Raw genomic sequence first — 144179 nt, 5'->3', positions numbered from 1 at the left:
AATTAAATTATACATTGAAAATGTCTGGCACATTACAAATATTCACAAAAATGAATTTTTAAAATTTTTAATAAATTTTTATAGAGTTTCTTAGTACTCTTATTAGAAAAAATATAGTTCTTTAAAAAATGTAGTCATAGCATATTTTCCCATAAAATGAATTACTGTAGTTCTTTTAAAATTATTTTTCATAAAACGAAGATGCCATCTCCCATTGTTGTCCAGGCTGGTCTCAAACTCCTGGGCTCAAGCAATCCCCTTGCTTCAGCCTCCCAAAGTGCTGGGGTTACACGTGTGAGCCACCCAGCTGGCCTGCTGTAGCTCTTCATATTATAAAACGACAAGAAAATTGAAGATTTTATCATGTTACTTTTATTTATTTTGTTAATTATCATGAAGATTTCTACAGTAAGAAATGTTGTCATGAAAGTGTTTATTTTTTATTTCTAATACTTCTTTTTATCACTAAGTCGTTTCCTTGCTTTTATTAACTTCTACTGCAGCCTTGTTGCAAGTTAGAAATGTAAATTCACTTGACCATGGGTTTCTTTTTTTCCTTGAGAACCTTAATGGATTTTCAAAATATCACAATACCTAATATGAGTTCAATATCTTACAAATCAAATGTTCAGAATGATTAGATTTTCTGGACTAGCTTTATAATACCACTTGAAATTTATATTTGTCAAGAATGTTGCTTTTTGATGCTGTGGCTTTACGTGAAGATTTTCAACTGCTTTCTGCTAAAGTGGGGTCATCCATTTTGTCTCAGAAAAAAAATATAGAATGAGTTTCCTTTCATTAACTTAGTTTCTTTTCTCAATAGCATTTTGTATCTGTATCTTTTCATACATAATTTATAGTTTGAAAATTTTCTTTGAAACAGGCTTTTGAAGCACCTAGAAGATGATCTTAACCTTTTTGACATTTATGCCTTCTGCAAATAGGAAAAGGGATATAAACTCAGGCATTTTTCTCTTGGCAAGTAAACACAGAATGACTATTTGTTTTGAAAAGATAAGTTAAACAGACCCCAGGAGAATTAGCAGTGTAGTTTAGTTTCTTCCACCAAACATCTGTGTGTTTATTTCCAGAAAAATAGAGAGAAGGAGCATATTTTGGCTGTTAAATAAAATACCATCCAACCTGCAGTGGAGCATCACTGCAGAAATCTCAGTCCAGCTCCCCTATGGCCACCATGCTTATGACTATGGTCAGAGGTAAATGAGAAAATAAAAGGTATATAGTACTTTCATGTTCAACATGCATATTTCAGTCTGTGTCCTCGGGAAGGGGACTAGACAGGAGATTATTGTGTAGGATGCCCCTCAGGAGGTGCTCATGGGATGAACACAGATGGAACAAAAAGGAAGGAAGCAGGATCAGGCAGAGACAGGGCTCGAGTAGTGACACCATCACCTCTGCAAGCCTGAGAGAAGCTCTGAAGATGGATGACCTTATGGAGCTTCCCCAAAGAGGGGCAAGACCTTTATGGATCTTCGCCAGTGGGTGTGGCCTTGGGTGAGGAAGCTCCCAGCTGCTGAGCTAATCCCCGAAGGGGCTGACAGTTGAGGACTGACTTCTAGCAACTAGGGTCGGAAACCTTGTTTTCCTGAGGAGGATCTAGGTGGTACATCATAGTACTAGAAAAGAAGGGAATTTCATGTTGAGAAATACAGATTCATGAGAAATCATCAAAACGGTTTTCTATTTAATTCAACACAATTCAATTTTAATGACTGTGTTCTGTGCATTCCGCTGGGAGACTCAGATTATTCTGAAATGATTGTCTCTTCTCCCTGTCTTTAGATAGCCAACAACTTGTTGGGGGTTGAGGAAGGAATCAATAACTACACTGCAAAGCAGAGTATCCTACATGGCATAAAGAGGTAGAAGTGATCTCAGAAGGTTACAGAGTAGGGGCCCTCAGGGAAGGCTTTAGGATGTGGGAGGCATTTGCAATGGATCTTGAGGAGTTAAATACATTGAAACAAAGACAGAGATAAAGGACTTCTAGGCAGAGGGGACATAGCTGGGTTTCTGATAGGATCTTAGTAACTGGATCTTGATGAGAACTTAAGAAATCCTTTAAAAAGGTGGACAATGAATGATTTTATTATAGAATCAATGTCATAGCCATAGAGTTGGAGAGGAATTTTTCTGTCCTTAGAAATATATCATTAGCAAAGTGAAAGAAGCACTTGTCCTCACACCACAAATTATATATCAAGTGTCCATCTCTTCATCTTTCAGAAAGGATGGAACACTATCCTAAGTGTTCAAAACAGCAGAAGTTTCTGTGCAGTTTAGATTTACTACAATATGAGTAAATAAACATAGAGTGTATATGTAAGCTTATATCTCCATATGGCAGGCAACTGCACCAATATGTATTGGAATCCAAAGAAGAAAAGAATCTATTTTCTCCTGTGGATCTGTTTCTCCCATTCCTAACAGAGCCTCAGGCATCAATCAAAGGTAGATATCTTTAGTAACCCACTTACTGGGCTCAGAGGAGCAAATTTACAGTTGCCTCCAGCTCTCCTCCCTCTGCCTACCCTTGTCTCTGTTGTGCAAGGAAATCACCTATGACCACGCTTATCTGCAGGACAATTGCTCTCAGGCAGTAGCCGTCACATGGTTGGCTCTTATAGTCCTGCAATTTTATTATGTTTACTTCTATTTTTCCAATTATTTTTTGCACAGGTTGCTCTGCAGATTAAATCCTTTATAGACAAAATAGCACTTTGAATCTCCCACAGCACCGTCATAGTGCCATGCCTCAACAGGTTTGGAGAAAATAGCTGATGATTCTGATTGACTGGGCACCTACTACCAAGCCAATAGAACATTGCTAGAAATTGCCATAGGTAGGCATACTACAAGGCCAAATTTAAGCTCTCAGGATGCAATTCATATTGGGACTCATGTTGCTACACACTACACCCTTGGTGGTCACTACCATGTTTTAGATGGCATGCTGTCCTCGGAGCTTAGGCCTACCCTGAAAATGATTGGGAAAGGCTAGAGCCATTTAGGCTGCTGATGTTGCCCTGGGAGTGAGGATGCTTGAGGTGGCAAGAGTGTGTTCTAAGAAGACTTTCTTAAGTTGTGTTTATTATTACAATGGAACTTTTCTCACTTTCCCCAGAGAAATCTTTAGTAAAATCTGAAGTAATGGTAAGTTAACTGTTGAGTTTGACTTACTTTTGGGGGTGAGAAGTATTAAGTCCTTCAGTGTGGGCACAGGAGAGAATCACTTACTAAGCTGGTGTAAGTGATATTTTTCAGAAGAGTTACTTTGTCTCTACACCTAGTAATAAACCATGAAGTTTTTTCTGTCCATATTCTTTAGTCTTATTCCCTGTGAAACCACAAAGATGTATCGTGTTCTACCTTGAGGAAGAGAACTGGACTTCAATGTACATACTCTGTGTACCAACCTCACACTTGGCTTCCTTTCGTTTCATTCATCTTTATTTTCATATTTCCAGTTTTCTCAACTTATTTCAGAATGTCTTCTTATATCAGTTGGCTCAGAAGCATTTCTAATGAAATTAAATAGAAAAATTAGAGGAGAAAGAAAGAAAGCATGGCAGAATAAAAGATGGCTCTCGAAATAGTCGAGTCAAAAAAGCTGTTAGGTTTACCCTGAAATTGACCAATGACTTTAGATTGTTACATGTTCCTCTTTCAAAATAAACATCACTTCTCAAAGTATCAAAGGTTTAAGTTGTAGAGAAATGGCAGAACTTTTTCTTGCAATCATTGCCTTTTTTCCATATTTAATCAGAAAATAAGCAACAAATTTGTTAAGTGCCTGTTTTATAGCTGCCTGCGTAAAGAAGAAGGAAGAAAGGAAGAAAAAGAGAAAGAATAAAGAAAAGAAGGAAGAAAGGAAGGAAAGAGGAGAGTAAAGCAGAGGGACAAGGAGAGAGAAAGGAAGAAAGAAAGAAAATACAAGAATGACATCTACGAGCCCAGTAGATTTCTCCTGATTTAACTTCCAGAACTCCCCTTGCATATTAAAGATTTAATCAGTGATTCGTTAACAGGGAGGATATCAGCATTAGAAGGATGTGTGTGTGTGTGTGTGTGTGTGTGTGTGTGTGTGTGTGTTTCAAATTCTTCATTACACCATCCATTCAAGAATGTGTCGTGACTTTACTGATATTAACATTTACCATCTTAGTAGAATTTGCTGAAGGAATCCTGTTGCTTCCCACAGCAGTATTGGGACTTAAAAGTTGAGCACCCTTGGTACCTATGAAGTCAAATCACTCAGTTATAACTTAGAGTAAATGATGTTATTTTTTATATGTGAAAATCTTATATACTTTGGGTTGCAATTATTGCTTGAAGTGATTTCAGGGATGTCTGTCAGAAGTAAATGCAAAACTTCTTTTTCTAAGGAAATCCCTGAAATCTTAGCAGCCTGTGAGAATTTGTGTTCTCAGTTATAGAATTGTTGGGCCATAAAGATAAAGTGAAACCCCAGTCAAAATAAAGATAAGCCCATAGATAAAAATTATTGCCCAGATTTTCCCTGTTCTCATCTTAATCCTAGGCAAAACTACAAATAATCCCTTTCTTCTCCCTGTGCCTATAGACTTCTTTTTTTCACTATTCTATTTGTTCCCAAGGCATATAAGCCTTAGCAGGGGTAAAGACGGGATCAGTTCTAACTCCCACTTCCTTCAGGCTGAGGCCTCGCTGTTCATCCTGTTGGTGCCATTAGACCTAAACCCCTTTGGTTCCCAGGGCTGTAGCACTGCAGAAAGTCAGCTCCCATCACTCCCCTGATTTTCGCTTTCCTTTTCCATTTGGCCTGTGAGAATTCCTTTTACTTTTCTTAATGATAACTTAGGATTTTAAAGTCTCTTTTATCCAGCAGGATTTCTAAGTGCTGAAGGAGTAGAAGGATTTTTAAATAATCAGAAACATCGTATGTCTGGAAATCTTCCAGTAATACTGTTAAATTATTTCTTTCTGTGTCAGTGGGTCAGCAAAATGTGACTGTAGAGCTGGGACTGCCTCTATGCACAGGGCATCTTGGAGGAGCTTTTGCTTCTTAATCAGAAATGAGGGATTGTAACTCTGTCTTTCTTCCCAGTGACTGTGTCTATATGCTGATCTTATAGCTTTAAAGAAAGGTGTGTTGGCTTCTCTTCAATACTTCTAGAAAATACCATGATGTAAGCATCAGTGATCATCTTAAAAAGCCACTATAAATGAGACTGAACCTATCTTTTGCATGTATTATCCAAATGCATTACAATTAAAAATATTTGCTTGACTTTTAACTATCCACTTACTAGTTATCTAAATTTAGTTTTAATATAACAAAATGTATAATGCTAAAAAATACGGAGATTATGTGATGAAATGTGAGATAAAGTTGCCTCTATTTAATGACAGATAGAATGAGACTGAAATGTCTGGAGAATTCTAAATACCTGAGTGTCGATGGAAAAGCTAATCAGAGCCTCCTGAAAATAAAAGACCGAGTCAACAGCCTTAGAAACCACTGCTTTATTTAAAAAAGAAATCAAAAATTTTAAAATTACACAAATAAAAGTGAAAGTGGTATTTCTTTAAATTTGCACTAAATTTCCATTAGTCTTTCTTGCTTACTTTAGTTTGATCAAGAGTAAGAGCCAGTCAAACTTAATGAAAAACCGTCTCTTCATTTAAAATTTTAAATATTTGAATATTAGCACCTAGAATAAAATGCCATGAGGAGCAATTTAAACCACTGTAAAAACTGAATTTCCAGATGGTTAGAAGAGTTGTCTGCTCATTTCTCGGCTGAGGAAATGGTACATCCTCTCAACAGTCTCACACTGACTCAGGGACAGGTCCAATGAGATCCAGGCTTATGAAATCCTTCACCACTTGTCTTGATTTTCTGTTTTTCTTTTTTATCAACAAGTAATATTCTTTCTCCAACTTTCAATCATTATACTCTGTTATTAGAAGATATTTAAATTTGCTGTCCTGATGTATGCATCCCAACAGAGTGATATTCTTGCATAATTGGGCTATTGTGATGAATACTGGGTAACAGAACATAAAATGATGTCATTAAAATATAGCATATTGATGCTTTGTCAGCAAGTTTTGCCTGGTCATACTTGAATGAACCATCTTCTGAATTATTTTTAAAGGTGTGAACACATAGCTTAAACTTTTTAATGACTTCACAGACCCATTCAATTTATAGAAATCAATATAATTAGTATTTGCCCAGAACATTCATGACTATAGCCAATAACTTTTTCCTTACACAGCCTGCACATTTTAGCATGACATCACAAACCATTAGAGCATTTAACACTAAGCTGCCACTAAGTGTCTACTATGGATTAGGCTTTACATAAAATCCTTATAAAAATCCTCCAGATTCTTATTATTACCCACAATTTACAGGTGAGAAAATGGAAGTCAGATAGTTCAAGTAATTCACCCAATATAGTACACCGATTAAGTGTCAGAGCCATGACTTTCTCCAGGGCCGTTTGATTCCAAGAAGTTTTTCATGCTGTTATCCTGCTTGCACGTGGCCCTGGGATGAACCAAGACAATAACTAAATGATACTCACACATGGTTTATAGATAAGGAATTTCAGTTGTATCCCCAAGAATGCATCAAAACTAGTGTGATCCTAATGGCCTGATTAAAATCTAATTTTCTCTAATGGAGATCCTGAGGAAGGAGCACTGGAAGAAGCAAAAATTCTTTGGCTTCATACTCAGGGAACCTTTCCTGTTTCTCACAGTAGTGTGGATTTGGCTTATCCTAGCTCCCCTTCTCCCCAGTAGAGAGTCAGTTTAGCTCAACAAACATTGAGTGAATAGAACTTCCCAAGTAACCTACGCCAATGTCAGGTCTGGAAACAAAAACAATTAAGGCTCATTTTCTGACCCTGAGGAATGGACAGTTTAATCTCTTCTATTTTTATTGTCTTTCCCACTCCAACCAAATGAAGTTGGGAGACACATTAGTTACACACACTTCTACTGGAATCTGAGAATTGCAGGTTGCATGTTCCAGGCCTTCCCTGTCAAGAATGAGCTACTGGTCTGGTTCACAGTCCCTAGGTGAGATGGCCATAGGGTAAGTACTTCTCACACTGTGCAAATATTTTCCACCGTTGCTATGTTGATCAGGAGAATCAGGGCTGTCCTTTGCTGCCAGAAGCAGAGGGCTTGTTCCTTGTTCTTGAATGTCTCCTTTGTCTAAATTACTTTAGTTTCTACTATACTGAGATTTTTAATTTGTTGATTATCCATTTTAATAAACTGCCTACTTATTACTGACAATGGCAACGTGAGGTTAAGTAATTTTTTTTTTTTTTGAGACGGAGTCTCTGTCTGTCACCTAGGCTGGAGTGCAGTGGTGCCATCACGGCTCACTGCAAGCTCCACCTCCTGGGTTCACGCCATTCTCCTGCCTCAGCCTCCCGAGTACCTGGGACTACAGGTGTCTGCCACCACGCCCGGCTAATTTTTTGTATTTTTAGTGGAGACGGGGTTTCGTCGTGTTAGCCAGGATGGTCTCGATCTCCTGACCTCATGATCTGCCCACCTCGGCCTCCCAAAGTGCTAGGATTACAGGTGTAAGCCACTGCGGCTGGACCAAATAATTTTTTTTAATATCCCTGTTTCAGGCTATAAGGGAGCATATAGCACTCTTACAGCACCTTTCCAAGGTTTTGTTTCTCTGTTTATGGTGATGTTTTCTATGCTAAAAGAACAAAAATCATAATTTGCTTACATTATTTGTTTTCATTATTCTTGTTTTGGAAATAATTGTTTACAAAAAATGGAATCACAGTGAGAAACTTTATCTTGTTTCCTAAGAAGCATGGAAATTGAAGCTGCGAAAACTAGTTGACCCTGTAGAAACTCGAATTTACCGACTCTGATAGAAAACTTAGAGCAGCTCCATTTCTTTTGAATACCTACCCTAAATGGATGATATGTGGGTCCTGAACATTGGACATACATTATCTGGGGTCATCCTCGCCTCATCATTGCTATAATGATGGGAAGGATAAGAGGTTAGCTGACATGCCCACTGTCACACAGCTTTGTAGGTGACAGAGCTGGAATGTGAACCCAGGGATCTGACATCAGGGTGCCCCCCTTGTAGCACTGTGATACATCCACTCTTCGAATACCCGACATGAATAATTCTAACTACTGTCCAAACACTCTATGAAGCAACTGAAACCCAAAGAAAAGGATCACATGCCTATATTCTAAGTTACTGGTCTTCAAAATTGTATATTCTATACACCCTAAAATAAGTTTGAAAAATTATACCTTATTGCATATTTTTAGGTTGGCATATAAAATTCTTCATCATAAATTTAAATATCTATGATGGTGCAATTTCTTGAGTTTTATACATATTGGTGATTTTAAATGAAATTTTCACATTACCACTTAAATGCATGCACTGGATTTAATTACCATGGTAATTTGATACCCATCATCATCCATTTAAAATATATGCGACTAAGTTCTTTAGTGGTTGGAAGTTTTACACTGTAACTTTTTCTCTTTGACTTTATATTACCATTCTATGTATCCCGCAGAATTCTACCCTCATAAGACATTAATCTGCTTGAAGGTCTTTTTCTTAAGTTTTTAATTCTTACAGGAACATAATAAGAGTATATATTTATGGGGCATACGAGGTATTTTGATAAAGGCATACATAGTGTAATAATAACATCAGGGTCAATGGGGTACCCATCACCTTCTTTGTGTTATAAGTATTCCAGTTACACTTTTTTAGTTATTTTTAAATGTACAATAAGTTTTTGTTGACTGTAGTCACCCCATTGTGCTCTCAAGTATAAATGAATGAGAACATGTGAAGTTTGTCTTTTTGTGCCTGGCTTATTTAACTTAACATAATGACCAGTTCCATTCATGATCTTGCAAATGACAGAATCTCATCTTTTTTTATGGCTAAATAGCACTCCATTGTGTATCAATACCAAATTTTCTTTATCTGTTCATCTGTTGGTGTACACATAGGTTGCTTCCAAATCTTGGCTATTGTGAATAGTGCTGCAATAAACATGGGAGTGAAGAAATCTCTTCAATATACTGATTTCCTTTCTTTTGGGTATATACTTAGCAGAGAGTTGCTGGATCATATAGTAGGTCTACTTTTAGTTTTTTTAGAAACCTCCAAACTCTTCTTTATCACCATTGTACTAATTTACATTGCCACTTACAGTGTATGAGGGTTCCTTTTCCTCTCACATCTTCAGCAATGTTTGTTATTGCCTGTCTTCTGGATAAAAGCCATTTTAACTGGAGTAATACGGTATCTCATTGTAGTTTTGATTTGCGTTTCTCAAATAATCAATGATGTTGAGCACCAAACATAGGCCTGTTTGCCATTTTTATTTCTGCTTTGAAAAGTGTCTATTCAGATCTTTTGCCTATTTTCTAATCAGATTATTACACTTTTTCTTATTGAGTTGATTGAGCTCCTTATATATTCCGGTTATTAATCCCTTCTCAGATGAATAGTTTGAAAAAACTTCTCTCATTCTGTGGGTCGTCCCTTCAACTTTGTTGTTTGCTTCCTTTACTGTGCAGAAGCTTTTTAACTTGATGTGATCCCATTTGTCCAGTTTTGCTTTGGTTGCCTGTGTCTGTAAGGTTATTACTCAAGAAACCTTTGCCCAAACCAATGTCCTGGAGAGTTTTCCCAATGTTTTCTTTTATTTAATAGTAGTTTCATAGTTTGAAAAGTTGGATTTCAGTCCTTAATCCATTTTTATTTGATTTTTTATATGGCGAGAGATAGAGGTCTAGTTTCATTCTTCTGCCTAAGGATATTCAGTTTGTCTAGCACCATTTATTGAGAAGACTGTTCTTCCCTCAATGTATGTTATTCACACCTTTGTCAGAAATGAGTTTATCATAGATGTATGGATTTATTTCTGAGTTCTCTATTCTGTTCCATTGGTCTATGTATCTGTTTTTATTCAAGTACCATGCTGTTTTGCTTACTATGGCTTTGTAGCATAATTTGAAGTCAGGTAATGTGATTCTTACAGTTTTTTGCTCAAGATAGCTTTAGCTATTCTGGGTCTTTTGTGGTTCTATATACATTTTAGGATTGTTGTTTTTATTTTTGTGAAGAATGTCATTGGTATTTTGATAGGGATTTCACTGAATCTGTAGATTGCACTGGGTAGTGTGGACATTCTAACAATATTGATTCTTCCAATTCATGAACATGGAATACCTTTCCATTTTTGTGTCCTCTTCCATTTCTTGCATCAATGTTTTATAGTTTTCATTGTAGAGATCTTTCACTTTTTTGGTTAATCTTATTCATAGGTGTATTATTTTACTTGCAGCTGTTTTAAATGTATTACTTTCTTGACTTCTTTTTCAGATTTTTTATTGTTGGCACATGGAAGTGCTACTGATTTTTGTATATTGATTCTGTATCCTGGATCTTTACTAAATTGATCAGTTCTAATACTTTTTTGATGAAGTCTTTAGATTTTTCCAATTATAAGATCATATCATCTGCAAATCAGAATAATTTTACTTCTTTCTTTCCAGTTTGGATGCCCTTAATTTCTTTTTCTTATATGACTGCTGTAGCTAGAACTTCTAGTACTATATTGAATAACAGTGATTAAAGTGGGCATCCTTGTCTTGTTTCAGATGTTAGAGGAAAGGCTTTCAATTTTCCCCATTCAGTATACTAGCTGTGTGTCTGTTGTATATGGCTTTTATTGTGTTGAGATATGTTCCTTCTATACCCAACTGAGATATGTTTTTTCTATGCCCAGTTTTTTGAGGATTTCTATCATAAAGGGATGTTGAGTTTCATCAAATACATTTTAAGCATCAGTTGAAATGGTTATATAGTTTTGTCTTTAATTTTGTTGATATGATGTATCAAATTGATTGATTTGCATATGTTGAGTCAAAATTGCATCCCTGGGATAAATCCCACTTGGTCATAATGAATGATCTTTTTAATGTCTTCCTGAATTCAGTTTGCTAGTATTTTGCTGAGGATTTTTGCATCAGGGATATTGGCCTGTAGTTTTATTTTTTTGAAGTGTCTTTGTCTGGTTTGGGGATGAGGGTGATACTGGACTCACAAAATGAGTTTAGAAGTATTCCCTCCTCCTCCATTTTTGGGATAGTTTGAGTAGAACAAATATTAGTTCTTCTTTAAATGTTTGGTAAAAATCAACATGGAAGCCATCAGGTAGTGGGCTTTTCTTTGCTGGGAGATTTTTATTACAGCTTCGATCTCATTACTCTATATTGGTCTGTTCAGGTTTCAGGTTTCTTCATGGTTCAATCTTGGTAGGTTGTATATGTCTAAAAATTTATCTATTTCTTTTAAATTTTCCAATTTATTGATATATACATCCTCATAGTAGCCACTAATAATCGTCTGAATTTCTGAGGTATCAATTGTAATGTCTCTTTTTTGTCTCTGATTTTTTCCACTTGGGTCTTCTCTCTTTTTTTCTTAGTAAGGCATAAGATTTGTTGATTTTATTTATCTTTAAAAAACGACTTTGTTTCATTGATAATTTGTATCATTTTCTTAACTTCAGTTTCATTTATTTCTGCTCTGATCTTTATTATTTCTTTTGCTAATTTTGGGTTTGGTTTGCTCTTGCTTTTCTGGTTCTTTAAGATGCATCATTAGGTTCTTTACCTGAAGTTTTTCTACTTTTTTGATGTCGGTGCTTATTGCTATAAACTTGTCTTTGAATAATGTTTTCACTGTGTCTCTTAGGTTTTAATATGTTGTGTTTTAATTTTCATTTGTTCCAAGAAATTTTTACATTTTCTTCTTAATATCTTCATTAACCCATTTGTCATTTAGGAGAATATTGTTTAATTTCATATGTTTGCATAGTTTTCAAAATTCCTCGTTATTGATTTCTAGCTTATTCCATTGTGGTCAGAGAAGATACTTAATATGATTTCATTTTCTTCAATTTTTTGTTTGTTTATTTATTTATTATTTATTTATTTATTTTGAGATGGAGTCTCGCTCTGCTGCCCAGGCTCGAGTGCAGTGGGTGATCTCGGCTCACTGCGAGCTCCACCTCCCGTATTCCCGCCATTCTCCTGCCTCAGTCTCCCGAGTAGCTGGGAATACAGGCACCCACCACCATGCCGGGCTAGTTTTTTTTTTGTATTTTTAGTAGAGACAGGGTTTCACCGTGTTAGCCAGGATGGTCTCAATCTCCTGACCTCGTGATCCACCCACCTCGGCCTCCATAAGTGCTGGGATTACAGGCTTGAGCCACTGCGCCCGTCCTCTTGAATTTTTTTTAGGACTGCTTTTGTGGCCAAACATAGGGTCTGTCCTTGAGAATAATCTATGAGCTGAGGAGAGGAATGCATATTCTGCAGCCATCAGAAAAAATCCACTGTAAATATTTACTAGGTTCATTTGTTCTATAGTGCAGATTAAATTCAAAGTTTCTTTGTTGATTTTCTGTCTTGATGATTTGTCCAACGCTGAAAGTGGGATGTTGAAGTCTCCAACTTTTGTCATACTGAGTTCTATCTTTCTCTTGGGCTTTAATAATATTTGCTTTATATATCTTAGTGCTCCAGTGTCAGGTACATATATATTTAAAACTGTTATATCCTCCTGCTAAATTGGCTCCTTCATGATTATACAGTGACCTTCTTTGTCTCTTTTTATAGTTTTTGACTTCAAATCTATTTTGTCTGATATATGTATAGCCACTCCTGCTCTTTTTTTGGTTTACATTTGCATTGAATATCTGTTTCCATCCCTTTATTTTCAGTCTCTGTGTGTATTTATAAGTCAAGTGTGTTTCTTGTAGGGAAAAGAACATTGGGCCTTGTTTTTTTCTCCATTCAGACACTCTATATCTTTTGATTGGACAGCTTAGTCCATTTACAGTCAATGTTATTATTGATAAGTAAGCAGTTACTCCTACCATTTGTTATTTGTTTTCTGGTTGTTTTGTGATCTTCTTTTCCTTCCTTCTTTCCTTCTTGTCTTCCTGTCTGTGCAGATAATTTTCTCTGGTCGCGTTTTAATTTCTTTCTTTTTATATTTTGTGTATCTGTTGTAGGTGTTTTGATTTGAAGTTACCATGAGGCTTGCAAATAACATCTTAGAATTATTTTAAACTTACAACAACTTAATACTGATTGCAAAAGCAAACAAGCAAACAGAAAACTAATAAAAACTTTAACTTTACCCCATGTTAAGTCCAGGGTGACAAGTGTGACTTTCTTTTGTAAGCAAGCAAGGGGGAACTGTGCAAGAGAAGGTGGAGAAGGTGAGTGGCCTCTTACATTGACTATAGGCAGATGCAATTTAGGAAAGAATACCTATAGAAGTTGAAGATGCGAAAATTGGTTCTTTGCCCATGAAATTTTTAAAAGGTATATGTGTACCTCCAAGGGCAAATGTAAACCAGTTGATAATTGCTGTTCAAGGCAAATTGTTGTACAAGGTAAAAAAAAAATTAAGTGCAATTTATCAGAAGAGAACATTTGTAGAATATTGAGATGAATTTAAAAACTTGAAATTGACAAAAGGTCTTGCAATTTCATGACATCCTGGAATGGCTTATATTAGATTGTGAAAGATTTCCCACAATAGGCCTACATGCATGAGTGCCTGTGCATACTGGAAACTAAGATGCAGACATCACAAGCTATAGTGCTCTAAGTTACGCCCTTCCTTAGACTTGTTTTAAATTCATTTAAACATCATGAAAACAAATAACAGAAATTTGTTAAAATCAATCACATAACTGAGCAGCTTTCTTTTGAGGATACTGTAGTGAGAAACAAATTGTTACTGATCTGAAAATAATTCAACCTATCCCTGTTCCTTTGTGTAAATTTATTTATCAAATTCCTCTCTGATAAATATAGCTGGAGGTCTCCTGGAAACCCTCATCAGCATAAAGTAATGAGAAAAAAAAGTTGAGTTATTAAACTGTTCTCAATTCCCTAACGTCTTGTCTAACCTATGAGGGTGGATTTAAAAATATGCTTTGTGGAGATTTATATGAATAAAGTCACATTTGCATAGTATTACTGGCCTCTTCTGTCTCTCCATTATCATACGGAATGCTTTAAAAATTTATTTCTTCCCAATTGACATATTCATACCAATAGGTGCCAAAGTGCTTTCTTTACTAAATTAACATTAAACCTGCTTGGGGAAAGAGTTACACACCAAAAAATAATTCTGCTCACTAGAGTGAAATTGCATTAAAATTATGCACAAACGCTTCAAATAGAATGTGGAACACATTATACTATTTCAAGGACACAGAATTTTGATAGCTCAATTCATGTAACAACCATTTATTGTGCACTTATTCTAAGACACTGTTTTGTACGTGCCACGTGTGTTCGAATTCGGAAGAACTTTTGAGACAATAATCTTCTGCCAAAGACAAGATTCCTCCTAACATACCTAAGAGACAAATACATAATCTTCATTTAGATACTGTGGATGTGGAGCATGCTCTGCCTTACAAAGCAGTCTGCGCAGCTACAGCGTCTCTGAGTGATTTGTAATCTATAATTTTCCCTTGCAACAATGTGTTTAGAATTGATGCTTTCTTCCATATGTGATCTCACCAGCGAAAAATATGGTAACGTAATTAGTACATAAAAAAATTTAAAAAGACATTTATTTCCTCTCTCTGTGTATCTCCTATTTCTTTCCCAACCTATGTAATTTATTTTTTGTTCCTACAACTTGCCTGAAATTGTAAGAAGGTCAACAGCAATTTCCTGACTACCACACATTTGTAGTCATATTTCTGACAACTCTGTACCAGTACCTTTCCTTAAATTTCAGCTTTCTTCATATAAGAGTCCACGCACTACCTATTTTAATCCAATAAGCTATCATCACTATAGAAATAAGGGCCAGAAGTTTAAAAAAATTTAAGTCTCTAACTCCATTATAAAATGATAAATAACCCAATTTAGAAATGGGTAAACAAACTGAATAGACATTTCTCCAAAAAAGGTATACAAATTGTCAATAAACACATGAAAAAATGTTCACCTCATTAGTTATCAGGGAAATGCGAATCAAAACTACAATATAATATCACTCCTTAGTCCCCACTAGGGTGGCATAACAAGGATTTTCAAGGATGTGGAGAAATTTATTTATTGTTGGTGGAAATGTAAATAAGTAAATTAATTAAATAAATAAGCATTTATTTAATGTTGGGGGAATGAATGGAATCTTCTTTTATTGTTGGTGGGAATGTAAAGTGGTTCAGTCACTTTGGAAACAGTTTAGCAATTTTTCAGAAGTTTAAACATTGAGTTACCATATAACACAGAAATTTCACTCATATATACATACGTGAGAGAAATGAAGGCATTTGTCCACACTAAAGCCTGTGCGGGCATTTTTATAGCAGCATTATTCATAATAGCTAAAAAGTGGCAACAACTCAAATAAAAGTCTATGGATTGTTGAATAGATAGATAAAATGTAATATGCGCACTCATTGGAATATTATTCTGCAATAAAAAGGAATGAAATATTGATACATGATTCCATATGGATAACCATGAAACATTATGCTAATTGAAAGGAGCCAGTCACTAAAGATCACACTGTATGATTCTATTTATGTGAAAATTCTAGACTAGGCAAATTTATATGGATAGAAAGTAGATTAGTATTTACCTAGGTCTGGGCTGAGAGTGGTCAGTGACTGCTAATGGCTATATATGGTTTTATTTTGGGATGATAAAAAGGTTTTAAAACTGAGTGCAGTGATAGTTCAACACTTCAATTAATATACTAAAAGCCATTGAATTGTATACTTTACATGGCTGAACGATATGGTATGTGAGTTATATCCCAGTAAAGCCCTGAAAGTTTCTGAATTGTAAAACACATTCAAAAAATACAATTCCATTCTTTCTTAGTACATGTATTATCTCAAAAACAGTTGGAAAGAGTTGCTTTAAAATATATGAAATTAATTTATAGTCAACATACTTATTGAATATAAATTATTCTGTTGAAAAATTTATAAATAATTTTTTCCTAAAACAAATATAAAAACCTTCTTTTAGTCAACCTCCTTCCCATTGCTCCTCTACTTTCCACAGCCATGTTTCTTAGACTTTCTTTTCATCCATATAAATTACTTCAAAAACTTATTTGCTTAGGCCAGATGTGGTGGGCCTGTAGTACCAGCTACTCAGAAGGCTGAGGTGGGAGGGTCTTCTGAGTCCAGAGGTTGAAGGTTACAGCAAGCTACGATCACACCACTGCACTCCAGCCTGGGGTGCTGTAAAGTGAGACCCTGCCTCCAAAAAAAGAGTAATAAAGAAAACGAACAAAAAACCCTTAGTTGCTTAAAACAGTAAACATTAATTGCCCTATCAGGTCTGTATGTCAGGAATTAAAGAGCTGCTAAACTGGGTGATTCTTGCTCAAGATCTCTCCTAAATGTGTAGTCAAGCCAGGGATTAAATAATCTGAAGACTTGACTGGGGCTGGAAGATTCAAGTCCAAGATAATTCACCTACATTCCTGGCAAATTGGTGGTAGTTGTGTGTTGGCCTCACCACAGGGATGCTTGAGTGTCCTCATGACATGGCAGTTGGCTTCCCTCAGGGCATGAGATTCATGAGAATGATGTCTTTTGTGAGCTTAAGGCCTTTTTATGAGCCTCTTTACATCTTTATATCTTTTTTTTTTTTTGAGACATAGTCTTAGTCTATTGCCCAGGCTAGAGTGCTGTGGTACAATCTTGGCTCACTATAACCTCCGCCTCTCAAGTTCAAGCGATTCTCCTGCCTCAGCCTCCCAAGGAGCTAGGACTACACACGTGCACCACCACACCCGGCTAATTTTTTTTGTAGTTTTAGTAGAGATATTGTTTCAGGCTGGTCTCAAACTCCTGACCTCAAATGATTTTCCCACCTTGGCCTCCCAAAGTGCTGGAATTACAGGCATGAGCCACTGTGCCTAGCCCCACATCTTTATATCTTATTATTGGTCATGGCCTCACACAATTTATAGTTTCAAAGATAGAATAATTTTAATTTGAAAGAAAGGAGAAATCTCCATACAACATTTAATGCACCTAGCTTAACATAACTAAGGTGAAAACCCCATGTGTACAACAGAACTTCCTGAACCTTCTTTTGGTCACATAAAGCCTTCGTACCTTGTCCTCTCCCTCTCTTCTCCCTTCACAGTAATATTTCTAAACTTGTTTCTAGATCATCCTATTTTGTGCAGTTTGATTTTTGAAAATATTTTCAGTCTTACAAGTAACTTGTTTAAATTTAGATTATTGTTTGGAGCTTAATCCTGCAATTTTTCAAAAATCATGTTGAATCTGGATTTTTGTCTGTAGTGATGGAAATGTGCTGTCCATTATTGACCTTACGTATATGCAGAACAAATGTGTGCCTGCCTACATGGTATAACTTCGGAGAAGTCCAATCTAAAGGATAATCCTGAAATCCTCATAAAGTGAAACTCCTTTAGAGGCCCTGTCCCTGAAATTCCCATCCTGCTTTTTGGATCTGAACTTTCTCTGTTAATAGTTGAAGTTGCCTGAAAAGTTACACACGAAACTTTTCATTTCACCTCTAGTTGGTCCCTTGGGTTAGTTGCCACAAATCCATATGTGAAGCTTTTGTTCCATGTAAGTGAATAGACAGGCAAGTTTTGACTAGAGCTGAGGACGTTTAAAAAGGCCTGGGACTTAAAATGATGCTGAGGCCAAGTAAACCACTAAACATTAGGCATTAAGAGTCAGGGGATGAAAGAGCATTTTGGCAAGAAGAATGGAGGACCAAGGGAGGGCTGCTGGGGTGGAGAGTGTCCTAGGAATTATAGGTCACTGACCTTACAAGTGCATAAGCAGATGGCCTTCCACTATGGTTTGAGACCTCCTGGCTCTCCTGATTTTACACTATTGGGGTGGCTTTGCATTGACATCACACCATCACCTACTTCCTTTCAAGAACAAGGCTAGTGAACAGTCTGGCTTGTGACTCTGGCTACTGTAAAACAGGCCAACTCCAACTAAGTCTTGTAGCCTCAGAATCCATTCTTAGGTCTTGTAATCAAGTAGCTACTCAGCCAACTGACCACATCAGAGCCCTTACATGGCTGGTACAAGGTCAAAACGCACTCAAGATGAGCTGAACAAGAAACCAGGATGTTGGCCCACACATAACTCTTAATGGTTTGCTTCTGTGCTCTTTTAGATTTTTATTAGATTGTTGTGGAACTGCAGTGATGGGAAACTCAGAATGTATTTGTTCTAGGCAGTTGCTTATCATTTTGTATACTGTAATTTAGAAACAGAAGGAGTAACCATTTTTCAGGAAGAAAGAAATTAAGTGTTAAAAGTTGGTTGTTTTCTCCTGTGCAGTAATGCTTTCTTTTCCCCATCTTTGTTCAGGAAATATAACCTATTATGATTTGAGCACACTATAATTCACATCGGTTTCCATTCTCACAACTGACTCCAAGAAAATACCTTCAATTATTTCTGGAAAACATTGAGCTCTGAAAGGAGATGATGATAATCTATTGTCCTTGCAGCAGCTAGTAGCTCTTGAATGGCCTCCATCACCAACAGATATGGCAGGTTTAAATCAGCAGCATAAGCCTGTCTCATCCGAAGTACTGTCGAATATAAAATCTGTGGCAGAGGGGCACCATGGCAGTCCCAGGAAGACATTTATTCCAGGGTCACAAGCTCATAATAAATAAACCGTCAAAAAGTCTATTCACATTATATCCACAGGCATTTTAGCATTTTGAGCACCCTCAGATTCACCTGGGAAGATTTCTTTTTAACACACATTCCAGGGTTCTATCCTAGCAGAATTTTATTATTTTTACTTTTAGTTGACATGTAATAATTATACATATTTCCAGGACACAGTGGTATTTTGATATGTGTATATAATGTGTAATGATCAAATCAGGATAATTAGCATATCTATCACCTTAAACATTTGTCATTTCTTTATGTTGGGAACATTCAAAATCCTCCCTTCTAGCTTTTTGAGAATATACAACAAATTATAGTCAACCGTATTTACCCTACATTGCTGCAGGCTGCGGAAAACTAAGACTCATTCTTCTTATCTATTAATAGCTATAATTATATGTCCATTAACCAACCACTCTTCATCATTCCCCTGCTCCTGGGCTCTACTAACTACAATTATACTCTCTACTTCCATGAGCTTCAACTTTTTTTTAGCTCCCACATATGAATGAGAACATGCAGTATTTGTCTTTCTGTACCTGACCTATTTTACTTATTCATGTGGCCATAAATGAAAGATTTTTTTTTACATAACTAAATAATATTCCTTGGTGTATATATATATATATATATAATATATTATATTTTTTATTTATATATTTATATAATATATATATGTATATATACATATGTATATATATATATATATATATATATATATATATATATACACACACACATTTTCTTTATCCACTAGTGTGTTGATGGACATTTAGGTTGATTTCATATCTTAGAAATTTGTGAAAAGTCATAGCAGAATTTCTAAAATAAAAAATAATAAATAAAAATTTCTCAGTGGTATAGCCAGGTTACCAAGTCAGTGGAGTGATTGGAGAATAGTCTATAAAGTTGGTGGAACTTGAGCTAAATTTTAAGCAATGGGAAAGATTTTGATATGGAAATGAGAGATGAACGTATTATGGGTAGAAACGATGACAAAACCCAAACCACAGAGATAGATAAATATGAAACATGGGGAGATAGCAATATCGCTGCCTGCTAGATAGGAGAGTGGCCAGGTCAAAAATAAGGTTGATGTTGGAAATCTGCCTGAGGAAGAACTTGAGTGAGAGATGAAGGAGTCGGGTTTAGGCTACTGTAAAGTATTATGTGTTTTAGAGCAGTAAGAGACTTAGAGAATTTCATCTGTCACCCTAAAATGATTGTATTGAAGGGAGAGCCCTTATGTAGGAGACAATTGTGATAAGCCTGGAGCAAGTGTGTCAGTTTGAAGACCATGGTCTAAGGTTATGGTTATGGAGAGGGTGAGCAAGGGTTTACCACTAACAGACATATTCCAGTCTCTTTACTGCAACGTTCAGGTTATTAATTTATCTGCGGAAAAGTAATTGGAGGTAGCTGTGTGGATGGTACAAGGAGCTGGAGACTCCATCTGGGCCAGTGCTGCCCCAGGAAAGCCCATCTTCCTGGCCTCCTTAGCTCAAAGGTCACCTCTCCAGAGAAACACAGCCCCTTAATCCAAAAAACTAGGGATTTCCACCTCATTCCAATTCACAACTATGTGGTTTTATCTTAGCGCTAATCTCCATGCTAGTACTTTTAGGTTGTAGTGTTTATTTGCTTATTGGTATTTCTCTCTAATAGAACATAAAATCAAAACTAATTAGACATCTTTATTGTCTTGTCCAAGATTTCATTTCAGTGCCTACATCAGAGCCTGGCGCATAATACATGTTCAATAAATGTTGGTTAAATAAATAGATAAAAGTTTTATAATCTATTTTTCAACAATTTTTAAGCATTTCTTATCTTTGCATCCTTCTTGCCCATACAGTGCTAAGAGACTAAGTAATAAATACGTGAGTGAAAGGTTAAGTTTTAGAGATTATCATTCTCTCATGCTGAATTCAATGGCCTGTGCTTTATAGACCTAGCAGAAGGTTTAAAATCCTTCCTCAGATTCCACAAAGAAATTAAAATTGCTACCTCCAGGAATACTTGTCAAAAATTATCATTCTCACTAACCATCCAAAAAACTGGTTGTACAATCTTGGATAAGCCATTTCTTCTCTTTAAGTTCTGGCTGCTTTAATTACAAAAATGCGGTTTTTGTCCTGGATCTTGACTTTTCCTCCTGAGTTTAGTCTCTCTCACTCTATCACAAGTCCTTGGCCATTTCCTGTTGGACAGGATAAGCTGTCCGCAGGGCTGGAGAGGGCAGAGAGCTGAGGTGTGGTGAGAGGCAAGGTGGACATGTGAGTCCCAGCACAGCTTCCCAGTCACAGCCTTCTGGTGGACTCCTATGATAACTTCCACTTTGCATGTTTTGAGGAATTTAGTTTGGAGGCTTTGAATGAAACCTAGTCATTCCCCACACAGAATTCTAGCCTATTTTGTTTGATCTCTTCTTTGTTTGATTGTTTGTTTCTTACCTGCCTGCTGTTCATTTATATAGTACTGGATATTTGTGGGATTCTTTTTCCCACTTTAAAATTGTAATAATATTGTGTCCCCTCCTAGCAGACTCTAATTCTTATAAAGGAAAATACCAAAGGATGGTTTCTTTAAAATATGTTAAAGAATTGACCTGTGAGCTATGTTCCTCCAAAGGTTTTTGAAAGTAACAAATTTTGTTTCAACTGGCAGAAAGAATTCTTAGAACATCCAATGAGATTATAAAAACTAGCTATTCTATTCAAAAGGCCTGTTAGCCACTTAAGCATGACTTGTTGTCTCTCTTATCCATGGATTTTTGTAGTCAACACAGAGCTCAATAATAGAGATAAAGCAATCAGTCACCAGAGCATATCACAGACAAAGCAAAGTTGTGAAGACATCACAGTAAGATTCTAGAGCTTCTTCTGAAAGTGTGACATAGTCACCTCCCTTATAGTTTTTGAAAATAAATTCTCTAATCTCTGTATTATTTCAAATTTTAGTCTATTGGAGGTCAGGGGCTGTATATTTCAGGAAACAGAGAAAGGAAATATGTCTAATGATGTTTATTTTCAATTACCATGGTATACTCTGTGAAAAAATGAGCTTTTATTGGGGGAAGCAGACCCCAATATTTTAAAATAGGCTCTTTTCTATTTTCCCTAAGTGTCGGCCGATCTGATAAATAAAGAGAAATAGTACAAAAGAGAGAAATTTTACAGCTGGGTCTCCGGGAGTGACATCACATGTCAGCAGTTTCTGTGATGCCCCTTGAGCTGCAAAACTAGCAAGTTTTTATTAGGGGTTTCAAAAGGGGAGGGGTGTACGAATAGGGAGTGGGTCACAGAGATCGCATGCTTCAAAGGCAGTAAAATATCACAAGGGCAGAGAGGCAGAGTGAGATCACAAGGCCAGAGCAAAACTAGAATTACTGATGAAGGTCCATGTCCTGCTGGGCACACATTGTCATTGATAAACATCTTAACAGGAAACAGGGTTCAAGAGCAGAGAACCCGTCTGACTAGAATTCGTCAGGCTGGAATTTCCTAATCCTAGCAAGCCTGGGGGCACTGCAGGAGGCCAGGGCATATTTCATCCCTTATCTACAACTGCATAAGACGGACAGTCTCAGAGTGGCCATTTTAGAGACCTCCCCCTGGGAATGCATTTGTTTCCCAGGGTTATTCTTTGCTGAGAAAAGAATTCAGCGATATTTCTCCTATTCGCTTTCTGAAAGAAGAGAAATATGACTCTGTTTTGCCCAGCCCCACAGGCAGACCTTATGGTTATTTATCTCCTTGTTCCCTGAAATTTGCTGTTATCCTGTTCTTTTCAAGGTGCCCAGATTTCATATTGTTCAAACACACATGCTTTACAAACAATTTGTGCAGATAACGTGATCATCACAGGGTCCTGAGGTGACATACATCCTCAGCTTATGAAGATGATGGGATTAAGAAATTAAAGTAAAGACAGGCATAGGAAATTATATGAGTATTGACTGGGGAAGTGATAAATGTCCATGAAATCTTCACAATTTATGTTCAGAGATTGCGGTAAAGACAGGCATAAGAAATTATAAAGGCATTAATTTGGGGAACTAACAAATGTCCATGAAATCTTCACAATTTATGTTCTTCTGCCATGGCTTCAGCAGGTCCCTCCATTTGGGGTCCCTGACTTCCTGCAACAAGCTTTGATTTATTTTTGCTTTGTGACAGTCTGGAGATGTTCATATATCCTCTTTTCATAGGAAAAAAATGGTTTTCCAAGGTCATTACTTATGCAATATACTAAGAGGATGTTTTAAGAAAAAAGAATAGGAAGACATGCTGGAACATTCCTCTAAATATTGCTACACTGAATTCCTAAGCAGAAATTTGTATTCTCTTTTTGTGGACTATGAAACTCTCCAAAATCTATGGAACGCAATCTCAGAACACAACAGGAGATCTAAATAAATTAGTTTTTTTATTACAGATAGTAGAAATTCTCCTCTCATGTGCAGATGGTAACTAATAGGTTTGGTTTATTAAGCTCTATCATAGTTTTTCAGTGGGATGTAAAGTCAGGGTTCATAAGATATCTCCTCTGGCAAATCTCATTTCCAGACTTTCCTAATTTTCTCTTAAATTAAGAAAAAAGGAAGTTCTGCTTCTGGTATGTTTTCACAACTTTAAACAGCTTCTTTCAGGGTCTGTTCACCAAGTAAGGACTATGCAAGGTTAGACTGAAGCTTCAAAGTGCTTGACAAAAACTGTCTGTGTTCCCTTTCAAGAAACAACTCTAAGGAGGCAAAACTCACAACTGGGGTATTCTAATACCTAGGCATAAAAACTACCAAAGCCCTAATGTTACTCTAAAATGCTTATACTAACCAGATAATGGCAAACAACAGCAATTCCAACTGGAGCAACTGTTTAGGAATTCTACAGCTACAAATGCATGACACATTCATGCATTTGCAGCTGTAGTAAAGGTCACTTTTAAAATTCCTGATAAAGCCCTCCAAAGCTGCATCTTACACTGAGAATGCACTAAGAAGCAGCTTCACCTCAGTTTTAAATCCTACATATCCCCTTATATTTAAAGGAATGATAATTTGTATATACCCCATAATGATCTCTTGCTGAGAAAGTAATTACCCTCATTTAAGAGTATGTATCAATGAATAATGATGAGATTGCTTTCAATTAAATGAATGCTCCCATATGCACATACATATTTGGTAAGATGATGATGTTTCTTGACAATCAATATTTTCAAAGGCAATGATTTGTCTGCTCATGGTAACTCTCCATGTAGGCAGCTCAGTACTAATTGCCTTTTTGTCCTAATTGGTTTTTTTTTTAATGTAATAGGATGACAGATATCTCACATGTAAAATCATAGTAACCTTTTCCCTATGTTACCGGCAAGTACCCTCATGTCTGCTTTTTCCATAAGTGGCTCTTGCACTACCTCCCATCCTACCACAGGATTAAAATGAGACTAAATTGCCCAGCAAGTCGTCAGTTGCTAAATTCCCTTAGCATTGATGTTTCAGCAGGTAAAATTCTGTAAGTGTGCTGTTATTTTTTGGAAGCCTGTATCTCTCAAGATGGGAAAGTTTCAATGTAATTTTAGAGGCTTCGACTTAGAGAACAGGCAGGGAGAGACAAAAAAGAAAATGTTTTCATGTAAAACAATTACCAAGCAATAACAAAAAAAATGAAATCCTGTGCCACAGACAAACCTCCGTAAGAAACTCGTATCTCTTACACTCGACTTTACACCTAACTTGGAAAGGATTATAAGGAATTGTCAGAGGAGGATCAATGTGGCAATGGGACAGAATGATTTGAGCCTAAAAGGTTGCAAAGCAGGCAATATTGAGAGAATTTGGAGCAGACTTCTGCAGACATGTGATGCTAATACAGAAAGAGTACTGTGCCAGGAAGGAAAAGACCCCTCAGCATGGTTTAGTTACTTTGCATAAATAAGTAATGTACTGTTATGCAGCCTCTATGAACCCCTGGTTTATCTTTATTAGTTGGATCGTGCTTGTGTGCGTGTTTCTGTATCCACCTCACTCTGAGATAGAAGGGGTAAGGGAAGTGTATTTAATAGAGTAAGGAAACACAGTCTAAACTGCAAAGACAATGGTTTAATGGCCAGTGAGATGCCTCAGGATGTTTGCTGTGACGATTTTAGTCTATTGACTTTCTGGAAAAGGAAAAGGCCTTGGAAAAGGCTGAATGATGTTCATGATGTGGGCCACGAGGGGTCAGCCAGGTAACTGTCTGGGCTCTGACCCTTGGTGCTTGACTTGGGGAGGAATATGGACGTGGTCATACTGGGGTGATGGTTTAGGGGCCAGCAGGGTGAAGTTATGAGGAAAAAGGTGAGAGGCTTCTTAGTGAAGCCACACTGACTCCAACCTCTACACACATCACCCTGTCCTGTGCTCATGACTGTTATGGGATGGAAAATTAGGCTCTAATTAAGATTCCCTTGGTGACAATTTGGAAGCTGTTTTGGAGGGACTACTGGCAGGATGGTGCCATGCCATGAGGTAAAGAGGTCTGAAGTAGAGCAGCGGACAGACAGGTGAGAGGCCTCGCCAGGAGATCATCTGCAGGTAGGGATGTTAACAAATCTCTACTTGGTAATTTAATGCAGCCAGTCAGAGAGAGGCAGATATCCAGGGTAAGTGGAAAGAAGGTGAAGACTTTAAAGCCTAAGAAGACCCCAAACAACAGGTATTGTGTTGAGTGCTATCCAGTCAAGATAATGCGAGAGTTTGGAAAAATGATAAACTCTCAGAGTAACAGTTGAAGACCAGGGATTGCATGAAAATGCAGAGGCGAGCTCTCTTTTCTGTCGTTTGTCTGAAAGCTGCTCGAGATGACTCACTGCATCGTATTCCCCTTTAGGACCACTATCTTGTCCAGTGGCCTGGCAAAGTCGGTCTTCAGCACATACGTGAGGCTGAGAGAATGAGAGGAGAGCTGGCAGTGGGTTCCTGGGAATGATCACCACTGGGGAAGGCAGGCAGAGGATGTAAAAGGAGCTCACAGGCTGCGGACTGGTGGCGGGGTAGGCACAAAAGCAGAAGAGAGGGCACCTGGAAAGAAAAGAGGCTCCCAGGGAAAGATGCTAGTTGTAAAGCAACTATGAGTTTGGGTATCTGGACCCTCCCTGGTAACAGCAATATAGGTAGGATGTGGAATCGTCCCGAGATTCATGCGGAAATGGAGGAGAAACCCAGGGTGCAAAGCCAATGGGAAGGCTGAGTTTCAGGGACTTGCCTGGGAGAATTTGGCCACGTAAGTAAACTCTGGTGGAAAAGTCAAAGGAGAGCAGAAAGAAACTTGTGATCTCCAGGGATGGTAGCTGCAGTCAGCTCCTGGGAAAGGCCTCTTCTCACAGAGGAACCTATTTGTTCATAGAGGTTATGAAATAAGAATAAACACAACGTGTCACACCACAGAAATAGAGTAATGCTAATCTACATATAATACACTTACATACTATTGTTATATGACTATTTCACAATAAAAATGTTGTTTTGTACAAACTATGGTACATCCAGACAATGGAATATTATTTAGCTACAAAAGAAAATGTGCTATCAAGCCACAAAAATATGTAGAGGAACTTGAAGTGCATTTTGCTAAGTGAAAAAAAATCTGAAAAAGCAACATGCTATGTCACTCCAACTTTACGATATTCTTTAAAAGGTAAAGCTATAGCAACAGTAAAAAGTCAGTGTTGCCAGTGGTTCATGGCACCGGTCGGCTCAGGGGAGGGATAAATAGGTAGAACCCAGGGGATTTTTGGGGCAGTGAAACTGTTCTGTATGGGACTGTCATGGTGGATACATGGCATTGCAACGTTTGTCAAAACCTACACAATGCACAACACAGAGAGTGAACCGCAACATAAACTGTGGTACTGACTCCATTAATAATCATGGATTGATATTGGTTCATCAATTGCAACAAATGTACTACACTACTGCAAGACGTTAATAATAGGGAAACCATGTGTGTGGGTGGGGGAAAGTATATAGGAATTCTCTATACTTTCTGCATAATTGTTCTGTAAATCTAAAACTTCTCTAAAATATAAACTCTATTAAGATATTTTTTAAACAGCTATTTTGTATAAATATAGATTTGAACAGCTATTTTGAAAATGATAAAAGAATAAGAGTTGAATGGCACTTAGTATCTTTTAAAGCAATTTTTAATTGAGATTTTGTGTATGCTAATGTATTAATAAAGGGAAAATTAAAAATGGCATGCTTTTAAATTCCATTGCTTTTTTAATATTACATAATTTACTCCACTAAAAACTTTACTCCAATAAAAATCCTTATTTTTTTTGAGTTTTATAATGCATATTTATTTTTGTGTTATTAATATTTTAATCATTTCCTTCTGAAGAAGAATAATAGGAGAAAAACAAAATCTTGCTTGCCTATGGAAAAACATATTAGTTCACATATTTAGGAGCGGACACTAGCTATTTCACCCTTGGCTCATGAGGAGAGATTTCATTTTAATCCTCTTAAGTAAATGAGCTCTGATAAACAGATATGCTTTGTAAGACGTGTGCAGAACCCTTAAATTGAATGATCGTTTTACATGAAAATTCATAAAGTGCTACAAACTGGAACCAGTATTTCATCTAACTCAGTGTCATCATCAAAGTGTCTGCCAATGAATAAACTCTTATATAAAGGATGTGTTTGTATGGCCAACTTTATCTCTGGTAAGTGGGAGAGTTAAACTCAGCATCCATTCAAAAGCCATGTTGTACATCTCTGTCATTCTTTCACGACAATTAGTAAAAGAAAGGAATGACCAGTCCAGGCAAATAACCCAAAATATGTGTTATATTCCAGTGGAGAGAAACTTATTCTAAAATTCAGGGATTCTCATGGTGCTGTACTTTGTAAATAGTGAGAAAAAGACAGTACATCACGATTAATCCAATGCAGAGCAGTAAGGAGTGTTTACGAATCAACACTCCAATCACTGCCCAGAAATTACATTATGGTGGGAGAAAAAAGTGAAATTCAATCATGATATCATAGCAGTGTCAGTGTGTGGGACAGCCTCATCAGCTCCTTCTGGCATTTCACCATCTTCAACTCGGGAAAGGCCACTGTCTCCCATGAGAGATCAGGCCAAGGGTCACTTTCCGTCATCTGCTGTTCATTTGGTAGCTGCTGGGTGAGTCTTCTGAGGACCCATCATGATGTCTCTGATTTATGAGGTGTGCTTACATTTGGCTCTGAAGCTTGCTGCTGGACAAGCTGATTTAATTCCTTCAGTGTCTTTCTCTGGCACAGAAAGAAATAAAAAAGACCTAATTATATTCATTTAAGAAGTTCCTTTTTTTTTTTTAAATGTGGGCACAACACTAGTGGTTACTTCTCAGAGAAGTGGAGAAATAGAAATAGAAATGACCTATTTGTGTATTTGTGTTTGTTTGTAAATCATACAATTTTTAATGAAAACATATGCAATAAAGCTGCTTGTGTTGTCAGTGCATGGTTTGTGGCTAGAAAGTGGGGACCTCCCAGGCTCTGTCTTGGATACCTTCAGCATCTCACTCTAACTGGAGAAAACCTACCCACGTGATTCCTATAAAGCATGCTCTGAATGGAACTTTCCTCTGGGGTTTCTTAAACTAGCTCAGACCATGACTTGCCAGACTCTCCCCTTTAAATCTTCCAACTTGAGCTGTGGCTGATTTGGGGTGGAAATACAGATGAAAACAGATATATACTTGGGGTGACCTTTTGTCAAGATCTCAAGGCAAGCTGAGTTCAGAAACTCACACATCCTTTTCACATTAAGAAAATTAACTTGGCAGAGGTATACGAGGCATCTCACAAATCCAGGAAGACAGAATTGGCGTTTTTAATGAATCACAGTCTGTGAATCAGCAGTCGACTGTGGCTACCTGTCAGCTCCAAATAGCAGAATTCTAATTTTGTAGCAGCTGGAGATGCAATTTCAAAGTTCTCTTCTAATTACAGAATGCCCAGAGCTCTCAGGACGGAGTCACCTTTGGTATCACACACTTAGGACATTTGTAGTTCAAGTTAAAACAGGGCCAGTGGTCAATAGCCCTTCAGAACCCTCAAAGCAAAGCAAACAATGCTGTGCTGCATTTATGCAGTTATAGATGAAGGCACACACTGCATAAACCAAAAATTGCTAGACTGCAGTGTAAATGCACTAAAATATATGTTGGTCCTGATCAAAGCCACTGTTGATTAATTGGATATATCAATATTTCCCAGCCTACAAAACCAGTGGCAATCTTGCTTTACCTGGTGGAGATGATGGGGAGAAGTGGACACTGTATCACAGCAGAAAGAACACCTCCTCGACTTAACCACTGCACAGCTTTTGCCGTGTACTCTGTAGTATGGCTCTCAGGGTAGTGTGATTGTTTTCTGTCACTTACTTCTATCACACTTTGGGTACCTCAAGAGGGGCTACTGACCTAATAACTGTTATAATAGTATTTATTGAGTACAAGTATTTAACAAATGTATCTCATTTGACCCTCAACGTGTTACCTTATTTTGCAATTGAAGCAATGGAGACTTAGAGAGGTTAAGTGACTTGCTCAAAGTAACATGGATCAGGTTATTAAACTTTAGCTTGCATCAGAGACCCCGGAAGGGCTTATTAAAATTCAGATCGCCGGGCCCCACCTCCAGAGTTTGAATTCAGAGATCTGGGCTGGGGCCAGAGAATTTGCATTTTTAACAAGTTCCCCTATAAGGCTGATCCTGGACTGGGATCACAGTTTGAGAACCCCTGGCCTAGATGATTAGGGGCAGACATGGTCCCCTGTCCTGCATCTGGGTGACTCTATGGCCCATGCTTGTTCCAGAGCCCCAGACTCACCCATGGTCTCCATCTCTCTTCTGGAGCCTGAGCGCCCATTACGTGAGAGGATTTCAAGAAATGTGAATTGACCTTCTGTCCCCACCTGTCTCCCCACCTGCAACATCCCCTGTTCTTTTTCTAATTTACTCCTTCAAGTGTCAAGTTTCAAATGTCACTTCCTCAGAAAGGCCTTTAATAAAATAACGTATAAGCGAGCATTCACTCAAGTTTATCTGTTAAATGTAAGTCTTCCTCCTCAAACCCCAAGGCCCACGAGTCTCTCATCTTTTCTGTTCTTCTCGGAACAGAACCATGTCCCAGCATGTAGCACAGTACTTGGCACTTAGGAGGTACTCAGAAACTATTAATCAATGAGTTGAATGAGAGAAACTGAGAGATCTGGTCCTAGTCTTTGTATCTATGAGTTGTGTGGAATTGAGTCAATGCCTTGATGTTCCCAAATCCTAAACCTCTCATTTAAAACATAGATAACATTGTATGAGAACATTGTTTAACAAGCTCATGAAGTGAAAGTGATGCTTTAGAAGTGATCTCAGCTCCCAAACCGATGGGAGCTTACAGTTGACACTCAGTAGTTGCTGATTGAATTGAATTTGATTTGGCTCATTTAGATAGAGTGATTTTACTCTGTCCAAGATACTTAACTTTTACAGTTATTCATTTGGGGACATCAAACATCTCTGTTGTTGGTTATGTCTTAGGGAGCTTAGAAGTGGTTCCACCATGTTCTGATGTTCTTTTTATCGCAAAGAGTAAAACAATGCTAGTCACCTTTAAATGTGTTAGAGCTACATGTCACGTGCCTTAAAGAATGATCTGATAGGACTTCCTTTGCCAACTGAATTCCTTCTCATAAAGCTCTGTTGTGGGTTAAAATGTGGCATTAGAGTGTCTTTCTAAGGCTTCCCATACCTATTAGCAATATGTGTAAGCACGTAGCCTATTTATAAAAATCATCTTCTGAAAAATCTACACAAATAGAGCAGAAGCAGGCAGAGAACAGAAAGATTCATTAAAATACAGTGGAGCTCTCTTTTTAACAGGAAAGGAACCATTTCCTATTTTTAGTTTACAAACACCTACTCTAAATAGCTAGCATATGTCAAATTACATACGTGTCAAAGTACACAATTACCAACAATTCATTTTAAGTTCCTCCATATTTATAACCTATGCCATTGCTCGTGTTATATTTTACCTACACGGAAGGACACAGTTGAAAGGAGAGAAACTTGTGATTCTCCCTCAGCAGAGTTTAAGCAACCCTCAATCTTAATGTCCTCCACTAATCAACTAGCTCAAATGGTGGAAACTCCATTTCTGTAAACATTTTTCCTAATGTGGTGATGGTGTTTACACAACTCAGGGCAGAATCTTTCAACTTTGCCTTTTCAGGGCGAACCCATGCTTGAACAACAGCAGGTGGACTCTGGATAGCACACACCTCAATGCTGCCAAAGGGGAAAGAAGGTTTGTGCTTCCTATTTGAGAATGTGACCTTAGAGATGATGCTGGTGGAAAAGTCCTTTTTCTGGCTTTTCTTTTCCCTTAGAAGCCAAACCTCACAGGTGTGATGACAGGGCAAGGAAACAAATAGGCTAAGGCTAATGTGAATCCAGGTACCTGTCCAATACTGTGGCTCTGGAGAAAGAGAAATATTGAGAGATATATTCACAGACAATGCATGGTATGCTCTTCTCTTGTGTCTGATTTACAAAGTTAGCTGTCAGGAGACTGAGCAGAGTGATTTATTGTAAGCCGTGATGACTGCCATATCTCTTCGTATTAGAACATGGATAACTCCCAAACAATAAGTTGTTGTTGTTGGTTCTCAATCCAAGAAGAAATGTAGCTAATGTATTTGAAGAAAGACCATCTTGCAAGAGCAGTGTTCAAAAATCCATTTCAATCTATAAAGATAACAAGGTATTGAATTCCTGAATCACCCATGGCTGAGGAGCTTTAGCTAACTTTGCAGATGTTGTGAAAGAGCTCTCCAAGCATCTGGGAACTGAATTGTGCCTTCCATTTTCTAGAGGAATACAGGGAAACCAGGCAGGTTGATGCCTTTCCTGACGTCCCAGAGGAGGTCAGTGACTGAGCCACGATTTACAGCTTGACTTCCTAATTTAGAGGAAATTCTTACAAAATCAGGCCATTCTTATGATATGGAAACCTTGGAGAACTTCAGGAACAGGTGTCCTGCAAGGCAACGAAGAAGTTAATTCCAGGCTCATTAGTGATATTCTCAGTAAAGAAGGACGCTGAGCTTAGCTTTTCCCTGTTGCTGATGCAGAAAAAGAGTGGAAATGCAAATAGTGCCTGCCAACTGTTTCTTGCTGACTCAGGAAGTTCTTAGTTCAACCACTTTCAGTTGCCTTCCTTCAGATCCTTTGTGTTTTGAAACAAGATCTTCAGTGACACTGCTTACACCCCAGAGCAATTTGAGTGCTATCAAACATCCCATCTACAGAGAATGAAGGATGGGGCATCCACACTTGCCCTTCAGTCCCTTTGTCAATATTTGTGCCTCCCACTGCAGGAGGCTGCAGTTCCATAGAAGGGGGCCATGGAATCTATTGGCAAGCACTCTTTGGCCAGAGAATGCCAGTGCACAGGCCCCATTTGGAGCTGGTATGGGGAGCAACATGCTGCTGTGGGGAGTCACAGACCAAGGTGGGGAGCCAGGCCTCAGGCTCTTGCCAGGTGGCCACGCACAGAGAGAGAGGCCTGTCTTTGTTGTCTGAGTCCCTAGTTCAGTGTGCCCTCCTTTCTGTTGTCCTTGCTAAACGCTTCTCTCCTATTTTCTCCTCCTCATACTCCTTCCTTTCTTCACATCCCCTTTCTACTTCCCCTTCCACCCTGCATTTAAGGCCACATTTTCCTGGTGCTCCTTTTCCAAGCTAACCTCATCCTGGCTCCCATATTAGCATGCTGCTGGGTGCTTCAGGGTATCTCCATTTACCTTTCTCCTATGTGGTACTCTCAAGCAGAAACTTGCCTGTAAGATTGAAAATAAATATGAACACACAGGCTATGGAGAGAAAAAAGCTTTGAATATGTTTTTTAAGAAACCTTAGTCAAATACAATTTATCAGATTTTATTTGGGCAGGAACAATTCACGAACCAGACAGCACTCAGAACTGGGAGAGGTTCGGAGAGCTCTGCCCAGCAGCATGAGCAGTAACCTTTTATCGGCTGCACAAAGAAACAAAGTAGAGAAATCACCTGATTGGCTATAGCTAGACATTTGCCTTATTTGTGCAAGGTGGGATGAATTTGCTGCCTGTGACTGGCTGAAATATGGCTATCTGTCACAAAAAATATACCACTAAGTTAGGTTTCTGTTAGCTTATGTACTAAGTTAGGTTGTAGTTCATTAAGTAGGAACTTAAAGTATGAAGATAGTCTCAGGCTAATGGCCTCCTGCTTGATTTTCTTTAAAAAATATAACATACATCTATGTGTTATCAGTGTTCATCTCTGGATATTTATTCTCCCTTTTATATAATTTTCTATTATACTCAATTAAAAATTTTTAAAAAGCAATGTACTCAGCCACTTCCTTGAAAAATCACAAGGTCAAGAGATCAAGACCATCCTGGCTAACACAGTGAAACCCTGTCTACTAAAAATACAACAAAATTAGCCAGGCGTGGTGGCGGGCGGCTGTAGTCCCAGCTACTTGGGAGGCTGAGGCAGGGGAATGGCATGAACCTGGGAGGCAGAGATTGCAGTGAGCTGAGATTGTGCCACTGCACTCCAGCCTGGGCAACAGAGCAAGACTCCATCTAAAAAAAAAAATAAACTGCAGAAAGTAAACACCTAGCTCTTCCTGAAATTATTTTTACCAACGTTTTTTGTTTCTTCAGCAAAAAAAGTAACATTTTATTTGAAGGCTATTTTCCATGTAAAGATTTTGCTAAAATGCAGTCTCCATCATTCCAATTATTGCTTGGTAAATACTAAAAAGAAATATGTATATTGGGTAAATTTCAATTAAACCTAGTATTTAGTTTAGTAAATACTAAATGTGCCTGAGACATACCTATTTTATTAAAATAGAGACACTTCATACTGCATTATGTAGAGATTTGAGATACATACTCAGTGTATTATTTTCCCCTGCCTTTTACTGCGAAAAATTTGAAAAATACAGAAAAAAATAGAAGTCTATGAAAATGACCATATACTAGCTACCCAGAAAATTCTAACTTACATTTTTTTCCTTATGACATATCTGTAAATTTATATACACCTCTCTTTATCCATCAATCCATCTTTTTTTTTTTTTAAAAAGTACTATTTTTGAGCTCAAATAGCTCTTTCAGAGGGAAATAAAACCTTAAGTAGCTAGCAAAATGCTTTGGTCAGTTTGCATACCAAGCAGGATAAGTTGGCTAGAAAATACTACTTGAACCTTTATTTATTTTATTTTATTTTTTTGAGATGGAGTCTTGCTCTGTCACTCAGGCTGGAGTACAGTGGCACGATCTTGGATCACTGCAACTTCTGCCTCCCAGGTTCACGTGATTTTCCTGCCACAGCCTCCTGAGTAGCTGAGATTACAGGTGTCCGCCACCACATACAGCTAATTTTTGTATTTTTAGTAGAGACGGGGGTTTCACTATGTTGGCCAGGATGGTCTTGATCTCCTGACCTTGTGATCTGCCACCTCGGCCTCCCAAAGTATTGGGATTACAGGCGTGAGCCACCACGCCCGGCCTACTTGAACATCTTAATTCTGTCTTTCCACTATTGAATTTGATTTTAACTGCCCAGTTTTTAATATCTCTTTTTCTCTTTGCCCTAATGTGTTTTGTTTGTCCTATTCATCTTGTAATAAACACTTTCCTTTCTTTGAACAAAAAGAAGTGATTTATGGAAATATATAATTTGTATAAATTATATTTTCACTTTGCTTTCTCTGATTAAAAATAAGTGGTTTCTGACAAAATACAGCTTTAATAAATATTAATAGACAATATTTTATAGTAATTTAAGAAAAAAGTATCTTTTTATTAAAACATAGTCATTGCTATCTCCTCAGTACACATCAAGCATTTGCAATCTTTTTGTGTACCAGAACCCTTTGTAAAATTATATGCTTGAATTCTAAGTAAGAACATGAGAATTTTAGGCCCAGCTTTTCCTCTTGTCTCTATCTAACCCATTCTCCATTCATTCATTAATTCTTCTTCTTCTTCTTTTTTTTTTTTTAAGATGGAGTTTCACCCCTGTTGCCCAGGCTGGAGTGCAATGGTGTGATCTTGGCTCACTGCAACCTCCACCTGCAGGGTTCAAACGATTCTCCTGCCTCAGCCTCCCAAGTAGCTGGGATTATAGGCTAATTTTTCTATTTTTAGTAGAGACGGGGTTTCGCCATGTTGGTCAGGCTGATCTCAAACTCCTGACCTCAGGTGATCCACCCGTCTTGGACTCCCAAAGTGCTAGGATTACAGGCGTGAGCCACCAGCATTCTTCTTAAAAGTGGTTTGTATTATATCCTTTTCATCTTAAAACTCTCATCAGCATCCTCTCATGGCAATTAGAATAAAATCCTAATCCCTTATCTTATCCATAGGTCGTCTGAGATCAGACCATGTTCTCTGCAGCCCAGTCTTGGTACTAGTCCTTTTCTCACTACACTTCACCTCACACTGTCCCTTGGTTTCAACAAACCAGATTTCAAAGACTCAAGTTTCAAAACTCAAATCTTGGTTCAGCCACAGGATTTTGCACACGCTGTTTGCACTGTCTGAACAATTATGTGCTTGACTTCTTCATGTCATTTACTTAAATGTTAACTCCTAGGTGAGGATTTTTCTCATCATCTCACCCAAAGCATTTCTCTATGCCTTTTCTTACCTTCGTAATATATTCTTTGTGATAACGTGCATCTATTTTAATTATCTCTTTACTTATTTTTGTATGTTTCCCCTGTGAAAAGGCAAAGCTTTTATTTGTTTTGTTTATTACAGTAATCCCCACCTTTAGAAGGATGTTTGGCACATACTGACACACAGGGAATATTTGTTGAATAAATAAGTTGTAATAGTCATTAACTTTTAGATTTGAGTTGTGCAGCTACTTTAAAACACTTGGTATGTGTGTGTTGTTTTCCCAGACATCTCCAAATGCTAGTTTTCATTCAAGCGGCTTGTTTTATAAAGCTCACATAGATCATCCTTGAAAATGCAGATTCCTTGAAATTTTGAGATAGCAGGCTTAAGGAGGGATTCTTGAGTCTGAATTTTTAACAAACTTCCCAAGTAATTCTTATGTGCAGGCAGTTTGTTGACTACAACCTCTTACAAATTCTTACTATGCAATTTTGAAAAATAAATAAGTGATCAATTGCTAGCACCATTTCTGGAAGAAAAGTCAGCACTTCAGACACATTGACATCTAACCATGCCTACCAAGTAATTTTTGCCCTGAATGTAGAAAATGGAAGGAGCTACACAGAAAGTGTGCTTTCATGTTATCTACCTTGCCCATGATGACTCAACTCACTCCAAGTCCTCAGTGAAGTAAGATGAGTTGGAATCTTTATATTTTATCCCTTTCAATTCAGAGATAATACTGCCAGTAAAAAGAGAAAAGCTCGCTCCTGCAAGAACTAGTGTTATGTAATGAGAAGTGTAGTCGGTTGTATTACATAAGAGCTAATTTTTTTTATTATCCACACAGTCAAAAGGATGTCATGATCCACATTCTCCAAAGACTGTTCTCATGCACTAGAAATAATTTAAAGGGTATAGTATTTGCATTCTGAATACAATTGCTTGATTTTGTATGCAGATGAGTTTAACATAATAATAAATACTCAATAAAATATATTAGGTGTTTTATACACACATAATACATAATAAATGTATGTTGGCTTGTACTAAAATCTGTTTCTACCCCCAGAACACTTATGATACCAAATGTGTGGGAATTTTGGGGTTTGGAGTGCAGTGGCGTGATCTCGGCTCACTAAAACCTCCTCCTCCCAGGTTCAAGCCATTCTTGTGCCTCAGTCTTCTGAGTAGCTGGGATTACAAGCACCCACCACCATGCCCAGCTAATTTTTCTATTTTTTGTAGAGGCAGGGTTTCGCCATGTTGGCCAGGCTGGTCTCGAACTCCTGGCCTCAAGTGATCCACCCGCTTTGGCCTTTCAAAGTGCTGGAATTACTGGTTTGAGCCATCGCACCCAGCACAGTGGGTTCCCCCCGCCCCCCCCACACCAACAACCAATTTTCTAACTGTCTGGACACCAACTGGTGTTCTACAATTTAATTCAATTCTGACACCACCTGGAGTTAGCATCAGAACCCAGAAAGCGAGAGCTGAGTCCCACAAGGCTGCCCCCACTTCAGATGCCAAGTGCAAGCAAGTCCCAGATCAAGATCAGATCAGCTGGACCGTTCGACCAGCTATAAACTCAGGCGGCTCTCACAGTTCCCTCCCCAGTTTTAATAATTAGCTGTGATGGCTCACAGAACTCAGGGAAACACTTTACTTACGTATATTGGCATATTGGAAAGGATGTTATGAAGGACACTGATGAACAGCTGGATGAAGAGTTTCACACAGTGAGTTCTGGGGTGTCTGTCTTGTGGTTAGGGTGCATCACCCTCTTGGCATGGTGGCAGCATTACCTGCCCAGAAACTCTCTGGACGTCATCATTATGGGGCTTTTATGGAGATTTCATCACATATGCATGGTTTATTATTAACTCAATCTCCATCCTCTCTCCCCTACCTAGAGTTTAGGGAGAGTGGGGCTGGAAGTTCTAGGTTTCTAACCAAGGTTTGGTCTTTCTAGTAACCAGCTTTCATTCTAAAGCTATCCAGAAGCCCACCAAGAGTCACCTCATTAAAACAAAGGATGCTCCTGTCACCCAGGAAATTCCAAGGGATTTATGAGCTCTGTGTACGATTCCCCTGTCACCCCCATTGCTTAGGAAATTATAGGGTCTCTCTGTCAGGAAATGGGGACAAAGATTAAATAAATATTTATTATTATGCCACAGGTTGCCAGCAGACCATTCTAGATCCCAAAGGGAAGTAATATTGGGTTAAGAATTAACAATTAGGCCAGGCGCGGTGGCTCATGCCTGTAATCCCAGCACTTTGGGAGGCTGAGGTGGGCGGATCACGAGGTTAGGAGTTTGAGACCAGTCTGGCCAACATAGTGAAACCCCGTCTCTACTAAAAATACAAAAAATTAGCTGGGTATGGTGGTGTGCTCCTGTAATCCCAGCTACTCGGAAGGCTGAGGCAGGAGGATCATGTGAACTGGGAGGCGGAGGTTGCAGTGGTGCCATTGCACCCCAGCCAGGGCAACAGTGTGAGACTCCATCTCCAAAAAAAAAAAAAAAAAAAAGAACAATTAACTCTAGATGAATCTTTAGAGCTAATTCTTGTCAGTCTAATTCTCTCATTTTACAGATGAGGAACTGAGACTAAGGATCATGTCGTGATTTTCTAAGGAAATGCCACAGAAAATTGGCCACATGCCTGTAAGGAGGGAAGCACGCGCTTCAATACCCAAAGCCAGGTGCAGGCGATACGCGCTGATGCTGAGGCTTCAGGGTTTAAAGGGAGACTTCATATTTTAATTTGTCAAGCTGAGCTCTGGGCTGGCAAATTGGCATTTCAATTTAACCCAAGGCCTTCTTGTTTCTCAAGCCTTAATATTGCTAGACTTTTTTTTTGAATGCTGTATAAATTTTTTTCTTTGGCTCTATCTCAAACCCAGTAGTTGAGAAAAAACATTTTCCCATTCATTTAATTAGAAAGGTCTAGAACATGTACCCAAAGAAATTGGATTTCCCCTTAGGTTAAAATCTCACTGCATGCTGCTTGCCTTTTTAAACACGTGAGTAACTTAGCTCTTTATTAAACAGAAATAATTATATCAACTCCTTTCTTCTACTTCCCCATCTCACTCCCTTCCGCCTGACCTTAAAATAATTTTACATGTAATAACCCAAGAAGATCTGTGTTTAAAGGAAAGCAACAAAACAAACTTCACAAACTAAGCAGTGTGATAGTGGTGAGAATGTATAATAATTGCAGCAACATTATGGGTATTATCATTCTGACTTACTAAGTAACCAGGCGCTTACTTGGTGTGCTAGGAACATCTACCATGTCCCTCACACATGAGCTCATCAATGACAGTTTGAGTCATAAAGTGTGGTTTTATTTTCTAGTCTGTTTGAGAATGTGAATATATAATTCCATTGCAAACATTCTCAACCTTGTACCTGTTTATTTTAGGAAATAGCATGACAGGCTACAACTCAGGGTTAATTGCAACAAACAAATGACAGATTGTACAAAAGTAGGATACATGCCAGAAATACAGATGACTGGGTCTTATGTGTCTCTATGTTAGATTTTCTATAGCCTTTGATTTTGCCTTCGCCCTTTAACGATTTCTTTCACACATCACCAGATGCTGCTCTTACAGCTTCTAGTGAGAAGACAAAGTATATCTCAGCAGTGGAGGCTGTGAAGTTCGACACATCTGGGTTTCAATCTCGGCTTCATCAAGCCTCGGTTTTCACCCCGAGAAAGTTATTTAATTTTTCTAAATCTCAATTTCCTAATCCGTAAAACAATGTTATGCATCTTATAAATTGCTGTTAGGATTAAGTAAAATAAAGTATGGAAAGGACTTACCTTTGAACCTTGCAAGGAATAAGCCTCAATAAAATTATTATATTTTGAAACTCTCTGAGGCAGCGACTTCTCTTGTTGTAACAACAGCGGACGTCAAAGAACAAGTGGGTTTGTAATTATATCAATTCTCCTCTTTGGTCAATCAAAGTACTCAGTCATCAAAGCATTTATATTTCCATTAGGTGAAATCCACTGAGAAATGACTTTACAAGTCAGATTATCACCAACTGTAGAAATTTCTAAAATAATAAGCAACATTTGTGGCTTCAAAGAACTTATTTGACGAATAGCTAAGTTTCATCCTTTTATTGAAAACAGGCTTACCAAGCATTTTGGTGTTACGGGACATTTTATGGTTTCAAAATGGGCATTATATTTGGAGATTTTGCTAGGTCATTGAGCAGTAAAAATTATCCATAATTTTCTGAAGACAATAGTCAAAATTTGGCTCACTCTGGGTGCTCTTCTCCGGACAACTTGGCAAACCTGAACTTTCTCTAGAGATTCTGGTTGGAGGGAAACGTGAAAATGGCATTACTTCTATTGTAAAGGGCAATTCCTCTCCAGGCTTTTTTTGTGTGTAATGGAGACACAGTCAATATGAATAAGGGAAAATTGGTAAGGCAAACTTGGTGGTTCATTGCCAGTGGTATTCTGGAATGACAGTCTGAGGTTTGAATTTGTTTGTGAAAGTAGAGGAAGAGCATGTTGTTGAAGAAGGAAAGTGAATGATACTTGGTTCAGAAAGCAAAACCTTAGCCTTAGGTGGCTTGCAGGTGGCCTGGGCTAGAAATGTGTGTAAACAAACTCAAAGAGGTTCCTGGATGCCTGTCCCAGGGGCTGGCCCTGCTTCACTCCCACCCGCCCTTCTTCTCTCAGGTCAGGTACCATCCCTTGGAGGCTTTTCCAGAATACCTGCCCCACTCCTCATAGCTATGTGTTTGGTTGCTCTCATTACTTGTTATTAACACTCCATTGCTGTTGCACTTAATTGCATTTACTATAGTAACTTGTTGACCTGTTGGCCTCTCTGCCAAGACTGTAAGGCAATGAAGAGTAAGAACAAGTACTCGGCATATTTTATGTTCAATAGAGGTAGAAGGGAGTGAGCTGAGGGCAAGGACAGGAGACAGGGAAGGAATAGAGGAAAATAAGGAAAAATGGAGGTCTCAGGTAAGTGATGACTGATTTCCATGAAAGGCCAAATCTCCTGGTTTCCATTATGTAAGGTCTCTACATGAGTGAGACAGAGGCAGAGATGTGGAAAAAGAAGTGTCACACTTTCAGGTCACCTCTAATTGATCAGATGATTTCTTTCCCACTAGTATCAAAATAAGAAATTTTTTTCAAATCAAGATATTTTTTTCGAAGAAAGCATGTATAATTTCACATTTTAAAAATGTGTTGCTATATCTACTCATTGCTAACACATAGCAATACAGGTCTGCCTGTATTTAATAAATCTTCTATTCTCCCCTGCCCCATTCAACCCATTCAATGTGTAGCTGTCCTGGTTTGTTTTTTATTTGCTATGCTAATTTAAGGAGATTAAGATACTTCAGTATAAATACCCACTGGCTGTAAATATCTTGAAGCTTCTGTACTTGACTCAGGGAATGTCTGAAATTTATTTGTAAATGGGAGTTATGGAAGATCATATCAAGGGAGGCAAGCTACCAGAAAGGCTGCCTTCCCTCTGAAATGAGAGCTGGAGGTCCAGTCACCAGGATAGAAGCCACCGCAAGGTCCTGGGAGTGGGGTGGCACTTCTAGAAAATTTGACAAGTTTCATCACATGGGGCCATTAGGATTTTCCCATTTTATTGCCCTTGACATATGTCACTTACAGGTGTCCCCTCCCCCGACTGCAGGACAATTGACCTGGCTCCACCTGCCTCCCATCTTACTGGCTCATATCTCACTACAGATCTCCATGCAAATGGGATACTTTCTGCCTCTGCACTAGTCAAAATTCTTGTCTGTTATTTAGAGAGACTGCATTTTCCACCTTGGACTTCTAATGCCTGCTGACATTCTGCCCTTCCTTCAAGGTGCAGATCAAATGCCCTTTCATGGAGCCTTCTGACTTGCCAGTCTGGAATTTGGCCCCGTTTTCTGCAGAATGATTGTTGCTCCCGTCGGTTGTGTTGGCTCACAGGCCAGGCTTCTCATGAGGGAAAGCAGGTGTACCCCAAGGTGGATTGATCCAGTCTCTGCACAGGTTTAGGTTGTTTGAAAAGTCCCACAACTTGCTTGTGCTTACTCATCACACTTACCTGACTTAAATGAAAATAATGAATTTTCTCTTGTGCTCCAATAAAACATGTTTGTATCTTCAGGGAAAGCAGTAATTTTTTTTCCATTTCTTGATATTCATTGTAAAAGTACAATTGCCATAATAATATTACACAAAATTTAGAAAATAAGGAATAGAGAAATTACCCATAATACCATCACCCAGACGCAATCTTTGCTGTCTTTTCTCTTGCAGTCATTCTCTAAATGTTCGTTTCCATGGTTATGTACATAGTGCACACACCATGCTGGGGCCTACGTTTCTTTTTTTTTTCAACAGTATAATATGCAGTAGTTATCATTTTTGAAATAATGAAACATATTTTTAAAATAAGACTTTTTATATGATATATTTTTACTAGTTCCTTAAAGTTGAGTGGAGTAGTGTAACAATAAGATGTTTCTCCCGTTGTATCCTGGCCCATGGAAATAAATCTGGCATGTCAGGCCATCTTAGAGTTTAGGAGGAGCAGGTGCAGGGTTCCGGCTGCTGGCCGATGCTTGCCTGGCTGCCCTACTTCTGGTTCTGAAAGGGCCACTGCTGCTGTCTAGGTCCCTAGTTGACCTCTCCCAGAGAGTCTTCTCAATTTTTCTTTTTCAACACTAGCATCAGGAAGATCGTATTGGGATAGCATTTTTCCTCCTAGGTCTTACTCTGAAACTTTTCAAAAACACCTATCAATGTCAAAAGATGTTACAGTGAGTGCCACCACCTGATTCCTCCACTAACATCTCACTTCACAGGGTTTATCATACCTTTCTTCGTGGGTTCGAGCCCTGTGATATTTCTCGTGAAGGTGAATTTCCCCAGGGCCTCAGACTTGGTTTTCTGCCTGGATCCTTCCAGGATCCATTCTAGCAAGACTTGGGCCCTCAGGATAGCTCGAGAGGACAATGTTGGAATTTAAAACACTTCTACTCCCTTTGATACATGTTGCCAGATTAGTGCTTCCAAGAAAGTATGCATCATTTGTAATGCCATCAACAACATATGAGTGTTATATTAATTCCACCGAGTGTTATCTTTGAAGTTTGGAGGAGGAATTTAAATTGACAGCATTCTTAGATTGAACCACTGCGCTGAGATTGAGCCCTTATTGCACTCTGACTTGTTATATAGTTCTTTGTGCACATATTTCATTTTTCTTTAAACCCTTGTGCTCCTTGAGGCAGAAGCATGTTAGCTGATAATCATTTTCTTCCACAGCCCCCAGCACAGAGCTTTGCACTTAGAAGGTGTTTCATAAATGTTTGCTGGAAAATAAAATAATAATCTGTATATATAACTTTCGATAGGTCAGTAAATTAGCAAGGAAATAACTACTTTCAAGATGTTTAGAAGAATTAAAGCAAGGGGAAGGGCCTTATGTTGCATAGTTAGCTAAATTATATTGCCTGTGGTTTTGATTTCTTCTGAATTGAAAGATCTACTGACTGTTCAGGCTCGCTTTATGTGCACAACAAGACTAAATAGGCACATTAATAATGTACTTCACAAGTAAGTCTGGGATTCTATATATATTCATGTTTATCTTGGGGGTATCAAGAAGATGACTCTGTACCTATCACAATGACTAGAACATCTTTACAGACACACTGTCACCTTGACAAAAGTGCTTTTAACAAAAATCTGGAATGAACATTTAAAAATACAGTTGTCTGGACTGGGCACGGTGGCTCATGCCTGTAATCCCAGCACTTTGGGAAGCCGAGATGGATGGATCACTTGAGGTCAGGAGTTCAAGACCAGCCTGGCCAACATGGTGAAACCCCATCTCTACTGAAAATACAAAAACTAGCCGGGCATGGTGGCATGCACTTTTAATCCCAGCTACTTGGGAGGCAGAGGCAGGGGAATAGCTAGAACCTGGGAGGCAGAGGTTACAGTGAGCCGAGATTGAACCACTGCAGTCCAGCTTGGGAGACAGAGTGAGACTCTGTCTCAAAAAATATAAAATAAAATAAAATAAAATAAAATAAAATAAAATAAAATAATAAAATAAAATAAAATAAAATAAAAATACGGTTGTCAGTACAAAATCTTCAGGCAACTTGATTCTGGTTAGCAAGAGCACCACACAAGGGCGGTCTAGAAAAGTTATGTACGTTCTGTGTGGTAGCCTTTGCAGTGAGATACTTGACCGTTTTTCTGGTAATCAGTTCAATGTTTGGAAGACCCGTCTAAAGTGACTTCACATCTGCAGCTCAAGCGCGTTGCTTTCTCACACTGCCCTCTATTTGTCCTTTGTCATGGTCACTGCCTGCATATTCTTTCACCAAATTGCTCCATCTCTGTAATTTTACATTATATACACCAGTCACTTAATATGATTATCTATACTCTTCTAGATCCCTGGCTTTTTTTGTCCACAGTATCAGATGCTAGGCTAGACTTGGGGGACATAGCAGCAGGGTTCGGCCCTCACTGCACCTACCAGCCAAGAGGTTTGCCTGCCACAATGGGCTAACGGTGCCACCTTATGGCCAACATGGGCCAGGCCTTGTGCTTTCGCATTACTGCTCAATTTTGCCTTCCACCCTGGCTTCCTTTTACCTGCTTTTCTTCCGTTATCACCTCAATACATTGTATCTTCCTGATTTCCTTTCCTCTTCTGTCCAGCCTCTTCCCAAACACCAAGCTGCTTGCATTGTCAATATCCTTACTTCCTTGTCTGTCCACCACATCTTCCCTGAAACGTCCCAATCTTGGATTTACCTAATCATTGATTTTCTCCACTATTACCACTCTGGGCTTCTGAATGCCGCTGGAGGAGCATGCTATGGCCATGACTGCAGGAACTCAGTGGGGCTCCTGGCTGAGCTCCACATTCCTTGCATGAGCTTCCCTGTGTCCCCATCAGCCACGTACTCTGCAATTGCTACTGTCTCACTACTTTCAGAAGATGACCTTGTCCTTACTCACAGAGAAGCATGAACCCCCATTTCTCAATCTCCTGTCCTTCACATGGACAAAATCAGCTATATTTGCATCTGTCCTTATCTTTTGCTTGATTCAGATTTGACTCATTTAGTGTTCCTAACCTTGATGAAGTCCCTTCCAGCATCTTTTATTTTCTGTGTCCTCCCATGTATCAAATAATGTGGTCATTTCTCTCATCATAAAGAGAGTTCCTTCCCTCAACCTGGACATCTCTCTGGCTACCCCTCTTTCTCTTACCTCTCACTTTCTTTTTAAAATTAAATTCATTTTTAATACTTTAAATTTTTTTCATAAAATTTCACACATACTACAAGGTTTAAGAATAATGTAATAAGCAGTCATATTCTCAGAACTAGCCTAGGAGAACAGAGAAACAGTGCACCTGAAGCTGTGTATTCTCCAGCCATACCTTTTCCTGTCCCTATCTGAGAATCAACGCCATTTGTACTTAAAATTTCCCTTTAGTGTAAGAAGATCATGTACATGGCCTAGGGTTCCATTTCAATCTCTCAGTCTCTATTCTATAAGCCAATGAGTTTTGGGCCATCTGGACACCCTAAAGATGATCATACTTATCCATTATGTCTTTGACTTTCTGCTTATTGGACTAGGGGACTTTCTGCTTATTGGACTATTCCAAACCTTATTTGGAAGCAGTAAGGTTTATGGAGGCCTTAGTCAGATACATGTAGGAGATAAAGCCTACAGTGACTTAGGGCTGGCTACATTATAATATTAGTGGTTCATGTTTACCAGAACACTTCTTCCCAAGTAAAAAGAAATATTATGTCTCACACTTCCAGCTTCAAAGAAAGAAACACAACTCCTAATAGGCTCCACTGCGTCCATGCCACACCTAGGACTATTTCTCTGGACCATGCATCAAGTGCTATGAAAGGCTACCAGCTTTACATGGGACTCACTGTAGGAGAGCTCTCTATAATACACCTAGACGATGCACTAGGCCCTGCTGCTTGGGCTGTAGGACCTGGAGAACCGAGATGCTAGAGGTATATATGATAGGAAAAGATGGTTCTGGGGTTTATGGCAGACCCCAAAAGGAAAATAACAACATAGACCTCCTTGGACTTCGTAACAAGGCCATGCCATTTGCATCTGCAATTCAACAACTTTCGAAACACAACTACAGGCATGCTGCTGGGCTCTGGTGAAGACAGAGCTTCTCATCATGGATTATCAAGTGACCATACAGCCAGAAATGTCCATCATAAGCTTGATCTGACACAAGTCAGAAAGTCAGGTGAGCCACTTGTACTCCATCATAAGAACAGAGTGCACAAGACCCCAGTGTGGTGCCGTCCCACAAAGAGATGAAAAGCTATTTGGTAGCAAATAGACTACAGTGAACCCTACTCACTCTTCTTCTTAAAGGTACTCAAATATGTCATTTTTAATAAGTTTCTTCATACATGCACTTATTTGCTGCTGAAAATTAAAATAGCACATCAAAATTTTCTTTTATTGCAATTCAAATTTTTGAAAACCATAAAACTTAGTTATCAAATTATTATGCTTTAGCCAAACTACCCAATGTTTCCTTTATAATCTTTCCCCTACAAGTTACCTTGCCTCAAATTCTTTATATTGGGTATAAAGAGCTTGGCATTCCTTGCATGAGCTTCCCTGTGTCCCCATCAGCCACGTCCTCTACAATTACTACTGTCTCAATACTCTTTATGTTCTGTATATTTCATCTCACTGACTTTAGGTTTCTAAAGCACATGGAAATACTTAACATCTATTGGTGCTTCTTTGGGTCAAATAAAAAAGTAGAATTGAAGTATATTAGAGTCATTCAAATACATTCAAACCACAGAGAATCCTTAAAAATTACTGGTATCAAAGTAAGACACTCCCTTACTTACAAAGAAGGAAAGAAGAAGAAAGAAAAACAAAAGCAGAACTCATCATGAGTTATCAAAATTATTGGTATACGGTTTATTCTAGCATGGAGTAGCTTTCTCAACCTGCTGCATAAAATTACCAGTAAGAAAGAAAAGTACAAGAATAAGGTTTATAGCTGAATCAACTCTGTGTAATAATTCCCCATTCTAGCATTCCCAGAAGGATCCTGTCTACAATAAACGCAATAACTACAGCCACATTTGAATGGTTTGTTTCTTGATTCATTCTGAACTCCTTTGAGCCCAGTGTCTCTTAGTTCTCTTTCCAGCCAAACAAATCTGTTGAGTAAAAGGTATCTGAGTTTTGCCATCCTTTCATTCCTCACAAATAAAATGTCCTTACGCCTCCCCTCCTGTAAGGCAAACCACCTCTGATCTCCTGAAGATCTTTTCTCTTTGGTCCTGTTGCTAGGATAGACCTTCCGGTAATTGGGAAAAGAGTTTGGTACTAGGGTTGAGAATCAATTTACTAAGATTCTTTATTAACATTTCTGAGCAGATGGGATGAGAGGCCTCTGGATTCCCTGGAAATTTTCTTCAGCGGGCATCGGAGAAACCTCTGGGATCAAGGTTAAGTTAGGCTTTTATGATGGCTCCACTGACGGTCTGGTCAAAGCTCTAAGTTCCTCCAGGATATTTGGGTCCTGGAAGAAAGTGTTGCTGGACTCTCAAATGGCAACAAGGTAGCCTGAAAACAACTCTATATCCCAGAACAAGCCTGAAAACCCAAACTCCAACAAATGGTGGTGAAAGAGCCAGCTCTACACCCATTCTTGAATGGGCAACAATTCGTTTTTGACAGGATTAGGTACCTATTTTCTGTATGTGTTTTCATTTCCTGTCCACAGAACCTCAGCCAGTCCCATTATCTGAGTGTCAAGTACTACCGCAGATGCTGGCAATACTAAAACTAACAGATGATAGGATAGAGTTCTTTCTCCTGGAAAGTTGTGGCAGACACTGGCTTGCTGCTTACTACTTCCATTTCCTTTTCCTAGGCAGAAAGGAAGACCCCCTTTCCAGCTTTCCGTGATGTCTGGCTAGCACCTGTTGAGAGATTTGGTCAATGAAATCTGGACAGAAGGACGTCAAGGCTTGGCCACAGGCGCAGCTGTGAGGCCCTCATAGCCTCTCTTTCCTCTCTGTGGAAGTCAGGCAGTCCATATATCTAAAATGGCAGCATCATTAAGCAGAGGAAAGCTGAGTTTTTAAATCACCACTTGGACTCAAGCTGTTGTGGAGAACCACAGACCTTCACTGTGTTAAACCATTAAAATTTGGAAGTTACCTATTGCAGCCACCATGAATTATGTGAAGAGTATGATGTTCAGTCTGGTAAGGGAAAGCAGATATGCAGGGAACAGTGTACTGTTGTGTAACAGGTGCTGTGACAGAAATATGCACAGGGATATGGAAGCCAAAAGGTAGGAGGTGTGGTTACTCTGCGAGTAGGAAGAGAAGCATAGGAATATCTTTGTTGAGAAGGCACTGTTTATTTGAGACTTAAAAGATGAGAAGGCGGGTGTTTTCCAGGTGGACAGCGGCAATGGGGATGACAAGCTGGCCGAAGAAAGGGTGCATGTGAAGTCTGAAGGCCTCACTGCTGGTGTATAAATGAAACTGAGCAGTCTGGAGACTGGAGCTTAGTGGTAAGTGAGACTGGGGTGGGAGATGATGGAGACAAGGACCTGACCGTCAGATCATCTATGCATAAAAATCTGGTAACAGTCAATGGCGAAATGGTGAAGAGTTTGAAGAGACGTATTATAACATTTGAATTTTAGAAAAATCACTCATTGTGGAAGTGTAAGATAGAGTGAACTTACTTTGGATCTAGGGAGACCAGTGTGAAAGAATGTGGAATCGTCTAGTCAGCAGGCGTTCAGAGCTTGAATGAAGTCAGTGGCAGTGGGGTGGAGAGGAGAGGAGGGAGCAGAGTCTGCAGAACATGAGGACTGGATAGATAGGAAAGAGTTTAGAATTATTCTTGGGCCCAGGCTTGGGTGAGTAGGTATGTGGAGATTCAAAGTAGAAATGTATAATAGAAAAAAAAAAGACCAGTTCATATTAAAGCATATTTAGAAATAAACATACAGAACTCAAATAAAGAAAACAAATTACAAAGAGGCAAAAGAAGACTTGAACAAATAAACAGATCATACTGCTGAGTGGAAACAAACTTTATCATAAGGATAGTACTCTCCCTAAATCAATTTATAAGATTATTGCACATCTAATAGAAATACAGCAGGACAAGAAATTTTAAAACTATCCTAAATTTAATTTGTAACACAAATTAAGAAAATGTCAAAAAATAAAAAGGAGGATTTACACTCCTATATATTAAAAGCCATCATAATATTATTTTAATTGAAATTCCATCATGCTGGTAAAATAGTTGGCACCAAGATTAATGCAACAGGATAAAATATACCAAAATACACTCTAGTATTTAGAAAAATTGAGTGTGTAATTAAGATGGTGTTTCACACAAAATAGTTCTTAAATAAATGGCTATTTGAAAACTAAATACCTATAATTAATTCCTAATTTAATTTTAAATTTCAGGTGGAGTAAAATCTAAAAAAAAAAAAAAAACATAGCCTTGAAGATACAGTTAAGAAAGTTCTTTTGTTGAATAAGGAAAAATGCAAAATTATAAAATATTATTTACTGGATTACTTTAAAAATAGTTTTTAAAATTAAAATAAAAGCCCATCAATTATATGTAAAGGAAACAACAAACAAAAGGGGCATTTACAACACACATGTCAAGGAAATTTTAGTCTTAATATGTATAAAATCTCCCATCAATCAATAGGAAAAAATGAACACTACCAATAAGAACAATTATAAAAGAAAAAAAAGAGAAAATTCACCAAAGAAGAAACTAAATAGCCTATAAGCATGAAAAAGTTAATATCATTGGTGGAGAACACAAACTAAACAAACAAATAAATGATGATGGATTCAGGAGGTGGTGAACATGTGGGGAAGTAGTCACTCTCATGGACTTGGGTAGAATGTAAGCTTTCTATGGGACAATTCAGCAACTGTCCTTTCTATGGGACAATTCCCTCCCTAGATGTGCCTGTCTTTCAGGCTCTGCCTTAGAGTGAGCTTCTCAGCCTGTGGGATCGCCGCCCTGCAGGCTGTAACCCTTTATAAGAAATAAAGTCTCCTTTCTAAATTTACAGATCTCATGATTTTCCAGTTGACACTGAAAATCTGTCTGAAAGCCTGAAATATTTGGTATCTGGCCCTTTATAGAAAATGTATGTCAATCCCTGCCCTATGCAGACAAAAATACAGGAAGTCTACAAAATAGTATCTAAAATAAAAGGAATTATCTCTGGTATAGAAAATTTTAAATGATTTTTGTTTTTCTTTGTTATAGTTCTTGTATTCTCCAAGGGAATATTTTCAAATTAATTAATTTTTAAATTACCAAATAAAAATTATATTTATTGTGTACAACTTGAGGTTAAAAATTCTGTATATGTACATGTGGAATAGCTAAATTGAACTAATTAACATGCATTACCTCACATATTTATTCTTTCTTAAACTATATCAGCATTAGCAATTTATTGTATGTTTATAAAAAGGACAGACATACTTTAAAATATAAGTAATCATTTTCACTGGAGAGAGAAAATTACGGTTAGTTTGCATGTCTTTTTTGACTTTTTTTCTGTGTAGTTTTTGTATCTTTAATAAGATGACAATATGAGACTTACATAATCAGAAAATACTTTTACATGCATTTTAATCAGAGTCCTGAAATTTCTAATTTTTATTTTTCTGATTTCTTGGGGCATCTTTGTATTACATTTAACATCTTTTTACTTTTTCCTAATATGGGGCAAAACATGCTGAGAGACTTTGACAATCAGAGTTTTTAATGTTACCTACTTTGAAGTTTAAGTCAAGTCACAAATTATAGCAGCCATCTGGTCTTAGTTATCTGTAGTTTAAATCGTGATATTTCAAAAGAAATAAATCCAGATATGTAAAACATACAAAAAGAAAGACCAGTGGTCACTTTCCTTGTTTGCTGTGTTTTGCTTTTTTGGATCTGGATAAATTTACTCTAGTACTTTCAAAACTCTCTGGAAAATGCCTATTACTATACAACACACTCCTATTTTATAGATTATCAAATTTTAGAATTAGTTGAAAAGCATCCTGTGTGATCTCACAGAGCTTTCCAATCATTATTTCAAAATTTAGCAAAAAATAGCTCAAAACCAAAAATGCCAGCCCATCTAGAACATAGATGTAGAAGATAGCCTTCCATGAATGACTAGATAATTGATTTCAGCAGTACATTAAAAGTTAGATAGTTTTGGAGATAGAACCAAACAAAACCCAAGGAACCACAGGAAGATGGAATGTCCACACCAAGGACATCTGTCCTCTCTGCAGTCACCGTCTCTGGGTGCAGAGCTCGCTGTGTGGCTCTGTCTCTCAAAAGGGCTGCGAGCCACAGCCTGGGCCATCCCCCTCCCCTGGTTATACCCAGGTTAGCCAAATGCACTGCCATGCCCAGGCCTGGACACCTCTTTCTGAGGCCTTCCCCAAACTTCAGAATTTGCATGGGTGGGTTTCATGGATCAATGACTAACTTGCATTCCTGTTGTCTCTGGAACAGACTTCTCCTGTATGAAAGGTCAAATGTCCCTTCCAGCTCATGTTCTCCCAGACAGAAACCAGCATGGATACTTGCTCAGGAGGCAAGCTCACCTGCACCATCACCAGAAGGCCATCATCACAGGTGCATTTTTATCTACCTTTGCCTTGTTCCCCTGTAGTTCTTTGGTGGGGATATACCATAAAGCCTTAATTTCTAAACTATATTGATTTAGACACTACTCTTCAGAAAAAAAAAAGTAAGAAACATATGAACATCTAATGTTTATATCAACTGAAATGTATTTATTGGAGATCAAGGAGATCAGGTGAATGTGATTTTGGCATCAAATTTCCTCCAGTTTAAAACAGAGAGAGGTACCAGTAGATGCTGAGCATGGATTTCAGCCACCATCAAGCAGTTTCTTCAGCACATCTGGCCTGGCATTTCTAATGCTATTGATATTTCTATCTCATCACTGCTATTTTCTACTATGACCTAGTAATAGGCCAAGGACCAAAGATTCTTGGGGTCTGATTGGTCTTTAAATTGCTAGTCATTCTCTCTGGGACAGCAGGAAGAGGATGCCCATTTGGCAATATCTTTAAGGAATCCTGGGAGTGAGGTGGCCGGGAGTCTTCATTCTCCAGGACTGGCATCCTGCCTTGCTGGGCTTCCTCCTGCTTCTTAGTCCCAGAACGCTGCACTCCGAAGGCCTTCCTGCTGGTTCTTGAACAAACTCTGGGGGCCTCTCAGCCCACAGATGAGGCCAGAGGGAGCAGGCTGAGAAGAAAGAAACCCAGGCTCAGGCCATTTCCCGCAACCCCACATGTGGAAGTGGAGAATACGTCACGGGAACCTACCTGTCCCAAGCCTCTAGGCCAGTGAGAAAGTCCTGGCCTTTCTCAGTGCCCAGCACTTTCTGCCTTCTTAAATCTTGGAGGAGCAGAGCTGTTCTCAACTCTCTCTGGCAATGTGGACCTCATCGGTTTGTCTAGAAGACAGGAGTGCTCTACACTGACAATTCTGAAGGAGATTATTTCAAAGACGAAAGAAATGCAAAATACAAAGGGCTTAATTCCTTGCATACATACATTCCCCCACTTATAAATCATCTTATGAATGCATTGAAAGCATGAGTCACAGAGGGAGAGATGCATGATCAAAGAGTTCATCCCTGCATTTCAAAATGAGGTCACCTCGAATTCTGTGTGAAGGTGAACGGGGGTACTGGCAAGCTCAGTTAATAATTATTCAGATTCTAGTCATTAATCCAGTATGTCTTTGTCTTGCTGGATAGAGATAAACGAAAGAGCAAGAATTTCCAGATCAAAAGAGTATTCTCAGTAGGACTATTAATACTTTTCATTATACAAGCCATTCATTTAATGAAATTATTTTCAATTTCTTAAGCTGAAATACATACAATACAATCTGAAGTATGACTTGTTTTTTACCTTCTGATGTAAGATGAGTTTGAAAAGCAAAATGTAGCAATTTATTTTATGAAATCAGAGATCAAACAGGCTTTCTAAGGTTGTAGGATGATAGAGGACTTTATCAGCAATTCTATTTTTCTAACTCTTTCCTAGGTGTTTTGATATCCTTTTTGTCACCAGTCTGCTCTTATTTCTCAAACTTGTTTGAAATATTTGATTTTCACATGCCACTGCAGTAGCCTTCACTGGGAGAAAGGGAGAGAAAGGGAGAGAAGAAAAAAAGAGGATGAGAAGGAGGAGGAGGCAGGGAGGAAAGGATAGGAAGGATGCCTGACATCTTTTTAAAGAGAATGACTATTCTTTTCAATGCTACCCCTACTCTGTTAAGTGCAAGGTAATGTCCAAAAATAATAGGAATAGAAAAGACATTCTGCATTCGATCTATAAACAGATCTAACACAGTCTCAGCTACTTCTAACTTACAGGTGATCTAAAAACAATATTTTAAATTGGCACCTTAGAAATACTGTGAAAAAGAAAAACTTCTTTATCTTTGGGAGTGGATGAAATCTTGGCCTGCCCTTCCTCCCTCCCTCCCTCCCTCCCTCCCTCCCTCCCTTCCTTCCTTCCTTCCTTCCTTCCTTCCTTCCTTTTCTCTACCCTTTGTTTTCAGATTATCGTGCAATGTATTAGGAGAAAGTCCTCACCTCTCTAAATATTCATTCTTCTATCAGTGAAATTGGACTGAATCCTGATTCCCCAGAACTGGGGTGGACCTGGGGTGTACTCAGACTTTACTATAGGACCATGATGATTGCTTTTCCTTGTTATATCAAATATTTTTTCCATCACCTATAATCTTGTTCATATTCAATATTTTGGCCAGTCGTGGTGGCTCACGTCTGTAGTCCCAGCACTTTGGGAGGCCGAGGCAGGTAGATCACCTGAGGTCAGGAGCTTGAGAACAGCCTGGCCGACATGGTGAGACCCTGCCTCTACTAAAAATACAAAAATTTGCCAGGCATGGCGGCACATGCCTGTAATCCCACCTACTCGGGAGGCTGAGGTATAGGGATCGCTTGAACCTGGGAGGCAGAGGTTGCAGTGAGCCAAGATTGTGCCACTGATCTCCAGCCTGGGCCTCGGAGAGAGACTCTGTTTCAAAAAATGAATCTATATAAATAAAATATTCATCGAACTGAATCCCTGCACAAATAAGTAAATTAGAAATTATTAGTTCCTAAAATTTGATTGTCAATATTCAAAGTACCTTCTTAAAATAAATTCTCTATAGATCCAAATAAAAATTAAGCAGTTATTTCCGGTCACTCTTTCTTTTTTTTCCCACTATTGTTTATATGAGCTTATAATGTTACAAATAATCCTTATTATTCATAAATATGTCCTTTACTATCAGATCAAGTGGAAATAAGAAAAACTCTATTATATTAAACTCCTACAATTTTCTCTGAAATCTGTGAAGAACATAAAAGAGATATGATCAATATCCAATGTCTCATAGTCTAAATATCTTAGAAGTCTAGAAATGCTCTATTATGAGATGGCAACTAGAAGAAAATTACCTCTGATGTCTCTTATCAAAGTAAAATCCTTTTCAGGACAGGTTTTTTGAGAATTGATGTGTTTTAACTATTTTGAAATGCTTATTTTGCTGTTTAAAGCATATTAGTTCTTTCAAAATAGAAATGAAATATAGGAAGTGTTTACCAAACCTTTCAATTAAATACAAAGGAGCTCTCCTTTCGAAAACATTTCTTGTCAAGTTGTATATTTTTACAACTAATGAATTCTTAGATTAAGATTTTCAAAAAATAGCTATGCCTCTTTTGATGAGTTTAATAGCATCATGGAGAAATATCTTTCTTATTATTTGGAAAATAAAATTCTAAGATGGTAAAATAGCATGTTTTAATTTTTTTCTTTAACGAAGGCCACAAAACTTGTAGATTATCGTTAACATTTGATTTCTAAAAGATATAGTATGTACAGTCATATTACCTATGTTTAGACTTTTAATTTGAAGAAGAGTTATTGAGGGGCTTCTTTTTTTTTATAACAAATCCACTGTGAGTCCATACAACGTTTCCTTGCTGTTTTCATTAGTCACAGATGCAGTGCACATTAAAATTTCCCAGTAAGTACTGACTTAGTAGATTTCCTCCCAGATACAGGTGTGTAGTCAATCTTGTGGATGAAAGCCTGTGCTAACTCAAAGAGCCAGGTAAGTGTACCTTCCAACCAAAGTGAGGGGCTTTTAATGAACTCATTCCTAGAACTGATGTCTCTGCTGCCCTCCACTGCCTGGGGGATCCCTGCCCTGTTGGAATCAATTGAATTGTCACACATCAGAGGGGAACCTATGGAGCCTAAAGGGCATCTTGGTCAGAGCTCCACCTATCAGCCTAAAATGAGACTTCTAGAGAAAACAGCTTTTAACCATCCAAAAGTATATATTTAGAACGATGTCAGGGCGCAGAGATGTTAAACGTTTTGATGGGTCGTGTGTACATTTTTGAAGCCCCTCCCCAGTTGAACCACAGGCAGGATTAAAAATACCCTGAGCTCCTATTGTGTTTCTGGGCTCTGTGCTGGGAGACTGTGCTGCTCAAGGAAATTAAATTTTTAAAGTTTGACAGCTATAAGGCTAGCTGGAAAAATTTCAGACTGTGCTTTAATAAAGCAACAATGGGATCCATGGGACCATAGAGAAAGTCATCCTGACTACAGGAAAACTGGGGATGTACTGAGGTCCCCGGGCCTGGCCTGGGGCTGGTTCTGGAGGAGGGTGTGATGGACAAGTACCTCCAGGAACTGGCAGAGCCCCACAGACCGCACAGCATGGGGCCTGTTCAGACACCGGAGTGTTTACCCTGCGAGTCAGAGTAAGACAGAGATAAGAGAGAGAAAGATGGATTGGATCCACGTTGCAGAAGGCCTTAATTTGTCATTCTGAGTTTAACTTAGTGAAAAATGATAGGACACCTAGTTTACTCTGCAGAAAAGACCGAATAAAATAAGACAGAAAGGAGTAAATAAAACTAATGCCTGAACCCCTTCGATGGGTCAGACACTATGCAAGGCATCTCACAGAAAGCATTTATTTTATCCTCTCAAAAATCCAGTGACATAGGAACATATTTTATTGACAAGAATTCTGAGGCTCAGATTCAATATCATATCTGGGGCAGAGACCGCTAGCTACCTGTTCTCATATTTATCCCCAACCTTTTCTCCTTGCTCACCTCTAGGGCAGAGCCTTCAGAAACTAAAAATTCTCTGCCTCAGCCTCCCTTGCAGGCTAGAAGTGTCCCAGTGACATAATTCTAGCTGGTTAACTATCAGGGGAAGTCTGTTAGGAAGCTTTTTGAAAAGTTTAGAATTGCTTATTAAAAGACAATGAAGCCTGGGTCCCTGGCACTGCCCCCGCTCTGTATTCCTACCTGCAATATGGAGGTAGTGATACCAGCTGGGAAAACCTCAGCATGCCACAGTAGCCCCTGACTGCACTGCCAGAAAGGTCATCCCTGAGGTCATGGAGCAGAAGGAGTCACACATCAAACTAAGATGTTGAACCTCAGAGACTTGAGTCCGTCTAAAGCCTACAGTGAGAAGCAACGAGAAAGAGAAGGGAGGAGGGAGAAGGACTCACTGAGTTCTATGTTATGATACTTGCACACCCAGCCCCCTCTCCACCACAGCAGGCTTCTTGCTGAACCAGTGTGTCAAGTACCAGAGCTGATGGTGAGCCATGGGTGTCTACAGGCAGACAGTGCCTGAAGCCAACACATGCTGCTCTGCTGCAGTGACACCGTGGCCCCCCTCATCACAACATCACTCCCCAACCACCTGAAGAGCAGGCAGGCCTCCCATATGCATGCCTTTGGCAGACAACATGTGGGGCCATATGGGTGTCACCCTGGGGAGGCTGATGTAGAAGGGCATAGCTTTCAAACCACAGGTGACATCATCTGAACCTTGTGCATATTTAAGGTTTATGTGGCCTTTCTATTGCCATCTGTAGATATTAGTCTTCTTTGTTCTGTCTCAACACATAAATATCCCCTTTATCTTATATCTGATGTGTCTTATGGGTTACTAACTTATAATCTATACATCTTATGATCTTCCTATGACTCACAAGCCGTTTGTTTAAAATATATACTTAATACAACTTATGAGTTACATCATCCATTTTCCTTTCTTCTCCTCTACCAAAAAATTAAATATACTCAAATAACACAGCACACATGCTTTAAAGATACCCCCAAAGAAGACACATTTCCATTAACCATGTAGCTAGAAGCCTAAAGAGCAAATAAAAACCTGTAAGGATGGAATGGCAAGACAGAGACTGTGTCTTCATGGAAGCACCGCAGTTGAGCCAGAGCCAGGAACTGCCCTCCCCAACACTTCTTGCAATGTGCAGAGCTTAAGCACCTATTGAGTAAACCATTATTCACTGAAATTTCTTTCATGTGTACCCAAATGCCTCCTTACTAGATTCCCTGTCACCGTTCATTCAATAAGAATTTATTGAGGACCAGTTGCATACCAGATGCTTACTTTAGGAACTAGAGATATAAGAGTAAAAGTAATCTCTGTTGCTGTGAGACTTATTTTCTAGTGAAAAGAGAAAGAATATTTCTTAAAATATTAACTTTTGAATTTCTGTACGTAGCCATGATTGGGTAACTGGTACTAAATTTGCCCTGCTCCTGTAGTCAACTAGAAAACTCAAGATTCTTGCTGAAGGCAGGCGAGGTGATAAGATATGGAGGGTGGGGAATGAAGAATTTGATTTTATATTGAGGTCAGGGAGTTTTCTAAACTGACTCAGCAGGGTTCTTGCTAAAACTGGGCCAAGTAGGCCATGAACAGAGTCCAAGGTCAGGGTTTTGAGGACTTAAAGGAGTTTCACTAAAGCTAGGTCAAGGAGAGCATCTTTGTCAACTCCCAGGGAAAGAATAACTATAAGATGACGTAAGTTGAAAAATCACCAGAGCCCACACAGGGCTGGAAGATGCAGTTCCAGGCAACAAGAGAAGACTCCGTTGAATAGCCAGAGCATTCAATAGAGACCCCGGAAGGGTCTCAGCAGTAAGCATCAACTAGTGCTAGACAAATCTGTTCTAAACTCAGCCAAATAAAGTTAAAGTCAATTTTTTAAAATATCAAGCCATTTGGCATGTAAATAACTGCCTAAGGGAACAAATTGCAACACTCATTAAAGGAAAACAATATAATCTTGACACTTAACGATTTAATATTTACAATATTTGGCAACCAATCAAATATTAGTATATATGCAAAGATGCAGAAAAATGTGACCATTATCATCTGAAAAAATGTGAATAGACATTGTTTAGAAAATGTCCAGAAATGACAGAAATTATTAAATTTGCAGAGAGTTTAAAACAGTCATTATAAATATGTTCAAGCATTTAAATGAAACATGAGCACGATGAGAAAAGAAATAAAAAATATAAAAAGAATCAGGTGGATCCTTTAAAGCCAAAAATTGTAGTGTCTGAATGTAAAAATTTATTAAATGGGTTGAACAAGATATTTGATAGAATGTTCAGTAAATTTATAGGCAATGAAACTTTCTTTTTCAGTAAAAACATTCTTTATTTGTAAGCAGACATTTCAAACTTTTTGATTACATACATCATGCAGAATGACTGACCTCACACATGGTTTTCTAACTGTTCATCGTGACATCTTTTTTGAGATGAATACACATTTAAGAAGAATGACTGCAGTAGTAAAAATAATTCATGAAAATGGCTCTCAATGAAGCAAAACACTACATAGCATACATGAAATACTGTTTATCCCTCCTGGATGTTTAATTCTCTCCTAATGTAAATCTCTATTTTAGAAGACGATTATATAAAAAATGGCAGTTGTTTTTGTATGTGCATCTACAGGCACTCAACTGATAAAAACAAGAAATTTTCAAATAATTTTACGAGGTTTGGTTATTTTTCCTGTTTTGTTAATCCAAAACGGGACAATACCCTTTGATTTAAAATGTTCATTTCTTTTAAGAAATCATTTTCTTCAGAAGATGATTTTGACTCATGAAAAGTTTGTTTTACCCCTGGTAATCTTTTTGAAATGGGGCTGGCTGTTAAACATTATCCAAGTTGTTTTCAGTAAGTGAAAAGGAGTAGGGCTTATTTTGAGAAGAATTCTTCTAAATTATGGCACTGAGAAAACTTCTCTGCAGTGGTGGGCTCACCACTTTCATCCTGTGGTAGTTCTGGTAGCACTCCCAGTGTGAAATCCCTAGCACAGGTAAATTCACCTCTTTGAAATCAGTATTGACCCTGGAGAAAGGTGAATTCCAAATCTAGTAGCATATTCAAGTCATCTGGCAGAGAAGCAGGCATGAAAGACTTTTCTAGGTACTTGGGGTGCTGCTGTAACAAATACCTAAAAATGAAAAAGTGGCTCTGGAATTGGGCAGTAGGTAGAGGCTGGAAGAATTCTGAGGAGCATGCCAGAAAGAAGCTAAATTTAGGCAATGAAACATTTTGATCTGAAGAACAGAGGAAAAAAATCTGAACAAAGTTATACGTATCTCAATGATACGTGGACAATATCAGTCCATCAAATGTGCATATAATAGACTTCCAGAAATGGAAGGGAGCAAAAAAAATTTTTAAAGAAATGTTGGAGGATGATTTTCCATATTTGGCTAAAAAGAGCAATCCACAAAAATAATAAACAATATTAAATAGAATAATTTAATAGAAAATAGAAAATTAAAGCACACCAAGGCACATCATAATCAATTTGCTTAAAATTAACGATAAAAAATCTTTAAAAAGCCAGAAAAAAGGACAATTTTGTATAGATATACAAAAATTAAAATTATCACTGCCTTTTCAACAAAAGCAGTCCAATTCAGAATGTGATGAAACAACTTTAAAACACTGAAAGATGGAGGGGTGGCGATGGGGGGACATCCCTGTTATCCCAGGATTCCATAAGCAGAGAAAACACTCTTCAAAAATATAGGCGAAGTAAATATATTTTTGACAAATAGAAACTGAAATAATTCATTGCTAGCATACTTGCTCTACAGGAAATGTCAAAGGAAGCTCTTTTCGTTGAAGAAAAATGACACTAGATGGAAACTTAGATCTATACAAAGGAATAGATGTGCAAGTGGTAAATGTGTGAGTAATTTTTTTCTCTTCTTAAAGTTTCTTCAAAAGACGGTTGACTATTTGAAGTCAAAATAACAATATATTTTTAAGGTCTGTAATCTACGTATAAGTAGAATGTATGACAATTAAAACACAAAGGTTGGAAGGTTCTTCTGTTTTACATGCAGTGGTATAATATTAATTTATAGCATACCATGGTAAGTCAAAGATACATAGAGCAACCACAAAAAGAAAGTAAAACTAAAAGATATAAGAAATGTTCAATTAATCCAAAAAGAAGGTGGTATATACAATAAAGCTAGGAATTAACTCTTAATCAGTAAATTATTAGTCGCAGTGAGTAAGATATTTATTTATTTAGTATCAACGGAAATCCTGCTATAAATATTCTAAAAGAGCAGTAACACAGTGTAAGATACTTAATTGGTTCACCATGTTACCTTCTTTAGGCAGATATTTCCTGGATTAAATAGTTAAGTACTTTTTAATATAGGGGCATGGAAATATGTTCACTCCAAGTATTGCTTTACATGCAGGGACAAGGAATTACGCTGCTTTTATTTTTCCCTGATTCAAATCCAACTCTCTGACAATTATACATCCCAAACTTCCTACTACATCATGTTGTCATTTGATGGTGTCGTCATTGATTGGGTTTTTATTTTGGAATAAATTGCCTGAGAGAGAGTTTATTGACAGTAAGAAATTTATATCTGCTATTTTCACTTTCAAATTACATGGATTTAGAAACCAACCTTTATTTCCAACTTAACTGTTTCTTTGGTGTTCTAGAGAAGTGTGAGATTCACAGGTTAATCTTGTGATTAAGGTGACCCACATGCTAAAATCACATTTCTCACTTATTTCATTTCTGTTTTAGGTACATCTAAAAAGTGTGGGACTACACTAATGTCATCATGCAAAGGCAATGATGCACACAGAATCTTAGACTCAGTCTTGAGGATTTCTGACATTATACAACTTATCTTTATATTCCCTGTTTATAATTATCAGAGAAGAAGAATTATATTTTATTCATCTCTGTATTCATTGCATTTAGCACATATTTTTCCACTTTGGAGGAACTCAATAACTTCCATCTTAAATTTAATGTACAAAGAGGGATTAATTGGAATTGTAAATTAAGTGAACATTTTATCATCACTCAATGGTAACATTTTCCAGTCCAGCAAAAATTTTTAGTGCCAGAACTTTCCGTTAAGTGCTAATGCAAAGTGGCTGTTCTGACACTTAGAACCGATAGAAGGCCTGTATTCATTAGGGCTATTCACATGATTACACACTCACTGTAACAGTCAGGAGGTGAGAATACACCTCATCATCATAAAAATGACCATACTATTTATAGCATCCATACAAATTCATAACGTGCCATTTGCCTAGCAGTCTAGCTGTCTGGCTGGTCAATAACTTAAAAGTGTAATAATCTGGGAGAGGATGGGGCAGCAGGAAGAAACATGGAGCAAAGGTACCTGATTCCTGTGCTTTTTTTGTGTTTTAACCTGTTTTCCCTTGTGTTAAACAGTATTTTTCACTCATATCAAATCCAATTCAAAGGATACTTTCCAGCTCTCCAGATTATGATGTTCACCTCTTTTCCCCTCAAGTGACTGCTAATTCAGAGAAAATTACTTGTCTTAAATTACATCAGGTCGTGTTTCCTCATTGCAGTATTTTGAGTCAGAAATTTGTTGGGTTCCAATTTGCCATGCAAAAAGCATCTGAATACACTTCACTGGTGCAAATTAGCTATTAGAACAGCTTTCTCTCTTCATTACCTGTTAACTGGATTAAAAAGAACAAAATGCCATATATTGGCATAATTCCTTAAACCAGCTTTGGCATTTTTGCTTCTGTATTAGAAGCCCCTAACTCAGCAGCAGACTTATACTCAAATGGCCATAAAAAGTAATGGAAACTTCTGGAAAAAATTATAATCATTAGTAAATAAACACAATCTCAGAAAACTGATGTTCTATGGATTCCACTAATAATGATCTTCTAAGGGAAGCCTTCTCTGTCAGAAAGATATGTGAAATTTAAGACTGATATGATGTCTTTACCAATGCCTGCACATGTAAAACAAAAATAGAAAACTATTTTCAGGATAAGGTTTAAGCTTAAGCATTTTGTTTTTAGCAAAGACATTCTTACCAGAAAAAAAAAATCTATTCAGATAAGAAGAAAAATGGACTTCAAGATGAAATTTTTCAGTTATTTACTTGAGAACAGAACAGTCTGGATGAATTATGCGTTCTCTGCACTTTAATACATAAGTGTTCTGTTGTTTATTCCAGAGCAAGTGTTCATATTACAAGAGGTATATCTCTAGAGTTGATGTAAAAAGTTCAGTAATGTCTCTTCCATTCTTAGAATATGATTAGAGTGCTGATTATTAACAGGAAATACTGAATTTAATTTGAACGTAGTATTCTTTTTAAGAGTGTTTCCCTACCTTACGGAGAAAGCACGTTAGGAAAACAGGATCCTGTTTTCTATTTACTGTACCTTGTCCTCTTTCATTTGAAATAAGCAGAAGGAGGAGAATGGAAAGACACAGAGACCCACAGAGTGCACATTTTTGAAAATAGCTCTGACATGGTGTGGCTTATTTCAGAGTCTTCATTTCACCTGGAAAGCCTTCTTAGTATACTATAAAAATAACAATTCTGGAAAAATCTCTAAACCTCAGCCAAAAATTTTTCCAAACTTTCGATTCACTCTGTTAATTCCCTTTTTCTTCGGCCTTTACCTATCCTTATAATTTCTAAAAAAGTGAACTAATAGAAAGACAGAGTATGATTTCAGCATGGAAGCAGGCAGAAAAGCAACAGCTGGAGTAGCTGAGTGTCCAGGGATTGCTGTCTTTCAGAGAGACTTCTATTACAGCATTTCTAGTCGTAGAGGAAAAGAAAAAGGTAACTATGAGGGAAGGGAGTTTCAGCCTCATAATTCTGGGATTGGGAAACTGTTTTTCTTTCACAGCTGAAATCCCCTACTCAGCAAGAAAATCCTGTGGGAGGAAAGTTTAATTCTTTAAGCCATTTGCTCCTACGGCTCTCAATTATAGCAGCAAAAGCAATATAATGGAGTTTTAAAATCCAGTTAGGTGCATTTAAAATCAAAAAGTAAGAAATGAATGATATTTTTGCCTTTAATATAATCCTAAAATCACTAAAAGAAAAAAAAACCTTTTTTTTTAACTTTTCTGTATGCATTTTTCCAAAAATGCAGTTTAAAAGTTAATAAACTCAGCTACTCGGGAAGCTGTGGCAGGAGGGTAACTTGAGTCCAGAAGTTCAAGCCCAACTTGGCAACACAGTGATATCCAGTCTCTATTTAAAGAAACAAAATAAAAAACAATTTTTAAGTTCATAAATCCATAAAATTATATCTATCATTTTTTAAAAAAGAGTTCCAGGTATTTTGATGTGCAAATATATAATTATTTATATAAATAAAAATAGTTTTGCAATTTGTTCTTTTTCAAACTGAAATTGAAAGAAAACTCTTACAAAAGGTAGCTCAGAAATAATTAGGGAAAGATATTTTCATCTATGAGAGGAAATAGGAAGTGTTTTCTGTGACTTTGACGCTTTATCTATGTCCCTAAACCAAGACGGGTGAAAGTTCCAGCTAATTTTCAAGGATTTCTTCCAGTGACCTGGCTTTACGATTCATGGCACTGAGTTTATTAAGTATTAATTGAATACAGACTAAACGTCTCATCATTGTGCTGGGTGCTGAATGGTTGCTGGCTTCAACTGTGGCTACACCATTTCCTAAATAGGTAACCATAGGAAAGTCCATTAACTTTCTCAAGCCCTAATGTCCTCTTCTGTAAAAAATAGGCTTGTTAAAATGAGTGTCTCCCTGAGAAGGTTGCCACTATAATGATGTACTGATGTCATGAAATAATACACGTTCTCAGGGATATAAGAAGAGCTCACTAGATACTATTCACGAGTATGGATTCACAAGTGTATACATACAAGTGCACTTATAGGTGTTGCTGGTTAATGAATTAATGGATAGAACAAAGGAATGGAAAAAGGAGGAAAAAAATGAGCCAACTTTCTGCGAGCCCATAGAAGATTCCTCCCCACGTTGACCACAGTTTATCTCAAGGCCTGGGCACAGGGAATAGAAGCTATCTGGTGTCAGATGCAGACAAAAGTAAGCACCTTTACATGTTCATCACAATCACAGAAATTATGAACAGTCCTTCCTTTCCAACTTTTGCAAATCTCCTCCTCTTCTGTTAGTTTTTGCTTATGTCACAGAAAATATATAAAAGAACTCATAAGTCATTAACTAGCAACACCTACAAGTACACTTGTGTGTATACACTTGTGAATCCATACATGTCCTCAAGACATGATTAACCGAGGTACTGACAACCTTGTTCAGTTATGAGGGTGCAGCTCAGGGTCACAGCAATGCAGATCACGTCCACACATTCTAAGGAGGCCCAGACCCTGCTCTGTGCTGCTGCTGAAGAACCCACTGCTCTATTCAACCAAGTTCCTGTGAGCTATTTCACTGGTCTTCAAATATTTTATTATTCATTGTGGTAAGTTCCCTTACATATAAGAATCAAAGAAAAATGTCACTGCCTAACAAAAAATGGAATAATCGTTTGAGAAGTTTTGTCCAAATGTATGCAGATTTGTATACGCATTTAACCTGACAACTACTAAGTACCCAGGATCTACCTGGAATTCTGGATTTGAACACAAAAGAAAACTTCCAAAATGCCATACTGCACCACCCTGTAAGGGCCCGAGCCTGTTAGCAGTTTAACGATACCTGAGATCTTTAAAGAATCCATTATCAAGAAAACAATAGCATATTTCAACTCACTTGGATGACCTGCTGCTGTTTAGGTTCTATAATGTGTGTATCCAAGTGAGGGTGAGTCAGCAGCAGGAAGAAAGCTAATTAAACACTTTTCAGATTACATTATCGAAAATGAGGCTATCTGGTTGATTGTCACAGTAGGCACTGCAGAGTGCTAAGGCTTCTCTGAAAACATAGTGCTGCCAGTGGGAAAAACATAGGATTAAAAATGCCGCAGTTGACATCCAAACACCAGTTTTTCCATGTGACATCTGAGAAGAAAGTTTGTCACTTGACCTTAACATCATTTTAAAAAGAATAACCCGTAGTTTTGAATAATCTACGGCATGAAAAATCAAGGTCAACTTTGAAAACAATGAGCAGCCCTTTTTCACATAAGACATTGTTCGTTGAAAGAGACTTGAACTGAACCTTCAAACAGCAGAACGTTCTTTTTCCCTGTGGATACTGAGGTTAAAAATATTTTGTGAACTCAAATTTTCAAGTTTACCCATGTCTTAGTCAAGCTCCTTAGTTGTAAGCAATAGAAATTGACTGACTAATTAAGCAGAAAAAAAATACCCAGGAGTTTATTAAAAGATATTGAATAGTGTAAAGAATGGTTGGAAAGGCTGGAGAACATCTTTGAGGCTAAGCTAGCAAGAATATGTTTAAATCCCTCAGTGCAGAACTGGCCTGTGAGGAAACTTTGCCTGCTGCAGTTGCCACAATCCCATGAGGTCACTTTGCACCCCTGCCCTTGGAAAGCCAGTTTTCTGGCTGCAAAAGGATTCCCCAGGGCATCACTTTCATCCCATTGTTTACTTTAAAACAGCAGTCTCTGGAAAGAACTGTGATTGGCAGATGGTAACCCAGCTTACCATCTGCACAGGAGATGGGAATTATACATTTTTGGATTATACCTGGTGGGTGTGGTAAGTCTCTTTCCTCTAGAATTTTTCTAGAAATAGCCCAAAATATCCTGCTGACAGAAAATATAATCCTGTATTTTGAGCGATCATCTAATTTATTCAGCAGATCGGAACACTTTTGAGAGTGAAAAACAAGGTGCTATCAAATAATTACTCCAGGAGAAGAGGTATAAACTGCATCACTTCAAGTAGAAATTATCACTTGGTTATAGTGACAAAGTTTTCATGCCTGGGATATATTCCCAGTGCTGCCACAAGTTTTTTATCGTCTACCAGGTTGGCTGCACTGCTCCCAGGTACAAGGCGGCAGCTCTGCAGGCATCTGCTAGAAGCTGGGCAAAAACACCAGGTACAGGACCAGTAAGGGTCATACTGCCTCAGGGCCTTCTGACATGATCCAGGCTCTCACTGGAGGAGAGTTGGTCCTGTGTTCCTCACCACATTTATCTGCTAAGCTCTCCAAATTATGCACAGTGAAAGCATACTAACTTAAAATCAGTATATTTCAAGTGATCTTGCAAAGACTTTGAAAACACTTCCACAGATGCCCAGATAAGGCTATTTTTTTTCTGTTTAAACTGGAAGGCTAATCCAATGGGGAACTCATGTGAAGGTGGAGGTAGAAATGTGTTTCTTTTAACATTTCTATATTAATTGGTTAGTTTCTATTGACATAAGTAAAGTGGCTACAAATGGAACCAATTTTGGAATAACTGGTCAATAGCTGAGGCATTGCTGAGACCATGAACAGCAGGACTAGATGGGTGAGCGAGCAAGGTCACCACAGGAAGGGGTCAGAAAAGGCTGCAAAGTTCTCAGGTTAATGTGGATGATTTAAATGCTTAGTACAAAACCTATCTTTAAAAATTGATTTCCTGAACTTTACATACATTGATCTTATTTTCTTAGTTATTCTGCTTCAAAAATTAGTATGAAGACTTCCACAGAACCATTATTTTTTTCAGTCAAATTTCACTACAGCCACATGTTGCTTAATGACAAAGATACATTCTGAGAAATGTGTCATTAGGCAATTTCCTTATTGTGCAAACATCATAGAGTATGCTTACATACACCTAAATGAGCAGAACCTATATAACCTACTACACACCTAGGCTATGTGGCTCCTGGGTTACAAACTTGTACAGCATGTTACTTTACTAAATACTGAGGCAATTGTAATACAATTGTAAGTATTTGTGTATCTAAACATAGAAAAGGCAACGCTTTGCATTACTACATTATGATGGCTACAATGTTGCTAGGCAATAGGAACTTTTCAGCTCTATTATAATTTTATGGGAACATGGTCTCATATGCAGTCCACTGCTGACTGAAATGTCTTTAGTGGCACATAACTATTCCATTTTTATATTAAGAAACATTTATTGGTTACCTGCTCTTTCTGACAGTCATGGAGGTTAAAGTAATGAATATTACAGTGTTCTTGCTCCTGAGACGTTCTCCGTCTAATGGGACAGTGGATATGTCAACAAGTGTGCATCATGACGTTACAGGTGACTTGACTTTGAGCTGAGTATTATTCAAGCATACTCAAAACGACAAACTATTGGAGAAAAATCACATATGCGTTGAACTATATAGACAAAGGATGGAAAACACTGCTACGTTTAATCCTAATACCTGCAAATAAGAACTTTAAAGAAATATAGAAAAATGACTATAATTTTTGGTTAGCTTTTAAAATAAAATAACTAAAAAACCCCCAGTGCTTTTCTAAAACACAGATGTGGCCATTTCTGCAATAGATTTATGGTCCTTTTACGACCCATTAAAGTCACTCTATATGACTATTCACAGACCCAGAAGCCCAGGCAATGAGGGCCAAGAATTAGTCCTCCCCAGGGTCCGTTATTCTGCTCAACTGAACTGCTGTGAAAACAAGTTGCATTATCAGGGTTTTTTTTCAGCTGATTCTAAAAATAGTTTGAAGGCAGAAAGAAAAAGAAAGATATTGAATGGTTAGATTTGAAGGCTTGACTGATAAAATAAAATTTTTTCTGAAAATCTTAAAATTAAGTATTACTATAGTTTCTCTTCAACTGTGAAGTAGCTGACACTGCTCTAAGTGCCCACTTTTATGAAGGATAACTTTGTCCATTGACAGATGAGAAAACGAAGAACCAAAAGTATTCAGGGCTTTACCTACGGTCACAGAATTTAGTAAAATAACTGGGCAACATAGTAGAGACAATCAATCCTCAGATAACCCAGAGTACCTTTGAACTAAACAAAAATCAATCTTAAAATTTTTAAATAAGCACAATAAATGGCCAGTGGCCTCTAGCTTGCCTTTATGGAATAGGAGAGCCCATCCTGGTATTTTTTGTTTTGTCTTGTTTTTGTTTTTTCTGAGTATGGTGGTCTCAAATTTGTTTCTACACCTTGCCACACAATGATATTTAGACCTCACAGAGGATCCTCTAAAAAATAGTGATTTGTCCTAGAATATTCAAATCTTAGACAAGGTCACACAGAATCAGGCACAGCCCAGCTATCCCACCTACTCATCCATTCAATAATGTTTACTTAGAATTTGTGTGTCAGGTGCTGTTCCTGATAAATGGAATGCATGACCATGTGAGTGATTTATGTGTAGTTTTGTGACAATTCATAGATAGAAATTAACACTTAAGGAAATCATGAAACTAAACACTGATCCTCTTCTCTTAGGACCGTAGAGATATTTAGCAAGGTGTGGCAATATGCCTGCTTCTTATTTTAGGTATTGATTCACATATTCATCTAACAAATATTTACTCAACACCTGAGCCATGCCATGCATTGGCTAAATCAAGCATGCTGAGAAGTTGAAGGGCCTAAAAAATGATATGTGCAGTTCAGCTCTCACTCTTTATTTAAAGAACAAACCTTACTCTTTCTGTTAAATGCAAAATTAACTTTAAGATAACCATTCAAGGGTTACTTTGTGAGAATAAGAGGCAAAACAACTAGGGTGTCTACTTGGGGGTTGGAGTGGTAGAGCTGGTTACTGAGGTGAGATCAAGGAATGCATTGACTATGGATATCACAATTGTTGTTTTGCTTGTGAAAGAAGAGGTTGAGAACTACCTTGAGATTACCTACTAGTCTTTCATCAGAAATGGTCACCATGGTATTGGTATAGCAAAAAAGTCAGCATTAACTACTTAATGTATAAGAGTCCTGGGTCTGTTTTGGGGGTTCAAAAGGCTGAATAGCAGCTTATCTCTGCTGTTGAAGGTCAACACAAACATGATTATGAAAGCCCCTAAACTTTCCCCAAAAGTAGAAATTTATTATATTTACCAAAGTGTTTAAAGCAAAGAAAAATGAGATCCTTTCCAGTCTGTTGCATACCTCTTCAAGAATAAAGGATTCTTGGTGGCTTCCTTGCTATTGGACGTGTGCCTCCCCTCTTGCTGCAGCTCCATCTTCAGGTCCATTTTGCTCATGCAAATGGAACACGCAAATGTGGACTAGCACCTCCTCTTCGCTGTGTAGTTTCAAGTCAATCCTCTCAGGCAGACCCTCTCACAAAATTGAGATGTGCTGACATTTAAAATGCCAGGCTGTGTTTATTGAGCAAGAGGGTTCATAAAAGTTTATTTTGTCATCACCATTTAAAAGCCCAAACATCCCCTTGGCAGCATTGCTCGGATGTCTAAAGAGCCTCACAGAGAGTGTGAACTGATGAAAATTCCTGACGAAATGTTTATGGAAGCAGCAGGGCTGGTAAGGAGGCAAGTGCTCTAATCAAAATGACCACCCTGCCTGTGAAACATTCTACATTCAAGTTCCTTTCATAGGGCCAGGGCATAAAACCTGATCATAAAGTGCATAGCTAATGAAAGAAAGATGCCTTTTAATAGGCACAGTTGACCCAGTAAACTGCATGGGGTTGGTTCATAATCTTTCACGCCCATTACATCTTGCATTCATTTCCTCTCCGTGGCTCTCATCGCTGCATGTTCTATGCCTTCATGATCCTGCTCAAATTCCTCTGTGAGTGGATTCCATTCCCCCATAGACCTCACCTCCCTGTGAGCTTTTGGAAAAGAGTATCTGTACTTGCCCTGTGGCATCATGAACTACTCTTTATTGTGGTGTTCTCTCCCTTCAAGTAGCCTTCACACTTCCTAAAAGCAGAAATTGTTGCTTAGAAAACTGTGAACTCTCTACTCTTACGTTCAATTCATATTAATTTACTGAATAAAGGCAAATCATTTCTATGTTAATTGTTAAAAATTCATTAACAAATAAAATCATGAGGTGCCACCAATCCACACCCCCATGCTCATGGAACATGAGCAGGTAGGAACAAGGGTGGTGGCAGGTCATGGTGACATGAAAGGGGAAAAAATGCAGGAAAGCATGGGTGGAAAACCCCAGATCCTTTGAAAACTATGGCTATTCTTATCATCAAAAGACTTGAACACAAATAATAAATACTTGAATGTAACAGAAATGGGGCTGTTCACTTTATGTGAGACAACAGGACAGAGATCATTGGCTAAGAAATGGCTCTGGAGTGACTGCATTAGAAAAAGACTGAGTGTGAAAAGCTGGCACCTCACCAACATAGGACCACCAGTGTCCTCAGTGATCAAGGATGCTGGTCAAGACACAGTTCTCCCCGATGAGCTCTAAAGCCAATCTTGATCTGCTAACAAGAGACAGAATGGCCTTTTCTCTCCCATCATGGGCAAAGACAGATATTTTTCTGTACATTCTATGTGCAGACATCTCCTAGAATATGGGAGGCACAGAGAGTGAATAAGCCCAGGTTTTTCAAGTGGACTTCTGCAGGGGTGTGTGTGTGTGTGTGTGTGTGTGTTTTCAAATGCATTGTATATTTTCAGTGAATTTTCCCCAGAATTCAACCTGGCCGGGCTTTTCCTGGCCTTCTTTGGAAAATGTTTGCCTCACAAAAGCTGCAAGTAGAGAGAAAACAATGCAGAAATAAGTTAACTATGGTAACTTAAGGTACATATTGAATACAATAAATGGATATGAACATTTACTATTCCAACTGACATTTTCTGTGAACCAGTCAGGGAATGACAAAGTGTGTGTGCATAAACTTTTGCAAGTTAATCAAATGCCTTCTTTACTCAACCAATCATAAAACATTTATTGGTACTGCTTTGTCCCTGCTTTATTTTGTGACTTTCAAGCTCTATGTCTAAGCTGTCTTCTTCCCTCCACCCGCAGTGCCTCCATCTTTTATTTGGTCACAGTTTTGTGATGGCCTGTGTTTCTTCTTGGCCCCCGCAATTCTATTCTCCACACAGCACCCAGAGTGCATTTTTAAAACATACATTAAATCATGTCACTCTTTGTTAAAATCATTTTGTGAATTTCCATTGCATTTTTAAAAAATTCAAAGTCCATAGCATGGTGTACCATGTCATGTTAGTAAAATAAAACAGTAAATATTATTATTTAAGAAATGTAGTTATTGTGGCAATTACGAGGATGGGTTGAGGAAGGCGGGGACCAGAGCAGGTTTTGAAATGAACTGATGAGCCCTGAGGAGGATGTGAACTGGAGCTAAAGGTATGCTGAAAAAACAAAATAGATAGGTTGTATTAGGAGTCAGAACTGGTAGACCAAGTGGGCAATGAAAATGATAAAATGGGAAAATTAGTGAATGATTTTTAGGGTTTTGATTTTAAATAATTTATTGATTGCAAAAGAAAATTCATGAGGAGGAACACATGGCACATAGCACAGAGGAAGAAAGAAGAGAAAAAGGAGAGTGAGAAGCTTTGGAGGGATGTGGAAGTTATTTATTAACAAACATTCAGGGAGCTCTTACTGTGTGCCAGGCACTTCTCCAAGGATTAACAAATGTTAACTCATTTAAAGATCCTAACAGACTTCTAAGGAAGCTGCTATTACTACTAGCCTATTTACAGTAAGCAAAATGAAGCACAGAGATGATACTTAATTTCTCCAAGATACTACAGCTTATAGCTGCTGGAGCAGAGATTGAGACCCAGTTGGGCTGGCTCCGGAGTTTATGCCAGAATCAGTCTGTGGCATGGTCTCTCTGAGAGGTCCCCAGGTGGGAGAGGTTCAGGTTGTGCTCAGGGATAAGCAGAGCCAGGTCACTACAGAGGCCTGAATAGGTGTGAGTCATGCCCAAGGTGAATGGTGCGAAAGCTCCGGAGTTCAGACTACGGTCCCCTTCCAGAGTCCTTTCTGATATACCATGCCGCTGTGCAGAATCAAAATAAAAAAAAAGACAATATTTGTGAATGCCAGATATAATTTCAGAGTATTATAGTTAATACGGGGAATATTCACAGTTGTTTGAGGAAAAAGATCAGCAATGAACTGGCAGAAAATCTTCACTGAGATCTAGTTCCCTTCCACAGAGCACTGCAGCGTGTCTGTTTAGCAAGCAGATGGGCGTAGCCACATGACTCACATGATCACAGATAGGTTTTAGATTTCGGAATCAGGTACATTCAAAGTTTGTGGCCAGTGGGGATCAGGATATGTGATTTTTATTTATTTATTTTTAATTGTGGCAAAATACACGAGATAAAATTTACCATCTTAACCATTTTTAAGCGCATGGTTCAGTCAGTAAGTACATTCACATTGTGTACAGCCACCTCCACGCTCCAGCTCCAGAACTGGTCATATTCCCAAACTGACTCTCTCTACCGCTTACCCCCTACCCCTCCATTACCTCTTCATCCCAAGTTTCTGGCAACCACTATTCTACTTTTCATCTCTAAAGATTGGGTGATTTTTCTATTTAATCAGGTATCTTCTTTGTGAGACTCACAGAGTGTAAGGTGCTGAACTTGAGGGTAGAACTGAATCCTTCCTAAGGAAAACAAAAATGAACTTCACTCCATAGCAAGACAAAACAAAGCAGAAAACCCTTTATGACTTCTTCCTGATGATCTGTACCTCTCCCCCATCTACCCTTTGTCCACCTCAGTAATGGTCCTGGGGCAGAGACTATGATTAATGAGAGAATGTTCCAATATTAAACTCCCATATACTAAGGCATTGGGAAATACAGAACTTTTTAATATGATTTCTCTATGAAAATCTTTCACTCACTTAATCCAAAGATGCCCTTATTAGTAATGTCTCTGAACTTGGAAACCCTTGAACTTCTCTAGGTACCAGGAAACTAAAGATCTTTAATTTAATGGGAGAAACCACCCTTTCTCTGTAACATTTCAGTGAGAGCAAATCTATGCTAGTCACATCAAAGAATAGATGCATGTTGGAGATGCGAATGTTCAAAATTTGCATATTTGATAATGAAATATGCTTACAGAAAACAGAGAACATAGGCTTTGGAATGAGTCAGGTGTGAGTTCAAATCACAGGTATGCCATTGAGCCATAGGGTGGAGTTGAGCAAGCAAGTTTATTCTTCTGAGCCTTAATTTTCTCACCTGAAAAATGGGAATAGTAGACTGACCTCACGGGCCCAGGTACAGAATAAATAGGATAGTGTGTAGAAATGCCTTGAAACTCAGTGGGCATTCTATAAGTGCCATTTCTCTATAAGTGCCATTTTCCCCCAGGTTGTATTTCTAGTATGACACATTTTTGCTGCAGATTTTTATTTATTTTCTGAGGTTACATAGAAATGCCCCAAAATGAGATGATATCTTGTAATATAATTATTTTACAATGCTAACTAAGTCCAAAGAATCTTTTTTATTTTACTCTGAGATTTCATAAGAAAGAAACATATATATACACACACATATATGTATATAATATTACCTCATATATAAGAACTTGCCACAAGGGAACAATGTTTGCCAAGCAACTTGTGGCAATACACCTGCTCTAAAGACAGCATCTGTCATGTGGAAAGTAGTGACACCTCAAAAGGCAAGAAGAGCTTCAAAGCCCTGCCGGACTCTCAACACAGGCGGGTCTATGGGGCCAATGCCACATTCCAGATCCCCTATATGTTTTCCCTAATAAGCCGAAACTTCCTTTAGTATCAGAAAAGCATGTGAAAAACCCTTAACATTGTTTCAGGAAATAAATTAGAGTTTAAGGGATTATAGAGGAGACTCAATTGTCTTCTAATTTCTACCTGGTTTTAATACCACATATTGAATTCATAACAACTTGAATTAATTTAACGAAGGTGTAAGTTCCGAACAAATATTAACCAGGCTGAGGCTCTCACATACCAAAAACATTGCTACAAACCACTCGTTTCCCATGGCTTCTTGTTTCACCTGATGAACTCACCTAGGAATGGCAGACTCCTATGGTTGTTCTGGCTTAATGAGAGCAATGCAGCTCTTCTGTGGAAGAAATGCTGGCAATACAGTCAACAAGTCGCATTTTAGGAAAAATCCATATGGGGTCGAAAATGATTTTGAGAGGTGACAGCGTGCTGGCAGTCCTCACAGCCCTCACTCACTCTCAGCGCCTCCTCTGCCTGGGCTCCCACTTTGGCAGCACTTGAGGAGCCCTTCAGCCCACTGCTGCACTGTGGGAGCCCCTTTCTGGGCTGGCCAAGGCCGGAGCCGGCTCCCTCAGCTTGTGAAGAGGTGTGGAGGGAGAGGCGCAGGCGGGAACCGGGGCTGCACGTGGTGCTTGCGGGCCAGTGCAAGTTCCAGGTGGGCGTGGGCTCGGGGGACCCGCACACGGATCGGCCGGCCGGCCCGGGCAGTGAGGGGCTTAGCACCCGGGCCAGCAGCTGTGGAGGGTGTACTGGGTCCCCCAGCAGTGCCGGCCCACCGACGCTGTGCTCGATTTCTCGCGGGGCCTTAGCTGCCTCCCTGTGGGGCAGGGCTCGGGACCTGTAGCCTGCCATGCCTGAGCCTCCCCACCTCCGTGGGCTCCTGTGCAGCCCGAGCCTCCCTGACGAGTGTCGCCCCCTGCTCCATGGCGCCCAGTCCCATCACCACCCAAGGGCTGAGGAGGCGGGCGCACCGCGCCTGACTGGCAGGCAGCTCCACCTGCAGCCCCCGTGCGGGATCCACTGGGTGAAGCCAGCTGGGCTCCTGAATCTGCTGGGGACGTGGAGAACCTTTATGTCTAGCTAGGGGATTGTAAATACACCAATCGGCACTCTGTATCTAGCTCAAGGTTTGTAAACACACCAATCAGCACCCTGTGTCTAGCTCAGGGTTTGTGAATGCACCAGTCCACACTCTGTATCTAGCTACTCTGCTGGGAATGTGGAGAACCTTTATGTCTAGCTCAGAGATTGTAAATACACCAATCGGCACTCTGTATGTAGCTCAAGGTTTGTAAACACACCAATCAGCACCCTGTGCCTAGCTCAGGGTTTGTGAATGCACCAATTGACACTCTGTATCTAGCTACTCTGGTGGGGACGTGGAGAACCTTTATGTCTAGCTCAGGGATTGTAAATGCACCAATCAGCACCCTGTCAAAACAGACCACTGAGCTCTACCAATCAGCAGGATGTGGGTGGGGCCAGATAAGAGAATAAAAGCAGGCTGCCTGAGCCCCCGGTGGCAACCCGCTCGGGTCCCCTTCCACAGTGTGGTAGCTTTGTTCTTTCACTCTTTGCAATAAATCTTGCTACCACTCACTCTTTGGGTCCACATTGCCTTTAGGAGCTATAACACTGCGAAGATCTGCAGCTTCACTCCTGAAGCCAGCGAGCCCAGAGCTCACCGGGAGGAATGAACAACTCCAGACGCGCCGCCTTAAGAGCTGTAACACTCACTGGGAAGGTCTGCAGCTTCACTCCTGAACCAGCGAGACCATGAACCCACCAGAAGGAAGAAACTCCGAACACATCTGAACATCGGAAGGAACAAACTCCAGACCCGCCGCCTTTAAGAACTGTAACACTCACTGCCAGGGTCCGCGGCTTCATTCTTGAAGTCAGTGAGACCCAGAACCCACCAATTCCGGACACGATTTAAAACAAAGAACAAGAAATAAAACACTAAAGTTATTTAGTTTGACATAATAATAAGTCTAATGTTTGGATCTTCTGTGGTTTTCATTTTCATGAACCAAGTCAGGCTCACAATGGCAAAAGGGCAATGAAACCAGCTCAGATGTCAGAGGTTAACCAAAGCCTCCCATTCCCAGGTGTGTGCACCAACCCCTGCTGGTCTGGATTCCTTTCCTGCTTCTTCACTTTCCAAGTTTCCTTTCTTTTAGTCTTAGAGATCTGACTTATTCTGCTGTTAGGAAACCATTTTTTAAAATTTTTGCAAAAGAGTTGCTAATGGTAGAATGATTTACCAATTTTCACAAATACAGTAACCTTTCTTCATCAGCTTGCCCCCGCCATACATCTGTAAGATGTTAGTGAAAGTAAGGAGTAAAAAGCTTTTAAAATTACCAAGTCTTTCAAATATATATGTGTGTGACAGTATGTGTGTGTGTTTGACTATATATACACACGTGCCTATAGTACATGTATATACACAAATATGTGTGTATATGTGTATACACATACAAAAATAATAATACACTATATATAATTCAATTTTGTGTATATACAATCCTGGATTTCCTGGACTTTATTCTTTTATGTTCTCATGTTCATTAAGAAGTTAGTGTTCTCTCTGTATCCCTTCTTCCTTTTTCCTCCCATGGTATCTGGGCTAAACTTACCCTACACTATCTACACTCATCCCACACTTCCAGGTTTGAGGAGGAGGAAAGTTACCTTGCTTTGACGTTGTATTTAGTTATAATAACAGAATTCAGGCAGGCCAAAAATTGATCCCAAGAAAATTACCTTTTTTTCAATCCTAGTTCTTCAGCAACCAGGTTGCTGTGTCTGATGGTGTCTTTCTGGCAATGGCACTGTTATAATGGGTAGCTATGCAGACGTGAGCAGGGCAGGAGAGCCCCCCACCCGCCTCATTAGGAATGTCAGGATACCATCAGCTAATGGTCAAGTGGTTGTTAAGCTGGCTAAAATAATAATTGATCACAGCTGCTGCCAGGGACAGGCAGTCTCCCAATAGATAGAAAACACCTGGAACCAGTGGTCATCAACAGCTTCCCGATAAGATCTCAGGAGTTGGACAAGTGGGCTCAGGCATGCACACTAAAAGGCAAAATGGTGGAATTTAACTGCTCTATGACCTTTCTCTAGGAACATTCAATTGGCAAGGGAAAAACGCCTCAAGTGAGCATGTGCACAACTTCGGTAAACATAATACACACGCGACCACTCCCAAGTGCTGGCAGGCCACTGCTCATGTGGACGGCCCACCCCAAGGAAAAATCAAGGGAGGAGAGATACAAAACCCCAGAAGCGTGCCAATGTATAAAAGCCCAACTCAAAGGTCAAACAGGGCACTTGAATCTCTCAAGCTGCCCACTTGGCCCTCTTTCAAGTGTACTTTACTTCCTTTCGTTCCTGCTCTAAAACTTTTTAATAAACTTTCACTGCTGCTCTAAAACTTGCCCCAGTCTCTCACTGTGCCTTATGCCCCTTGGACAAATTCTTTTCTTCAAGAAGGCAAGAATCAAGTTGCTGCAGACCTGCTCAGATTCACCGCTGCTAACAGCACCGGTGACAGCTGTGGAATGTTTTGGCTCACAGTAATAAGCAAGTGAGACCGGGCTCCTGATCCCTCCATAACTTCTGGAAACAAGAATGAGAGCCACTCCTCTATATGGAAAAGATCAGGATTGCAGTAGTTTCCAGGCAGAATTTTTTCAAGGTTGATAATTTTCTTTTATTAAAATTTTTTTTGGAAGTCATCAAATTCAACTCCATAAAGAATATCACAGATGGCTGGTATGATTGGCCAAATGTAATATTCAGAAGGGTCTAGAGTAGACCCCTGGGGAGGGTATTAGCATCACAACTGTCTTTGTAAAGTCTTCACAAGAATTACAAGAAACTGGCCAAAACTCCAAGTGAATGCTCTGAATAACATCCTATTGTCTACTCTGAGGTTAAAGAGGGAACTTCATACAGAATTTCTTCATAAAAGAATATTTGTTTATTTTTTTGAACTGAATGATCATTTCAAGACACTAGCACCAGCTGTAAGGTAAATATGCATTTTAGGAAATTTTTTTTTTAATCCATCTGCCACAGTCATTGGGGATATTGCATTTCTTTACTGAATTTGGATTTTTGAGAATATATAAATTTTATTTTTTTTGTCAAAGAACTCATTTAATTTACATACTAAAAGCACAACTCATACTTAAGGCCTGCAATATCTTCTTTCTGAGTGACTTTTGAAAGCAGAGATAAGCATCACTCTACACATCAATAGCTTGTTATTCTCTTATCCGGTTTAAACTGAAAATGGTTAATCCACTCTTGAGGGAAACACACATTTCCTGCCGAGATCTTCCAAGTCTGATTTCCAAGGGAAATGCACACAACTCCTCTGATTCCAAGCCGATGGCCAGTGGTCCTGTTATCTCTCGGTGTTAGCATGGTTGCCCATGCTACTGTGCCTTCCCCACGTTACGGTGACTCTCCCACCAATATTGCTGCATTGCCTGGCTTCACATCTTCTCAATAGCGCATAGCATTCCTGGGTGTCCTGATCTACACATAACTCCAGTGTATATGTCAGTCTATCAGTTAACAGCAGCTAAGTTAATAATTTTTTTCTTATTCTCATATTCAAGATTTTGTGATCAGATCACAGGTGACTCCTCTATCTGGACTGAGAATCAGTATTTAATCCTGATTTTATTACTTATTAGCTCTGTAAACTTGCACATGCCTTAACCTCTCCAAGCCTCAGTTTTTGCATTTGTAAAATGAGTAAATTAGATTAGATTATATCTCTTGTGCCACCCAGCTCTAAAATTTTATGTTTCCTATTATTTAATACCGGCAATGGGCATAGTAGCATTAACTATTATGTCATGCTCCCTCAGCTGCGTGGCCTAATTTTACCCCACACTTCTCATTAAGTCATCATCCTACAGTGTCACACTGGACTTTTCTTCCAATCATTTTCCTTTCTCTCCCAAAGGCTAATTTGACTGACTTTGAAAATCTGTCAATTTTCCTTAGTTTACTAACTTTATGGGATCCAAATTACCATGTTAAAAGGTAAACTCAAACAAAAGACTAAACATGCATAGCCAGAGAATTCTGAAAAACAAAAGTAATAAAGTAAATCAGCCCAAATAAATAATAGAGGGACAATTCAAAGCTATACAATTAAAGAAATTCAGGACTGATGCAGAAATATAATGTATGGGGCCAAAACAAGGCTGGAAAGAAGGCCAAGAACATATGGAAACTTATAATATTGACAAATCAGCAGGTAAACTATGGATCAACTGTCTACTCAATTAGAATAAATTAAAGTTGAAATACTGATCCCTCATAGCAGGATAAATTCCAAATGGTACAAAGATGTAAATATTGTTAAAAATCACAACCATCTTAGAGGATGTAAATATATTTTAAAATATACCAGTAAGTATAATTTCTAAGTATTCCATGAAACTTAGAAATGATAAAAAAGTTAGACAAATTTGACTACAAAAATTTTAAAATATGTATGAAAAAACAAATTGAAAACAAAGCTAAAAAAAAAACAAGGAAAAACAACTACATCACACATGACAAAGGTTAATTTTATTAACAAAGATCTCTTACAAATAAATGTGAGAAAACCTAACCCTCAGAAAAATGGGCAAAGACTGATCACAGGAAAAAATTATGTAGCTGACCAATAAACAGGTGGGCACAGATAAGCCTGACTGATGCCTTTGGCCTCCATCAGCAACTCTATGTGTGGTGTGAGAGGGAGGAACAGGGACCCTGGTTCCTAACGGCTTAAATTTTAACCTCCTGTCTTCAATTTTCAGCTGTATGGCTTTAGACAGCCGACTAACCAGTTCTGTGCCTTGGTTTGGAGAGAGTAATAATAGTATGTATCTCCTATGATGGTCTGAGAATTAAATGAATTAATATTTGTTTGAGATTGAGTCAATATTTGTATGGGATTTATAGTATTCTAAATAACATAGAAGGTAATTTTTGGAGGACAATTTATAAATGTCAATATTATAAATACCCCTACTCTTTGGCAATTTTTCCACTTTCAGAAATTCATTCTACAGATTTACTCTGTAGAATCATACATACAAGGTTGTTGTATGTATGATTTTAAAAATAAAAATTAAGGAAAATATCAAAATGCTCGTCAGTGAGGGACTGGCAAAAAATAAATTTTGGTTATGTTAAGGAAGGCTGCATAGTCTTTGAAAAGAATAAGGAAGGTCTACATCTATTAAAACAATAAAATATCAGTTTATATTGTTTAGGGAAAAAGAAAGTTGCAGAATAAAAATGTGTTCTGTGTGTGTGAGAGAAAGAGAGTAGGCTATGGGGCGAATGTTTGTGTCTCCCCAAATTCATTTGTTGAAGCCCTAATCCCCAGTGTGAGGATGTTTGGAGACGGAGCATTTGAGAGGTGATTAGATCATGAGGACAGAGCCCCCATCATGGGATTAGTGCCCTTATAAGAAGAGATGACAGAGATGACCTCTCTGCCACATGAGGACACAGCTCTGCAAACCAGAAAGAGGGCCCTCCCTAGGAATCAAATTGGCTGGCACCTTTATCTTAGTTTTCCCAGCCTTCAGAACTGTGAGGAAAAAATTGCTGTTAAGCCACTTATAGTCCACGGTATCTTATTATAGCAGCCTGAGCTGACTAAGATGTGGTGTGTGTGTGTGTGTGTGTGTGTGTGTGTGTGTGTGTGTGTGTGTTGTGACATCAGAGAGGATCTTCACCAGCCCTGAGGGCGTTTACCTCTAAGGCTGAAACTGGCAGGGAAGAAGCAGAAATGAGGGGGCTGGGGATGCAGAGAAGGTATAGCAGTCACGGAAGACTGATAGAACTAGCAAGGAAACACACATACCACGCTGAATAGGCCCTTTCTCCTCCAGGAAGCTTTCATTGACTACTATTTATTAATACTCACAATAATTGCAAATCTTTCTATAGCACTCACAATCTGCCTGGAATAAGTATTTCATATATATTAACTTGCCTGTCAGTACATCCCTATAAAGGAGATTCTTTGATTACTCTTCTTTTATATATAAAGAAATCAAGGGAAAGAAAGATTAAGGAAGTTGCCCAAGTAACAGAGCAGGGAGGAGAAGTGCTGAGATTTCACTTGGGAGAGCTGGTGCCAGCATCTACAGGACAACCCCCGCAAGATAAAGTGGCAGAGGACATGGGCCCAAATCTCACCTCAACTGAAGATTCATTTTGCAGCAGTCTGCATAACAATATACCAACCACAAGCGAAAAAAATGATGTAAGACTTGTGCTACTGGATTTTATTTCTTCATATTCAACACACATTGGTATTTTCCTAGGAAATTATTCTGGGAATTAAAATTTTTGGTTTCTGCCAGCTGCAGTGGCTCACACCTGTAATCCCAACACTTTGGGAGGCCGAGGCGGGCAGATCACCTGAGGTCAGGAGTTCGAGACCAGCCTGGCCAACATGGCGAAACCCTGTCTCTACTAAAAATACAAAAATTAGCCTGCCGTCATGGTGAGCACATGTAATCCCAGCTACTCGGGAGGCTGAGGCAGGAGAATCGCTGAACCTGGGAGACGGAGATTGCAGTGTGCGGAGATTGCGCCACTGCATTCTAGCCTGGGGGATAGACTGAGACTGTCTCCAAAAAAAAAAAAAAAATTATTGGTTTCATGCCCAATTTGATCCTTAGGAGAGTCTTTAATAAGCCAGAAGCCTCTTCTCCTTCCCTGGAATTGGTGTGGAGGGTCCACCAGGACTGGGTGTCTCTGTTGCTGGGGGTCCTGGGACAATAACTTTCCATCAGACTTCTCTGCTCCAAGGCAGGCCCAGCCATCCCAGCAGGTCAGGGCGCTGGCTCCAGAGGGCGGTGCTGCAAGAACCATGCACAACAGAGTCCCCGCATTTTCCCTGAGCCTCCCTGGGACCGCTGCTTTCAGAGCACACACCCTGACCCGGGCTGGCTTTCCTAAAGCTCATGCAGTTTCAGCCAAAAGCACTCCAACTAGAACACATCCTGAACAGTTCAGCACCTACTAGATTCTATCCGTAGTCTGGAATTTATCATTTTTAAAAGTAGTAATATCATAAATTAATCATTGACAATGACTGATAGTCCTCCTTGATCCCAAGTTCCTACTCTTTATAGTAAATTAGAGGCTTATCAGGGCACCTTCATTTGTTTTTTTTTCCAGATTCCTAATTTAATGCTGAGGCTATCATTACTTCACCTCCCTAAAGCATCCATCACTCAGAAGCAACTTAGATCCTGGGAAATCTTTATGTAGCTCAAGCAAGTCACAAAACAATGTTTTTCTAAATTTTCCATCTTCAGTAAAAATTTCTAAACATATATTGATGAAAAAAATAGGTGGTGGGAACTTTGAGGACTGATCCAAATGTCATACATTTCATATCAAGCCAGATCAGTAACAGTTGGTACCAAGCTGCCAGTTTGATTGAGGACATAAGTTATATTCAGCCCATCATTTGGTTTCCAGAACTCCAGTCTCCGAGTTACTCTTATGCAGTTCAAAGATAAAGTTGTTCAGAAGAGCTGTTATGGTGCTTAAAGAGACTCACTGTAAGGAAAGCCAGGAGATGGCTGGCCAGAATTGTAAATGAAAAAAAAAATGGTAAATGTGGCTTGGCAGGAAATGCCTGGAAAATGTGAAGTGAGGAGGGAGTGAAGAGGCAGTGTCAAAGCAAAGGCAGTATTTGTCAAAAGGAGTGAAAATTATGGCATTGCCAAACTACTTCCAAACCAAATGGACAATGAGCAGAGAATAAAACTGGCTTCTGAGGGCTTTAAATAAATGTTCTGTTTTCACAACAGCCGCCTCTTCCAAACCATTGGCTATCTTTAGTTGTAGGATCACCTGCAGTCTTATTTGCACATCTGTAGTATAATTTAGGTTTATGGTTTATATTCACAGATTCACTGCAACCTTCTATGTTTGCTATAAAAATGAACTGAAATGAGCCTGTATTTAACTATAAGAAAATGAAATTTTGAGGACATAAATAACAATAAAGAGCATATGACAGTGTCTGTATTTATAGCCAAACACTTTATTTTGGATGGGATAGGAGGAGGAGGAAAGGAAAATTTAGAAATATCAATAAAGCTTTTTCCTATGACATGTTTTTAAAATTGTAAAAATCTATATTTATGTGCTTCTGGAGGTGTTATATAATTACATGGCTTTCCTAGCATTTTTGACCACAAAAAACCTAACTGTTGTCTGGGAGATCAGAAGGATAGAATCCACCCCCCTCTGCAGTGTTAATTATCATCCGATATCATAGAGTTCTTCTTCCCCTGAAAGGTTTCCTCAGGTTCCCCACTGGCTACAAACCCAAGCCCAGCAGTTCACAGACCTCACCCAGCCCTTCATTCACTCAGCCTAGCTCTGTAGTCTTGCCTCAGCCTCTGGTCCTTCCAGTACATCCTGCTTGATCAAATCAAATCGTCTCCATCACCCGAGTGTGGCACGTGCAGATGCTGTTGTTCCCTGTGCCCACCTGGGAAATGCTCAAACAAAACACTTTTCTTCATTTTCCCATCGAGGAGTGAGCTCGCTCTTCTTGCTCCCTGGGCCCTCTGTTCCTCGCTCTGTTACACTCTTATGTTGTAATCATCCACGTATTTTTCCATCATCCCTATTAGACTCTGAGCTTCTCAAGTGCAGGCGCTATGTCTTATTTTCAGGATAATTCAAAATACCAGAGGGGCCCAGATGAGCTTGATTTGCTTGATTCCTAGCCATGATCTAATGATGGTACTTTGTAGCATAGCAGAGTGATATTATCTCCACCCAATGAAAACATTCTTGATTTGAGAACTTCGTCCAGTCCTCAGAGCAGGATTAGATTGAAGCCTGTTTTGAATTTGCACCACCGAGTGATTTTTTAAAATTGTAAGCCCCTTGCCAGCTGACTGTGTATAACAACCTTCCCTGCCTTGCTAAACCTCCCCAGGAACCCTGAGCCCTTCGCTATACCTGAGGAAACTGCACCTCAGGGCAGATCACTGAGCCACCTCACGGCTTCTGGGTGGAATGCAGGGTGCCGAGGTGGGTGCTCAGTTGTGTTTGATGCCAAAACCAGAGCTCTCCAAAATGTTCTTGGAGGTCAAGTCAAACTCCTCTGCTGGGTTTATAAGGGACATTCATCACTGGCCCCGTCTTATTTCCCCAGCACAGTTTTGCATCCAGCCCTTTAAGCACCAGGTCTGGTTGGCCACCTTGAGCCAGCTTCCATTTCTGCTGTACATCAGGCTCCCCTCCTTCCCCGGGACTGAGCAGTTTTCTCCTAGACCAGAACACCCCCTCCCTGCTTGCTATCCTGAAAACCCAAAAAGTAGAGAAAACATATTGGATTTTCTCTGTCATATTGGATTTTTGTATGCATCGAGGTTGAAGATTTTCAATATTGGAAGTGTATAATTATCCAAAGAATCTTGAGTTTTTGGTGAATCTAGTTCATCAAACTGCATTATATATTAACAAAAGTGTTAGATGGATAAGTCTTCAACTTTGAAATAAGATTAAACAAGCTTTATCTCCGTGACAGAGAAATAGCATTACTTCATTTAATTCATGAAAAAAAGTCATCATCTTGATATTTAACCAGTGACACTGCAAATATCATTGTCTGAAATATTAAGTAAGGTGACTGGATTATTTGTCATCTCCTTATTTTATTGAATAGATTGTTAAAAGTTTTCTCGGCAAAAAGAGCACAGAGACTTGCCAGTTAAAGGTGATTGTTATGGTACTAGTATAGGTACCAAATGATGTTTTTGTATATATAAGTCGTATATCTGGCCAGGTGCGGTGGCTCACCCCTATAATCCCAGCACTTTGGGAGGCCAAGGCGGGTGGATCACAAGGTCATGAGATCGAGACCATTCTGGCTAACACGGTGAAACCCCGTCTCTACTAAAAGACACACACAAAAATTAGCCGGGCATGGTGGTGGCCACCTGTAGTCCCAGCTACTTGGGAGGCTGAGGCAGGAGAATGGCGTGAACCCAGGAGGCAGAGCTTGCAGTGAGCTGAGATCATGCCACTGCACTCCAGCCTGGGCAACAGAGCAAGACTCCGTTTCCAAAAAAATAATAATAATAAAACATATATCTATCAATGCATGTAATTTTATACAAGGTAGTGATTTAAATAGTGCAAAGAATCTGACTTGTTAGTAAATACACTGCGACACTTCCTATTGAAATTCAGATGATGTAAAATTTTAGGTCATTTTGGTTTGGTGTCTTTAACTCCATAGCCAACTTCCCCCACTCAGTGTCACTATCTATTCAGTGTAGAAACAAATATTATTTGTAGGTGACATTTTAAGTACAAATAGTATTTGTAGGTAGAGACAAATACTATTTAACTGATTGGGCCAGTCATCCTTATTTCTCCTGGATAAGACATGAGACATCCTTTATCCCACAGGTAATTTAAATGATCTCTCTCTTTCCACTAGGGAGCCATGGAATTCTATCCAGAGTGAAATACTGTCCTATCACTGCACATGATTGCAGAAGGCAGAACTGATAGCGTTCACACTCATAACCCAAAATTTTCAAAGTTATATCTTCACTAAAACTTCAATTCTGGCCTTAACATTTGACCTGATTATATAATCTCTTGATACAATTTGTAGCTTTCTTTTTAATGGTTTGGGAAAGAGAAAGTAAATGTGTTCTTGGGTCCAGAGACAATGTAACTCATTTTTTACAGGATTCTTACAAGAAGGATCTTAAATATCTGTTATATTTGGAGATAGACCTAAACATTTAATATCACACTCTAAAATGCTTTACAGTTTTTTTTTTTTCAGCATTTTCCACTTTTATCTTCCCTTATGCAACCCTGTGAGGCAGGGCCAATTGAATTAAGATAATTCAACAGATTTTACGGATAATCAAATAAGCTTGGAGAGGCTGATGCACCAGCCCCAGCTAGTGAGTGATGGAGCTAGGAGGGAATTTAGATGTTTTGAGTCTTAGCCCTCAAACTCTGCCTGAACTGGGAGGTAGGTTGTGAGCTGCTTTATGTAATGAATCTCTAAGCACACTAAGCTACTAGGCAGAGTCTCTAATTTCTCCTGGTAAGGTTTTCATGAGTCACATAAGTGTCAGATAACACAATTCTCCAAAGCAAGCAATACTAGATCAGTTGCCTCAATCTGCTGTGCTCAAGAGATGTTCTAAAAGGTCCCTGTCTCCTGGGACTGCTAGCCTTGGAAAAGAGGATGAGAAGCAAAGAAATGAAGAACAGAGGAGGAAAAGGCCGTGAAGACTAACTCCATCAGTCTTAGTTTTGCTGCAGCTGGCTCTAGTCAAACTAAATCATCACTGCTCACCTACCTCAAAGGAGCTAGAACAACAAATATTTAAATATTTACCGGAATCTACAAATTGCATCTATACAGGAATGCACTGTGACTAGGTGGCTTAATTTTAAAAGACCAGCAAAGCAGGCTGAGGACAATTTTGCCAACAGGACCACATCTATTGCCAGTAAAAAGGTTATAAAAATTAACAAGAAAAGTCGTATGTGTTTAATACAATATAAGCAAATTCAGGCAGCGAATTGATCCAATTATCCTGAGGACTGAAACTCAACCATCCTTCCCCACTCTACCCCACACTCACCCAATAACTGCCACCATCATTCTTACTTTGCCTCCAGACCCACCAAAGGGAAAATAAAATTACTTTTGACATAATGATCTTCATAAGTAAAACATAAAACATTTGAGGGTCTGAATTATTTGGCATGCCTTTTATTCCTATATTCTGATTTTGTAGTCTAACATTCATCAGAATTTTAGAGTAGACTGTATTGAGTTATAATAAAAACATTATGTAAAATGTAAACCCAGCAGACACCCTTAGCAGCATTACCTCATTTAATTCATCTGCTTTCCTCCCTTATTGTTCTGACATGGCTGATTATGACAGACAGCTCCTTTTGGTGTTTATCAGAGATGAATATGCAAAGAGGGCTGTAGCATTTACATATTTACCCATTTACGGCACATATTACCATACTTATGCTGCCGGTTAATGTCTGCAAGACAGGAATAAAAGAATTTTCAACTGTTTTACTGCCTGAAAATCACATTTGCCTCTGCAGGCTGCTACTTAAATCCTTTCAAGAGCTTCATCTTCTTATCCAGGCCCTTAAGCCCCACGCCATGGGTTGCTAACTCCCAATGCCTGAACACAAGGTCTATGACCCACTTAAGCTGAATTTCTATTCCAATCCTTTGCTTCCTCCACTCTACTTAGAGTTTGTTCAGATCCAGCAGCACCAGGCATTACCTCTCAAGACCCAGAGGGTCAATGACAGAGGGTGTCATTTATTTGTCTGGGGTTGGGGAAATAGAAGATGGAGAAGATGCTGAAAACTTAACAGTGTTGTAGTTTGAGGCATTTTAGCAAATGTCCTTAGGCAACATTAAGAAGAGGTGTGTGGTGGCTCACATCTGTAATCCCAGCATTTGGGGAGGCCCAAGTGGATGGATCACCTGAGGTCAGGAGTTCAAGACCATCCGGTCCAACATGGTGAAGCCCCATCTCTACTAAAAATACAAAAAGAAGCTGGGCATGGTGGCACATGCCTGCAATTCTAGCTACTCAGGAGGCCAAAGCAGGAGAATCACTTGAACCCGGGAGGCAGAGGTTGCAGTGAGCCGAGATTGCACCATTGCACTCCAGCCTGGGCAACAAGACAATAAGAAGGAAACTCCATCTCAGAAAAAAAAAAAAAAAAAAAAAAAAAGAAATTCCACCAGTTGAAAGTACGTATTACGATTTTGTTCCACGTTAGGTGGGTAAGCTAGCACAGTAATGAGCACAGAGAAACTGCTCAAATATATGTAATAAAAAAGCAAGATTCAAAGATTTATAGATTCTGATTCACATACTGATCAACATCAATAACCAAACTGAGCAGAAAATTTTCAAGTCCTCCCTCACTTATGGCCACATAGTCAAGTGAATAGTGATACATGAAAAGTCAAACCAAGTAACTGAGTAATTCAGGGCATAAGATCTTCTATTATAACATTTATGAACTTTGGTGCACAATTTTCAACATATTGCAGATACATATATATATATAAAATAAAGATTTCTAAGTATTTCCAACCTTTTTATAAAAATATACAACACACACATTATTTGCGTAGCAATTCAGATTATATTTTATGAGAACACATTTAGTTAAAATAGCAAAATAGGATAGTAATTACCCTTGCCTGATGTTTCTTATTAACTGCACATGCAGTTAATATCTGTTCAGAGTCAGCTTCTAGAGATGCAAAAGGCCAAAGTAAACAAGGGCCAAGGACAATGATGTCTTTCTTTATATCTGGAAACAGATCAGAGCAGGAGACCACAACAGAATGCACAGTCTACTCTGCAGAGATCATCTGGAAAAGACTCAGGCTCTCTGGGGCAGGGAGAGGCACTGCCATCAAGCCAAACAGAGCAGCAGAGGTGTACATAAGCTGTTAAGGCTGACGTGCTACTTTTTCCAGATATGGCCAGAAAATTGTTACAGTGTGGTGTTAGAGATGTTAATAATTCTCTCAATAACCAAGGAGAGAAGGTATATATCCTCACATGCCATATATATATATCATATAAATCTTACATATGGCATATATATGTCATATATGTGAGAGATTCTTGTTCTTGCCTATGTAAACCCCGAAGACTTGAGACAGGTCTCAGTTAATTTACAAAGTTTATTTTGCCAAGGTTGAGGATGCATGCCCATGACACAATCTCAGGAGGTCTTGATGACATGTGCCCAAGGTGGTCAGAGCACAGCTTGCTTTTATACATTTTAGGGAGACGTGAGACATCAATCAACATATGTAAAATGAACACTGGTTTGGTCCAAAATGGTGGGACAACTCCAAGCAAAAGCAGGACAACTTGAAGGAGGGGAGGGGGCTCCTAGGTCACAGGTAAGTGGGAGACAAATGGTTGCATTCTTTTGAGTTTCTGATCAACCTTTCCAAAGGAGGCAATCAGATATGCATTTATTTCAGTGAGCAGAGGGATGACTTTGAATAGAATGGGAGGCAGGTTTGACCTAAGCAGTTCCCAGTTTGAATTTTCCCTTCAGCTTAGTGATTTGGGGGTCCCCAAGATTTATTTTCCTTTCACACCTATTGTATTAGTCAGCTCAGGCTGCATAACAAAACACCACAAACTGGGTGGCTTGCACAACAGAATTTATTCCTCGAAGTTCTGAAGGAACCAAGATTAGGGTGTTCGCAGGTTAGTTTCCCTTGCCTCTCTCTTTGGCTTATAGACGGGCATCTTCTCCTTGTGTCGCCACATGGCCTTTTGTCTGTGCTTGTATCCCCCTGGTGTCTCTCTCTTCTTATAAGCACATCAGTCCTGTTGGATTAGGTCACACACTTAGGACTCCATTTAACCTAAATTGTCTCCTTAGAGGTCCTGTTACTAAATGCAATCAAATTGTGATTTAAGGCTTCAGTGTGTGATTTTTGGGGGGACACAAGTCAGTCCATAAAACCTACTGCAGGACAAAGCTGAACTGATCTAAATTAAACTCCTGCAGTTTCGTGTTTAGCATGTTTGAGTATGTTGAATTCACTTTTGAATATCTCCCTTTATGAGTTTGGAGGTTGTGGCCAGCTGTGATATTATCAATACCTGGGATTTCTGAAATATTTTTGTCACTTAAAAGGCACTTCTGCACACATAGGGTTTATTCAGCAGCTATTATAACCTTCACATAATAAAGAAACAGGGGGGTGGATTATCTGAGGTCAGGAGTTTAAGACCAGCCTGGCCAACATGGTGAAGCCCCGTCTCTACTAAAAATACAAAAAATTAGCTGGGCGTGGTGGCACATGTCCATAATTACAGCTACTTGGGAGGCTGAGGCAGGAGAATTGCTTGAACCTGGGAGGCAGAGGTTGCAGTGAGCCGAGATCGCACCACTGCCCTCCAGCCTGGGTGACACAGACTATGAAAAAAAAGAGAGAGAGAGAGAGAGAGAAGGAAGAAAGAGAAGGAAGAGAGAGAGGAAGGAAGGAAGGAAGGAAGGAGAGAAAGAAAGAGAAAGAAAGAAAAGAAAGAAAAAGAAAGAAAGAAAAAGAAAGAAAGAAGAAAGAAAGAAAGAAAGAAAGAAAGAAAGAAAGAAAGAAAGAAAGATTGATTCAGTGACACTGAAATGCTTGGTGCATATCTCCTAATTAGGGAGTGCCAGGCCTGGTGATTATTTAACTTAGTGCCACCTCTACATATGAAAGGTGCCTGGTTAATGTAATGACTTTTCATCATGTGACTCAGAACAATGTCAGGCTTTTATTTTTTTTCCACCATCTAATTCAACAGGTTGGAGACTGCTTCTCCATGCATCGCTGGGCCCCTGAACTCAGGAGTGGGAACAGAGACAGGGGAGTACATTCAGGTGAGAAAGTGAAAGGCTGAAAAATGTTTCAATAATCATGCACCTACCATATGGCCATAGAGTCTGATACCCTCAGCAATTAGAGGTCCAGCAGCACCTTATTCTGAGCATCAGAAAGCACACACAGACAACAGGCAACCTTGAGCTAGGCAGCTCTCCTCTTGAGCCTCAGTCTTTGCATCTGTGAAATAGATTCCTTTCTTCTTTCCATTTGCCAGGGTCACAGTGAGGACTGTGCATAAAAGTGCATTAAGCAATGCATAAAATCTGATACATGGGAAATGGTCGGATCTTGGCTCACTGCAACCCCTGCCTCCCAGGTTCAAGAAATTTCGCTGCCTCAGCTTCCCAAGTTGCTGGGATTACAGGCGCCTGCCACCACGTCAGCCTAATTTTTGTATTTTTAGTAGAGACAGGGTTTCACTATGCTGGCCAGGTTGGTCTCAAACTCCCGACCTCAGGTGATCTGCCCACCTGGGCCTCCCAAAATGCTGGGATTACAGGCGTGTGCCACCGTGCCCAGCCTCCACCAGCCATTCTTTCTCTTTTCCACTTCTTCGATAAGTGTTCCTGACATGCTTCTGAAGAAAAACTACATTAAATTAATTCTGTACCCTTCAACCAAAAATAGTAAAAAATTTTAAGAATGTAAAGTACAAATTGCAATTGTGCAAAAAAAAATGGGGAAATTCTCCGAAGGTAGCACCAGATATTTGTCTATTTTCCTTTGAGCTCAAAGAATTGCCTCTATTTCATCATTAATGCACGGCTTGCTGGCTTGAATACACACAGAGAAATGTTCCCACTTTACTTATGAAGGGAGAGATGAGGAAATAGAAACATTAAGTAACTTCAAGGGGGATTGTAGACCTGTGCCAAGAGCGTAGGCCCTGGAATCAAACCATCTGGGTTCTACCCCTTGCTAGCTATGTGACCTTGGACTGTCTGTGTAGTCATTGCAATGTCCTCACCTTTAAAATAAAGATAATAATGAAAGCAAATAAAAAAGCTGTTACAAGGATTAAAGAAGACACATGTACAGAGCCCAGAACATATTATTGTCATTTATTTCAAAGAGCTAAGCAATAGCAGAACCGGCACTGGACCTTTTTCCCACTTTGCTGAGATGAACAATTATCACTGGTCATATTATTGCTTGTTTATAGAGGATAAGGCCAAGAGGTTGCAAATAACTAGGGAATTTGGCCTGAGTATGATTGCCCAGGGAGAGTTCCTTAATTTGAATGATACAGCAGTTGCATTCTTTGCAGAGTGAAGGGATGGAGGTGGTCAGATTTCCCAGGAAAGTTATAGGCATGAATCAGTCTCATCCTGGGTCTCTGTGTCTAATCCACATGGTAAATCTCTGCTCTGTCCATAGGTTTGCTGACAGGTCAGCTCCCCTGCTCCAAAACTGCCTCTAACAAGTGCCATACTGCCCCCAAAATTCTATTATTAGAAATATAACCCTTTTAGATTCACATATATTTTAAGCATTTTTCTGAGCCCTTTTTCCAAAGATAAATATACCCGTGAATGTTATGGCAAGACTTATTTAAAAGACCCTCAAAAAGCAACATTGTACTTCACATCTATGATACTTGCAAAACTTATTTAATAACTTATGATCACCCACATTTTCCTTCTGAATTTTTTGCTTAGCTTTTACCAAGTACCAATCTCTGGCTCTGTGTTTGAACATGACATGTCTTAATCCATATACTTTGTCCAAATCATTATTTACTCCAAAACTCATTTCCTTTACACACAAAAAAAATTATCTCCAGGGACAGGCAGGGTGGTTCACACCTATAATCCCAGCACTTTGGGAGGTCAAGGCAGGAGGATTGCTTGAGACCAAGAGTTTAAGACCAGTCTGGACAACAGAGCGAGTCTCTGTCTCTACAAATAATAATAATAATAATAATAGTAATCTCTAGTTGGCCCTGTCTCAAAGAGCCTTTCTGTGCCCTTGAATTATTGTGCATTTGAATTATCCAATACTAATTATACTATTTTACTTTAAATTTCTGTGTGTGTGTGAGTGTGTGTGTGTGTGTGTGTGATCAGTTTTCCTAGCTAGATGTATTTCTCAAGGGCAGAAACAGCTGCTTTTTAGTTCCATGTGTAATGCCTAATATATTGCTCATGCTGTAAAACCTGAATGGCAGTACAAACTCAGCAGTGAAATGAATATATTCTTTTAGTATTTAATCTTTAAAAAACTAACATACTCTTCAGGCAGACTATACAAAAGGAAAGATGTTTATGTAATACAGTTTATATGAATAAATGTTTTAGTATTCAAATTTCGATTCAATCTGTATTATTTATAAAAATCTCCTCCCTGAACCTTAAAAAATGTTTTTGAAAAATAAATGTCCTTGTCAGTTAGCGGTCTACCTGAGGCATTACAGGTAGCAGTTCAGAATTTGCTTTCAAATATGCCAGCAAGAAGGAAAAAGAAAAATTGAGGGAGGAGTACTGAAGCTGTGTGCTGGGAACTTGGAGATACACTCTACTTTTCTATATGTTTGAAAATTTCCAATGTAAAAAGAGAAGAAAAAGAAAAAGAAAGAAAATCTCTGAGACAATAGTGCAACACTGTTTTAATTCACTGAGTATCTAAATGATGGTGGAGCAGGTGAACATGTTTCTACTTTTTCCAAAGTAGTAGTAGTTGGAAGTAGACTGGCTTCACAGTACAATTGCAAAACTGGGACAAAACTGCACCCTGGGCTTTTAGCTCTGTTTATGGATTATTAGAAGAATTTCTCTCAGGACTGGTTTTATTGGCACAGAAGAGGATATTATTATATATAGGGAAAAGTCATCAGTGCAAATGTCGGCAGAGTCAGATCTTGAGTTGGAAAAAGCAATTTATTGTGAGAATATATATATATATATATATATATAACTCCAGAAAGCTCACACAGAGAACATGCAACCTTGAGCTAGCCAGGTCTCCTCTTGAGCCTCAGCCTTTGTGTCTGTGAAATAGATTCCTTTCTTCTTTCCATTTGCCAGGGTCACAGTGAGGACTAAGCAATGCATAAAATCTGATACATGGGAAATGGTGCGATCTTGACTCACTGCAACCTCTGCCTCCCGGGTTCAAGCAATATATATATATATTGCTCCATATATATATATTGCTCCATATATATATATATAGCTCCATATGTATATAGCTCCATATATATATATTTATATATATATTTATATATATATTTATATATATATATTTATATATATATATTTATATATATATATATATATAGAGAGAGAGAGAGAGAGAGAGAGACTCACTCTATTGCCCAGGCTAGTGTGCAGTGTTGTGATCTCAGATCACTGCAACCTCTGCCTCCCAGGTTCAAGGGATTCTTGTGCCTCAGCCTCCCAAGTAGCTGGGATTACAGGCGTACACCACCACACCTGGCTAATTTTTGTATTTTTAGTAGAGATGGGGTTTCACCATGTTGACCAGGGTGGTCTCAAACTCCTGACCTCAAGTGATCCACCCACCTTGGCCTCCCAAAGTTCTAGAATTACAGGCGTGAGCCACCGGGCCCAGCCTATTTTGTTTATATTTCATTTCCGTTTATGTTCATGAACAGTATATCTTTTTAATATATAAAAACTAAGTCTAATTAACCTAAAATATCTTCTTCTATCAGTGTAACATAAATTCTAAATGATTAAAAAGAACACTAATAAATAAATAAAATAGTGAATACTCAAATACGTGTTGAGTGCTACTGTGTGCCACACATTCTGTAGGGGCTGTAGACACATTGGGAAAAGATCTTGCCCTCTGGGACCCTGCATTCCAGTGAGTTGGAGGCAGATTTTTAAAAATAACGATTATATGGTATTTGAGAAGTATGTTTGAGTTATGGAAAAAAAATATGAAGGTAAGGGAATTACCAGTGAAAGAGGCAGATGAGAGTGCCTTCCATTTCAAATATGGAAGTCAGGGCAAAGGCTTATAGGAGGTGGGAGATGAGCCTGGGGTGTACTTGGTTTGTGGGGAGGCTAGACATGACCTACAGTGACAGCACCTTCTATGTTTCAGGGGCAGTGTGGACACCCGAGTGGCTAGAGCTGAGTGAGAACAGAGGAGAGGCACAAGGCAGAATTCTCTTAATTTTGATGGATAAAGTCACAAAAATATGTATCATTTACATCAAGCATAGAATGCTTGTTCAACATAAGTCTTTCAACACTGGAAAATGTTAGTTCTAAAAATATATATCGGCTGAGTGTGGCAGCTCCTGCCCATAATCCCAGCTACTAGGGAGGCTGAGGCTGGAGTATCCTTGAGACCAGGAGTTCAAGATCAGCCTGGGCGATGTAGCAAGACCCTATCTCTCAGGAAAAGTAAATTTAAAACATTAATTAATTATTCAAAAAAACAGAATCCAAAGATTCCGATTTAATTAAGTTTATATATATGTAAATGTCAGTTCATTATCAACTGCAGCCAATGGGTCACTCTAGTGGGGGATGTTGATGACAGCAGAGGCTGGCATGTGCAGAGATGCCTGGGAGGAATTGCTGAACCTTCTGCTTAGTTGTGCTAAGAACTTTAGTTTTGCTCTCAAAAAGTAAGTTTATTAAAAATATATATAATCCTAGTTTTATATATTTACATATATGTAGGTATATGTGTGTGTGTGTGTATATATATGTGTGTGTATATGTGTGTGTGTGTGTGTGTGTATATATATCTCATAATATCCAGGGAAAATTTTAGGACTTTGATAGTGCTAAAAATTCATGCAAGTGAAGAGATTTTGAAGAATTCATTTTATGAAAAATACTACTTATAGAATTACTTTCAATTAACTGTACTGTGTTTTAAGTAGCAGCCTTCCTTTTTTTTAAGCTTGTATTACTTTGAGGAACTGTTTCATCATCTTTCAATATCTATTATTTTATGTGTTTACATTTATCATGTAAATAATATGCCACACATACTTCAAAATTAATTATTGACTGATCCTTAATAGTAAATGTTTACATTTCATGGCTTTATAAAAGTAACATATATAGACACATTTGAGATGCAATCTGTGTGGTTTTTTAAGACATAATTATTTTAACCTTTTAAAATTGTGAATATTATATACTTTTGTGGTAATGTTTTGGATTCTGTTTTAATTAAGTTTTTAGTCTTTTAATTGTAATAATTACATATGTGAACAGGGACTGTTTGTTTAATCTTTGTTCTCTTTCTTTTTAAAACTTATTTTTTCTTCATCTGCTAATTAGAATAACAATACCTGGCTGATATGTGTCATAGAATCTAGTGAGAATCTACAAACACCGTGCTGTTGAATGGTTCTTTGACAACTAGAAAATGCAAGACTAAGGCTGTATTTTGTTAACAATAGTCACCTAATCCATTTGATGCTATATGCAAATACTATTTAAAATGTAGCTGAATCTCCTTAGTAAATTACTGGCATCTTTGTACTCACAGACCTGTCTTCTCTGGGTCTGCCCTTGAAGACTGAAGATGTCATTGAATATGCACAGTCCACTTACCATGACCACTCGCCCCAGGTCGAGGTTCAAGATGATAACTCAGGCACCTTACACTTCCTCACACATACCTCATGTGCTATAAACTGCTGGCCAGGACCACTGTAGAATGTAACCTTTAGGCTGGACAGCTCTACTTGAGAGGACTGTTGGAGGGAAGGTGTGCCCCGAATTACTCAGCAACTCTAAGGTTTACCCCCAATCTATAAAACCATGCTCATCAACACCTAAGGGATGCTTTCAGATCATTTGTTGGGTTCCTGAATTACACAAGATTTTCAAATAACTGTTTTGACACACAAATTTTCCATTCCATTTAACAAAATGATGTTAAAATGTGTCAACAATTGAAGTGAGACTCAATGATAAGGCTGTCTTTAGGATTTAAACATAGCCCAGTGCTCCAAATGATCAGACAAGGCCTATTTGTTTGAACCACGTAGCACTAGTTATATATTTAATCATCACATCCATGCCATGAGGCACATCTCCAAGGTCACGATGTGGGCCAGAGTCACATAAGAATTGAGGTCATACAACAAAAGCTGGAGAAGACTGTCAAATCCTTGATGTATTTCTGTTATTACATGTAGCCTGGAAACAGTGAAAACTTGGTAATCATACCGCCAGGTGAGAACTGGTCATAAGCAATGAATCTTTTCCTTCTTCGTAAAATGGAGCCAGAAATAATCTGGGAGAAGTAGGAAGGCAATCATATTTTCAATGCTATTGAATAGAGGTTTCAGAAGGGATTCCTTCATTTCAGGAAAATGCCTTTAAAAGTGAACAACCCTGCACTGTGCATAAAATCTACCTGGTGGGGCTGGTTGGAGAGATGTTGGTCAAAGGATACAAAATTTCAGTTTAGGGGAGGAAGGAGTTCAAGAGATCTATTGTATAACATGGTGATAATAGTTTTGTTTTTGTTTTTATTTTTGAGACAGGGTATCGCTCTGTCTCCCAGGCTGGAGTGCAGCGGTGTGACCTCCACTCGCTGCAACCTCTGCTTCCTGGGCTCAAGCGATTCTCCCACCTCAGCCTCCCAAGTAGGTGGGACTATAGGCACGTATTCTTGAAAACCGCTAAAAGATTAGACATTAAGTGTTCTTACCACCAAAAAATAAGTATGTGAGGTAACACATATGTTAATTAACTTGACTTTGGGAGAGCCCCTCCCTCTCCCAAAATTTGACACTATTAGGACCAGTCTGCAGGGCAGTTATGCCAAAGCTTTTGTCCTACCAGAACAGGATGCCAGCTCATGTTTTCAGAACCCCCACATGCAGTCATTAACCATAGGAAGTTGCACGTAGCTTGTTACATCTTAAGTCATTCACAGTTGTTCACATTTTCTGAGTATTACTAGTCAGTCACACTAATCTGCCTCAGGAAAAGCATGAGTAACTCTCTCTGACCTCCTGTGGCATTTTTCTTTCCTCTCTACCATGTTCAATGTCTAGTCTCACTGTGACTCCTCTCCATGTGTGACAGTGAATCTCAAGTGAGACCAAAACCCCTGCCTTCCAATACTTGACCAATCAATCATGCCTTACTGAAATGGAAAAAGTATTTCATTCCAATAATCCACCGTTTCTATTTTTTAAACCGCTGAATAGATAGGAGAGGAATAGATATTTCCTAAAATAAGACCATACAGTTGACCCTTGAACAACATGAGTTTGAACTGTGCAGATCCACTTATATACAGATTTTCTTCAGCCTCTGTCACACCTGAGACATCAATGTCAACTCTCCTCTTCCTCTTCCTCCTCAGCCTACTCAATGTAAAGACCATGAGCCTGAAGACCTTTATGATGACCCGTTTCCACCAAACGCATAGTAAACATACAGTATTTTTCCTTCCTTATGGTTTTCCTAATAACCATTTCTTTTCCCCAGCTTACTTTATTGTAAGGATACAGTATATAATACATACAATATACAAAATATCTGTTAAGTGGTAAGGCTTCCAGTCAACAGCAGGCTATTTAGTAGCAACATTTTTGGAGACTCACACTTATAGCCCCTTCATTGTTCAAGGGTCAACTGTATATATAATACATGCACATATACACACACACACACACACACATATATACATATATATATATAAAAACACACAGATACATGCATACACACACACCTTAGTGTTATAGACTATTTCCTTGCTGTGGATAGATAAATAGATACATATTGCTATGGGAATATCTATACATGTATACATGTTATATATATATATATAATACATATAATGTATATATAATATATATAAAATCCTTGTTAATACAGATTGTGTATTTTATATATATATAAATTTAATAGTATAGAAATATATAACATATATAAATTTAATATATATTAAATTATATGTATAATCTCCATAACAAGGCAATACTCTTGAATACCAGGATTATCTAAATTTCAAAACCTTCCCTTTTGCCAAGCAATGCTTAAAATTCTAAATATAGTTTTATCAGGAGTTAGGATGTATGGTTTAACCATCAGAGCAGCTTTCTCAAAACTAGGTGGGAACAATGGCACTACCTTGCTATGAACCATGGAAAGCACTGTTATGGGTTGAATTGCATGCCCTCCAAATTCGTATGTTGAAATTCTAACCTCCCAGTACCTCAGAATGTGACCTTATTTGAGATAGGGTCTTTACAGAGGTAATCAAATTAAAATGAGGTCGTTAGGGTGGGCCCTGACTCAATATAACTGGTGACCTTACAAGAAGAGAGTTGGAGGCACACACACCCACAAGTGGCACAAAGACAGTGTCTACAAGCCAAAGAGCAAGGCTTAGAACAGCGCCTCCCCTCAAATCCTGAGTTTGTTCAAAAACGACAAGCCCTACCGATACCTTCATTTTGAATTCCAGCCTCCAGAACTGTGAGACAATACATCTCTCCTGCTTAAGCCACCCAGTTTATAGTACGTTGTTAAGGCAGCCCTGGCAAACTAATATAGACACTTAGATTCATTCCACAAACCTGAATTAAAGAGCCTATTATGCACAAAATCCAAGCTGGGCTCTGGGGTTAGAGATATAAATGTGTTTTCTACCCTCATAGAACTTACACTTAGTGGAGAAGACACCAAGCAAACAATCTTATAATTGGGGTTCTGTTTTCTTTCTGGCTACAAAGGAGAAGTATAAAAACCACTGTGATGACGTGAAGGGTTTTTTCCCTTTCTTTTTTAAAACAGCAGTCTTCTCAGAGAAAAATGTCATGCTTTACCCACTTATATCTGCTGTGCCTTTGACCTGCATGGCACTCAGTGCATCTGTGACCACGTGGGGCTCCTTAGGGCTCTGGGGCCAGGGAAAGCCCATTAAGCTGAGACTTGAAGGATGAGAATGATATCTAGATAAAGAGTGAGGAGAGTATTCTGAGAAAGGGATTATTTGTTCGTACTCCTGCAGCTCTCCAAAGTTTGCCCAGGAAATTCAGCCCAAGTGCATGTGGCTAAGAGTCAGAGCTGAGGTGCAAAGCCTCGTCTTGCTCCTAGGACATTGGCTTAGCCCTTACTGTACACTGCATGCCAAGTTTATAGGATAGTGTCTGCAGGAGGAGATCTGAACAAGGGGAGCGGGCACACTGCACTTGTATCTTCATGAAGTAGTGCCTGGTGAGTTCAGCATCAGGGACCGGCAACTATAAAGCAGTCATTTATTAAGTGCAAATTACGTGCATGACACTCTGCTGAATGCTATTAGGAACATAAAGATAAATGAGATATTCTCTTCCCTCATTCAAAATCTACTTGATTCTGACTAAGATGAGGATACTTCTTAGTCATTCACTTGGGGCTGATTCAACTCCCCACACTCCCAATATGATCTTGTTTCGTGTAAGCATTACCTCGAGCTATGTGCATCATATAGGATCGCCCAGTGTCTATTTGAGCATCAGCTTTGGTAGTAAGACGCTCAGATGAGAAATTTCAACATAGTTGGTGGGCCTCAAACCTGGTCCAATCTCACTGAACCACATAAGCAACTGAAGTGGCTAGATGGGCCTCTGTATTTTTGGTATAGTTAAGCATCCCTCATCATTCCAGGCTTGAAATTTATCTAGATGATCAGGATCACAGATAATAGGATCTCTTTTCATAACCAAAGACACGATTTCAGCATTTAATTAGATACTACTCTAGTAGGTATTAAGGTACCAATAATAATGAATTGGAAATATATAAAATACAAAAAAATTTGTGTCTCTAAGATGTGTATGCTAACGGTGATATTACAAGTAATTCAAAAATAAACCATGCAGAGGAAATATTTCTCAAGCTTCATCTAAATTGACATTTGTTTATAATCAGGAGAGAGCTTTCTCCACTTCCTCAGCTCAAAGTGAGCCCTAAGGACTTTTGATACATCCCTCAGTGATTTAATTAAAAGATAAATGGAAGCTAGGAAATAGAAAGAAAAACACTTCACTGGAAAGAAAATGCAGAAATGAGAAGGGAGGACAGTCAAGAAGCAGAGGACAGGAATACAGAGCAACAGCTTCAGTAGAGAGGAATTAACTAATAGAAAGTAACATAAATACAGGACTGGAGAAACATCACTTAAGACCGACCCAGATGGATGACCAATGCATCTTGAAACAACTTCAAAAGATTAGGAAACATTATTGCTTTTAAAACATCAAAATTATGTCAGTCTTTTTCATCTTTAACGATGTAATATGCTTATTCAGTTTCTGTTATTTCGCTTTCTGTTTCCTTACCTGCTTTGCAGATAAAAGCCAGCCAATGCGTAAACTCTAAGCCTAAAGTGATTCTGTGACCTTGCATGCACACATCCACGGGCTGAGCTGCGTGTGAGGCCTCAGCATGCACTTGCTTTGAGAGGGAGATATGAGCTGGAGACATGAGGCGGAGCAAGGCCCAGGATGGCAGCTCCTTCAGGGCTGGGCTCCCGCCTTTTTAGGCCATGTGCTAAGTTAAATGCCCATCACACCCTGGGACCACCTTGATTTCCGTAATTCCCTCACCCTCCAGCAGAGATCATAGGGCTGCCCTTGAGAATAAGGGACAATCTAAGGTGAAGCCAGACTGGGCCTTCTTGGAGTGTCACAGGCCACCTTCCAGCCACACGCAAAGCTAAGGAAAATAATCAACAATACATTTCTCCAGGTGCCAAATTAAATCCACTTTACATGTGAATGAATGAAAACATGGATGACTGTACGTATTTCTCAGTTTTGTTCAGTTTATTCTAAGTGACCTTTGAGGTAACTTATGAACACTTTGAGGACATCATTATGCCCTGGAATTGTGCTTAAGTCACAAAGGTCAACATTTAGATGATATTTGTATCTAAGTAGCTCACATTAAAATTGTACCAAGACCATGTCATAAACTTTAAATTATAGGGGAGTTTGTCTATTCATTGAAATGATCTCTATGCAACTTATTAATTTTTCTGACATTATTCAACATCCCATTACTGGTATATTTATGACTATAATAATTATCAAAGCAGCATTGTTCTAATTCTATAATATTTCAAGTAGATTTCACAAACTAGCCAACTCTGCTGGGAATATTCAATATTGTACTATTGGACATAAATAATTGTAGAGTTGGGATGTGCATTAAAGGAAATATGTAAAGGAAAACATCACTCAGGATTACAAATAAGTATACAAATACATAGAAAACAAACAAAATACCTCTCTAATGTCTCACAATACAAAGCATTGCCACACTCTCAATCCTAAAGAACTCCTAAAGAAGAATTTATGCTAGAAAATAGCAAAGCAAACAAAAAATTTCCAGAATCATCTACATGATTGCTTTTAAACAAGATTAGCCTGGGAATTCCAGCATTCTTGCACCTCCTGACTGTCAGCTCCATCCCCTGGACTCTGATGCATCTGTCTGGGTTCCTCCTTCCTGAACAGTGGCCTGGAAAACTTTCTAAGGCAGTAAGCCAAGGCAACTGTAGGGCTCACCTCATTTGCTTCCCTTGTCTCAGGAATCAGTGTCCTTATCACCTGATGCAGAGTACCTTAAAAACTTACTGTTTCAGACACATTTTGCCCAGTTACTTTGTTGTTTCAGGAGGAAGGGTAAATCCAGCCTCTGTTACCCCATCTTGGCCAGAGGTGAAAGTCGGGGAAGAGATGAAAACACGTATGGAGAAAATATTTACGAAAGTATAAAGATACGTAATTTCATTTTGAAAACTGTTAATCTTTTACAGATAAAACAGGTTTTAAGGCTTTTAATCATTGTCATATTTCTAAGTCCAGAGGCATATTTTTCAGTTTTTTTCAATGTGTGTTTAGAGATGGGTCTTGCTCAGTCACCTAGGTTAGAGTGCTGTGGCTTGATCATACTTCACTGCAGCCTAGAACCCTGGGCTCAAGCAGTCCTCCCACCTTAGCCTCTTGAGTAGCTGGGATCACAGGCACATACCACTACACCTTGCTAATTTTTGTATTTTTGTGGAGATAAGGTGTTGCTATGTTGCTCAAGCTGGTCTTGGATTACTGGTCTCAAGTGATCCTCCCACCGTGGCCTCCCAAAGTTCTGGGATTACAGGCATGAGCCACCATGCTCAGCCAGTTTTTTGTCTTTCTTTGTGGAATGGAATGAAAGAGGAAATCAGATGCCCGGTAGAAAATCAGGACATTTGGCCTGAGAGACCAAATGATTGCTCACTATGACTGTCTATATGTAAGCCCTACTAATGAGACAGAAGCATTTGAAAAATGTCAGTAATGAAATTGATACAGTAATGAAATTGAAAGATGCTGATCAACAAAAAATTTTATTCAATATATACTTTTTGTATTTTGCTTTAAATAAAGAATACATTTAGAAAAGCATATAAGAAGGCCAATGCAACTCTCCTGGGAGCTCTGACATCTGCCCACAATTAAGAAGGATATGGACAAAATATGCCATGAGGACTGTAAAACTAAGTTTGGCTGGTTAATTTTATGACAACTTGACAGGGTCACAGGATGCCCAGATATGTGGTGAAGCATTATCTCTGGGTGCGTCTGTAAGGTTGCCTGTGGATGGGATTAGTGTGTGAATTGGTGAACTGAGGGAAGCAGATGGCTCTCCCTGGTGTGGGTGGGCATTCTCCAACCCATTGAGGGCCCGAATAGAACAAAAAAGCAGACTAAGGTCGGATTTGTCCTCTGTCTGACAACTTGAGCTGGGGCACTGGTCTTCTCTTCCCATGAAACTCCTGGTTCTCGGGTTTGAAGACCCAGAAATTTACAGAATTATAGGGATTTACAACTTTAATTTACAGTCAGCCCTTTAGCTTTCAGGCCTTTGCAATACACCACCAGCTTCCCTGTGTTTGCAGCTTGCAGATAGCAGATTGTGTCTTCTCTGCTTCTATAGTTGTGGGAATCAATACCTCAGAAATCTCTCTCTCTCTTTCCATATATGTATGTGTGTGTGTGTGTGTGTGTGTGTGTGTGTGTGTGTATTTCTATAGGTTCCATTTCTCTGGAGAAGCCTAAGGTAAAAATAAATACTAAAATGTCGATCCAAATAGTAGTCTCAAACAGGGTGAGGTCATTGAAAAAGATAAGGAGGAAAATTATTCTCAACACTTCTGCCCCTACTTTGCTATTTGAAGCAAAATGTATCAGGAAAATCTAGGCCCATCAACTTGGAGAGAGATGGAATAAAACCATAGTAGAAAAGCCTCATTCCCTCCAGAACACCAAGGGCTACTCACAGTGGAGTCTGTTTTCTGTATTGCACCCCATGAAGCTATACAGGGCCACTTGTCATTTTTAACATTCTGTCTGCTCTGAAGCTGATGTGCGGGAGTGAATGGTTTTGTTAGTGAGCACATTTAGCCTTTCACTCATCCAGTAAATATTTATAGAGTGACGACTCAGTGCAACTGTGGGGTTCTCTACTCCTTATATCGAACACAGTTACTTGATGACATTGTTTAAAAAAACCTATTTCTTTGTGAAAAACAAAAATTGGCCCAGAAAAGAAGGCCTACTATTGGTGCTCATGAACTAATGAGAAGAAAAAAAAGTTAAAAACATCTAAAAATGTGTTATGATAAGCCAGAAATTTATATTTTTAGATAAATTGAGGGAAGAATTCTAAACTGAATATTCCTCACATCTGTGGCATTAATCATCTACTTTTTATATAGATTTTTGTATCTGTTTCACTAGATATTTCTACCAGTACAAAATGTCTCCTCTGCTGAGACATCTGTAGCAAAGGCGAAATGAGTGAGGACATTTTATTCCCCAGGCTCCCTCCAAGGAAAAAATTCCTGTGTTGACCTATAAGAAGGTCTTGGTGTGTCTCTGGAGTAGGATGGGAGAGGTAGGCCCATTCAGTTCAAAGGCCAAGACTTCAGAGGAGGGAAGAATTTCTCTTCATGAGACAAAGAAAGGCATTTTGTGGTTTTTCTCCTGAGTATGAAGATGGAGAGAAGAGAAAGGGGTGAGATAAGAGACAGAGCTGGCTGAGATGAATTGAGTGGCCAGTGAGGCATATCATGTTTTTATATTAATACTTACAATGTTAGTGAGCTTCATTTCTATTATTTGGCATAAGCCATTTCTTAATTCCCACATGAAATCTTCAGGGCAGTCTGCACTGCTCACAAATGGCTTATGTAAATGAATTCTTTCAGTCAAAGTTTGAGTTTCATATTTAGATCCAAGTAGTGCAGCCCGAAGACAGCGTACACAGAAAAAAACAGCTCAGGAGGCCAGGAAGGCCATAAAAAGTAAACTTTTATTATTTGGAGAAATACAAAGGAAGGATTTTGTATTCCCATATGCTATGAGATTGACAGGGTTCTGAGGAAACTAATGTAGATTTCTGAATAATCAGAAAATTGCTCAGAAAATTCCAACTGGTATCAGAATTGCTTGTAAATAAATGTGATTCTAAAGAAAACTAGAACTCTGTAAAATATTTCTTTCATTTTGAACCGGATGTTCAAAAAGTGTTTATTTCCCATGAATGCCAATAATGCCTTATACTTAAATTGTATTTTGGTTTCATTTTCTCAATAATAAAATGGGAAGCAGACATGATTAAGAAATTCAAAATAGAAAAGGGTATAATAAAAAGTCACTACCTTTATCGAATCACCAAGACCTAAGCAAACACACCTAACAAATTTAAAATGTAAGCAAATGACTCCGTGGAAAAGTAATTTGTAATTTTTGAAAGATTATGGGAAAGAATCTCACAAATATTGAATATGGAAAACAGAAGACCACAGATGGAAGTCTACCCTCCTCCAGAAAACTGTTAGAAAGTGTTGTCAGACCAACGATTTGAGAGGACATGAAGAAAAAAATAATTACTAAGAATCTCTAAAAATGAACACTTTGGAAGAGGAAAGAGGATTAGCATTCTGGGACTCTTTTCTGACATTAATGTTTAAACAGAAAAATGAAAATCAGCCAAAAAAGATATATTTATTCACTTTATGTAATCACATTCTACCCTTAGATTGCAAAGGACTCAATTTTCTAACGGAGATGAGGTCAGAGAACAAAGCTGAAATGTATACACGTGGATCTCCTCCCACCTCTTCCCTTTGACTCAACTGCTCCTCAGTGTCCTGTCTGTCACTCTCACACCTGAAGACCTGGATCTTCTGAAGCTCCTGCTGCTCTGAATGGATGACTATAATTCTTCTTGGAAAAGTCTCTCGTGGGTTTGGACGTGCCAGCTTCATAGAGAGGCCACATATGGCCTCAGCCACTGCCTCTGTCAGAAGGGTCCTGCTGTGGACTGAGAAACCTTTTGATGATCTTCAAGATTCTTTGTCTGCCCCAAAACAATCCACTTGGTCCTCACCTCCTGTCTTGTTTGCTACCCAGTGTGAGAGCACTTCGCCTGCCCTAAGGTCTGTCTGCCATGACTCCAGGCCTAGCCTCCCATGAATGGCCAGTCTGCTATATCCTGAAGCCCCCAGGTTGATTCCTCCTAGTCCATGACCACCTCTTGTACTGTGGCTGATTAGTTTAGGTGCTTCCCGGCATTCATCCAGGCCAGGTGTCCTGTGCTATGCCTCTTTTCACATAAACATATTGCTAGACCCATTTTGCCTAAGTCAAACACTCCCAATATCCTGGCCCTTGCCAGGAAACTGGGCTACTTAAATCCATCTACCTCCAGTCCTAATAGGAAACTATTTTATTTCCAACAAAAATAGAAAATGTAAATCGTGTAATATAATCACAAGTAGCAGTGAAAAATGGCTGTGACTTCAAGTCCCCTCTATTTGCCTGCATGGAACAAACTATATGGCAAATAATTTTCTAGAAATGCATCCCATACTCTTGAGGTTAAAAACTATTAGGCAAAATTTCAATATATGATTTGTGTTCTGTTAGAAAAAAAGGCAGATCATTTTCAGCTTCATCTTTTGGGATGCTGCAGCTTAATGTAAATGCCCAAAGATCCTTTAGGATAAACACACATTCCTACTTAGAAGCCAACTGTATTTCACATTTATATTTTTAGAAAGTGAGAAAAAAAGGAAAAACAAAGCACTCAAAATATTCATTCAGTTGACTATCTCAAATACCACCTCTACACCATTGTGTTTGAGTCAACACATTGTTCAGCATAGTAAGTTTAAATGCAGCATTCCCAAAATGGAATAAAGTAAGGATGCTATTTTCATGGACTAATGTTAGGACACAGAACTATTTAACTTATCTTCTAAAAAATAATAGTATATAGGGCTGGGCACGGTGGCTCATACCTGTAATCCTGGCACTTTGGAAGGCTGAGGTCGGTGGATTGCCTGAGCTCAGGAGTTCAAGACCAGCCTCGGCAACACAGTGGAACCCCATCTCTACTAAAATACAAAAAAATTAGCTGTGCATGGTGGCATGTGCCTGTAAACCTAGCTACTTGGGAGGCTGAGGCAGGAGAATCCTTTGAACCCGGGAGGCAGAGTTCGCAATGAGCCGAGATCACGCCATTGCATTTCAGCCTGGGCGTCAAAGCAAGACTCTGTCTCAATAATAATAATAGTAATAATAATAAATAATAGTATATAATACTGGAAACAAGTAAACCAGGTTTACTGTAGCTATGAATAAACACAAAACATCTATTAAATAAAATCAGAATAGGCTGTTACAGACATAGATGCCTTTTGTTCAAAACAAAAACTGAGCTTTGATTTCAAACACATGTGTACACATAAAACACATGCATGTGCATGTATGTTCACACATACATATTTAATGCCACAATTTACTAGACTTGTAAGCTTGATTAGTAACATAGCATGAGGATTCTCCGAGGTTGGCATACTTCGCTCATGAGCAGGGAGACATCATAATTGGCAGATAGAGTGAAAAGAAAGAGCCCTGATGACAGAACTGAAGAGCAAAATGTTCTACCATCTCCAGGTATCCCATCTCAGCACTTGGCTCTATCCACCCTTTGAAACCAAGATAGAAGTGCCTTGCTCCCCAGGCCTGGGCACTCTGGGCCTATGGTGGGAGTGGCATTTCCTGTGATCTCTGAATTGTCTTCATGGCCTTTCTTCCCTTTCTTTGAAAAATTGTGCATATTCATGGCCAAGTAGCTGTCTTGGTCCCATTCTGTAAAATCCAAGATGTTTGGTAGCTTTCTCATTTATCTCCTTTAGTTCCCATTAGCCTCCCATGCCCATCTTCTTTAGTTCAAACTGGCAGTGTTTCTGCTTGTCTAATTTCATGACCTCTTTATCAGGTAATAGTCTAGCCACACCCTTGGTGTAATCTCTTCAGAACACTTTCTCATTTTTACAATATGGGCAGACTGAGAATTTTACAGATCTTTAAGTTATGGTTCCTTTTTGCTTAACAAAGCCTTTTTCAATGCACCTCTCTATCGGCATTTCACTGTGAGCAGTCAAAAGGACCCAAACCACACCTTCAATACTTTGTTTAGAGATCTCCTCTGCTAAATGTTCAGTGTCATTACTTGCAAATTTCACCTTCCACAAAACACTATAACACAATTCAGCCAAGTCCTTTGCCATTTTATAATAAGAATTCCATTTCCCCCAGTTGACTATAACCTGTTTCTCATTTCCATCTGAAGCATCTCCAGAATTGCTTTAACGTACATATTTCTACCAACAGTCTGTTAATTATTATTTATGTATTATCTAAGATAGACGCTTTCTCTTCAGCTTTCTTCTTTTCTTTCTAAGCCCTTGCCAGAATTAACTTCAATTTCCACATTTCCAACAACTACCATTCATGGCAATCTAGGCTTTTTAAAGCATGTACCTCAAAACTCTTCCAGCCTTTATCCATTACCCGGTTCCAAAGATGCTTCCACATTTTTAGTTATTTGGTACAGCAGCACCCAACTTCACAGAACCAAAATCTATACTACTATGCTCAGGCTACCATAACAAAATGCTACAGACTGCATAGCTTAAACAACAGAAATTAATTATCTCACTGTTCTGGAAGCTGGATAGTCCAAGATCAAGGTTCACATAGAATTTGGTTTCTGGTGAGTATGCTCTTCTTTGCTTGCAGACAGACACCTTTTAGCTGTTGCACATGGCCTCTCTCTCTGTATGTCCACAGAAGACAGTTCATGTGAGGATACAGTGAAAAGGTAGCCATTTACAGCATACCCTGCCTGAACATTGATTTTGGACTCTCCAGCACTCAGAACAGTGAGAAAACTAATTTCTCCTTTGAGGTCATGTGGTCTGTGGTATTTTGTTATGGCAGCCCAAGCAGACTAATATACTCACCCTACTCCAGCCAAACACCAATGGAAACACACACCTCTTCATCCCCATCAACTTACCAATGATTTTCTTTACAGAATTGGAAAAAACTACTTAGAGTTCATATGGAACCAAAAAAGACCCCCATTGCCAAGTCAATCCTAAGCCAAAAGAACAAAGCTGGAGGCATCAGGCTACCTGACTTCAAACTATACTGCAAGGCTACAGTAACCAAAACAGCATGGTACTGGTACCAAAACAGAGATATAGACCAATGGAACAGAATAGAGCCCTCGGAAATAATGCCGCATATCTACAACTATCTGATCTTTGACAAACCTGACAAAAACAAGCAATGGGGAAAGGTTTCCCTATTTAATAAATGGTGCTGGGAAAACTGGCTAGCCATATGAAGAAAGCTGAAACTGGATCCCTTCCTTACACCTTATACAAAAATTAATTTGAGATGGATTAAAGACTTAAATGTTAGACCTAAAACCATAAAAATCCTAGAAGAAAACCTAGGCAATACCATTCAGGACATAGGACATTCAGGGCAAGGACTTCATGTCTAAAACACCAAAAGCAATGGCAACAAAAGCCAAAATTGACAAATGGGATCTAATTAAACTAAAGAGCTTCTGCACAGTAAAAGAAACTACCATCAGAGTGAACAGGCAACCTACAGAATGGGAGAAAATTTTTGCAACCTACTCATCTGACAAAGGGCTAATATCCAGAATCTACAATGAACTCCAACAAATTTACAAGACAAAAACAAACAACCCCCCGCAAAGAGTGGGCGAAGGATATGAACAGACACTTCTCAAAAGAAGACATTTATGCAGCCAAAAAACACATGCAAAAATGCTCATCATTACTGGCCATCAGAGAAATGCAAATCAAAACCACAATGAGATACCATCTCATGCCAGTTAGAATGGCCATCATTAAAAAGTCAGGAAACAACAGGTGCTGGAGTGGATGTGGAGAAATAGGAACACTTTTACACTGTTGGTGGGACTGTAAACTAGTTCAACCATTGTGGAAGTCAGTGTGGTGATTCCTCAGGGATCTAGAACTAGAAATACCATTTGACCCAGCCATCCCATTACTGGGTATATATCCAAAGGATTATAAATCATGCTGCTATAAAGACACATGCACACATATGTTTATAGCGGCACTATTCACAATAGCAAAGACTTGGAACCAACCTAAATGTCCAACAACGATAGACTGGATTAAGAAAATGTGGCACATATACACCATGGAATACCATGCAGCCATAAAAAATGATGAGTTCATGTCATTTGTAGGGACATGGATGAAACTGGAAACCATCATTCTCAGCAAACTATCGCAAGGACAAAAAACCAAACACTGCATGTTCTCATTGATAGGTGGGAATTGAACAATGAGAACACATGGACACAGGAAGGGGAACATCACACTCCGGGGACTGTTGTGGGATGGGGAGAGGGGGGAGGGATAGCATTAGGAGATATACCTAATGCTAAATGACGAGTTAATGGGTGCAGCACACCAATATGGCACATGTATACATATGTAACAAACCTGCACATTGTGCACATGTACCCTAAAACTTAAAGTGTAATAATAATAAAATTAAAAAAAATAAAGCAGTTGTCATAAAAATGCTTCAAAAAATAATTACACTCTTTTTTTTTTTTTCTTGAGACGGAGTCTCGCTCTGTCGCCCAGGCTGGAGTGCAGTGGCACAATCTCGGCTCACTGCAAGCTCCGCCTCCCGGGTTCACGCCATTCTCCTGCCTCAGCCTCTCCGAGTAGCTGGGACTACAGGCGCCCGCCACCACGCCCAGCTAATTTTTTGTATTTTTTTTAGTAGAGACGGGGTTTCACCATGGTCTCGATCTCCTGACCTCGTGATCCGCCCGCCTCGGCCTCCCAAAGTGCTGGGATTACAAGCGTGAGCCACCGCGCCCGGCCTACACTCTTTTAAAATGAATAAAAATAGCAAACCTCTGTTAAAATATTAGAATTACAAAAAAGAACCAAATGGAAATTATAGAACTGAAAAAATTTAATAACCAAACTTTTAAAAAAATATTTCTAGATGAACTCATTAGTAGGTGAATATAACAGAGAATAAAATTAGTAAATTTGAATACCGATCAGTAGACTTTACCCCATCTAAACAACAGAGAACACAGGCAATAAAAGTAGTCTCAGGGACCAGTGGGACAATAATAAAAGAGTTAACATTGGTATTTTCAGAGTCCCATAAAAACAGGAGAAAGACATCAAGACTAAAAAAAAAATGTTTACAGAAGAATCGATACAAACTTCCCAAATTTGGTGAAAGATATTAAATCTACACATTCAAGAAACAGAAAATTCCAAATAGGATAAATCCAAAGAAATCCATACCAAGAAACATCATACTTAAACCTCTGTAAGCTAATGACAAATTAAAAATTTTGAAATCAGCCAGGGAGAAACAACACATTATTCATAGGACACCAATTCAAATGGCAGTGAATTTCTCATCAGAAACCACAGTGGCCAAAAGGAAGTGGCACAGCAGTTTTCAAATACTGAAGAAAAGAACTGTCAGCTGCAAGTACTATGTCTGGTGAAAATATCCCTCAGGAATGACAGAGAAATAAAAACATTCTCAGATGTAGAAAATCTAAGAGAATTCGTTGCTAGCAAATAACTGTAGATGAAGTTTTCCCTTGCCTTTCTCTGCTTTTTATGATTAACTTTATGCTCGTTATTGCCTTCTCTTCCGAATTGTCTCATTACTAAGAAGTCAGAAAGCTGCAAGGAGTTATGCAGGTCATTCTATATTTGTACAATAAACATCTGTTTAACTTCCAGAATTACCATGGGACAAAAATGATGCCTAAGCAAAGTATTTGTTTGACTGCCATTTGGCTTTTTATACTTTCCTTTTGGAAGCACATTTGTAGCTATTGAAATCAAATCTTTGGTAGGTAGATTAGAAACTTTATTATCTAAAAGTTAAGCTATAAAGAATGTTTAAGATTATGAAACATACCACCTGTCTTTTGATTTTTGTTTTAGCACCACTCTCAATATTATTTAAAAATAAAGACTTGGGCTTAGCAAGGAAAAGGTGCAGAGTAGCAACTTGGAGAGAGGGTGAGGTTCCCACACCTGTGGTTAGTGGTAATGAGACAAACACTCAGATGAAATTAACCTAATCAGAACAAGACATGTATAGGCAAACCTAATCACGGATGAAAGAGAAGGCTTAGAAGAAAGAGGAAGGCTTAGAAGAAAGGTGTAGCCAAAGGCTGCTAGGGTCTAGCTTGGCCAGTAAGGTTGGCATCACCTTGCCATCCTCACACATGGGAAAGCACACACCACACTTCCCGCCTGCCCCCAACCCTACACACAGAAACACACATGCACACAGAACCACACACACAGACACACAAGGCTTACCTGCATGATTATCTGCCACCTTTCCTTTAGGAGATATATCCAAAGAGGAATGCTCATTTTATGTCTATCTCCTCTGTGGAAAAAAAAATCTTATTCAGACTGAAAGGTATATTCCTCATATTCCTCTCAGCCCCATCCTGAAAAAAAATGTAAGTGGCTGATGCTGCCTGCAACCTAAGCTTCTCTTAATTCTGGTTTAAGAGCTTATGAGGTCGTCCATGTCCTTTGGGACTGTTGTTGCCCTTGTCTTACTCTGTGTTCATCCAAGTGTGACAATCGACTCACCTTTGTCCTTAAAATATTCATTATTTCTGATATGTTGTGGGGTTTAGATGAGAGCTGGCCCTTTCTTGGGGTTATCTTTACCCTCTGTGGCATCATAACTTCAGGTACCAGGCTGGGATCTACCCTATGAAAAGCATCACAATCTGTTTATGGAAGGTTATGAAGGATTTGAGATAGAGTGCAGTGTAAACCAAACATAAAATCCTAAGCCCCCTCAACCAACTGAACGGACCCCTTCTGAGCCAAGGGAATCCTGAAACACTGAGTTCCAGCCATGATGGGAAGGGAAGTTTGACATGCCTCCTTATACCCTCTCCCTTTGGGGTTTAGGCTCAACTAACCATCATTAACATTAAAATAGAGATCATAAGACTGACAAAACACAAGGTTCTTTGTGGCAATAAGATATCAAATTTCAACCTGACTCTGGTATAGCATCACTTGCTCTCTGAAAGCTACTGCATATGTGACTTCATCTACGAAATGAAGGCCTTGGCTTACACAACACCCTTATCTTAGCTCAAGCTAGTGACTTCTTAAGTCTTTAGATAAAGCTTAACCCTTTCAACCAATTGCAAGTCAGAAAATCTTTGAATCTGCCTATGAACTGTAAGTGCCCCCTCAAGATATCCCATCTCTTCAGACTGAACCAGTGTACACATTCCAGGTATTGATTTATGTCTTTGGTTGTAACTCCTGCCTCCCTAAAATGTATAAAACCAAACTGCAATCTGAGCCCTTTGGGCACACTTTCTCAAGACCTCTTGAGACTATACCCTGACAATGGTCACTCATATTGGCTCAGAATAAACTTCTTTAAATATTTTATAGATTTTGGCTTTTTCATCAACAGCAACATGACCAGAGAGGAATCATATGCTTCCTAGGCATGCAGCCACCTGAGCCATGTGAATTGTAACAGCAGACACCACAATAAGGCTCTGAAACCCAGTGGTTCTCAATGTGTGGTTCCTGCTCCAGGATCTCTGGTGTCTCCTGGGAACTTACTAGAAATGCAAATTCTCATACCACTTTCCAAATGCCTGAATAAGAAACCAGGCATGGGACCCATTTTAATAAGCCCTCCAACTGTTTCTGTTTTTTTGTTTTTTTTTGTTTTTTGAGACAGAGTCTTGCTCTGTTGCCCAGGCTGGAGTGCAGTGGCATGATCTCAGCTCACTGCAACCTCTGCCTCCCAGCTTCAAAAGATTCTCTTGCTTCAGCCTCCTGAGTAGCTGGAATTACAGGCATGTGCCACCACGCCCAGCTAATTTTTGTATTTTTAGTAGAGACGGGGTTTCACCATGTTGACCAGGCTGGTCTCAAACTCCTGACCTCAAAGGATCCTCCTGCCTTGGCCTCCCAAAGTGCTGGGATTACAGGGGTGAGCCACCACACCCGTCCCCGACTGTTTCTGATCACCTCCAGTGGTTTCCCTAAGAACCACTGCCTAATGCATGTTTCCCCTATGCTTGTGGTGGGTCTTTATCATACAGACTCTCAGAACTCTTGGCAGAAACTCTTGATTTTGTAGTCCTGGGTAGGACATAAGAATGTGCATTTTTCACGTGTCTTGGGTGATCTTTACCATTAGGCACAATTTGAGGACATTGCCCTTTCCCTTTCTTGAGAGCTGTGTGTATCTACATCACCCACTCAGTCATAGTTAACAAATATTTATCAGTTATTTTTATGTAAAATGAATTTTTTAAATCAAAGCGCTAAAGGTTGCTTTATTTTGTTACTAAATAATATTGGTCATCATTTCTATGCTCTCATTTTTTTCTTCATTAGTTGTGAAGAAGGAAAGATTCATGGTATCCACTTTCTCTAAGTTCTTATGGGTGAGAAGGAGGTCTATAGACAGCTCAAGCACATGTCTCTTTGGAACATCAGGCTGATAGGACTTACAGCAAAAAGAAAAGCTGATTTTGTAAACATCCAGTTTTAAAGTTACATATATTTTTAAGCCTAGACCATTTTCACACATGACTTATGAAAAGATGATAGCATATACAATTACAGAAAGCTTACCTACCATTCTTGCATCAATTCGAGCCAAAATTATTTTCTAGCCAAAACAACAATCCAATGTCTATCATCTAAACTCCTTCTGTTTCAGTATCAATGAATATTCAGTAAATGTCTCAACTACAAAAAAGCTCATATCTCTTTCTTTGCTATACCATCTAAAGGTCCACATTCCAACTGCATCTCTATTTCTACCAGATAGGTACAAATACAGAGAAAAAGTAATTTTCAGTATAGTATGCTAATGAATCCATGCCAGAAATCTAATTATCCTCTAGTGAACTAGTTTAAATACTTTTCATGAAGGATACAATGAAACTGAAATAAACACTTGTTGACCACATCCATCAACTTTTCTCATCTCTCTTAACATCAGCAATTACTTATTCTCTCTGAACCACATTATCATAATACTGACCTGGCTCTGCAAAGGGATGATTTATTTCATATATTCTAATATATGAGCCTGAAGCATGCAGGCACCTGACTAAAGTTTGTGGTGATGTTTGCTGCATTTTGAGTTAGAAGACTTTCCCTAAGAGTAATCATTCTTGTGCAAATAGGGATAATCCCTGAGAGTCCTATGTAGGGGTCCTGTCAGGCAAGAAAGCAGCAAGCAGACAGCAGGCAACAAAGGATATTTGAGTTAATGTAAAAAATATCATGAGACTCCTCTGCATCTATAGTGGCCTATAGAGAATGCCATGACTTGGGAGAAGGTAGATGGGCTGTCTCTCTCTTCAGTCCACCGACACTTCTGTAGCAATAAGCTGCCATCCACAACGTCTTTTTTCTATTAATGCTGACTGACATTGTTTTGATTTTAGACACGTTTCACCCAAGAGAAAATGCTTAGTGAGGATTCACAGGCGGGACCAGCTACACAATTTGCAGGGCCCACAGCAAAATAAAACTGTGTGAGCCTTGTTCAAACATTAAGAATTTCAAGATGGCAGCAGTTGAGCATTTAAACAAGTAAAGATCATTTTGAGGGCAGGGTCCTGGTGCCGGCCCAGGTCACAGGCCCAGGAAGCCAGCTTGAGTCACAGCGTGCGTTACTAGAACATGACACTTCCAATGGATGACTGTATTGTAACAATAAGTCCCTGTCTTTTTGGATGCCTTTGAGCATAACCACATAAAATTAATTTATTAAGACTTAGATTGTTATGTATTTTGTCACTTTCTACTACCAACAACAGGAAAAGGATTGGAAAGACAGCACAGATAATAACTGGCAGTTGGTATGACAGCCGATTAACTGATACTGAAGGCTTGGAGGAGCATATGTTATCAGAGATGGCTATGGAGTTTCTTGGAGAAAAATGGTGCAAAAGTCAAATCTGGAACATGGTGTTTGTATCACACAGTAATTGACCATTCAGGAAATCACGTTATTCTCTTCTATTATTTGTTTCTATGTGTTTGTTTTTACTAAATAACTGTGGAAAAGTGACTTACTTTCGACTTTTTTAATACCCAATTTTTTGTTTTTATTTTGTAAAGCTTACAACATACCAAGAAATGGCAGTTACATAAAAAGCAAAAAAGGGGGCCTTGAGCAGTGGCTCACACCTGTAATCCCAGCACTTTGGGAGGCCAAGGCGGGCAGATCATAAGGTCAGGAGATCGAAACCATCTGGCTAACATGGCTAACATGGTGAAGCCCCATCTCTACTAAAAATACAAAAAATTAGCTGGGTGTGGTGGCAGGTGCCTGTAGTCCCAGCTACTCGGGAGGTTGAGGCAGGAGAATGGCATGAACCCAGGACGTGGAGCTTGCAGTGAGCCAAGATCATGCCACTGCAATCCTGGGCAACACAGCGAGACTCTGTCTTAAAAAAAAAGCAAAAAAGGCTTACAAACTAAAAATAGGAGAGATATTCATTACCCCATTTCTCCTAATTATTGTATCTTGCCATTGGTATCATTAAGTTTATATTTTCATTATGAATATTTGTATTAGAGCTTTTTCTTCTGTGCTTCCAAAATATCATTTGCAAAAGCGGGAAATACGTATCCACAATGTTTTCTAAGTTGTATCTTTCATGTCAGTTTTCAAAGCATAATTTCAAGATTAACAACAGAACTACACAGTTGGAGAAAGAGTTCAAACTTTTAATCTTACTGAGAATCAATTATTTTTAAAGACACCTTACATCTCTCTGTAAATGATGAGGCACTTGGGCTTTCTGTGCCAAATATTTCCTGCCTTATCCTCTCCTGACCTAAAAGTTGTCCAACCCTCTTGTGAGCAGATGGTTGCTTATAATATCCAGCTGTTGGAATAGATTCCTGATGGTATGAGAGCCCTTGCTAAATTTTTGGTTACTGAAAATGGTGTCCAGAGTGATCCTCAAATGTGAAGGTTGGTGTCACCACCTGGACTGTGTTTCCAGATGCTCCACTTGTCAGATGACCAAGGAAGAAGCATGAGGAAGGGAAGAACACCCTGGCACCTGCAGGAAAGCTCTGTGTCTCTGTGATCTTCCTCTTTGCTTGAATAAATACATTTGATCAAGCCCTTTCTGAGCATGGCTTCAAGGCAAAAATTTTCAAACATCATATTCTTTTATTCATTTATTCATCAAACATTGAACATGCAAGTGTGCTCAAAGCACTCTGCACTCTGAGTAGAGAAATAAAAAAGTAAATACTCTACCCTGAAATAAATTCTTATGTACCACAAGATTAACCAATAAAAAGATGTACATGGGGTAAGAGCTGTGATCAACAAAACTCACTGTAAGTGAGAGCAGAAGGTATTAGGGAAATGTCCCATCTGAGTCTGGAAGGACAAGTGGGAATTAAGCAGGTGAAGGGGGCAGTTCCTGGTGGAGGAACTGAGCAGGACTGGGGAGTGGTGTGAGATGAAGCTTAGTAGGTAAAAAGAGCCCAGACCACGGGAGCCTTTAATGTCCTGGTAACATATTTTTATTTTATCCTGAAATAATGAGGTACAACTGAGGAATTTCAAGGAGTAACTGAGCATATGTCACAGGTATGATTACTTTTTGACAAAGTACAAGCCTAGCATATTCAGTGTCATCTAATCTGGAGTTAACTAAGAGGAAAGGAAGCACTCTAAGACAGTGGTTTCACAAATGTGTCTTCACTTTGAAATCTCCTGGGAGAATTTCAAACTGATGTCTACATCCCATTCCCAGAGGCTGAGCCGCACTGTATCCTGTGCTTTGGAATTGTAAGATACTCAAGTGATTTTACTGTGAAAGCAGCTTTGGCAACCATTGTCTAAAAAGGTATGTAGAATTAGAAGAGAAAATGGGTGAGGAGAGAACCATAGTAAAAGTGTTGGCTGAACAAGAGGAGCCTGCCAAGGAGAATAAGGGAAACATTATGGTGGAAGAGAACTGGGGAAGTGTAGTTTCCTGGAAAGTGGAGAAGGGAGATGCTGGATGAAAGGGTAATCAAAACAAGATGGACAAGTGATCACTGGATTTGGCATACAGAAGGAGTTGGAAGGCTTCACAAGGGCAGTTCCAAGCAAAGAATGCAGACTGCAATGGGTTTTTGAGTGGATGAAAAATGAGAAGATTTTCAACAACTTGCCTACAAAGAAAAAATTTCCAGTAGTAGAGGAAAAATGGATCTTCTCTCTCTCAATATTACTAATATCCTTCAGGGTTAGCCATTAACATACCTTCTCTATATTTAACCCTCTACCCAAATGACTCCCATCAACCTCTCTCTAAAAACTATTAAATACAATTTCCTTCTTGATAGTACCAATATATACTGACACATTTAAAAGTGGCCTCTACTATTAGAACTTCATTCTCAGCCTTGCCTTCCTGGTGGGAAATATAACTATTATGGTTGGAGAAGGTGGTTAGATTTTGGCATATAGAAATGGAGATCAACTTGGGTGAACTTTCATTTTTATATGAGTTTTCTGTTGTCTTGGAAACCATGGTCTTTGTGGAAAAAGCAATGTGTTTTGTGGGTAGATGATCAAGAATTCAGGTATGCTCTATATAAACATTGTGCATCTATGTGAAGAAGCATTGGCCACACTTTGTTGGCCAGAGGGCCAGAATTTGGTTTTGGTATATGTCACATGTCTCCTAAAGTATATTTGCAAAATGTTTCCTGGGCAGAACAAATATTATAAGGAACATAACTTCATGAGTTTTTCTTTGAACTCATGCCTCACAGAAAGTACAGCCAAAAGTGGAAAAGTGACCCAAAATTTAAGTCACATACTCGTCTTTCATTCATTATTTCTGAGTATTCTAAGATGTGTGAATATTGCATTTGTTCTGTCTTCATTACTATTAAACTTGCAGGTTCATGTCATAGAGTCACAGCTACCAGCCAATAGGAACCTGATGATGTTATCCCTAAGGGAAACAGAGCATTTAGGCGTCTTGAGGAAAGATGGAAAAGTCATAAACCACAGTGGCTTTTATGCACTTCAGAAGTCAAAAGGCTTTTCCTGTAAATTACTTCGAAGAATTTTGGAAAGTAATGATTAAAAAACAGCAATCTTAAAGGCCCCAACCAGCAATAGGGTCAAGTTGGTCATAGACTTTAATTTACAACTTTCCCTTTTGAAGAAATGAATATTCTTCATAAATAAATGTAAGATACTTTTTGGGATACTTCTCCAGCATTTGCACAATAAAGATTTGTTAAGTGATCATTTTGTTCTTGGTCTAAAAATACAGGAATCATAAGACATCATTCTTTCCCTTGATAGGCTTACAGTCTAGTAGGGGAGAGGTATTTATAAATTAGTAAATCTAGTTCAGTATAGATAGGCTACACAGTGGTCCATAGGCAACAGTGGTCAGTTCAACATGGGGAAATATAAAATAATAATTGGGATAGCAACAGCAATAAGCTTAAAACAAGAGATGTTCCTTAAAGTGAATTTCTAAACTTGTAAAGTCTTCACCAGTGGGCAATGGAAAAATAGACCAAGGATTTTTGCCTCAAACTGTGCTACCAGCTATCCATCTCTCAGGCATTGAGCATTCTAAGAGCTTGGTACCTAATACCACTCAGAAGGAGGTGGAGCCAAGATGGCCGAATAGGAACAGCTCTGGTCTACAGCTCCCAGCATGAGTGGCACAGAAGACGGGTGATTTCTGCATTTCCGTTTGAGGTACCAGGTTCATCTCACTAGGGAGTGCCAAACAGTGGGTGCAGGACAGTTGGTGCAGGGCACTGTGTGCGAGCCGAAGCAGGGTGAGGCATTGCCTCACTCGGGAAGTGCAAGGGGTCAGGGAGTTCCCTTTCCTAGACAAAGAAAGGGGTAACAGATGGCACCTGGAAAATCGGGTCAGTCCCACCCTAATACTGCGCTTTTCCAATGGGCTTGGAAAATGGCACACCAGGAGATTGTGTCCCGCACCTGGCTCGGAGGGTCCTATGCCCACAGACTCTCACTGATTGCTAGCACAGCAGTCTGAGATCAAACTGCAAGGCGGCAGCAAGGCTGGGGGAGGAGTGCCCACAATTGCCCAGGCTTGCTTAGGTAAACAAAGCAGCCAGGAAGCTCGAATTGGGTGGAGCCCACCACAGCTCAAGGAGGCCTGCCTGCCTCTGTAGGCTCCACCTCTGGGGGCAGGACACAGACAAGCAAAAATTCAGCAGGAACCTCTGCAGACTTAAATGTCCAGGTCTGACACGTTTGAAGAGAGTAGTGGTTCTCCCAGCACGCAGCTGGAGATCTGAGAATGGACAGACTGCCTCTGAAAGTGGGTCCCTGACCCATGAGCAGCCTAACTGGGAGGCACCCCCCAGTAGGGACAGACTGACACCTCACTCGGCCAGGTACTCCTCTGAGACAAAACTTCCAGAGGAACTATCAGACAGCTGAATTTGTGGTCTCAAGAAAATTCACTGTTCTGCAACCACTGCTGCTGACAATCAGCCAAACAGGGTCTGGAGTGGACCTCTAGCAAACTCCAACAGACCTGCAGCTGAGGGTCATGTCTGGTAAAAGGAAAACTAACAAACAGAAAGGACATCCACACCAAAAACCCATCTGTACATCACCATCATGAAAGACCAAAAGTAGATAAAACCACAAAGATGGGGAAAAAACAGAGCAGAAAAATTGGAAACTCTAAAAAGCAGAGCACCTCTCCTCCTCCAAAGGAATGCAGTTCCTCACCAGCAATGGAACAAAGCTGGATGGAGAATGACTTTGACGAGTTGAGAGAAGAAGGCTTCAGACGATCAAACTACTCCGAGCTATGGGAGGAAATTCAAAACAATAGCAAAGAAGTTAAAAACTTTGAAAAAAAATTAGATGAATGGATAACTAGAATAACCAATGGAGAGAAGGGCTTAAAGGAGCTGATGGAGCTGAAAGCCAAGTTTTGAGAACTATGTGAAGATTGCAGAAGCCTCAGGAGCTGATGTGATCAACTGGAAGAAAGGGTATCAGTGATGGAAGATGAAATGAATGAAATGAAGTGAGAAGGGAAGTTTAGAGAAAAAAGAATAAAAAGAAATGAACAAAGCCTCCAAGAAATTTGGGACTATGTGAAAAGACCAAATCTACGTCTGATTGGTGTACCTGAAAATGACGGGGAGAATGGAACCAAGTTGGAAAAAACTCTGCAAGATATTATCCAGGAGAACTTCCCCAATCTAGCAAGGCAGGCCAACATTCAGATTCAGGAAATACAGAGAACACCACAAAGATACTCCTCGAGAAGAGCAACTCCAAGACACATAATTGTCAGATTCACCAGAGTTGAAATGAAGGAAAAAATGTTAAAGGCAGCCAGAGAGAAAGGTCGGGTTACCCACAAAGGGAAGCCCATCAGACTAACAGCTGATGTCTTGGCAGAAACTCTACAAGCCAGAAGCGAGTGGGGACCGATATTCAACATTCTTAAAGAAAACAATTTTTAACCCAGAATTTCATATCCAGCCAAACTAAGCTTCGTAAGTGAAGGAGAAATAAAATACTTTACAGACAAGCAAATGCTGAGTGACTTTGTCACCACCACGCCTGCCCTAAAAGAGCTCCTGAAGGAAGCACTAAACATGGAAAGGAACAACTGGTACCAGTTACTGCAAAAACATGCCAAATTGTAAAGACCATCGAGGCTAGGAAGAAACTGCATCAACAAAGGAGCAAAATAACCAACTAACATCATAATGACAGGATCAAATTCACACATAACAATATTAACCTTAAATGTAAATGGGCTAAATGCTCCAATTAAAAGACACAGACTGGCAAACTAGATAAGGAGTGAAGACCCATCAGTGTGCTGTATTCAGGAAACCCATCTCACGTGCAGAGACACACATAGACTCAAAATAAAGGGATGGAGGAAGATCTATCAAGCAAATGGAAAATAAAAAAAGGCAGGGGTTGCAATCTTAGTCTCTGATAAAATAGACTTTAAACCAACAAAGATCAAAAGAGACAAAGAAGGCCATTACATAATGGTAAAGGGATCAATTCAACAAGAAGAGCTAACTATCCTAAATATATATGCACCCAACACAGGAGCACCCAGATTCATAAAGCAAGTCCTGAGTGACCTACAAAGGGACTTAAACTGCCACACAATAATAATGGGAGATTTTAACACCCCACTGTCAACATTAGACAGATCAACGAGAGAGAAAGTTAACAAAGATATCCAGGACCTGAACTCAGCTCTGCACAAAGTGGACCTAATAGACATCTACAGAACTCTCTACCCCAAATCAACAGAATATACATTTTTTTCAGCACCACATCACACCTATTCCAAAATTGACCACATAGTTGGAAGTAAAGCTCTCCCCAGCAAATGTAAAAGAACAGAAATTATAACAAACTGTCGCTCAGACCACAGGGCAATCAAACTAGAACTCAGGATTAAGAAACTCACTCAAAACCGCTCAACTACATGGAAACTGAACAACCTGCTCCTGAATGACTACTGGGTACACAACGAAATGAAGGCAGAAATGAAGATGTTCTTTGAAACCAACGAGAACAAAGACACAACATACCAGAATCTCTGGGACACATTCAAAGCAGTGTGTAGAGGGAAATTTTTAGCACTAAATGCCCACAAGAGAAAGCAGGAAAGATCCAAAATTGACACCCTAACATCACAATTAAAAGAACTAGAAAAGCAAGAGCAAACACATTCAAAAGCTAGCAGAAGGCTAGAAATAACTAAAATCAGAGCAGAACTGAAGGAAATAGAGACACAAAAAACCCTTCAAAAAATTAATGAATCCAGGAGCTGGTTTTTTGAAAAGATCAACAAAATTGATAGACCACTAGCAAGACTAATAAAGAAGAAAAGAGAGAGGAATCAAATAGATGCAATAAAAAATGAAAAAGGGCTTATCACCACCAATCCCACAGAAATACAAACTACCATCAGAGAATACTATAAACACCTCTATGCAAATAAACTAGAAAATCTAGAAGAAATGGATAAATTCCTCGACAAATACACCCTCCCAAGACTAAACCAGGAAGAAGTTGAATCTCTGAATAGACCAATAACGTGCTCTGAAATTGTGGCAATAATCAATAGCTTACCAACCAAAAAGAGTCCAGGACCTGATGGATTCACAGCCGAATTCTACCAGAGGTACAAGGAGGAACTGGCACCATTCCTTCTGAAACTATTCCAATCAATAGAAAAAGAGGGAATCCTCCCTAACACGTTTTATGAGGCCAGCATCATCCTGATACCAAATCCTGGCAGAGACATAACCAAAAAAGAGAATTTCAGACCAATATCCTTGATGAACATTGATGCAAATATCCTCAATAAAATACTGGCAAACCAAATCCAGCAGCACATCAAAAAGCTTATCCACCATGATCAAGTGGGCTTCATCCCTGAGATACAAGGCTGGTTCAACATACACAAATCAATAAATGTAATCCAGCATATAAACAGAACCAAAGACAAAAACCACATGATTATCTCAATACATGCAGAAAAGGCCTTTGACAAAATTCAACAACCCTTCATTCTAAAAACTCTCAATAAATTAGGTATTGATGGGACGTATCTAAGAGCTATCTATGACAAACCCACAGCCAATATCATACTGAATGGGCAAAAACTGGAAGCATTCCCTTTGAAAACTGGCACAAGACAGGGATGCCCTCTCTCACCACTCCTATTCAACATAGTGCTGGAAGTCCTGGCCAGGGCAATTAGGCAGGAGAAGGAAATAAATGGTATTCAATTAGGAAAAGAGGAAGTCAAATTGTCCCTGTTTGCAGATGACATGATTGTATATCTAGAAAACCCCATTGTCTCAGCCCAAAATCTCCTTAAGCTGATTAGCAACTTCAGCAAAGTCTCAGGATACAAAATCAATGTGCAAAAATCACAAGCATTCTTGCACACCAATCACAGACAGAGAGCCAAATCATGAGTGAACTCCCATTCACAATTGCTTCAAAGAGAATAAAATACCTAGGAATCCAACTTACAAGGGATGTGAAGGACCTCTTCAGGCAGAACTACAAACCACTGCTCAATGAAATAAAAGAGGTTACGAACAAATGGAAGAACATTCCATGCTCATGGGTTGGAAGAATCAATATCATGAAAATGGCCATACCGCCCATGGTAATTTATAGATTCAATGCCATCCCCATCAAGCTACCAATGACTTTCTTCACAGAACTGGAAAAAACTACTTTAAAGTTCATATGGAACCAAAAAAGAGCCCGCATCACCACGTCAATCCTCAGCCAAAAGAACAAAGCTGGAGGCATCACGCTACCTGACTTCAAACTATACTGCAAGGCTACAGTAACCAAAACAGCATGGTACTGGTACCACAACAGAGATATAGATCAATGGAACAGAACAGAGCCCTCAGAAATAATGCCGCATATCTACAACTATCTGATCTTTGACAAACCTGACAAAAACAAGCAATGGGGAAAGGATTCCCTATTTAATAAATGGTGCTGGGAAAACTGGCTAGCAATATGTAGAAAGCTGAAACTGGATCCCTTCCTTACACCTTATACAAAAATTAATTCAAGATGGATTAAAGACTTACATGTTATAACTAAAACCATAAACGCCCTAGAAGAAAGCCTAGGAAGTACCATTCAGGACATAGGCGTGGGCAAGGACGTCATGTCTAAAACACCAAAAGCAATGGCAACAAAAGCCAAAATTGACAAATGGGATCTAATTAAACTAAAGAGCTTCTGCACAGCAAAAGAAACTACCATCAGAGTGAACAGGCAACCTACAGAATGGGAGAAAATTTTTGCAACCTACGCATCTGACAAAGGGCTAATATCCAGAATCTGCAATGAACTCAAACAAATTTACAAGAAAAAAACAAACAACCCCATCAAGAAGTGGGTGAAGGACATGAACAGACACTTCTCAAAAGAAGACATTTATGCAGCCAAAAAACACATGAAAAAATGCTCATCATCACTGGCCATCAGAGAAATGCAAATCAAAACCACAATGAGATACCATCTCACACCAGTTAGAATGGCAAGCATTAAATAATCAGGAAACAACAGGTGCTGGAGAGGATGTGGAGAAATAGGAACACTTTTACACTGTTGGTGGGACGTAAACTAGTTCAACCATTGTGGAAGTCAGTGTGTGGTGATTCCTCAGGGATCTAGAACTAGAAATACCATTTGACCCAGCCATCCCATTACTGAGTATATACCCAAAGGACTATAAATCATGCTGCTATAAAGACACATGCACCCGTATGTTTGTTGTGGCACTATTCACAATAGCAAAGACTTGGAACCAACCCAAATATCCAACAACGATAGACTGGATTAAGAAAATGTGGCACATATACACCATGGAATACTATGCAGCCATAAAAAATGATGAGTTCGTGTCCTTTGTAGGGACATGGATGAAACTGGAAACCATCATTCTCAGTAAACTATCGAAAGGACAAAACACCAAACACCGCATGTTCTCACTCATAGGTGGGAATTGAACAATGAGAACTCATGGACACAGGAAGGGGAACATCACACTTCGGGGACTGTTGTGGATTCAGGGGAGGGGAGAGGGACAGCATTAGGAGATATACCTAATGCTAAATGACGAATTAATGGGTGCAGCAAACCAAAACAGCACATGGATACATATGTAACAAACCTGCACATTGTGCACATGTACCCTAAAACCTAAAGTATAATAATAAAAAAAAAAAAAAAGAAAAAGAAAACACTGGAGCCAGGGTCCCAGGCTCAATTTACATACAGGCTAGTCAGTTTATTTTGTTCCAGAGCCATAAACTGTGCCACTATCCTGCAAATATACACTGCCAATGTGCCGTTTTATGAGCATATTCTATCACTCAGAAGAGTGGTGTGATGGTTACTACTGATTGTCAACTTGATTGGATTTAGGTATACAAAGTATTAATCCTGGGTGTGCCTGTGTGCGTGTTGCCAAAATCGATTAACATTTGCAGCAGTGGGCTGGGGAATGCAGATCCACCCTTAATCTGGTGGGCACAATCTAATCAGATTCCAGTAAATATCAAGCAGGCAGGAAAACGTGAAAAGGAGACATGGGCCTAGCCTCCCAGCCTACATCTTTCTCCTGTGCTGGATGCTTCCTGCCCTCCAACTTCGGACTCTCAGTTCTTCAGTTTGGAGATTTGGACTGGCTCTCCTTGCTCCTCAGCTTGCAGACAGCCTATTGTGGGACCTTGTGATTGTGTAAGTTAATACTTAATAAACTCCTCTATGTGTGTGAAAAAAAAATACCACTCAGACTATGATAGAAACATTTCATCATTAGGCCAGTCTTTTATTAACACGCTCCCTGGTAGCCTGAAGTACTTAAAGTATTATACTTCTTTAAATGCCAGTAATAAAGGGCAGTTTCTTGGAACCGCCCTTGTGAGGCCACCCAAATCCTTCTGTATGCCAAATCCAGTGGTCACCTGTTCATCTTCTTGTTTTGATTACCCTTTCATTCTGCATCCCTCTTCTCCTCTTTCCAGGAAACTATACTTCCCCAGATCTCTTCCACCATAAAGTTTCCTCTTATTCTCCTTGGCAGGCTCCTCTTGTTCAGCCAACACTTTTACTATGGTTCTCTCCTCACCCGTTTTCTCTTCTAATTCTACATACCTTTTTAGACAATGGTTGCCAAAGCTGCTTGCACAGTAAAATCACTTGAGAATCTTACAATAATTCCAAAGCCCAGGACACACTGCAGCCTGGTCTCTGGGGATGGGGATGCAGAAGAGAAGCTTATTCAACTGATGGCATCTAACCAGTTAAAAGCATCTGGTGACAATTTGTATTATACATCCATCTCAGCTGTGTAAACTCCCTATGATCTCCTTTTTCTTCCAAAATAAGTGAATTTCCTATTTTTTATTTGCTCTATTATATTTGTTTTATAGTCTTCTAAAGAATGATTATGCATATAAATTTTTTCAAGATTTGTCAAATAAGGAAGTATTTCCACTGGGAAAAATAACATATATAAGAAGAAGTCAGGTTACTACAAAGAAGTAGAAAGATTTTTTTTAAAAAAATCGCTTCCACTTTATTGTCCTAACATCTTTCTCTTTTGGATAACTGCACATAAGGTCCTCTGTGTGCAGATACATTTGACTGTTGTTTTGTTTATTGTTTAATTTGTTTTGGTTTGTTTCTACTATCAAGGAACTTAAAATAAATCAAATTATAAATAGATAACTCCAGAAAGAAAGATAAGTAGCATACAGAATGTGGAAGTGGTGAGAAGACAGGAGTCAGTCAAGAAAGCTCCTAGCTCCTTGGTGGAAAAGTATGTTGATTAAAATTCAAATAAAGTAGAAGAAAAAGACTTCTGGTTTTAAAGTAACACAAAAGCACAGATTTTGCACCCTCCTGTCTTAGAATTAGCTCAACGCAGTAAGTATACAGAACAGGATCTCCAACTTCAATAAAACTGGAGACATTTGTTACTTCAAACTATAATATGTAAAGCAAGTAAAGAAGTAGAAATTGAGTTAGCAGTGTGCAAAAAAAAGAAAAAAAGGAAATGTAAGTCTTGCAGAGAGGAAGGCTGTTATAAAACAAATAATTAAACTCATGAAATTTGTTTAATCTTGGGAATTGGAAGCACATATACCATGGAAGGTGGAGTGAAGCAAGGGCTGGAAACAAGGCAATTGGTTGAAATTCTATTTGAGGGTTGATTTTCTTCCCACCCCAGTCTGCACAGTCAGCAAGGAGAACCAAATGATACATGGACAGCAGGAGGAAAAAAATCAATAAAAATTTAAACAATATTTGATCCAAAGGTATTATAGCAGAAGAAAGAGAATACAGAACATTAGAAAGAAAATTTCCAATGAAATAATTAAAGAAAATTACCAACACTGAAAGTATGACTGACTCATGAAATTTTAGAACACTGGGGATAAAGAAAACTCTGAGTGTTTATAGAGAGAATAATAAATAAATACCACAAAATGAGCTTTGGAAATAAGAAAGACATTCAACTTCTTAGTAGAATATTGGATGCTAGTAGATGATTGAATCATATCATTAAATTCTTAGTGAAAATAATTTTCAAACTAAAATTGCTACTCACCTGTGAATGAAGCTGAGATATCAGACCAGCAATGTGTAAAACACTGAAACTCTCATCCTCCTGTTCCTTTTCTCAGGCAGCTACCAGGGCATATGCTCTCTCACTGACCTGATCAAATAAAAACAAGGTAAAATGAGAACAGCCTGGTGTTCAGGAGCTGGAGAATAAACACAGAGTGGAAAGCAAGGGGGCCCGCAGGACACTGGAATGACAGACTCTAGCATCACTGTGCGGTGGCGCACAGCACTGACACTCAGGCTTTCTGTGGAGAAGGAACCGTTTTTGTTTTATTTTCCATCCCACCAGAGGCAGATATTTTTGTAAGACAATAAAAATAAATTTTAAGAAAATGATCTTGATTTAGGATAATGAGACAATATCAATTGCTCTGAAAATTTCTAAAACTTAATTTCTGTACTGATTTTATTATGGTTAGGGGCAAACAGTCCTCTCACTGGAACTGGCATAAACATATTACTGAAAATATGAAAGTCAGTGCCAGGAAACCCACAGGTAAAGCACTGCCACTGGGGATAGGATGGAGAGTAAGAAAGGGCAGGCAGGGGTGAGGCAGGGGCCACATGTATTTTTCATATATGACATTTGTCCCATTAACTGTCAACTATGAAACATGTATTTTGCCAAAATTAAAATTAAAAAATAAAAAGACTACAAATAGAAGGGAAATATGCTGGGGTAGTGGGAAATAGGTCAAGCTGCTTGAATGGCAAGGCAAGCTGCAGAAACTGATGAAAGTCAGAGAGAGCTACAACTTGGAGTAAGGCCTATGGGTAGTGGGTTGTGTGTGACTAGGGTTGAAAATCCAGGAAGATAAGAGAAAAAATTTAATCACTCATTTTTTTCAACAAAGATTTAGGGAATGTCTACTACAGGCTAGGCACTAGGCAACAGAATGGGGGAAAATATTCTTGCTCTTTGGGATTTGTCTCTTTTGGAGATACTTCCATTTATGTCCATTGCTTTTTTGCTCATTTTTCCATCAGGTTGCAATTTCTTCAGGTTGTAATTCTGGAGATTACAACCCAGTTGTGAGAGTCTGACTATAAACAGGTGAGTAAGTAAACGATGTCTATGTTAAGTGCTACTAAAGGAAGATGGGGTAGAACCATGATTCTGCATGCAAGTGATGCTATAGCTTTGCACCCACAACCAGAGAGTTTTACCTCTCTTTCTGTGAAGCCTAAGAAGGAAAGAGGCTCTGGGAAGGTATAGGAAACATGTTTTTATGAAATGGGCATGCTTGGTTTAGTACTTCAGCTGCAGGACCTCAGCTGCAACTGATATCATAAATTGAAGTCAAGGGAGTCTTTAAAGTTTAGCCTCTTATAATCCAGCAGGACAGAGTTCCTGCGTCACACACACAAAATCAATATTTTCAGTGTAAAATCTGATGAGAATATCATCACTGAGAGTAGATGAGAAAGGAACTGAAGATGCCCCTAGATGGCAGGCTTGCCCAGGAAACCAAGGAAAAAAAGGGTAGCCATGACGTCTGGAGGGAACTTTAGGAGCCAGATCACTGCTTTATCCCCCTTTCTCTTCCAGCAGTTTTGGAAAGGAAGAGATAGAGATTGTGCAGAAGAGAGAGGTAGAGATTATTTTATTTTTTGATCACTCAATTTGTGACAGCCACTGTCGGGCACTCTGCATAGATTTTCTCATTTAATCTCGCAGCCCTTTAGACTGGTATTATTTCCATCAGTTCAGAAGTAAGTAAACTAACAATAAAATGGTAAGTGACTAGGTGAGGAAAAATATCCAACATCTGAAAACAAGAACCCAAACCCAGGTCTGTATGTATCTGGCATGGGAATGGAGGAGGTGAGACTTCCTTGATCAGGAAACAGGCAGAGGCTCTGGGCTGAGGAGAAAGGTGAAGAACTTGAAGGGAGAAAGGTCATGAATCTCTGAAAGGTGCTCTGAGATCTGAACTCACTCATTATTTTTTCTCCATAAAGTCTTGTAACATGAGTTCTAGCAGGTTATATGACAGTGTTGGTGGAATGAAGACAGTAGAAGGGCAGGAATATTCATTTGCTGGGGCTACTATAGCAAAGTGCCACAGACTAAGTGGCTTAAACTAGAGATTTATTTTGTCATAGTTCTGGAGGTTAAACATCCAAGATGAAAGCATTGGCAAGGTTGGTTCTTTCTGAAGGCTTTCTCCTTGGCTTCTAGATGTCCATTTTCTCCCTGTGTCTTCACATGGTCTTCCCTCTGAAGGTCTATATCTGTTTCTTGATCTCCCCTCCTTATAAGGGCACTAATCACATTGGATTAGGCCCCAACCTAATTACCTTATTAGAACTTAATTATCTCTTTAAAGACCTTATCTCCAAATACAGTCACATTCTGATATGCTGTGGTTTAGGACTTCAACATATAAATTTTGAGGGAGCACAATTCAGCCCATAATAAAGAAGCTTTCAAGGTGTCAGCTTGAAAAATCACCAGATCTATCCATTTGGAAAGGAGACTTTATTCCTTATAAAGGCTGCCCATTCCACAGGCTGGGAAGTGCAGCCTCCAGCAGAGACTTTTATCTGGCACTTTAAAGGAGGAAGGAATTATTATTTTTTAAATAATCATTATCCTAACAGGTGTGGGCCATTTGTCTTTTTTGAAAATACTTCTATTTATGTTCATTGCTTTATTGCTCATTTTCTCATCAGATTATTTCCTTTTCTTCTTCTTTTATTCTATTGAATTGAGAGTTCCTTATATGTTTTGGATATTACCCCCTTATTAAATATGTGGTTTGTAAATATTTTCTCTCATTTCTTAAGTTGCACTTTCAGAAGGATTTTAGTTGCCTGTAGTCCCATTTGGCTATTTTTTTTTTTATTTTGATGCCTGTGCTTTTGATGTCATATCCAAGAAATTATTGCCAAGATCAATCTCATAAGATTTTCCTCACTTTTTTTTCTATGAGTTTTATAGTTTCAGGTTTTGAATTTAAGCCTAGATTCCATTTTCGTTGATTATTGTGTATGGTGTAAGATAAGGGTTCAATTTCCCAACACGATTTGTTTAGCAGACTATCCTTTCTTCTTTCCTTACTGTGTTTTCTTGGTGTTCTCCCTTTTTTAATGCAAAAGATACAATTCTGTATGTATTTGAAAATAATGAACTTGGGAAAGCCAAATTAATAGCAAAATAGATCAGTTGCCTAAATACACAAAACAGGTATCATTTTCTATACATCAATAATAACCAATTTAAGAAGTCAACAGCAAAAAAAAAATCCCATTTCAGTTCAGTTCAGAAGTAAGTAACAACAAACATTTATAAAGTTTTTAGAAGAAAACTAACAAGTGTTCAAATTGTATCTGGAAGAAACCATATTATTTAACTGAAAGAAAGAAAGGGAGACTTGAGTAAATGGAAAGCACTCCATATTTCTGCAAAGGGAGATTCAATATTGTAAAAGTACTCAAATGAATTCATAATTTTGTTCATTCTCAATTAAAATCAAAGTAAGAGATTTCACAAAATTTGATATCTATATTCTAAACTTTAAGTGTAGAAAATATTCTTGGTATTTTTCTTAAATGTCACTTGATAGTATATATGTGGATTTATTTCTGGGCTTTCTATTCTGTTCCATTTGTCTGTATGTCTGTCTTTTTGCCAGTCTCATACTGTTTTAATCGCTGTAGCTTTGTAATATATTTTAAAATGAAGACGTGTGATGTTCCAGCTTTGTTCTTCCATCTTGAGATTGTTTTGGCTCTTTGGAGTCTTTTGTGGTTCCATATGAATTTTAGGAATTTTTTTCTATTTCTGTGAAAAATGTCAATGGCATTTTGATCGGGATTGGGTTGAATCTGTACATTGCTTTGGGTAGTGTAAAAATTTTAACAATATTAATTCTTCCAATCTATATGTATGGGATGTCTTTTCATTTACTTGAGTTTTCTTTTGTCAATGTTTTATAGTTTTCTGTGTAGACGTCTTTCACTTCCTTAGTTTATTCCTAAATCTTTTATTCTTTTTGACATCTGCTAACAGAGATAATTGTAGTTTTTCCTTTCTGATTTGGATGTCTTTATTTATTTATTTTTTGCCTGGATGTTCTAACATTTCTAGTACTATGTTAATTTGAAGCGTCAAGAATGACTTGGTTTCAGACCTTAGAACTAAAGCTTTCAATTTTTCACCATTGAGTGTGATGTCCGCTGTGGGCTTTTCATATATGGCATTTATTATGTTGAGGTCTATTTCTTCTATTCCTAGTTTGTTAAAAGTTCTTAACATGAAAGGGTGTTGAACTTTGTCAAATGCTTTTTCTGCATCTATTGATATGATTGTGGTTTTCTTTAATCTTTCATTCTGTTAATGTGACATATCACATTAATTGATTTTTGTTTGTTGAACCATACTTGCATTACAGGGATATATTTCACTTGGTCATGGGGTATGATACTTTTAATGTGCTGTTGAATTTGGTTTGCAAGTATTTTATTAATTTAACTTTAAGTTCAGGGGTACAGGTGCAGATTTGTTACATAGGTAAACTTGTGTCATGGGGATTTGTTGTACAGATTATTTTATCACTCAGGTATTAAGCCTAGTACGCATTAGTTATTTTTCCTCATCTTCTTCCTCCTCCCATCCTCCACCCTCCTGTAGGACCCACTGGCTGTTGTTCACCTCTATGCATCCATGTGTTCTACTCATTTAGCTCCCACTTATATGTGAGAAACTGGGGTATATGGTTTTCTGTTCCTGTGTTTTTCTGCTAAGGATAATGGCCTTCAGATCCATCCATGTCCAACAAAAAAACATGATCTTATCCCTTTTTGGCTGCGTAGTATTCCATGGTGTATATATGTCCCACTTTTTTTAATTACTCATTATTTTTTATTATACTTTAAGTTCTGGGATACATGTGCAGAATGTGCAGGTTTGTTACATAGGTATACATGTGCCATGGTGGTTTGTTGCGCCCATCAACCAGTCATCTACACTAGGTATTTATCCTAATGCTATCCCTCTCCTTGATCCCCACCCTCTGACAGGCCCTGGTGTGGGATGTTTCCCTCCCTGTGCCCATATATTCTCAGTGTTCAACTTCCACTTATGAGTGAGAACATGCAGTGTTTGGTCTTCTCTTCCTGTGTTAGTTTGTTGAGAATGATGATTTCCAGCTTCATCCATGTCTGTGCAAAGGACATGAACTCATTCTTTCATATGGCTCCATAGTATTCCACGGTGTATATGTGCCACATTTTCTTCATCCAGTCTAATATTGATGGGCATTTGGGTGGGTTCCAAGTCTTTGCTATTATGAATAGTGCTGTAGTAAACATACGTGTACATGTGCCCTTATAGTAGAATGATTTATAATCCTTTGGGTGTATACCCAGTAATGGGATTGCTGGGTCAAATGGTATTTCTAGTTCTAGATCCTTGAGGAATCGCCACACTGACTTCCACAGTGGTTGAACTAATTTACATTCCCACCAACAGTGTAAAAGTCTTCCTATTTCTTCACATACTCTCCAGCATCTGTTGTTTCCTGACTTTTTAATAATTGCCATTCTAACTGGCATGAGATGGTACCTCATTGTGGTTTTGATTTGCCTCTCTCTAATGACCAGTGATGATGAGCTTTTTTTCATATGTTTCTTGGCCGCATAAATGTCTTCTTTTGAGAAATGTCTGTTCATATCCTTTGACCATTTTGATGGGGTTGTTTTTTTTTTCTTGTAAAATTGTTTAAGTTCCTTGTAAATTCTGGATATTAACCCTTTGTCAGATGGATAGATTGCAAAAATTTTCTCCCATTCTGTAGGTTGCCTGTTCACTCTGATGATAGTTTCTTTTGCTGTGCAGAAGCTCTTTAGTTTAATTAGATCCGATTTGTCAATTTTGGCTTTTGTTGCCATTGCTTTTGGTGTTTTAGTCATGAAGTCTTTGCTCATGCCTATGTCTTGAATGGTATTGCCTAGGTTTTCTTTTGGGTTTTTATAGTTTTAGGTCTTATGTTTAAATCTTTTATCCATCTTGAGTTAGTTTATGTATAAGGTGTAAGAAAAGGGTCCAGTTTCAGTTTTGTGCATATGGCTAGCCAGTTTTCCTAACACCATTTATTAAATAGGGGATCTTTTCCCCATTGCTTGTTTTTGTCAGGTTTGTTGAAGATCAGATGGTTGTAGATGTGTGATGTTATTTCTGAGGCCTCTGTTCTGTTCCATTGGTCTATATATCTGTTTTGGTACCAGTACCATACTGTTTTGGTTACTGTAGCCTTGTGGTATAGTTTAAAGTCAGGTACCATGATGCTTCCAGCTTTATTCTTTTTGCTTAGGATTGTCTTGGCTATACGGACTCTTTTTAAGTTCCATATGAAATTTAAAGTAGCTCTTTCCAATTCTGTGAAGAAAGTCAATGGTAGCTTGATGGGAAGAGCATTGAATCTATAAATTACTTTAGGCAATATGGCCATTTTCATGATATTGATTTATCCTATCCATGAGCATGGAATGTTTTTCCATTTGATTGTGTCCTCTCATATTTCTTTGAACAGTGGTTTGTAGTTCTCCTTGAAGAGATCCTTCACATCCCTTGTAAGTTTTATTCCTAGGTATTTTATCCTCTTAGTAGCAATTGTAAATGGGAGTTTGCTCATGATTTGGCTCTCTATCTATTATTGGTGTATAGGAATGCTTGTGATTATTGCATATTGATTTTGTATCCTGGGATTTTGCTAAAGTTGCTTATCAGCTTAAGGAGTTTTTGAGCTGAGATGATGCGGTTTTCTAAATATACAATCATGTCATCTGCATTTTGACTTCCTCTCTTCCTATTTGAATACCTTTATTTCTTTCTCTTGCCTGATTGCCCTGGCCAGAACTTCCAATACTATGCTGAATAGGAGTGGTGAGAGAGGGCATCCTTGTCTTGTGCCAGTTTTCAAAGGGAATGTTTCTAGTTTTTGCCCATTCGGTATGATACTGGCTGTGGATTTGTCATAAATAGCTCTTATTATTTTGAGATACATTCTGTCAATACCTAGTTTATTGAGTGTTTTTAGCATGAAGAGGTGTTGAATTTTATTGAAGGTCTTTTCTACACCTATTGAGATAGGTGATGTGGTTTTTGTCATTGGTTCTGTTTATGTGATGGATTACGTTCATTGATTTGTGTTTGTTGAACCAGCCTTGCATCCCAGGGATGAAGCTGACTTGATCATGGTGGATAAGCCTTTTAATGTGCTGCTGGATTCAATTTGCCAGGATTTTATTGAGGATTTTCACATTGATGTTCATTAGGGATATTGGCCTGAACTTTTCTTTTTTTGTTGTGTCTCTGCCAGGTTTTCATATCAGGATGATGCTGGCCTTATAGAATGAGTTAGGGAGGAGTCCCTCTTTTTCTATTGCTGGAAGAGTTTTAGAAGGAATGGTACCAGCCCCTCTTTGTACCTGTGGTAGAACTCGGCTGTGAGTCCATCTGGTCCTGGACTTTTTTTTGTTGGTAGGCTATTAATTACTGCCTCAATTTTAGAACTTGTTGTTGGTCTATTTAGGGATTCAATTTCTTCCTGGCTTAGTCTTGCAAGGATGTCTGTGTCCAGGAATTTATCCATTTCTTCTAGATTTTCTAGTTTATTTGCATAGAGGTGTTGTAGGTGTTTATAGTATTCTCTGATGGTAGTTTGTATTTCTGTGGGATCAGTGGTGATCTCTGCTTTACCATTTTTTATTCTATTTGATTCTTCCCTTTTTTCTTCTTTATTATTCTGGCTATTAGTCTATCGATTTTGTTAATCTTTTCAAAATATCAGCTCCTGGATTCATCCTGGACTTGATGCTGTCATCATGATATTAGCTGGTTATTTTGCAGACTTCTTTATGTGGTTGCTTTAAACTGACTGGTCTCTGTACTTCAGTGTGTTTTTGTAGTGGCTAATGGTCTTCCCTTTTCATATTTAGTGCTTCCTTCAGGAGCTCTTGAAAGGCAGGTCTGGTGGTATTTGCTTGTCTGAAAATAATCTTATTTCTCCTTCACTTATGAAACTTAGCTTTGCCAGATATAAAATTCTGAGTGGAATTTCTTTCTTTTTTTTTAAAGAATGTTGAATATTGGCTCCCGATCTCCTCTGGCTTGTATAGGGTTTCTGCTGAGAGGTCCACTGTTAGTCTGATGGGCTACCTTTGTAGGTAACCTGACCTTTCTCTCTAGCTGCCTTTAACATTCTTTAAATTATTATTTTGACCTTAGAGAATCTGAAGATTATGTGTCTTCGGGATGATCTTCTTGTGAAGTATCTTTCTTGAGTTCTCTGCATTTCCTGAATTTGAATGTTGGCCTCTCTAACTAAGGTGGGGAAGTTCTCCTGGATGAGAGCCTGAAATATGTTCTCCAAATTAGACCCATTCTCCCCATCTCTTTCAGGGACACCAGTGAGTCATAGATTTGGTCTCTCTACATAATCTCATAATTGTTTTGTTTGTTGTTTTTTATTCTTTTTTCTCTATTCTTGTCTGTCTCATTTCAGAAAGCCATTCTTCAAGCTCTGAGAGTCTTTCCTCTGCTTGTTCTATTCCGCTATTCACACTTGTGATTGCATTATGAAATTCTTGTAGTGTGTTTTTTAGCTCTACCAAGTTAATTTTGTTCTTTTCCATACAGGGTATGTCATCTCTCAGCTCCTGCATTGTTTTCTCATGATTCTTAGCTTCCTTAGATTGGGTTTCAATGTACTCCTGTAGTTAAATCATCTTCATTCCTATGTATATTCTGAATTGTCTTTCTGTCATTCCAGCCATCTCAGCTTGGTTCAGAACCCTTCCTGGAGAGGTGATGTGGTTGCTTGGGGGCACTCTTTTTTTTTTTTTTTTTTAAAGTTTTCAGGGTTCTTGTGCTAGTTCCTCCTTATCTTTGTGGGCTTATGTTACTTTAATCTTTGAGGTTGCTGACCTTTCAATGGGTTTATTTTTCTTGTATCCTATTTGGTGATCTCAAGGGTTTAATTGCGGTATTAGGTGGATTCAGCCAACTGATTTCATTTCTGGGAGATTTTAGGGGACCAATGCTCAGCTCCCCACTCCTGAACTGCGTGTTCTAACTCTGGGGCTTGTACTGGGCCCCAACTTTCTTCTCTGGTTCCTCAAGTTTAGAAATCCACTCTGCTGTAGGGGGTGGGGTGCTCCCAGATTACTGGTCACTAAACTCTGATGGATGGTCTCAGCCAAAGCGTTTCATAGTGCAGTGACAGTGGGATCCATCCTTGTTCTGTTCAGGTCAGACCAGCCCCATTTGATGGGTAAGACTGCTCTGCAGAGTCCAGGACTTACAGCTCACCTAGGGCTAAAGTCTCCTATGGGAGCAAGTCAAAACTAGGGGGATGGCCATTCCTGGCTCTGGTCTGCTACAGGTGCTCCTGCACCAAACCCTCTGGGCTCCACATTATTTGGCTTGCTGCCCCTACCACTTCTCTAAGCAGCTCTGTCAACTCAAGTGTCTGTGGTAGTTGAGGGGTCTACCTGTTGGGATTCCAGAGGCCAATGGTGTGAGAGTGGGCTGCTCCTTTCCAGTTCTGCTTATCTGTCCTGGAGCCACTGGGGGCCAGGAATGAGCCCAGGTGCACGGTAGCCCCATGTGGGGTTCCCAGGTTCCTCCCCTTCAGGCCAGCTTCTGTATCTTCCCTCTATATACATTCTGTGCCTTTCCTCTGAAGATCTGTTAGGGAGTGCACCAGTCAACTTGGTCCCTCGGTAGCATCTGTTTCACCTGTGTCTAGTTGGCCATCTTCAAACTTTCACCGAGTCTTATTTTCTGAGGATTCCTACATCTATGTTAATCAGGCATATTGGCCTGTAGTTTTCTTTTCTTGCATTGTATCTGTCTGGCTTTGGCATTAGGGTGATGATAGACTCATAAAATGAATTTGGAAGTGTTCCATCCTCTTCAGTTTTTTGGTAGAGTTTGAGGATTAACATTAATTCTTATTTAAGTATTTAGTAGAATATACCAGAGGTGCCATCTCATCCTGAGCTTTTCTTGTTGGGAGGGTTTTTATTACTGATCAGTCTCCTTACTAGTTATAGGTCTGTTCAGATTTTCTATTTCTTCATAATTCAGTTTTGGTATAGTGTATGCTTCTAGGGATTAATACTTTCTTGTAGATTATCTAATGTGTTGATGTGACTGTTTGAAAGCTGAAACTCTCTTTCATGTAGTTATGTGTAATACTGTGGTTATTCAGTCGACCTCAGTAGGGTGGGGGTGCATCCAAAAATGTGCATGTGTATGTGGGGGGATTTATTGGTTGTCCTGATCACGAGAGGATTTTACTGGCATTTGATAGGTAGAGGCCATGTATTAAAAGTGAAGATGAGGCCAGGTTCAGTGGCTCACGCCTGTAATCCCAGCACTTTGGGAGGCCAAAGCAGGTGGATCACGAGGTCAAGAGATCCAGACCATCCTGGCCAACATGGTGAAACCCTGTCTCTACTAAAAATACAAAAATTATCTGGTCATGTTGGCACACACCTCCAGTCCCAGCTACTCGGGAGGCTGAGACAGGAGAATCACTTGAACCCGAAGGCGGAGGTTGCGGTGAGCTGAGATTTCACCACTGCACCCCATTCTGGTGACAGAGTGAGACTGTCTCAAAAAAAAAAAAAAAAAAGTGAAGATGAGTTCCTTTCCCAAAATACCCAAGCATAACCTTTAATACTTACATGCCATAATCCTCAAACACCGAACACTCCAAGGTTGTAGATAAGCCAGAATTTAATGAGAGTAATGCGTATAGACAACAAGATACAACATAAAGAGCACAGGCAGATCCCTGATTTTGTCACTAACCAGGTGTGTGTATCTTAGACCAAATATCTCACATTAATCTCCATTTAATAGAATATAATGTGGATAGAAATACACAGCTAATAGCATCAAGCTGAAGAGTTAATAAGAGGGTGAATGTAAGTAAAACATAGGGTAAGCAATTGAAATTGTACATGCTATTCTCACTTTTTTTTCTGACATAATTAGCCTTGAGTCATTTCTCCATAAACCTCTGCTCTTGTCCACTTCTCTAAGAACAGGGAAATGGCTCTCTTAAAAATCATATAGTATGTGCTTGAGCACAAAATGTATTTAGTCTGCTTGTTTCTTTCCACTCTGCTGGAAAACTAACAGTCACTTATTACTAATAAAAGTAGAAAGCTTTTGGATCAGGTTCACAAGTAGTGTAGCAAAAAATGAAAATCATAGTTATGATTTAGATAGGAAAATAAGTTCTCCAGCAGGAAGAGAGCTACATACTTGAGTTCCCAGAATGTAACACCATCAGATAAATGAGGCTTATAATGTTATTTCTGATTACCAAAAATAATATCAAATTATATCTTGTATTCAATATTTAACAGAAGCAAACAAGAATGTTGTGAGAAAATGTTAATGTTATCAATAATTTTTAGTGAATTTTTACTAGCAAAAGCTTTAAGCACTAGCTACCCTAGAGATTCCCCTATGTTAATTACCTCATCTCTTCGCAGGAATACATTAAAGCAGCATTGTCTATATAGGCATACCTTGAATACACTGCAGGTTTAGATGCAGACTATTGCAATAAAAGAAATATTTCAATAAAGTAAGTACCAGAAAGTTTTTGGATTTTCAGTACGTTTATAGTTGTTTACTCTCTATTGTAGTCTATTAAGTGTGCAATAGCATGTCTTTAAAAGAGTGTACATGTCTTAATTGAAAACACTTTATTGTTAAAAAATGGTAATGATTATGTGAGACTTCAGCAAGTCATAATCTTTTTGCTGATGGAAGGTCTTACCTTTATGTGGATGGCAGCTGACTGATCAGAGTAGTGGTTGCAAAAAGTTAGGGTGGCAGTGGCAAATTCTTAAAATAAGACAACAATACAGTTTGCCACATGAATGAATTCTTCCTTTCATGAGAGATTTCTCTGTAGCATGCAGTGCTTTTTGATAGCATTTTACTCAAAAACCTTCAAAATTAGAGTCAATTTTCTCAAACCCTGCTGTTGCTTTATCTACTAAGTTTATCTAATATTTGAAAGGCTTTGTTATCATTTCCACAATATTCACAACATCTTCACCAGGAATAGATTTCTTCTCAAAAAAAAAAGCACTTCACATTTTTTACTCATCCACAAGAAGCAACTCCTCATCCATTAAATTTTTATCATGAAATTGCAGCAATTCAGTCACATCTTCAGAGTCCACTTTTAATTCCAGTTGTTCTGGTATGTCTACCACACATGCAGTTGCTTCCTCCACTGAAGTCTTCAATTTCTCAGTTATCCATGAGGGTTGGAATAAACTTTCTTCAAACTCCTGTTAATGTTGATATTTTGACCTCCTCCTGTGAATCACAGATATTTTAAATAATATCTAAAGTGGTGAATCCTTTCTCAAAGATTTTCAATTTACTTTTCTGAGATCTATCAGAGGAATCATTATCTATGCTGAACAGCCTTAAAAACATATTTCTTAAATAATGACTTGAAAGCCAAAATTACTTTTTAATCCATGGGCTGCTGGATGTTGTTAGCAGGCATGAAGAGAACATTAATCTCTTTGCACACCTCCATTGGTGATTTTGGGCAACTAGATGTACTCACGATGAGCATTAATATTTTCAAAAAAATCTCTTTTCTGAGCAGTAGGTCTCAACAGTGGGCTTAAAATATTTGCTAAGCCAGTTGGGTGGGGTGGCTCACACCTGTAATCCCAGCACTTCGGGAGGCCAAGGCGGGCAGATCATGAGGTCAGGAGATCGAGACATCCGGGCTCACACAGTGAAATCCCATCTCCACTAAAAATACAAAAAAATTAGCCGGGTTTGGTGGTGGGGGCCTGTAGTCCCAGCTATTCAGGAGGCTGAGGCAGGAGAATGGTGTGAACCTGGGAGGTGGAGCTTGCAGTGAGCCAAGATCACACCACTGCACTCCAGCCTGGGCAACAGAGCAAAAGCCCATCTCAAAAAAAAAAAAAAAAAAAAAAAAAATTTTGCTAAGCCATGCTATAAAGAGATGTGCTATAATCCGGGCCTTGTTCCATCTATAGAGCACAGGCAAAGTAGATGTAGCACAATTCTTAAGGGTTCTAGGATTTTCAAAATAACAAATAAGCATTGGTTTTAACATAAAGCCACCAGCTGCATTAGGCCCTAACAAGAGCGTCAGCTTGTCTTTTGAAAGTTTGAAGCCAGGCATTGACTTCTCAGCTATGAAAGTCGTCTTTCAATAGAAAGCTGTTTTCCAGGCAACCTACAGAATGGGAGAAAATTTTTGCAAACTATGCATCTGACAAAGATCTAACATTCAGCATCTATAAGGAACTTAAATGAATTTACAAGTTAAAAAACAAACAGCCCCATTAAAAAGTGGGCAAAGGACATAAACAGACACTTCAAAAGAATGCATACATGTGGCCAACAAGCATATGAAGAAAAGCTCAATATCACTGATGATTAGAGAAATGCAAGTCAAAACCACAATGAGATACCATCTCACACTAGTCAGAGTGGCCATTAATAAAAAGTCAAAAAATAACAGATACTGGCAAGGTTGTGGAGAAAAAGGAACACCTATACACTGTTAGTGAGAATGTAAACTAGTTCATTCATTGTGGAAAGCAGTGTGGTGATTCCTCAAAGAGCTAGAAACAGAACTGTCATTTGACCCAGCAATCCCATTACTGGGTATATACCCAAAGGACTGTAAATTGTTCTACCAGAAAGACACATGCACACAAATGTTCATCGCAGGATTATTTGCAATAGCAAAGACTTGGAATCAACCTAAATGTCCATCAATGACAGATTGGACAAATAAAATGTGGCACATATATGCCATGTAATACTATGCAGCCATAAAAAAAAGAGATCATACCATTTGTAGGATCATGGATGGAGTTGTGGCCATGATTAAACTATTACAAGAACAGAAAAACAAACACCACATGTTCTCACTTATAAATGGGAGCTGAATGATGAGAACTCATGGACACAAAGAAGGAAACAATAGACACTGAGGCCTACTTGAGGATGGAGGGTAGGGGGAAGCAGAAGATCAGAGAAAATAACTATTGAGTATTAGGCTTAGTACCTGGATGATGAAATAATTTATACAACAACCCCCCGTGACGTGAGTTTACCTATGTAACAAATCTGCATATGTATCCCTGAACCTAAAATAAAAGTTTTAAAAAGCTGTTTTGTCTGCATTGAAGACTTGTTGTTTACTGTAGCCACTGTCAATAGTGATCTTAGTTAAATATTCTGGATAGCTTGCTACAGTTTCTACATCAGCACTTGCTGCCCTACCTAGGCCTTTTATGTTTGGAGATGGCTTTTTTTTTCTTAAATCGCATGAAGCAATCTTCACTAACTTCAAACTCTTTTTCTGCAGCTTCCTAATCTCTCTCAGTCTTCATATAATTAAAGAGAATTAGGGTCTTTCTCTGGATTAAAATTTGGCTTAAAGGAATGTTGTGGCTGGTTTGATCTCTCCAGACCCGTAAAACTTTCTCCATGTCAGCTATAAAGCTATTTCACTTTCTTATCATTTGTGTGCTCACTGGAGTAGCACATTTCATTTCCTTTAAGAACTTACTGTTTGCATTCACAACTTAGCTAACTGTTTGACACAAGTGGCCTTGCTTATGGCCTATCTCAGTTTTAGGCATGCCTTCCTTACTAAGCCTAATCATTTCTAGCTTTTGATTTAAAGTGAGAGACATGCAACTTTTCCCTTCACTTGAACACTTAGAGGTCATTGTAGAGTTATTAATTGACCTAATTTCAATGCTGTTGTGTTTCAGAGAATAGGGGGGCCAGGAGAGAGTGAGAAATAGAGATATGAAGGAATGGCTGGTCATTAGAGCACTGACACACAAGACATTTGTTAAGTTCACAGTCTTACATGTACATGTACATCTACATGTATACAGGCTACATTGTATACATGGGTATACAACTGCAATGGTAACATCAAAGATCACTGGTCATGTATCACCATAACAGATGTAATAACAATGAAAAAGTTTTAAATATTGCAATAATTACCAAAATAGGCACAAATACACAAAGTCAGCACAAGCTGTTGAAAAATTAGTGTTGATAGACTTGCTCAATGAGTTGCCACAATTCTTCAATTTGTAAAAAACACAGTACCTGATAAGTGCAATAAAACAAATCACAATAAAATGAAGTATATTTGTACAATTCTCTTTCCATTAAAATTGAAAAGAGCTAACAATGTAAGAGAACTGTGCACTATGGTTAGTAGTTCTGTATGATGCATATACATGGTGAAGTTTAATAATACTGAGTAGCAAAAGCCCAAGGCATTATAAAATTAAGTCCAATTAAACCAAGTACACAATTAATAAAGATGACTGCTTATCCTGAAGGAATAAATAAATTACAAACGTGAATAAAGAATCTGAACCTTGACCCCTCCCTCCCTTAGAAGCAAAGATGAAATGTGAAAAAAAAAAAAAAAAGATTTGAGCTGATGGTTTAAAAGGATTAGCTAGCCCTCAAAGTTTAATGCAGAAAAATATGAAGGATTACTTTTTTAGATATCAAGAACATATTGAGTATTTTAAAGAACTTTCTGACAAAATTAAATTTGTACTTAAACAAATATTAGTACAGAACCAGATACAGTCACTGACAAAATTCACCAAACATTTAAAGAAGAATTGATACCAACCCTTCTCAAACTTTTCCAAAATGTAGAAAAGGGAAAACTTTCTAGCTAATTTTATGAGGGCAACATTAGCCTGATACTAAATACAGACAAAACAAATCACAAGAAGCCACAAAACTACAGACTAATCTTCCTTAAGAATCTTGTCATAAAAATCCACAACAAATTGTAAGACCAAATCTAACAATACATTAAACACTATGACCAAGTGAGGTTTACGCAGAAATGCAAGGTAAGAATATCAATTAATGTAATATATCACATTAATGGAATAAGGGGAAAAGCCACATGACTATCTCGATTGATACAGAAAAAGCATTTGAGAAAATCTAACATTCTTTCATGATAAAAAGACATTTATGAAAAACCCACAGCTAACATCAATTTCAATGGTAAAAAAAATTGAAAGCTTTCTCCTTAAAATCAGGAACAAGACAAGGATGCCTAGTTTTAGTGCCATTATTCAACATCTTACTGAAAGCTCTACCCAGAGCAACTAGACAAGAAAAATAAATAAAAATCATCCAAATTGTAAAAGAAGAAATGAAACTATCTCTATTCACATGACATGACTCTCAATATAGAAAATCCCCCAAAATTCACCAAACAAAAGATTCAAATGAATAAACAAATTCAGTAAAATAGCAGAATATAAGCTCAACACACAAAGATCTGTTGTATTTTTAAACAAAAGCAATAAACATGATAAAGGAGAAATTAAGAAAATAATTTTATTTACAATAGCATTCAAAGGAATAAAATACTTAGGTG

Source organism: Nomascus leucogenys, chromosome 16, assembly GCF_006542625.1.
Source record: "Nomascus leucogenys isolate Asia chromosome 16, Asia_NLE_v1, whole genome shotgun sequence".
NCBI classification, from domain to species: Eukaryota; Metazoa; Chordata; class Mammalia; order Primates; family Hylobatidae; genus Nomascus; species Nomascus leucogenys.
The sequence above is the reverse complement of the archived record's forward strand: the minus strand, read 5'-3'. Positions refer to the sequence as shown.